Genomic DNA, 114,394 nt, shown 5'->3' on the forward strand with positions numbered 1-114,394 from the left:
TTTCAGATCTCGTCTTCACAGGCTCAATCAGATACCTTTGTTTCGCCCCATGGTGTGCCGCAGGGCTCAATTTTGAGCCCGTTATTTTTTAATCTGTATCTCCGCCCTCTCGCCGATCTAGCAGAGCGAGTTGGTTTAGAACTTATGACCTATGCGGACGATTCACAGATTATTTTTTCTCTCACCAATTCGGATCCATCATCCCCTTCTGTGCTGAAATTGGGTCTTCATGAAGTCTTCAGCTGGATGTCAACGAACCAGCTGAAGCTCAACGGAGAGAAGACGGAGATCCTTCTCTTAGGTAAAAACAGAAACCTTTGGCAGGACACTCACTGGCCACCATCCCTGGGGGCTTTTCCTACCCCAGCTACCCATGTCAGGAACTTAGGGGTGCAAATCGATGATACACTATCGATGAAACAGCAGGTCAATAAAGTGGCTGGTACCTGCTTTACTATCCTGAAATGGCTGCGGAAGATTATCTGGATGTTGCCTGCTGATACCCAGAAGACCGTAGTCAATGCCCTCATTACATCTCGGCTTGACTACGGTAACATCCTTTATCTGGGCTCCAACTCAGCCGTGCTTAGGCGGCTTCAGCTAGTCCAGAACTCCGCAGCCAGGTTGCTGTGTAAAATCCCTAGAACAGCAAGGATTTCTAAGCACCTTAAAGACCTGCATTGGCTCAGGGTGGAGAACCGGGTTCGGTTCAAAGCCCTGAGCTACATGTTCAAAATAAAGGCAGGAATCGCACCAAGGTACTTGCAAAAATTAGTTAGGCCCTACTCACCTGCACGTAACCTTCGTTCCTCTAATGCAGCAAACTTTGTGGTACCCAGATTTAAACTGGCCAGAATGGGAGGGAGATCCTTTTCCTATCTGGGACCAGTCCTCTGGAACTCCCTTCCTTCAGTTTTACGTAAGGAGGAAAACTTCGCCAGCTTTAAGAAAAGCGTTAAAACGTGGCTATTTAACAAATAAATAATTGTGGCCTCTGGCTGTTTTTTGCTTTCTATGCTGCTGGTCTCTCAGTCCTGGCGCCGGGAAACCCTTTGTGGGTATCTGTGCGCATTACAAATGCAAAAAAATAAATAAAAAATAAATAAAGTGGAAGTAGTCTCGCAGTAATGAGTTTTGCAAGGATTTTATTGTCCAAATTGATCATCGACAAGCGCCTATAGGAATTGCACTCAGGCCCGGCTCCAGGAATTTTTGTTTGGGTGGGCCAAGGGCGCATTTGGGTGGGCCACTGCGGGCTCAATGTGTCGCTTCTGGAGGTAGCCTACAAATAGAAAAAACTGTACTCCTGCGTGTGATAGAAGGGGATAACAGGAGATTCAGGGCCCTCCATTATTTTCCAAATCTCTTTCTAATCGTTAACACTCTCAAAAAGTGTTTTGATCCCCATGTAAGGTCCTTTTGATGGACAGAGGAGGTTTCTGAGGTGGGAGTATCAGGCAAGTAACACTACTCAGCCTGCCTCGTTACCAGCCTTCAGAGAGAATCTCTCTTCATTAATACCTCCATCTGACCCCAGACTCTGCAGTACACTCCCTTCCAGGCCTGACCATCAATTTTCTACAATCTCTCTACCGTGCACCTTAACTCACAGATAACCTTGGTCCCCAGCCCCATATCAGGCACCACCTGGTTTCATTCTCCATAATCCCACAAAAAAGATTTGTAAAATCACCTTCAAACTGAAAACCCTGAATATAAGAGTAAATATAATTAGCACACACTTTAACATATGTTACACAGTGGCCCTAATGACCCAACTGCTAATTAAATAAGCAAAAACATTACAGGGTCTATTATAGCGCCGGTGCAAAAGTATTTATTGGTGTCCCACCACTGACCTCTTACTCGATAGACACCTTTACTACCACCCTCCAACAGTGCACTTCATCTCTCCTTAGCCCCTTTCAGTCATGACCTCCTCATCAGACTCCCTCCCTACCTGCCCCCCACCAGTGTCCTTCATCACTCCAAAGCCCCTCCCCATGACCACCTCCTCAGACTCCCGCACAAATACCCTCCACCAGTGCCCCTCATCGCTCCATAACCCCTCCCCCCATTGACCTCCTCCTGAGTCCCTCACTGCCACCCTCCACCAGTGTCCCTCATCGCTCCAAAGCACCTCCCCCATGACCTCATCGGATTCCCTCATTGCCACCCTCCTCCCAGACTCCCTCCCTACCACCCTCCACCAGTGCCCCTCAGCGCTCCATAGCCCCTCCCCATTACCTCCTCCTCAGACTCCCTCCCTACCACCCTTCACCAGTGCCCCTCATCACTCCAAAGCCCCTCTGCCTCATGACCTCCTCCTCAGACTCCCTCCCTACCACCCTCCACCAGTGCCCATCACTCCAAAGCAACCCCCCTCATGACCGCCTACTCAGACTCCCCCACTGCCACCCTCCACCAGTGCCCCTCATGACCTCCTCCTCAGACTCCCTCCCTACCACCCTCCACCAGTGCCCATCACTCCAAAGCAACCCCCCTCATGACCGCCTCCTCAGACTCCCCCACTACCACCCTCCACCAGTGCCCCTCATGACCTCCTCCTCAGACTCCCTCCCTACCACCCTCCACCAGTGCCCATCACTCCAAAGCAACCCCCCTCATGACCTCCTCCCAGACTCCCCCACTACCACCCTCCACCAGTGCCCCTCATCTCTCCGTAGCTCCTCCCCATGACCTCCCCCTCCTCGGATTCCCTCATTGCCATCCTCCAACACTGGCCTTCATCTCTCCGTAACCTCTTCCCCTCATGACCTCCTCCTCAGACTCCCTCCCTACCACCCTCCACCAGTGCCCCTCAGCGCTCCATAGCCCCTCTCCATTACCTCCTCCTCAGACTCCCTCCCTACCACCCTTCACCAGTGCCCCTCATCACTCCAAAGCCCCTCTGCCTCATGACCTCCTCCTCAGACTCCCTACCTACCACCCTCCACCAGTGCCCATCACTCCAAAGCAACCCCCTCATGACCGCCTCCTCAGACTCCCTCCCTACCACCCTCCACCTGTGCCCCTCCTCCTCAGACTCCCTCCCTACCACCCTCCACCAGTGCCCATCCCTCAAAAGCAACCCCCCTCATGACCGCCTCCTCAGAGTCCCTCCCTACCACCCACCACCAGTGCCCATCATCACTCCAAGCAACTCCCCCTCATGATCTCCTCCTCAGACTCCCTTCCTACCCCTCCACCAGTGCCCCTCATCACTCCAAAGCAACTCCCCCTTATGACCTCCTCCTCAGAATCCCTTCCTACCACCCTCCACCAGTGCCTCTCATCACTCCAAAGCCCCTCCCCCATGACCTCCTCTTCAGACTCCCTCACAAACAACCTCCACCAGTGCCTTCCATATCTCCGTATCTCCACCCCTCATGATGCCCCCCTCGGATTCCCTCATTGCCACCCTCCAACAGAGCCCATCATCACTCCATAGCCCCTCTCTCATATGCATTTTATTTCTTGTATAGCACTACTCGTAGTGTAGGGTATCACAGTACTGTACATCACACACACATTATGCAGACACAATGATTCATAAAAGTATCCAAATCAGCCTATAGGGAATGTCACATAAGCTAATGAAGATTACCAGGTGTAGGAATCACATCTCATCCATGCTGCTGGGCAATATGTATTAAGAGGGTTGGGTCTGGAGAACCACAAAAACAGGATTTAAAGCATACCCCAGTGGTTGGCTGTACTGATTAGAAATTATATCTGCCCAAACTCTGTATTGCAACATTAGAATAATGAAATACTGGGAAAATTCGAACTAACTAGCAATACAAAAAAAAATAAATCTAATTATACCATTCTGGTTTGTATACACGTCTTTGATCACACTGTCCTATGCATCAAAGGATCTCTGTGACAAAGGCAGTAACCCACTGAGCTATCCACGTTAACTACAGTTCTATTGCATTTAAATACTACAAACCAAAACAAGCACTGGCGTTGCCAATAGGTCTCGCAGTAGGAAAGTTGGAGCTATTACAATTGCAAATAACAATGCCTTTTATTTTTGTTTTCATTTTAAAACATAAAGGGCTTTGTCATTTACAAAACCAATAGCTCCAACTTTCCTACTGCAAGACCTATTGTGCACTGCACAGTGTGGGTGAAAGTGGCACTGCGTGGGTGTGAGTGGCTTTGAGTGAGTGGCGTTGCGTGGGTGAGTGGCGTTGCATGTGTGAGTGTTGTTGCGTGGGTGAGTGGCGTTGCGTGGGTGAGTAGTGTTGCGTGGGTGAGTGGCGTTGTGTGTGTGAGTTGCGTTGCGTGTGTGAGTGGCATTGCGTGGGTGAGTGTGGCGTTGCGTGTGTGAGAGTGGGCTTGCGTGGGTGAGTGGCGTTGCGTGTGTGAGTTGCGTTGCGTGTGTGAGTGGCATTGCGTGGGTGAGTGTGGCGTTGCGTGTGTGAGAGTGGGCTTGCGTGGGTGTGAGTGGCGTTGTGTGTCTGAAAGTGGTGCTATGTGGGTAAAAGTGCCACTGCGTGGTTGTGAGTGGATTTGCGTGAGTGAGTGGCGTTGCGTGGTTGAGTGGCGTTGCATGTGTGAGTGGTGTTGCGTTGGTGAGTGGCGTTGCATGTGTGAGTGGCGTTGCATGTGTGAGTGACGTTGCGTGGATGAGTGGCATTGCGTGGATGAGTGGCGTTGCGTGGATGAGTGGCGTTGCGTGGATGAGTGGCGTTGCGTGGATGAGTGGCGTTGCGTGGATGAGTGGCGTTGCGTGGATGAGTGGCGTTGCGTGGATGAGTGGCGTTGCGTGTGAGTGGGTTGCGTGGGTGAGTTGTGTTGCGTGTGTGAGTGGTGTTGCTTGGGTGAGTGGCGTTGCGTGGGTGATAGTGAGTTGCGTGTCTGAAAGACTATTGCTGGGTCACTTGCTTCGCCACTCGCCGTGATCCCCGCATGTCCGCTTCCCACACTTACTTAATTTTTATTATTATTGCTGCAAAGGCCCAGGGATAGCACACTGCTACCGGAGTGCTTGCTTCTGTTGCTTTGCATAGCATCATGCATACTTGTTTTTAAATTTACTATTCTAAAATGGCTGCCTGCCATCTTGGATGGTAAATGATTTTTTTTTAGAACGGCCAAAATGGCGCACACACAGCTTTGTGATGCAGTGACAGCCATTTTGTAATTATTCTTTTTCATAATGTCAAGGGAAACAATCATTGGCAAAGTCGACGACCGGGTCTTTTAAAGGTGAGACTCATTGGCTTCCTGTATCACACCAACCACCAAGTTCTGCAGCAATACCTCATTTTGTTTTTGATTTGCTAGCTGTAAAAATGTTTTTTGTAGCAAAATCAAGTTAAAACTGTAAGCACAGTTCTAAGAATCAATTCCACACACCAGCAACACCCCGCACACAACCCCCTCCCAGTACCCACATATCTGTTTATAGTCTCACGCACACACAAATGCACGCAGCCTCACACACCGGCGACGCTGATCTCATGTGACCAGCTCTTCTCACGCCAGCACAGTATAATTCTGTGTTCATAAATTAACCGCGCTATCTCTCAGGCTGCAGCATGGCGGCGGTCCTTGCCAGCTCAGTCGGCGAGGCCCGCCGCCATTCATTATCATGCGAATTTTGACAGGATATTAAATTTACTAATCCTGAAATTTCCGAACTGACCCCTAAACTCGCAAGCAGACAATACCGCACGTGGGTGCCTGCCTGCGAAGCCCCCAGTGTTTCAGCCTGCCGACTGCAGCCTCGCAGCAAGTTTGTTTAGAAAGCACGTATTTTCAACTGCTGTCCTGCTGCAAAGACTGAGTCAGCAGGCTTGGAACATTCTAGAACACCCTACACAAAGATCAATTATGGAAAGTAAATATAAAACACATACATAAATAAGCACACACGGAAATAAAATGGTCTTTACGTCAACCCATTGCAGGCTTGTTAGAAACAAACAAGAATCAAAAACCTGAGCATTGCTTTTAAAGCCATTCGCATAGCATCACGCCCACCTCTCACCACATATTATGTGCAAAGATTTTGTGGTGGAACACTGGAAGTCAGTGAGAGAAGATGACCGGATGGTACAAGTGTGAGTAGTAACGTGTTTTCCCCCTCTGTGGAGCTGTAGGTGGCATATTTGCAAAGAAACATGGGCTATTAGATTTAACAAGGCTGTGTTTGCGGGGAGAGAGAGGGGAGGTGCTGGTGTGGGAGGAGGGAGGTGCTGGTGTGGGAGGAGTGCTGCTAGGGCAAGGCTGTGTAAATTAACCGCGCTATCTCTCAGGCTGCAGCATGGCGGCGGTCCTTGCCAGCTCAGTCGGCGAGGCCCGCCGCCATTCATTATCATGCGATTTTTGACAGGATATAAAATTTACTAATCCTGAAATTTCTGAACTGACCCCTAAACTCGCAAGCAGACAATACCACGCGTGGGTGCCTGCCTGCGAGGCCCCCAGTGTTTCAGCCTGCCGACAGCAGCCTCGCAGCATGTTTGTTTAGAAAGCATGTATTTTCAACTCACTGGACAGTACGAGAGTGATTGGCCACAGAACTGCTTGTACGTGAATGAGCGTGTGCTGTCCTGCTAAAATGGTCTTTACGTCAACCCATTGCAGGCTTGTTAGAAACAAAGAAGAATCAAAAACCTGAGCATTGCTTTTAAAGCCATTCGCATAGCATCACGCCCACCTCTCGCCACATATTATGTGCAAAGATTTTGTGGTGGAACACTGGAAGTCAGTGAGAGAAGATGACCGGATGGTACAAGTGTGAGTAGTAACGTGTTTTCCCCCTCTGTGGAGCTGTAGGTGGCATATTTGCAAAGAAACATGGGCTGTTAGATTTAACAAGGCTGTGTTTGCGGGGAGAGAGAGGGGAGGTGCTGGTGTGGGAGGGGGGAGGTGCTGGTGTGGGAGGAGTGCTGCTAGGGCAAGGCTGTGTTTGCGGGGAGAGAGAGGGGAGGTGCTGGTGTGGGAGGGGGGAGGTGCTGGTGTGGGAGGAGTGCTGCTAGGGCAAGGCTGTGTTTGCGGGGAGAGAGAGGGGAGGTGCTGGTGTGGGAGGGGGGAGGTGCTGGTGTGGGAGGAGTGCTGCTAGGGCAAGGCTGTGTTTGCGGGGAGAGAGAGGGGAGGTGCTGGTGTGGGAGGGGGGAGGTGCTGGTGTGGGAGGAGTGCTGCTAGGGCAAGGCTGTGTTTGCGGGGAGAGAGAGGGGAGGTGCTGGTGTGGGAGGGGGGAGGTGCTGGTGTGGGAGGAGTGCTGCTAGGGCAAGGCTGTGTTTGCGGGGAGAGAGAGGGGAGGTGCTGGTGTGGGAGGGGGGAGTTGCTGGTGTGGGAGGAGTGCTGCTACGACAAGGCTGTGTTTGCGGGGAGAGAGAGGGGAGGTGCTGGTGTGGGAGGGGGGAGTTGCTGGTGTGGGAGGAGTGCTGCTAGGGCAAGGCTGTGTTTGCGGGGAGAGAGAGGGGAGGTGCTGGTGTGGGAGGGGGGAGGTGCTGGTGTGGGAGGAGTGCTGCTAGGGCAAGGCTGTGTTTGCGGGGAGAGAGAGGGGAGGTGCTGGTGTGGGAGGGGGGAGGTGCTGGTGTGGGAGGAGTGCTGCTAGGGCAAGGCTGTGTTTGCGGGGAGAGAGAGGGGAGGTGCTGGTGTGGGAGGGGGGAGTTGCTGGTGTGGGAGGAGTGCTGCTACGACAAGGCTGTGTTTGCGGGGAGAGAGAGGGGAGGTGCTGGTGTGGGAGAGGGGAGGTGCTGGTGTGGGAGGGGGGAGTTGCTGGTGTGGGAGGAGTGCTGCTACGGCAAGGCTGTGTTTGCGGGGAGAGAGAGGGGAGGTGCTGGTGTGGGAGGGGGGAGTTCCTGGTGTGGGAGGAGTGCTGCTAGGGTAGGAGAAGCCCTGGCCGTGAATGCGCGTGCATGTTTGCTCACGTGATTCACGTGAACTGCAAGAAAACCGCTGGGCTGAAAGCCCTTGGTTTGAAGAGGATTTTGCCGACTTGAATTCTCCCCATTTCCCATTCCTGCGGAATGGTAAAGGCAGACCTAAAAAGAACGCTCTCCAGCAAGATCAACAATCCCCAAGGTTATTTGGACATTTAGTTGTCGTGCATCCTTGCAGAACCACTCATGAATGATACCAACGCACGATGTAAATGAAATAAACACGGCGTTCTAAGTATGTCTTTCTCACAGATTTAAAAAACACAATAGCCACACATTCTCTTACCTGCTCCTTACGAACTCTGTCACAGCCAAATCGGTTAAACAAACAGCTCAAGGGGTCAGGAAGGTCAGGAAAACGAAACGGCAAAGCAAACTCTTCTTTACCAGCAGAAAAGAATTAATTATCCACAATCCAGTTCCAACGAAAGGCTTTGTCCCCTTCGCAGTGCCCCTAATGTACCTGCACGAGTGGGCGGGGACACAGCCCACCTGCCTAATAGGAGATGCGTGATTGGGGGTGCGAGCCCAGGCCCAATCACGCAACTCCTAAAGAAAGATAACGTTCGAAGAACGTTTTAACTTGCAGTGGCCATATTCTGCTGGCCTTGCTGACGTCACTGCCAGGGCCAAGGGTTATGTTTGGGTGGGCCAGGCCAAAGTTTGGGTGGGCCCGGCCCACCCGCTAGAACCGGGCCTGATTGCACTGCATAAGATTTTTATCCGGTTTTAGAATTGTAATGATAAGTGCTTCACAAAGTGATGGGGGGAGCTGTCCCCTCCAGCGATTCTTCATACATGTTTAAGATGTGGCACAAGCAGTGGTGCAAATTCTTTGTAAAAGGAGGCCATCGAGTCTGGGAGCCCTATCCCCTGGTAAGGCGCGGATGACCCTGATCACCTCTTCCTTGGAGAACGGCTCATCCAGAGAGCTGCGGTGGCCGTTCTCGAGCCACAGCAGCTGGATAGAGTAAAAAAAGTCCACCAAATCCGGGTGGGTAACATTTTGCCTCGTCTCATAAAGTGAGGAGTATAAGGATATCATTTCCCCCGGACAGTGGTCTGACCAATCCCTGTCTCGTTGTCTGAAGTGCGTAATTTGCTGATGTAGTCGCAAGGCCACGGTTTCTTTAATAAGCTGGCTAGTGTCTTGTTCGCTCTGTCCCCCTCTCCGTATCTTCTAGCTCATGCCTCCTTTCCTAGGTAGTGTCTCTTCTGTATAGCCGCTTCTTCAAACTCACCAATCGTACCCCTAATATCCCCTAGGGTTTCGGACTTGTTGATGGCAGAGAATTTGCATACCAGACCCTGTATCTCCTCTTCTAGGTACTTAAGGTCTCCCTGCAGTGAGCGAAGGAGCCCGCCTGCTTTGCAGTGCACCTCCCCGAATCACAGACTTAAATGCCTCCTCAAGCATAGTGGGGGAATCAATCGTGCCCTCGTTTAATGCAAAGTACTCTACTATTGCTGATCTGATTGCATCTCAGTACACCTGATCCAGTAGTGCGCCTCAGGCGAGTCGCCAGCTTAACGCTCTGCCTGGGTAGCCCGGCAGAGTCAGTTCAACAAGTACCAGGGAGTGGTCAGATAGGGTGCTAGCTAGATGGGTGACTGTAGAAATCCAGGCAAGTACGTCTCTCTAGGTCAGCCAGAAGTCGATTCTGAACCAAGAGGGGCCGGCTGATGACACACATGTACCCTGCATCATGTTTGCGTTTCGACTGTGCCATATATCTGTCAGTCTGTGGTCTGCTTTGTTTTGTCTGCAGTTGTGCTGTTGCCCTTGGGTGGGGACGTTGCCCCCCCCTTCCTCCCCAGAACGCCGCCTGATCCTAGGGTATCTGTGGACCCCCAGACCTCTCAGAAGAAGTATGGGTCGTCAGAATTGAGTCCATATATCGAGATCAGCCTGATTGGGTGTCCCCCCAGCGTTCCCTCTAGCATCATGTATCACCCTTGTGGGTCACGTAAGGCTTTGCACGTGCGCCACAACAGTCCTTTTCTGATGGGAACTGCACCCCCTTGCATAATTAGAATAGCAGGCAACATGTTTCTCCCCATGCCAGCCTGCCTGCAGGCACACGCAAGTGTTCCCTGTCAAGTGTAGTTCCTGCAAAAAGCAGACGTCCGCTTCATGGTAGGGCAAGTAAGCAGCTCCCAGCCTCGCTTTCTGTCTGTCTCTCAAGCCTCTGACAATCCAGGGTATTACTTTTAGTCAAGTCATATTCTCCTCCTGTACACCCATGTGACCAGCAGCGCGCGCGCTCTCTCGCTCTCTCTCTCTCTCTCTCTCTCTTTCTCTCTCTTTCTCTCTTTCTTTCTTTCTCTCTCTTTCTCTCTCTCTTTCTTTCTCTCTTTCTCTCTCTCTTTCTTTCGCTTTCTCTCTCTCTTTTTCTCTCTTTCTCTCTTTTTCTCTCTTTCTCTCTCTCACTGAGAAGCTCATCGCCAAGCACCTTACGATAGGAGGCGGCCAGAGGGGTAGGGAGGGATGGAGGGAATAGCAAAGCAACACATTAACCAGCTAACTAGTCCCAGAGTACCCCTCACCCACTACAGCCTCCCAACCTGGGTGGACCTCTTTCCCCCCACAAACACAATACGGCCACCGGTGGCCAACTGAAAGACACAACAAAAGAATCATCCCTGAGGGGAAATCACTAGGGGCTCAGCACTTCCCATCGGGTGGAAGCTGGGCGGCTGGACAAAGTTAACGCAAAGGGAAGGAACCCCCAGCTGCCGGTAAGGCAGGCATCAATGCATGGCGTCACCAGTCAGGTGACCCTGTTAATGAAAGGGTCTGGAGTGCACGTGCTCCAGGCCAGTGACCAGCACCCCACTCCTGTGTTCGTGTGTGTCATTTTCAGGTATGTGGACCTAGCGCCAGCAACTTTACACTATCTACAAGGCCAGGGGGACATTTTTTGCCCCATCCTCGTTTTGCGAATATCATTCATGGACTGTGCGCGCTTTCAGTAACGAAATAGTTTATGTAATCGTTTTTACTGTTCCTTTGCCGTTTCTATTCCTTGAATGACGTGCTTGGGCGACATTTCAATGCCTGTTACCGCTATCATCAGATACTGTGGCTCTGTCAGAGCGCATGTAGCGCTGTGTTCACTGGGCGCGTTGATTCCACACGTTCAGAACTCGACGCAGGGGCTGATGGATATTGTAGTCCTAATGTGTATATCAGGAAGAGGAAGCTGCATTGACACGCGAGGCGCGAGGACCGTGACCTGCCTGGGCTCACTGAGGCCGCTGATTCGTTTTGAGGCGCTAGAAAGAAACTCCCGTGGGAGGAAACCCGCGCCCATCAGGCCTCAGAGCGAGAACACGGCGGATGGAAGAAGTGCAGGTATGTTGAGAGGCCAGGGGCAGACTCCATCGCCTCGAGGCGCTACAATGGAACATATTAGTTTTGAACGAGGATCACGGGTGAGCTGCCTCCCGGAGCCGGGATTTCCGCTCCCTGTACTTTTAAAAGTACTTTAACCGCGCATTTGCTCTCACTCGGGAGAACGGGCTTCTTTATTTATATATAAAGAACGAGCAGGGGCGGCCCCGGGGGCGGAGTCATGACACCGGAGGCTTCCGCTATTCATACTCGAGTGGAAACACATTCAGAGAGAATACGCTTCAAATATAAAACTACGGTCAGGGCTTCTTACAAACGAGAGGCTCCGTTAACCTGGGGAGACGGCCGCTAATTGTTTTTTGTTTTCTCTCCCTTTTACCCCCCCCCCCACATTTCTCACAGGCCTAATTGATTAAAGTCTTGATCTCCAATAATCGAACCTCCAGACTTTAAAATCGAAGCCACGGACGATCGACTTTATAGACAGAAGTTTGTTCTCTTTGAGGCCAGACTTCTTCAGTTTGAGGGTCGGTGTTATGTCTCAAGTGACCTCAGTGGATGGCTGAGGTGAGGAATGAAATCATCAGTTTAGTCTCTTTAAATGTTGTTCTTCCCTGTGGATTCCGCACTGGACGGGGTTAAACGGACGAGAGGGGCAGACTCCCCCTTTAGGGCCCCGGACAAAGCAGAGTTGAGAAACACCATCAGGGGTTTGGAGGATAAAGATTACCCAAGATGAGGAATGAAATACACGAAGCAAAGAGATTAGGATGCTTGCTGCCCCCCCCCCCCCCCCACCATATTGTAGAATACCGAAGGGGGAAAGGGTGGGAGTCTGCTCTGTACCCACACAGGGGTATAAGGTCAGCTGGACCTGGAATATGGTTCAATTACATTCTGTTCAACTTACATATTTGGAGGATGTTAAAGGTTGAATCCCTGTCTTGAAGTTTGTGAGGCCACCACGGGGCATATGCCGGGGGCTCCTAGGTTTATTAAAACGACCACCAAACAAAAGGAGGTTTCCACCCATTCAATTATACGGACGAGGTGTGGACAAAAATACATCTGAAAACCATCCGAGAATAGGATGCTCGAGTCCATTGGAAATAACAATGGGGTGAGATCTGGAGGATGAGATCGGGGTGATGGATGCCGGCATGTTGTGGGTAAGGCGTCTTAGGTTGTATGTTTTTGTTTAGGCCCAAAGTTCAAGAAACATATACAGTCTGATTTATATAATTTGATGTGTTTGTATGTAGGAAAGATCATAAAATACTCTATGTAAGCTATTAAGACAGAAGCATATATTTAGTAGTGATGATATGGATATTTATCTATATGTTTTATAACACAGGTTTAGGACCAACTTTTGGGCACCATAGAAGGCCGGGAAAGTCACATGTTGTGGTCTTGAAAAAGATGGTTTAAATGAACTGGCTACCACCGAAACGCGTCGACGCTGTGTTTTCATAATCTGTGTACTGGCTGGAACCACAGATAAAAAAGGAGATACACTCTATCGAGTTCCAGTTATACATCTCTTCTAACACGGATATGTGTTGTCTACGGCTGTCTCGTGTATTTTGGCCACTATGTGTCTATCTCTCGATCTGAGGGGAGAGGATCATCGTGATCTTGTGGGTTGGTACTAAGGTCCCTCAACAATGGTTCCCAGATGTCCCTGCGGCGAGCCTGTGCTGGCATAAGTTCCCAGTAATCCGACAGCTGCCCATGAAAGTACGCCGCATCCTTAAGCCAATCAGCGACTCGTGGTTTCTGGTGGCAGCCCCAGCACATCGCTATCCGACGTTTAGCCAGCAGCAAAAGCATGGACACTAGTTTTCTACTTGTCGCAGGTTCATTTCTCACATAGCCGAGCAACACTATCAAGGGGGATCGTTCTATCTTACACTTCAGCATCTTATCTAACGCATCAAAAATGGTTTCCTAGTAACATGTAACATCTGGGCAGCAGCAGGACAAATGCAGAAAGGACGCCTCCTGAGCAGGGGATCTCAGACATCTCACATCCCCACTCAAACCAACTTTATATAACCATTCAGAAGCCCTGTATAATCTATGTAAAAACTTTCCGTGAATCAACTGTAGCCTCTAGTGAGGGCACAGCTCCTGAGCCTGCCCGCAGCAGTATGCCCACTGGTCCTCTGCTATGGGGAATCCTAGCAGTGTCTCCCACTCCTGACGCACCCCAGGGATGCTTATCGGCGCTGTGCACTACATGCCTGTGTATAGTCGGGTAATCAGTTTGCCAGGTGATGGGTTAGTTAGGAAGTCTTCTAGTACCTGGAATGTGGGCGGCGCCATCAGGAAAGAAGCAAAGCCAGCGGGCAGTGCCGAGCGGAGCTGATATGAGGGCATTCTGTCAAGCAACCCCATGCCTCACCCTGTCATCACTCTGTCTGGCTGGATGAATGTTCCGTCCGGTAGTGTGAAGATGAAGCTTCCCAAGTCTCCTACAGGCGCCCATATCCCCCGAGAATGGCAATGTTGTGTGACGAGGCAGTGGCACAGTTGGGGCATATAACATCTCCAGTTGTGCCCTACGTCGCAATCCCTGCCAGGCCCATACTGTACCGTCCATTGTATCTACCCTAGATCACAGTCTAGTCTGTGGCCTTTAAAGGACCATGTTCAGTGGCATCGAAGCCGATTGGTCGTGTTCCAGCTCTGTACGTGCCATGAATTTCGTTGGGAATATCCAATGAAATCCAAACTGAGCTTGGACACAATTGTAGTAAAGCTCCATGGCTGGGGCTCCCAAACCTCCCTGTTCAGAGGGTAGGGTCAGGGTTTCTAAAGACATCCTGGGTTGGTTTTGGGTGCAGGCAAGGGATATTAAGTTCGATCGCAGTCTACGTCTGAAACTAGTGCTAAGGGGGAGCAGGAAGTCAATAAACGTGGAGGAACTTGGAGACAACAACTATTTTTGCTATGGCCTGTCATCCTGCCAGGTACAGCAGCAGACCAGCCCCTCATCCCATTCAACTTTCCATGAGTTGCACGTAGTAGTTATATTGCCAAAGTTTCTCAATATTACGGCTTAGCCAAAATCCTAGGTATTCCACTGGGCCCTTTGCCCAACAGAGTGGATACTTTGATTGAAACCGATCTGTGACTGCAGTCAGTGGGGAGATAACTGATTGTCCCCCAGTTAATGTTTATTCCCAAGAGGCCGCCTAATCTTACGATCTCCCTGATCAGGGGGTCTAAGTTTTTGGCCGGGTGTTTTACGTACAGGGTCACGTCCTCCACATGCAAAGAAACCAGTATTACCCAAGGAGCAAATGCCAGGCCTCGGTGCGCCTGAAGGTGCCTTAGTCTGGCCGCCAGGGGTTACATGGCAGTGGCAAAAAGAAAGCTAGACTCGTGCCCCGAGATACATGGAAAGGGGGGGTACAGTCCTGTTAATCCGAAGCCTCACTATATTGGAAGAGTATAGGAGAGCGATCAATTTGATGAATTTGAAGCTATCGCCCAATCAAGAAAGGAGTGCGGATAAATATGGCCATTCTAAGGAATCAAATGCCTAAGTGGCATCCTGAAATATCACAGCTGCTTGGAGTGAGGGGTCAATTTCTTGAATTGTTGCAACAAATGTGCATAGTTTGTGAGATGTAGCCCATCTGTGAAAAAAGACGCACTGGTAAGGGCGCAGCAGTGGAAGTAGTCTCGCAGTAATGAGTTTTGCGCGGATTTTATTGTCCAAATTGAGCATGGACAATGCCTATAGGAATTACACTGCATAAGATTTTTATCCGGTTTTAGAATTGTAATGATAAGCGCTTCACTAAGTGACGGGGGAGCTCTCCCCTCTCCAGCGATTCTTCATACATGTTTATTAGATGTGGCACAAGCAGTGGTGCAAAGTCTTTGTAAAAGGAGGCCATCCAGTCTGGGGGCCCTATCCCCTGGTAAGGCGCGGATGACCCTGATCACCTCTTCCTTGGAGAACGGCTCATCCAGAGAGCTGCGGTGGCCGTTCTCGAGCCACAGCAGCTGGATAGAGTAAAAAAAGTCCACCAAATCCGGGTGGGTAACATTTTGCCTCGTCTCATAAAGTGAGGAGTAAAAGCATATCATTTCCCCCGGACAGTGGTCTGACCAATCCCCGTCTCGTTGTCTGAAGTGCGTAATTTGCTGGTGTATTTGCAAGCCCACGGTTTCTTTAATAAGCCAGCTAGTATCTTGCTCGCTCTCCTTATCTTCTAGCACATGGTTCCTTTCCAAGGTAGTGTGTCTTCTGTATAGCCGCTTCTTCAAACTCACCAATCTTACCCCTAATATCCCCTAGGGTTTCCGACTTGTATGTGGCAAAGAATTTGCTTGCCAGACCCTGTATCTCCTCTTCTACGCGCTTACGATCTCCTGCAGTGAGTGCAGAACCCCGCCTGCTTTGCAATGCATTCCCCCGCGAATCACAGACTTAAATGCCTCCTCAAGCATAGTAGGGGAATCAACCATGGCCTTCTTTAACGCAAAGTACTCTACTATTGCTGATCTGATTGCATCTCCGTACACCTGATCCAGTAGTGCGCCTCACGGAAGTCGCCAGCTTAACGCTCTGCTTCGGTAGTCCAGCAGAGTCAGTTCAACAAGTACTGGGGAGTGGTCAGATAAGGTACTAGCTAGATGGGTGACTGTAGAAATCCAGGCAAGTACGTCTCTCTAGGTCAGCCAGAAGTCGATTCTGAACCAAGAGGGTCCGGCTGATGATACACATGTACCCTCCTCCATGTTTGCTATTCGACTGTGGCCATATATCTGTCAGTCTGTGGTCTGCTTTGTTTTGTCTGCAGTTGTGCTGTTGCCCTTGGGTGGGGGTGTTGCCCCCTCCTTCCTCCCCAGAATGTCTTCTGAGCCTAGGGTATCTGTTGACCCCCAGACCTCTCTGAAGAAGTACGGGTCGGCAGCATTGGGTCTATATATCTAGATCAGCCTGATTGGGTGTCCCCCCAGCGTGCCCTCTAGCATCATGTACTGACCCTGTGGGTCGCATAAGGCTTTGTGCGTGCGCCACAACATTCCTTTTTTTTTTTTAAACCTTTATTGTAGCATTCAAGAAAACACAAGCATGGGCCTACAACCGCGGGGGCTGGCCGCTAGATAGATTAAGATCACCGATATTACAGTACTACACAGCTCATCAGCCGACAACCCAGAGGTTCGGCGGCGATTCAGGACAAAACTGGTATAAGAATGCACAACTAAGTTTCAGAATGAGTCAAAGGTTTCGTTTTATATTATATGAGAAAGGATCAGGTGCCAAACCAGATAATGCAGGGGACAGGGTAAGAAACAGGATAGACACATAATAACCACTGTGATGGAGAATCGGCGCCAAAATATACAGATCGATGCAAATGAACACACAATATACATTCCATGTCGCGCCAATTTTCGGAGCCCACCCGGAAATCGGATATCAGAAAAGCATGAGCACTAGATACAAGCATACGATAAAAGTCTGAATGATTCGTAGCTATACTGATCCTTAAGAAAGAAAGGGAAGGAAAAGAAAGGCCATAGAAAATAAAAAAGGCAAAATAAAAAAAAACCCGTCCAGCCCCCCACCCTGCACCCCTGCAGATGGCTACAGCCTAACCCCACTAGCAGCGTACCTGTCGCCCCTAATAACTAAAACCCTAAAGGAAGGAAAAAGAATGGAGGAGGGCATAGACATTCGGGCTCCCAGCCCCTTTAGACCCCCCGCCAGATACAGCCACCCCCTATCAATAAAAGAACACTTATGACAACACTATAGAAGAAAGCAGAGGGTACCGGAAAACACCGCCCAGCCTCTTAGAGCAAGTAGGTACAGGTCGAACACTTGTGAAAGCCACTCCAACCCTTCCCGACCTAGTCAATCCTAACCTTGGCCCTTCCGAACAAGAACACGGACCCCTCCCATCGAGACCCAAAGGCACACAAAGAGGTAATAAAGGAGAAAAGAGTCATCAAAAATCAATCCATGGTGACTCGCAGGCAGTAGGTCCACGGGAACTTTAGACACTGAAGACCTCTCCCTCTTGGATGAACAGTCCCAATGTATCCTGCACAGGAGTCGTAGAGTCACCAAGAAAGGAGAAGACGACCACAAAGTGAAAGGAAAGTCACAAACAAAAGTCTCCGGGAGGGAAACGCCCTTTGATATCTCCAGAGCCGGTAGTGGCGGAAGGTTCGGTGATACCATGACATCCTCGGGAACACCGTCTCCCAGGGCACCATCAGATGGTTCCAGTGCTTGTTTCCTCACGGGGCTCTCGCACGGAGTCAAAATGGCCACGGTTTGAATGGCTGCAGATTCCTGTTTCAACCGTAAGGCCGGGTCCGGGTCCACCAGGAGCATCTCAGATAGGCGCGAGTCCAATTTGCTCAATAAGATATCCACCTGTGATCGAAACGCCCAAATTTCCGCCAGTACTGACCTCACCGATGGCTCATGCATCGTTCGATCCACGATCTCATGCCCGATATCAATCCCAATCACCTCCCCGGGTGAATCCGGCATCCTCGGGGGGGACAAACAGGATCGCGAACGTGCAGATGCGGAGGGTGACCGGTCTTTGTTCGCAGCCACGGTCCACACCGTTAAGGCCGCAGGCCAGAGGCCCCGAACCACGAACCCCGCCGGCCCCGATACCGGGTCCGCGGGACAGGAACCCCCACTCACAGCCAGCAATAAGCAGATTCACTCCTCCATCGATAATGAGCAATTGAAACGATCGCCGCCAAATTCGGGCTTAAACAAAGCCTCCACTCCGGTTGACCGGACCCAGCCTGGTTCTTCTGGCTGATGTTGTTGCACTGCAGCCCGGCTGTGAAAGTACTCGAGGCCCCAGCTTCACCGCTGGAGCAGGCCGCAAACTTCAACACGACAGAACTTCTTCCAACAAGCCGATAAAAGATTCTGGATTTCACAATCGGAGTGCGGAACAGTTCATGCACACAGAGACCAGGCGTAAAGTCAGGATAATGTACAGGATATCGCGGCGGGTTACGGAGGTCGGCGGAGCCGGGAGCCTAACCAGCCATCTTGTTTGCTGACGTAGCTCCTCCTCCCAAACATTCCTTTTCTGATGCGGACGGCCACCCCCTTGCATAATTAGAATAGCATGGAACATGTTTCTCCCCAAGTCAGCCTGCCTGCAGGTGCATGCAGTTGTTCCCTGTCAAGTGTAGTTCCTGCAAAAAGCTGACGTCCGCTTCATGGTGGGGCAAGTAAGCAGCTCCCAGCCTCGCTTTCTGTCTGTCTCTCAAGCCTCGGACAATCCAGGGTATTACTTTTAGTCAGGTACTTTTCTCCTCCTGTACACCCATGCGACCAGCAGCGCGCGCTCTCTCTCTCTCTCGCTCTCTCGCTCTCTCGCTCTCTCGCTCTCTCGCTCTCTCGCTCTCTCGCTCTCTCTCTCTCTCACTGAGAAGCTCATCGCCAAGCACCTTACGATAGGAGGAGGCCAGTGGGGTAGTGAGGGAAGGAGGGAATAGCAAAGCAACATATTAACCAACTAACTAGTCCCAGACTATTCCACAGCCACCCAACCTGGGTGGACCTCCTTCCCCCCACAACCACAATACGGCCACCGGTGGCCAACTGAAAGACACAACAGAGGAATCATCCCTGAGGGGAAATCACTAGGGGCTCTGCACTTCCCATCGGGTGGAAGCTGGGTGGCTGGAAAAAGTTAACGCAACGGGAAGGAACCATCAGCTGCCCGTAAGGCAGGCATCCATGCATGGCACATATCATATAATGAAAGAAAAAAAGAAAGGTGGGTAGCTCCTTCCCTATGAATGTAGAATAGATGCTCCGCGCGCCCGAACCGGATTCCAGGTCGCGTTGGGTTGGCGTGTCTCGATCTGTTAGTCATTGTCGCTGATGCGGGTATCTTTTCCAGTGTCCTTCTCTGTTTTTTTTACTTTCTTGATTGTCAAGAGAGAGGTGCTGCAGCAGTGACCCCATTAAGGCTGATGAAATTCAGTCTCTAAGGGCGTTGGCATGAGGCAGTCAGACCCTATGCCATGCGGGTGGTGAGAAACATTAGTCTTGCAGTAGTCCCTCTTCAATGTTTAACAGATGACAGGCAGCCTGCTTTGTTGTAATGCAGCCTTCATGGCCGTCAGAAACTTCCAGTAAATGCTTCAGGCGTGTTAGGAAAACACACCAGTGAGCATCTTTTACACTAAATGATGCCTGTAGCACTTGCAGTGACTAGATTGATACAAGGCAGTTGTTCTAAAGTAGTATAATTAATCAGCGCCCCACCCCCCATGGAAGCTGCAACTGGTTTAATGTTCTAATGAAATTAATGCAGCTCTTTGTGAAATTGTTGTTATCGATGAGCTAAATTGTGCAGCGCAGTGCATGTAGTGCTTGCTTATTTCCTGTACTGGCTGGGTGTAGATACAAGGTCTCACAATAGTACTTTTTGTGGCAGAAATCTCCCCACCGAGCCAAACCTTCTTTTTGGGTTTGTATGTTTTGTTTGTTTACTCACTGCATTTCTACTTGTTTTTTTCTGTCCCTATTTTCAAATTTCACCAGCTACCACTGGTCTGCGATATGACTCAGGGCTACAGTGACATGTAGGAGTAAAGCTGCTTTATCTCTTCTGCCTTGTCTTGGGTCTATCGCCTGTCTGTGTATGAGGCCGCATGGTTTTCTACCTGCTGATAGAGAGAAAATAATACACAAGACACTTATAGCAACCGTTTCACGTTTCACTCCAACCAAGATGTTAGGTTTGCCTAGTTCACTCAGACTCCATAGATCAAATATTGTGCTATGTGCAACTAAAATGTAACAAGCAGAGGTGACTAGAGACGCCGGAGGCAATCAAACTGCAGGAGGCGTGCTGTGCAAGCGACGACAGGCAAGCAACGACAACAAGGAAGCAACAAAAACAGGATGGAGCAAGGATTAAAAAAAAGTATCTGAATCCGAGTTTCAGCCATGGCAGACACCAATAAAGCAATTAATCTGTACTTTGTCCATGCTCCATGGAAGGGACAAACATACAATGCAGAAAGTGAAACCAACTGGTGCTGACTAATGAGAAGCAAGGAAAGGAATAAACAAAAGATCCCGCTAGCGAATCACAGGAGAAACTGAAAAATGACAGAGAAGCAGCGTAAGACATGATGGAAATGCACATGGATAGATGTAGGCCTCAGGCACCCCTTCATCACAAATATCAAACACCAATACTTGCCTCCAGACCAAAGCCTAGAGTGCTCTTATCTTAGCATCCCCAGGGGTCTGAGATAAATGCAGAGACTGACAGACTAGGCCAGGTGCAAAGACAAACCAAACACAAGGAGATGATGGACTGAGCTCTGAAACTTTTTAGACACTCTCTCCCAGGTACTATAAGATCAGGTTTGGATCCATCATCGTTCTTTAGCTCACTTCCCCACCTCACCCCACTTCAAACCCAGCCATATACAAATCAGTCTTTACCCTGTTTCTCATGGGAACAGTCCAGCCCGAACTGCCAGGCCTTTCCTGGACCGTAAACAAGCATCCTGGGACCGGTTTCGGGCTAACACCCCATATCAGCCAGGCTAGCTTAAATCCACTCGCAAAGTGAGCAAGGGACCACGTCTGGACATACCCTGCCAACTGCAAAGACAGACGGATGTACACACACACTCACGCAAACACTTACACAAACACACTTTAAAAACACATAGACTGTACATGGAACAGAGGCTCTTGGGCAAAAAGAAGCTGTGTTGTGTCGGTTTATTTTTGTACTTAACACAGACCAACTACAAGCCTCCCTGAGTAATTAAACGTTTTATTGTTCTCCTGTTATCGTATAGGCTCAAAGTCTTCAAAAAGTCTATCAGGATCTCACAGAATCATTTCTTTTATTTTCCTTCGGCTTAGGCCCTGCAGGCTCCTTCCTCGCTTCAGAGACTGAATGGGGCTCGACCTCCAGTGTCCTCAGATTGAAGGAAAAGGTGAGTGTCTTTTTAAGTAGATAAAAGAATCTCAAAGCGATTGGCTAGCCATTTCCTCTCAAATTCTCATCGATGGCTGTTCTTCCCAGCTCTATCGTATCCAGCTATGTCCTGCTTTCTATGTACAGTTGTATTTCTTTTTCTTTATTTCCACTGTCTGCTTTATTCTTTCTTCTGCTGTGCTCTTATTCCTTCACACTCTCTTTACCTGAAACCCCATTACAATTACAAGGCCCTTAGTTAGGCCATCAAGACTTGCTTCTAAAAGGAAATAAACCCAGAAGATTTTAGGGCTCACCCTGTAAGCGGGATTCTATGCACCATTGTCATGGTTCCCACCCCCACACCCCCCATAGTCCCCCACCCCCCATGTGTCACTCATGGGCTCTGCGTCAGCCTCTATGCCCGTACTCTCCATGACCGCTGTCACGCATCTGGTCAGTCAACGTCCTCCAAAGAACCAAGGTGGGACGACAGCATTTCCAGGTGAGTGCCGGCTCCCCTCTGTGTCGTTTGTCTGTATTTTGAGGTCGAACTCTTGTCTGTGTGGTTCTCCTCCCTCCGACAGAGATCCTTGGCTTTCATGCAGTAGGGTATCCTCCTCCGAGAGTGGGCACCTTGTTGGTGTTCCTCTGCTTCCCAGGTCTTGGGATCAAAGATTGTTAGAATGAGAGAACTTTTATAGACCTTTGCTAGTTTTCTCTCTCCGAGTCTTTCTTCTCTATTGCTCTTTTTATCTTCTATTTTCTCCCTCTTTCCCTGTTTGTCAGTCTTTCTTCTCTTTTTAAGTTTCCCTCAGTTTTTCCTTTGCAGATCCTCTGCCACACTACTAGCTGGACGTAATTAAGACCACATGCTGAAAAAGAAGCACGTATTCAACCCACAAGCTGAAGGCTAGTTTTGCATTTGTTTTACTCTTGACACACAAATAACATGAAACAAATATTGCATTAACACTGAGACTGGTGACTACATATTTCAGACCCTGAGCAGACTACAAATGGTTTGCATTGCCTGGATGCATGTACTTTTTTTCTGGCAAGGCTATGCCAGGAGTTATTTGACATCAAATAACTGCCCATAGCTAAGAAGCCCTCTGGTGGACTATCAAGCATTTACCTTTCTAAATTACCATATTGCAGACCCTCCCTCCTTCTCTCCCCTGGATATTGCGGCACAGAGTGGCAAATTTTAAAACACCATAAGTGTGGCACAAAACGATGTGTTTTGTGGCATTTTACCGGCGCTTTGATGATCCATACCGGGTTGTCCTATGCCCCAGAAACACTGAGTAGCCAGTTATTCCACTTAATGTTTTTGCTTGCCCCTACCTACCCTCCCTCCTTTCTGTGTCAGTGTTGCTTGCAGCCCCGCCTACCCTCCCTCCTTTCTGTGTCAGTGTTGCTTGCAGCCCCGCCTACCCTCCCTCCTTTCTGTGTCAGTGTTGCTTGCAGCCCCACCTGCCCTCCCTCCTTCTGTGTCAGTGTTGCTTGCATCCCCACCTGCCCTCCCTCCTTTCTGTGTCAGTGTTTCTTGCAGCCCCACCTGCCCTCCCTCCTTTCTGTGTCAGTGTTGTTTGCAGCCCCGCCTACCCTCCCTCCTTTCTGTGTCAGTGTTGCTTGCAGCCCCGCCTACCCTCCCTCCTTTCTGTGTCAGTGTTGCTTGCAGCCCCGCCTACCCTCCCTCCTTTCTGTGTCAGTGTTGCTTGCAACCCCACCTGCCCTCCCCCTTTCTGTGTCAGTGTTGCTTGCAGCCACACCTGCCCTCCCTCCTTTCTGTGTCAGTGTTGCTTGCAACCCCACCTGCCCTCCCCCTTTCTGTGTCAGTGTTGCTTGCAGCCACACCTGCCCTCCCTCCTTTCTGTGTCAGTGTTGCTTGCAGCCCCACCTGCCCCCCCTCCTTCTGTGTCAGTGTTGCTTGCAGCCCCACCTACCCTCCCTCCTTTCTGTGTCAGTGTTGCTTGCAGCCCCACCTGCCCTCCCTCCTTTCTGTGTCAGTGTTGCTTGCAGCCCCACCTGCCCTCCCTCCTTCTGTGTCAGTGTTGCTTGCAGCCCCACCTACCCTCCCTCCTTTCTGTGTCAGTGTTGCTTGCAGCCCCCAACTCCCCTCCCTCCTTTATGTGTCAGTGTTGCTTGCAACCCCACCTGCCCTCCCCCTTTCTGTGTCAGTGTTGCTTGCAGCCACACCTGCCCTCCCTCCTTTCTGTGTCAGTGTTGCTTGCAACCCCACCTGCCCTCCCCCTTTCTGTGTCAGTGTTGCTTGCAGCCACACCTGCCCTCCCTCCTTTCTGTGTCAGTGTTGCTTGCAGCCCCACCTGCCCTCCCTCCTTCTGTGTCAGTGTTGCTTGCAGCCCCACCTACCCTCCCTCCTTTCTGTGTCAGTGTTGCTTGCAGCCCCACCTGCCCTCCCTCCTTTCTGTGTCAGTGTTGCTTGCAGCCCCACCTGCCCTCCCTCCTTCTGTGTCAGTGTTGCTTGCAGCCCCACCTACCCTCCCTCCTTTCTGTGTCAGTGTTGCTTGCCCCATCTACCCTCCCTCCTTTCTGTGTCAGTGTTGCTTGCAGCCCCACCTGCCCTCTCGCCTTATGTTGTCCTTGTTTCTACCCCCAGTTCAATGTTATCCATGATAGCCTCCCACCATCTGTTTTCCGTGTTGCCCCACTCACCTGTCCGCCCTCTTTCCCAAGCATCATATTGTATGTGTTATGTCATTATGTGACCTCAGCGTCATTATGACGAGTCATTCCCTCCTCCTTTGCCTGTGAGCGCCCTGCCTAGGCCGGGTCTCTGCAGTTGCAGCACCGCCCACCCTTGAAGCTTGACTGCAAGCAGCCATCAGGAAACATTGACCGGTAGAGCAACCACACCGTTGTCCTGTTCATTTCTACACGTGCAATGCACTGGTGACTTATAGCACTGCTTTGTCATTTCATTCATCACTCCTCAGGTCCTGCCCCCGCTACCCTTACTTCACTGTCTACAGCCCGCAATCATTTCAATCCCAAGTGTGCAGTCCATTCGTGAGGTTCCTGACCCCATGCAAGAGTGCGGGGTCAGGAGGTCATTGGTGACAGTGGGCATCATTCCCATACATCAGATGGCCACATGGAGCCAGGTACAAATACTGCCCCCTACCCCTCCCCTGCACGGGTCAGCAGCTGACCCCTGGTGCTCTGCAGCTCCTCTATAAAAGGAGGCAGTGTGCAGGGATTGAAGGACACTGGTCCAGCATCAGCCTGTTAATGAGCTGCCTTACATTATATTTCATGACCTTAAAGCGACCCTTTTAAGCAGTGAGTCACCTTTGGCACGGGCCGTCTCTATTTACTATTAGGAAAGTCTGTTTGTTGTGCTTGATCTCATTAAAATGGAAAACGTTGAGTGTGGTGCTTGCTGGCTTTGAGAAAGGAAAGAGTCGGCTGTGAATGAATTTAGTTCTCTTTTCCTATTAGTTTTGTTTTGCTCAATATCGATTCCACCCAAATGCTTAGATTTAGGAAGAACCAAGGCTCACACCTAACAATGGCTGCAAAGCCCCGGGTATCGCACATCTTCAAGCGTCGGTAGTTGAACTGTGGTTATTGAAGGTCGATGCGAAGACGTCTTTTCGAAATAAAATCCTGCACCACCCTGCATTGCCAAAGGATTGGTCACCATTCTGTGGACCTTTTGGACCATTCTGTTTTATATTGAAGAGCAAACTCACAATGAAATCTAGTCCAATCTTTTTAAAATAGAGCAGATAAAGACAACACACAGTGAAATCAGACGTGAAAGCGCAAGTTCTACAGTACAAGGTGCAACACTAATATATGTATGTATGTATATGTATATGTAATATATATATATATATATATATATATATATATATATATATATGTTAATTAGTTCAGTGTTGTATTGGTAATGGACCATTGTGTCATTGGAAATTACTAGTTTGAGACTCGTCACACAAAAGAATTGAAGTGCACACAGACACACCCAGAAAAAATAGGAATGTCACATGTAAGGAAAATGGAAACCTGACAGCTATGCTGACCCGGACGGTGCACAGAAACTCCCCTCACAGAGGGACCCTGCTGCTGTGTAGAGCATGGGGTGCAGACAGGGCAGGGCTACAGTGACCTGAGGGATTGAAGTCACCTTTTTCTGTACTGCCTTTTCTCGGGTCTGTCACCTGTATGTATAGGAGGTCACATGCTTTTCTGCTTCTCTGCAGAGAAACGGAAAATAATATGCATGGCCTTAGAGCTGACCATTTTGCTTTTCAGTACAACCAAGATGATAGGCTTGCCTGGTTTGCTCATATTTAATAGTTTATATAAAATGCTGGGTGCAACCAAATGTATCCAGCAGCAACAACTGGAGGCGGCAGGAGGGCAAACAAAAACAGCAGGAGGTGGCTGTGCAGGCAACAATGGGTAGGCAACGACGACAACAAGAGCAGTGGAAGGACACCTATAAAACAATTAATCAGTTTTTTGTCCATGCTCCTTCGAAGGGACGAACAAACGAGGAAGAAAGTGACACTGACAGGCGCTGACCAATGTGATCCACAGAAAAAAAAAAAGATCTCACCAGGAAATCTTGAGCAAAATCTAAAAATGACACAGGGAAGCGGCATAAGACGTGATGGAGATGGTTTCCCATATTTAGATAGATTGCCTAATCGTTGGCTCAAACGTGAATTATTAAAATTAAGAATTGGTATTAATCCATGGACAATATATAAAAAAAAAAAAATGGAAATGATGAAATATGATGGGAAATGTACATGTATGTTGGGTATAAAATGTGGTATCTTGCACATACTAGTGGATTGTTTAAAATTTTTACCTTTGGGGAAATTGTTCCTACGTCCAACCTTTGTAAAATATGAAATCATGTGCCGCACCCAAGCCATAGAACGTCTTGTTGATATGTGTAATCTCAATATTGCAATAGCTATTGGAAGGTACATGGCAACAGTAACAAAGTTCTATACAGAGAAGTGAGACGAACAGTGGCAAGCTATGATGGAAGTAAGGAATAATGTGAAGGGGGAGTAGGATCTTAGCTTGATTCTGGCAGAAGAATTTTAGATAGGATAACTTCTATGGAAATTTTCAAGCTATTTATCCTGTTATTAAGTAAGTAAAGAAGTGGTGTGATTATAACTCGTATATAATATGGGGAATGTGCAATGAAGTGTTATAAAAAAACTTTTTCTCTTCTTTTTTAAGGATTTTCTGTTTTTATAACGATTGATGAAATTATTTATGATATTAGAGTTGTATAAAATGTGATTGTTTTGTGTTGTTTAAAGACCAATAGTGTAAATAACCATTATCTCTCTCTCTCTCTCTCTCTCTCTCTCTCTCTCTCTCTCTCTCTCTCTCTCTCTCTCTCTCTCTCTCTCTCTCTCTCTCTCTCTCTCTCTCTCTCTCTCTCTCTCTCTCTCTCTCTCTCTCTCTCTCTCTCTCTCTCTCTACACACACACAGACCGTGCATTCAACAGAGGATTTTTCGGCAACAAGAGGGGGTGGAATGTGGGTTGTCGCCCGAGAAGGAATCCAGGTGCTTGGGCACATGTGTAGGTTTGTGTCCCCAAGGTTCTTCTTATACAAAGAACAAGGTTTGCCGCTCAAGAAGGAAAGAGGAGGCTCTGATGTGACGAGGGAGGTTGTTCCATGTCTTGGGTGCAATGTAGGAGAAGGAGCGACCTCCAGTTTTGCTTTTGCTAATGCAGAGAAGTGTGAGAGTGAGGCAGAACGTAGGTGTTCAGAGGGTTGGTGAAAGTGTTGTTGGTGTTCTGGTATTCCGGCCCGATGTTGTGTAGGGTTTTGTGTGTGTGAGAAGTCTAAATTAACTGCGCTTGGGAATGGGGAGCCAGTGAAGCTTCCTAATGTTAGGTGTGGTGAGATGTTGGAGCTCAAATAGGAGTCTTGCAGCTGTATTTTGGTGGGTCTGGAGTCTTTGTAGAAGTTGTTGAGAGATTCTGGCGTAGAGTGTTGCAGTGGTCCAGCCTACGGGGGATGAGTGCTTGCGTGACAATCCACCTGCAGCCGTATTATGCACTGTGATTGTTTGCGCCCGGCGCTCCTTTTCAAAGGGGCGTCAAGCGCAAACAATTACAATGCGCCCTATTATGTTGTATGCGCTGCTCTGGGGGCAGCCGCGACCTCGTGCTGCCCTGGGGGCAGCGCATTCATGTGCAAACACGGAGCAGCTGCTCTGTGTTTTCACAGTGCAGGAGGCACCTGCCTGCACTTTTACACGGGAATAGAGCTCCCCTTGCAAGCGGGTGCAGTCATTGACTGCACATGCCTGCAGGGGGATGTCTGGGGGGTCCATGGGACCCCCTTTAGCCACTGCAGAGGGCTGCTGTCAGGAGGCACACTGACAGTGTGCCACCTTTAAATGGCGCACTGTCATTGCACCTCCTGAGGGCCCATTTGACTCTGCTCCCGCTTTGGGAATACGGCGCGGACGCAGAGTCAAAGGAATTCCCTCATTTGCATAGGGCAAGCTCCTATGCAAATGAGGAAACACCCTCTGAAGGTAGCGCAGACGCTTTATGTGCGCCAGCGCCATCAGTATTATAGAAGGGGACACACACGCGTCTGCACCCCCTTCTATAATACCAAAGTGCCCAGGGGTCGCGCAAAGCGGGTGCAAACGCCCGTTGCACCGCTGGGGCACTAATAATACTCCCATTGTGTTCTGAGGCATCCATTTGAAGATTTTTTCGCAACATGAGTAGGAAGTGGAAGCATTAGGTGCGCACTGCACTGACTTGAGCCACCATGCTGAGTTTATTATCTACGGTGATCCTTGATTACTTGCGTGGCCTGTGAGTGCGGGGTTTGGTCCTATATTTGATGGCCACCAGGTGGAGTCCATTGGGGAGGTCTTGATGTCAAAGACCAGTACTTCTGTCTTGTCAGAGTTGAGCTGCAGGCAGTTGGTTCGCATCCAGTCTACTATCAAGGTCATGCAGTTTGAGAAGTTAGTTCTGGCGGTGGTTATTTGTCCGTCAGGGAAAAGATGAGTTGTGTGTGAACGCTGTGGGAAAAGACAGTGATGATGTTGGCGAGTAGTGTCTTGTACATGTTGAAAAGAGTGAGGCTGAGGGACTCTGCATATTAATTACTCGGTCTCCGTTTTGTTTGTTTAAATACAGTAACCCAGGTCAATTACAAGGCTTTTTGAGTAACTGTTTCTTTAAACTTCTTTAAAAAGTCAGTAAAGATCTCATAGGATTCTTTCTTCTACTCTCCCTAGGATTTGGCCCTGCAGACTCCTTAGCTCCAGAGAGCGGCTAGAGCTCCACCTCCAGTGTCCCCAGATTAAAGGTAAGTGTCATTTTACCACAGGTCAAATAAATAAAAATCTTGATTATTGGAGAGCCAATGGATCTATTGCTGTTCTTCCCAACTATATCTTTTCCAGCCTGTTCTGCTTTCTATGGTCTGCCTGAATTTCTTTCTGTTTGTTTCTCCTGTTTTATCCTTTCTTCTATGTTTCTTAGCCCTTCACACTTTCTTACCCATCACAAAAATAAGGCACTTAGTTTGGCCATTGAGACTTGCTTCTAGAAGAAAAGAAACCCATGAAACTTCAGGTTCATATGCACGATTGTCATGGTTTTGACCTCGGTTGTCCTCCTTGACCTCCGCACCAGCCTCTATGCCTGTACTCTTCCCTACCAGTTCCTTCCCCGAACTACCTCTGTCACGCACCTGGTATTCATCAGAACCATGGTGGGGCCACAGTGTTTCCAGGTGGAGTGCAGACTTCCATCTCTGTCATTTGTCTGTATTTCGAGGTCTGCCTCTTGGCTCTGTGGTCCTTCTCCCTCTAACAGAGCTCCTCAGTTTCGATTCCTCCTGGCTGACATATGTGCTGGAGCTCCTCTGTGTTCCCTGTGCAGCCGTTTATCCTCCTTCGTATGTCGACTCCTTGTTGGTGGTCCTCCGCTTCCCAGGTCTGGAGGTCAAAGATTGCAAGCGTGAGAAAACCTTTTTTAGGTTTCGCCTGGCGTCCGCTGTGCAGCAGCGTTCGCGCAGGCGAAATGTAATGTTAGAGACATTATGGGGCTTTGTACCGCCTCTGTCTTCCATTGGCTAGCTCCATAAATGGAGGCTAGCCATTGGAAGAGATTGGCTGTCAATCATTCTTTCCCCGTCGGAACGCGATTCGGGGGCGTTTCTGTGTCTTTTTTTTAAGTCCCGCCCTTTCCTCTTCCCATTGGCTGGAATTTACCTTCCAGCCAATGGAAAGGGGAGAGCACGAAAAACACGCCCCCAAATCTGCCGGCCCGGGACACCCCCGTGACGTCATTCCCCCGGCCGCGTGGTCCCTGTTTTAAGCTTCATGCTTGATTATTGAAAGTTGAGCAGTTATTCAGTTTCAATATGAAACACTCCATTGTTCTAGTAAAAATGCTGTTTCAGTTGTTTCCCGATTAACACTGCATCCAAGCAAGTACAAATGAAAATTTAAATTAAAGTCTCCGGTTTACTACTTTAATGCGCTCACCCTAGATTTCAGACGAAACATTTACAAAAAATCATTTTTTCAGGCTTCCTCACCTTTGAAACCGGTTGAAGCATGATGACACAAAATACATTTTAATCACAAATGTAACAATCTTCATACGATAAATAAGATTATAAAACGTATTTGACTAGCAGCATGGCGGCCAGAAAAGATACATTTAGAAACACGAGTGTGCCGTCTAGCTCGGTGTTTAGAATGGAAGCAACTCTATGATATCATTGGGGAACCACGAGAAAGCGAGGACTGGGTTGAAGGGTTTTCTTATTCCCCACACAAGCGCGACAGAGTGCCTGGCGGGTACAGTCACACGGAAAGGGTGCAGTTTCTTATAAACCATCGGCGATCGGCATTGTTTAGGCGTTTATTGCTGTAAAGGGGTATATGAGAGTGACGTGTTTAGCCTAGATCTTTGTTGGTACCCCAAGGGCATCATTAAAGTAAGCTTCTGTTACCGAGCTTTTATGAGTACCCCTGGGGTATTATTAAGAGTTTAACAGACCTGCCGGTGAGCTCAGTCCGCGCATGCGCTCTTCACAGCCTTCATTCTGTTCAGCAGGGCGGAGAAGAGCAATGCAGTAGCGGGAGGGGGAGGCGAGCAGCCGAGATTTTTAGATCCAGAGGCCCCACCGCAGCTCCACTGTTCCGGCACGTCCAGGTCTCAACAGGTAAGGATCAGTTCTACGCTGGGCAAACACACTGTCTGTTCACCTTTTGGATCCTCTGTCCATCCACTTTCAATGCCAACATCCCCGCTCCCTCCTGCCTGTGCCACCGGCTGCCAATGTCCATTCCAGCTACACCCGCTTTGGAACAGTGGTGGTGTGGTGGACGCAAGGCACACGCCACGCTGGGCAGCAGCTCATTCAGAACGTACAGCCCCATCGTTGAAAATGGCCATATAAACATACCTGGTAAGCAAGCCTGTGTTGGCTTACCAGGCATGTTTATATGAGTTTCTACACAAGCCGGTGCCAGCCTCCGCACTGTCAGGTCTTCTTGTACCGCTGGCCCGAGTCATTCCCGTCCTCAGAGCACTTCTAGGCTTCCTTGCCCGGCTAGACTGATCAGATCTCAGATCCAACTATCGCTCTAGCCCGTCTTTAACAGCCTATAGGACCGTCCTTTAGTGGTAGGCGAGAAGACATTGCTGGTAACCTGATTAGCCAGTCCCAAGACGCACCACCGAGATTAGCTCGCAGGCTTTGGTACGTGGAGTTTATAAACAAAACTTAATGAAGCCACAAAAGATGTGTTGAAGTTCTTGAATTTCCCTTCTTTATTAGTTGTATAGATGCCTTTTTAAAACCTCACTCTAATTGACAATTAGGATAGAATACACGAAACAGAAGATTCATATTAATTATGGGGGTATTTTGAAGGTATGTGTCAATCCATTCCTCGAGATTATTGAGCATGAAGACATATTCTAGACACATTTAGGTAAAGATGACTAATAAGTCTGATGTTAAGTGAGACATAGATAAGGAGCATATAGAAATACCTGTTCAGCTTGCTCAGTATAACAGATCTGTCTGAACAAGCTGTACTTCCAGTAAATGACTGACAAAAGAGCAAGAGATGAAACCATTTTATTACTTTCTTAAGACCATATTGTCTCGACCCTTTTCAATACTCCACTGAGCATGTTTCGGGCTGGCGGGCTTGGACCCAGCGGCCAACTTCCTTAGGATTTCCAGTTCAAACGGCAGATTTTCTGTTGAGGACTGATGATGTCCATGGTTGCGGCATTCTTTAGGAGCTATGTGATTTGCCATCTGTTTTGATTTTAAACAGTTTACGATTTTAAGACCTTTGACTGCTTTTTCCTCCCCAGAAATGCTAGAAAATCGCATTAAATGGTGGTTGGTGACTGACGCAGGCTGTTTTTCAATTGTCTTTCAAAGAGCAATTTCATAATTCAGCAATAATGGTTGAAACATTTTGATACCCTCAACTCCTGCATGTTCCCACACCAGAGGCGTATATTGGTTATGCTTTCCATAGCGATGGAAGAACAGAACTTCATGACATGATCTGTAAGTTTCCCTATGTAAAGTGACTGCAAAAAAGGTGAAAGAAATCCATTATGGTCTGAAATGTTTCTTAGGCCCGAACCCGAAGGCAAAGTTCCAGAATGCCTTACATTCAACTAGAAAGAAAAACTTTCAAACTATGGTTGACGATATATATTAACACGTTTAAAACTCCCCAAGGATTCAAAAGTTGGAAGTTAGGGTAATAAGGGTTTTGGAAAAAGTTGTTTAATTACGTACCTCCTGTAAGGTGACAGTTTGTTTTGCATTATTTACACCGGTCTCTGCTTTTTTGTTTACTGCTTTCTAATTGGGATCTACTTTTTTGATCCTGTGTTTACTAAGCTTTTCAATACAGCATGTTTATCAATCCCCGGAGGCGGTGCCTGTGAGAGCCGGGATGAGCTGGAAACAACCCACACCTGCAGTGTGAGAGACAGTGTGTATGAGAGACAGCAGTGTGTGTGAGAGAGACAGCAGTGGGTGTGTTCAAGGCAGAGTCAGCAGTGTGAGAGAGACAGCAGTGTGAGACCTTTTATTTATGTTTTGGTTTTTGAAACATAAATAAAGCTAATTATTTGCAATGTCAATAGCACAAACTTGCATAAATACGTGACCTATTGCATTGAAAATGCACTAGGTCTCGCATTTGCGAGAGATTAAGCTACTGCCATTGTAAATGACAATGCCATTTATTTATCTGCTTTCAAAACCAACACATAAATAAAAAGTTTGTCATTTACAATGCCAATAGCTCAAACTTTTGAAAAGTGGAAACCGTTGCATTGTAAATGCTTGTTTTAGTCCTTTGCTGGTTTTCCTCTCCATGTCATTCATCTGTATTGTTTTTTCTGTCTTCTAATTTTTCCTTCTTTCCCTGTTTGTCAGTCTTTATCCTAGTCCTCCGTTTTCCTCTTTTCTTCCTATGCAAGACTTCGTCTACTTTCAGCATTGTTGAGACTCCTCCTCCTTAGGTAAGTACAACCATCCAGCTTATTTTTTCGTAATGTCCAAAACTGCTAAATCATACATTGGTCTGTTAGCTCTCTGTAACCAAAAATACAACACTATAGTTATTATTTATTATTTATATGGCGCACGAATCATCCCCAAAGGGATCTCTCGGCGCCCGGGATGCAGACTGCGATGTGAAGAGTCAATACACTAGAATAGCCAGGTTTTTAATTTTTTCTTAAAGACCATAAATGTAGGACATAACCGCAGATCTTCTGGTAGTGCATTCCAGTATTTAGGGGCAACATGAGAGAAAGCACGTCTACCCATCCTGGCCTTTTTAATTCTAGGAATTTGGAGGAACTTATGTCCATTAGATCTTAGCTAACGGGTTGAAGTGTTCACTCTCAAGCCTACTAGCAAGACGTAATTAAAAAAAACACATGTTGAAACACTAGCACAAATTCAACCCACAAGCTGGAGGCTAGTTTTGGGTTTGTTTTACTCTTGACACGCAAAAAACAATATATAGACATTTTCATTAACATTGGGATTAATGACTCCATATTTCAGACCCTGAGCACACTACAAATGGTTTACATTGCCTGGGTACGTATGTACTTTTCTTTCTGCAAATCTAGGCCAAGAGTTAATTTCCAACAAATGACTCCCCACAGCTCAGAAGCCCTCTGGGGACACAAAAGCTATTTATTTTCTAAATTGCCATACTTTACTCTATAAGCTCCCCGTACTCGAAAAATATGATGCTCTGCTTCGCTATCCATGCTGTTAGCAAGGCATAATGAAACCCCAAAAATCATATTGAACCCACACTTAAATCAACAAGAGGCCTAATGTGAAAAGCCTAACCTGAGGTGCACCTATACATCTTTTATATACAACAGTCATTTCATACACCCAGTTCTGGTCTCTTAAACAACACGTACACTCCATCAGCCAGGCCACAGAATGTTTGGAGCTGGACTTTGCTTTCACTTTGGCAATTCCAAGTCTGCAAGGAATCAGGCAGATACTTAGGCTGTGGATTGTCAGCTGGGGGTCATTTGTCCCCATGTGGATGCTGTGCTCGGAATGTTCAGCTGGCTGCTTGGTTCTGGAATCCAAAATAGTTTCCCAAAAAATCATAATATTACTTTGAACTACTTGCTGTCAGAGGTATCTCCTACATTCCCTAACCCACTATAATCTCGCCAAAAGTGAGGAGCGCAAATGGCGAAAGTATTTGCACCCCATTAATCGGGCCTTTTATTGTGAAATATTATTTTCTCTGATATTCTTCTTTAAAATTGACATAGAATTCAGACATAAATATCTGTTTAGGGACAAACAGATAGGAGTAAAATCTAATGGAGTCTCTTTTGGTAGCAATATTACTACCCAGTGCCAACCACTCTTATTTTGTTAATCTGAGTTGACACTTGGGGTGTAGCAGTCTTCAATGTTCACTTGGTCATAGTGACTACAGCAGATGTGCCAATAATAGAACATTTAGTTATCTGGTCTTTGTAGAGGAAACATTCCAGTTAAGATGTAGTCATACTTTTATTGCACAGTCACTCAATACCTCCCTCCTGTGGTTGATCTGTATGAAATACTATGTAGATCAGAAAGTTTATAGTTTCCGGCAAACATACTCTAAACCAAAGTTCCAGTAGTATGTTACCTGACGTTTGTATTGAGAAGTGACCATGGCACATGTCTGAGTATATAAGAACAATGGTTCTGGTGGGGGGAAAAGCATACATTTCATATAATCACTTTTGTCAATACCACTAGAGGAAGTGTATCTCTCTCTAAGTTTCTTTACATAAACAAATTGTTAAGAACACACACTGTGTCATGTTGCTTTGGTGTATTCAGTACAGTTATATAAAAAAAATGACACAGGCCACACATGGGCCTCGTTTTATGTTCCTTTGGTATATTCAATACAACCAGATCAAAATGTCTTTAGTTAAACAGGAAAGGCTTCTTCTAATATAACGTGAAAAATACTGAGGGATTGAAATCGGTGGATTTCTTGAAAATCTGGCTCTTCTTGATAGAGCTCAAAAATCTTTCCTCCTGCTTTTTTGTAGAGAAATTGTAGAGTAGACGATTAGTAAGCCTCCTCCGATGGCTCCTCTGAGGGTGGTGATAGCATGATTCCCCAACTATCGAGACGGAGAGCTTATTCTTTGTAAGACTAGAGCAAAACGGGAGACACTACTTGACTCCCCTAGAATAATGGTATACCCAGATTATACCACCATTGGTCAGAAACAACAAAAACCTACAACCCCATAAAGCAAAAACGGAGGCCCTTGGGACAAAAAAATATGCTTCTGTGCCCTGTCAAAGTGAAGGTGATATTCCAGGTCAAAATGTCTTTGAAATACCAGTAGATGCCTTGACATGGTTTGAGGAAAGACACCGGCTGCAGAATGACACTGCTTGTAATAGAGTGCAGGTCTCCTCTGGCACCCAGACTGATGGCCAAAGAGTGTCAAACTCCACCCAGATGGTGGACTAACCTGGAGACGAATGGGTTGATCACCCTCACTGCAAATCAGGGCCCAAGAAGTACCTAGAACAGATGACGCCTTAGATGTCGATGAAGACTCCAGGACAGTGATGAAAAGAGGCGTAGAGAAAAACAGATTCCAAGAAGTTAAGAGACAAGAGGGAAGATCACCTAACATGATTACAGGCTAACCATACCACATCCAGAGATGACTGGTGATGGACATAAATGGACCACAGCTGAACTGGGTACACCACTTGCTGACAATAAAACTGACTTGATTAGTGGATGTACTTGAAAGAAGAGTCCTCCTGACTCTTAAGACGCTGGTCAAAATGATAGCGAGCCACCAAAAGGGATGGGTCACTTGGTATTGGTTGACACAACCTCTGTCCCCATCACCTGTAAGTAGTGTAGAGGAGGGAGCACTGGAAAGACTTGCACCAGAGTGGAGCTCTTTATCAGATTTTTGTTGGGGTGATGTTTAAATTGTTGCAGTTTAGATAAGTGTACTTGGGATGGGTGTAGGCAACAGACCTTTGGGCAACAGACCTCTCCGAGGCATCCTCCTCAACACCCGCTCCACCCGTAAGCACACCATCGAACTCTGGGACTTCCTAGACTCAACCACCCCTGACGTCGCCTTCCTGACGGAGACCTGGCTGAACACCACCTGGGCTCCAGACATCGCCATAGCCATCCCTGAAGGCTACAAGATCTCCCGCAGAGACCGCAGCAACGGAGTGGGAGGGGGAATCGCCATCATCCACAAGGACACTCTCAGAGTCTCAACCAACACCGACGACACCCTCACCACTGCCGAGCACATGCACTTCCAGATCCACACCGACCCCAACACCACCTTCAAAGAAGACAGACGTGAAGGGTCACAAGAAGCAAGAACAGAAGATCTAGTAACTGACTTGGTGCCAACCTTGCCAGCCTATCTGCTGACTACGACAACTGCGCCAAAAGACGACTTGTCCAGCAGCTGCTGTGTCTCCAAAGCCTGGGAGAACCACCAGTACTTCGCCCAAGAACCAGGAACTCCAGTGGAACAGCGGAGTTGCACCTCTGCAGCTTGCAGGTACCAAGAAAGACCTGTGAGGTTCCAAGACCACGAAAACCCGACTCTTGAAAGCTCCACTGCACCCCAGCCATCTAGCCCGAACTGAAGTGGGCCAACGGTGCCCTCCAGAGTCGAAGCTCACCTTGGGTTTCTCCGCTGTGGACTTCTTTACGCCACCTGCAGCCTCTGTTTGCAGACCCTCCTCTACCTCAATCTCTCACAATTACAAAACCCAACTCCTAAGGACACTTCTGCACTCGTCACTCGTCGAGAAGAGGACCAAAGGTGTCACCATGTTCCTGAGCATTGTGGGGCCTGAGCCCCCTGTTGGTTCAGCCCGACTGGCCTCCCAGTCCAAACCTGCAGCCTCTTTTCTTGCAAACCAATTCTCATAGACTAACATTGGATACACAACACTGTATGCACCACGGCACCCGGTTGGTCTAGTGCTGCTGACGGTGCCCTGTTGGTGCTGCCTTGGACATTGCCCAATACTCACCTTAAGTCCAGTAGATTGGTCTTGTATGCCGCTGCACTCTAGCTGAATGCTGTATTTGCTTTCTATCCCATAGGATAACATTGCAACCTGGTTGCATTATGCAAACCTGGCGCAAGGCATTTTGGTGGTTTATACTTTCTGAAGCAAATCGCGATTTTCATTGAAAATTTAGTTGAAGTGATGAAAAGTAGCACTCTGCTGTACTTTGCTTCAAGTGGTTGTACCAGAGGTGGTAACTGGGGAGTTTCATGCAACCACCCATGGGGTTTGACACAGAATCTACTCTATTAGCAGTTTTAGAGAAATATTCTACATATATCTACATGATCTCCTGAAATGGTACGAACCCACCCGCCAACTGAGATCACGCGGCACAGGGCAAGTACAAGTCCCGAAAGTTAGAAGAGCCAAAATGGGCAGAAAATCTTTCAGAGTCAAGACTGCCAAGACATGGAACCAGCTGCCAGTTAAACTACGCACAGAACCATCTGAGCTACAATTCAGGAAAGACCTGAAAACATTCCTCTTCCCCAAAGACTAAAACCGGAAAGAAGCGCCAAAACATTATACTTTCTTGAGGCAGGCTTATAAGAGAAGAATAGTTTTAATTTCTACATATTTTTTAAACTTTGATTTTGTGTGGTGTTATACAGCACACATACAAATTGGGAAAAATATTAAAGTTTACTTTTTGAACTGGAAAGCTCTCTCATCAGTATAAAACTCTCACCAGTGCTATAACTGTAAAGCAGGGGTCTCCAAACCGGTCCTGGAGGGCCGGATCCATGCCAGATTTTTTGGATATCCCTATTGAGATACATGTAGTAATTTTAAAAATCTGGCATGGATCCGGCCCTCATGGACCGGTTTGGAGACCCCTGCTGTAAAGGAATGGAACTTGTAAAATAGGTTTTGTTTGAACTTTTCATGATAATCAGCACCCATCCACAAGACAGTCCTGATTCAGTTGACTGAAGTTGCTAATTTCACACCCATCACAATGGTCACACCCTGCCTTTAGGCACATTTTTGTGGTTGTTGCTAGCACAGTCTGAAGAGTTCAAGACACCATTTTCCGATTGCATCTGTTTACCTCCAGCTGCAATTTTATGACATATGGAAAGTTTTTCTGTCTTGAGTAGAAGGTTTGATAATCTTGGCAATGGGTGTAGAACTTTCATAGTCATGCGAGCGGCTTCATCCACCCATGGTACCGGTCTATGCTGGTAAAAACAGAAATCCGTCTTCTCCTACCTACCCTCCTCATCACCATTGATTTAAATGTACACGACTGAGGGGCGTGGCCTAGCGAGCCATCATGGTGGACGTGTGCCAGGAGAGCTCTGTCCAGCCCGCTTTAAAATCCTACACTATCCTGCTTCCCCGGTCCACTTCTACGCCCTGACTTTGCTCTGAAGGCATTGTGAACCGAAGATTTTCATTCCTGCCGAATTCCGGGTCGCTCTGAAGCTTTGAGCGGGTGCCATCAACAGATGTCTTGGATCGGGCCTGTCTTCGCTGGGATCAGGTGGCCTGCATCGGAGGCCAGAGCGCTAGTCTGTCCTGGGCCTTACCGGAGCTGAAAGCTGGTGTGCTGCCTCAGCGGTGCGGATTGCCCCGAAGCCATCTGGGACGTGGTGGATCCTCCCGGACCTGCCTCGGGCCTGCCGGGCTTGGATTGCTGCCCCCCCCCCCTTTCCCGTTGAAGTGCGGTGAGTGTAGTTGGTCGGCGGCCATATCGCGTCATGAGGGGAAGCGCCGTGGGTGTGCGCAGCTGGGCCGGAGGCTGAACATCACCGCACTGGGATTGATCAAGAGCCAGTGATAGTGGCTCCCCCGGGTCTGAGGTCCTGCTGTGCGCTTCCTTCCCCCTTTGGCGAGATGGGCTCACACCCGCGGTCTGTCAGGCCGCGTGAACCCCGGTGGAAGATCGCAGGAGTTGTGGCCCCCCTGGGTGGCTTTCCCTGGTGACTGGAGTGTGCTCTCCGGCAGCCCTCCTCCCCTGGGGAACCATGTGCCCACAATCAGCGGCTGTGTCGAGCTGCGGGGGAGGTGTTATCTGCCACTTACTTGAGGGAGCGGTGGCCATTATAAGGGTGAGAATCTGTGGTCATGCCGGTGCCTGGTGTGGAACCTCTCAAGCCTATCTCCCCCATGCCACCGAGGTCCTGTGTTGGGGACCAGCTGCATTGTGCGGTCATATTTGGAACCCTGCCTGTGGAGTTTGGGCCAGGCACCTCCTGTGCTGTCTTGGGGCCACTGGTGAGGTACTGACCAACACACATACTTCCCTTGTGGAGCAATTGGCTCGCCTTGGTGGTCGGTCGGGCCACACAAGTTCGCCACAAGGTCCCCGAGTACACGGTCAAGGCTGCAGTGATGCCATCTATAGACTGTGTGGAGGCTCTTGAGGGATTATAGTGGGTGTTAGACCTGGCACCATTGGCGTGGGTCTCCCTTCCATTTTTGCTTTTGCCTCATGTGTTTTTGCTGGTGTTAGATGCAAGTGCTCCCTATTGTAAATTGATGCATGAATCAGTGGTTCCATGTTTGGCTATTTTGGTTTACTTGTCAGACCCTAGTCTAGTTCACTGAGTGTGCCAGGGCATGTAATCCAAATGCTGCTGGTTGGCCTGCAACACTGGCTGTGCCACCCAGAGGAGCAGACTTGTAAAATGTGTCTAAGGTCTTTCATTGCAGAGCCTGCATGCAGTCTGGTACTGTCATGCTGACCAGGCAAGTGCACCCACTTCCCAGCCCCTAAACCTTCCCTTTTTAGGTCTCGTGGCGATTACAGCGCGAAGCGCTGTCTCGCCAGAGATCTATTGCTACTGACTCTGCTTTCCAGGAGACAGTACCTGGCCGCGTGCATTTCCTCTCCGAGAAGGCTATCGGAGCGGGCCACGTGCACGCGAACGCGCGCGCTGTGGCCAGCTGCTGTCTCCTGGGAAGCTCCAACACCACACACGCATGCGCATACACAGAGACACACACACTAGCGCCCATGCACGCACGCACGTACATACAGAGACAAACCCCCCCGCACACATACACACATGAGCGCACACACACACACGATTGCACCGAGCCCCAGCTCCCCCGTCCCCACCGTTGCACACATACACACACACAAGTGCACCGAGACCCCCCCAGCCCTTTTGAACTTACCGGGCTAATCTCGGGGGACTCCGCTCTCAGCACTCGGCAGGGGCAGGCACCGGGCATGTGCCTCGTGCCCCCTCCGCAGAGTTCATGTTGCGGCTCTCGCCAGCTCCTTTCCCGGTGCTCCCTCTTGGTCAAGGGAGCCCCGCAACACTTGCGCAACCTCCTGCTGGCAGCCCCCGGGCTCTCCACCGCTCACAGGAGCCCTGGGCCGCAAGACGCATTTACTCCGCCTGCCTCCTTTTCCGGTCCGGACGCGGCCCCGCCCCGTCAAAGGCGACCTTGCCTGACTTCCGGTGCGGCCGCGGCGGGCTTCCGGGGGCATTTTCTGCCACACAAACCTTGCCAATTTATGCTTAGTGGTGAGATGTAGATATTGGCAACCTGGCAGCGGAGAACAAAACAACTGAAATCTAGTTCACTCTCTAGCCTCCTCGGTGTATTAACAACAATTCAAATATTTAAAGTAATAAGAATAATCAATTGGCTGAATTCTGTATGATTGTAAAATAATCACTGAAATATACAGTAATGTAAATATTGGCACCCCGTGTCATTTCTTGAACTTTTTCTATAATGCTTAGCTAATATCATTAATACTAATAATTATGACGATTATCATAATAATACATTTCTGGGGGAGGTTGCTGACCTTCACACAGTGCATAGAATTATACTCGGGAAGCGAAGTAAAAGCTAAAATACTTAAACAAAGTGGTTTAGTCCTAATTTGAACTAACGTAAATTTATGGCACTTAAAGGAGATACGTCTTGTGGCATTGGTTTGCATACAACCATACAGGTAATGGGTATATGGATCTTTTAGGGTGAAGGGATTTCAGCCTCGTCTTCGTGCCTTCTATTCTTGGCCTTGGGGCTGTGCTCATAACAGACAGCTGTGGTACAGGTGGTATGCGGGGTAGATCCTAGATAAGGTGCTGGACAGCACTGCACAGGTGCGGTGTTTGACGTGGTGCCTAGTGGAGGACATCTTGAAAAGTACTGCCTATAGGATGAGTAAAGCTCACCGTTTTCCCTTTTTACTAATTTGTACAGGTAAATACACACCTAAAAATAAAAATAGACATTAAACACATTTATTCGAAGTGGCAAAATACTGAAAATTGCGGTTCTTGTTAGAGAATCTCCATGCGGTCTTTCATGAACTCCAGGCAAAAGCTGAGCAGAGAGAGAGCATTAAAAAAACAGGATGAGATTTCCTTACATCCAGGCATATTTGAACATATATTTGTAGTATATCGCCATTATGTACCTATGAGTTTAGTGTTTTGTTATATGTTGCTGCTTAACTAGCTAAAACACGACAGGTATCCACATATGAATGCCTGAAGTGCATCATCAGAGCTGTGTGAATAATAACTGCGTCAGCCCGTGCCTAAGGTGCATCATCAGAGCTGTGTGAATAATAACTGCGTCAGCCCCGTCCCTGATTTGCTTCATCAGAGCTGTGTGAATAATAACAGCTGTGAGCCCGTGCCTGAGGTGCATCATCAGAGCTGTGTAAATAATACCTGCGTCAGCCCCATGCTTGAGGTGCATCATCAGAGCTGTGTAGAGCTGTGTGAATAATAACAGCTGTGAGAGCAAGGAAAAGTCCTCCAGCCTCCCAGTCCAGCAGGCATCCAGGCAGCCAGGGGCTGGGCAGGGCCCAGTTATGTTTTACTGTAGATATGCCTCTCTGTGTACTTCTCTATACAATCCTATATCCACCCATTCCTTTCTCTCATTTATCAGTCTAGTGGCTGTCCTTTGTCCATGTTTTGGTACATTGATATGTCAATCCAGTTATCTCTCCCTTCTGTCTATAAGTTTAATGTTATTTATTTGTCTTTGTCAGTCCGTTGTCCTTCCATACATCTATTCATCCGCCTATCTATGCGTGTCTGTCGGTTCTTCTTTCAGTCTGTTCCCCGATTCCCCTGCAACCCTTCGCCTGTCTGTCCAACCAACCGTCTTTCTGTCTGGTTAGATGGATTAATATCTGTGTATAGCTTTATATTTTTAAATGTATAAAGATATGTATATTGTTGGTGCCCACATGTTGTTCTCTATATAACCACACCAGGAGTAGTGTACTATCACTATCTTGTGCATGGCATCGAACCTCTTTAGCAATAGTTACCCGGAGTCCTGCTTCAAAAGCACACGAGTACCACACACTGACAATTTTTTCTTTAGTGTTTCCAAAGTGCTAGTTTGTTGCTGCTTCCCATCTTGTAAATGGCTGCCCCCTCCGTTCCCATAAAAAAACGTCATTTTGCCTCTGCCTCTACTATGACCACTAGTCTAGTGTCACACTCCAATCCCTAGCATGGTACAATTTGCACCTATATTTCAAAATATACATATTTGCCTGCCACACTGACCCCCCTCTCTTTGGTCTTCCCTCACCGTACATTTCCCAGAACGGTAAGATATATCTGAGGTACCTACTGCCTCATACCCACTTCTGTCTGGGTGTGTCTCCTCCTTCATTTATGAGGGCTGTGCTTCTGTTCTCTGTGACAGTGAAGTGAGCAGGCATAGTGCTTTCAGTGTCTGTTACAATGGCTTGATGATAAGTATTATAGAAATCACAATCTTCTGAAGGTCCATGTAGACGGTTGGGAGACAGAGAACATGACAGCACCAGCCACACACACATAAACACACACAATCACACACACACAACCATACACAACCACACAAACACTACACACACACACACTACACACACAACAACACACAACCACACACACAACCACAAACACAACCACACACACAACCATACATACAACCACAGACACACAACCACACACACAACCACATACACAACCACACACACACAACCACACACAACCAGACAAACACAACCACACACATACAACCACAAACACAACAACACACAAAACCACACACACACACAACCACACAACAACACACACACAACCACACACACACACACACACACACACACACACACAACCACACACCACCACACCTCCACACACCACCACACCATCAGTGCACACTTTCACCAGACACAAACACCATCAGTCGTCAGTGTACGCTTTCACTGGGCACAAACACAACCAGCCATCAGTGCATGCTTCCACCAGGCACACACCACCAGACGTCAGTGCACACTTTCACCAGTCATCCACACACCACCAGCCGTCAGTGCACGCTTTCACCAAGCACACATACACCACCAGCCGTCAGTGCATGCTTTCACCAGGCACACACACACCACCAGCTGTCAGTGCACACTTTTACCAGTCACACACACCACCAGCTGTCAGTGCACGCTTGCACCAGGCACACATACCACCAGCCAGCAGTGCACACTTTCACCAGGCACATACCACCAGCCATCAGTGCACAATTTCTACAGGCACACACACCACTAGCCATCACTGCAAACATCGATTGTTAACGCATCCACAATTAACTATTGCAGCAATCGCAGTATGGCACACTTTACTTTTAAACATATTCATCGAAAGTGCAGCATGCCACAATTGCTACAAAATAAATATACTTTTTTTTGGCCTACAATTTATTGACTTTTGTTGCAATTAGTGTTGCAATATTTAGCAAGGCCAAAAGCTCAAACTTAATTACTGCGAGACCTATTGCATTGCAAATGCTTGTCTTCATATCAGTCACCCCTATGGTAGGCCCAAGGGCAGGGCGCATTGTAAGTATAAGGTAGGACAAGCCCTGATGTGTGTGGCATGTCCTAATAGTGAATTACAGCCATTTTCTTTTTTCACTCTTGCAAGGCTACCTGTTCTCCATAGGCCAGAATGGGCTGTTAGAGTTATTATATTTTATAATCCTAACATGCTCAGAGAACATGGTAGAAATTTGAGTTTAGTATGCCTGAACTCAGAATAATAAAATACATCTTTTAGTGGAGTTTATTTTAATATTCAGTGTTTGCAAATACCATTTTTAGAAAGTAGGTATTTTCTTGCCTTACCATTCAAACCTGGCTCTGCTAGGTTGTGTATTCCTAGGTCTGGTTTTTGTGAGTGACAGGGCTGGGGAATTCCAGGAGACAGGCTGAGTCACCCAGTGGTGAAGAGAGAGATCTGCATCTAGTTGGGAGGCAGGAGTGCACCTGAACTCTGAATAGGGCTGTGCCTGCCTTCCACAATGCTGGCTCCACCCCCTTGGGAGCGGCTGATGTCTCTGCCCTGCACACTGAAAGAAGAGAAGGAGTCCTGCAAACAAAGTGCTCCCGGACTGTACTTGCCTTCCAAAATGCTGGCTCCACCTCCTGTGGGGCGTCTGATGTGCATGCCCTGCACTGTGAAAGGAAAGGAGAAGTCTGGTAAACAGAGTGCTTCAGAACTGGTTTGGACTGGGCAAAGGCCCTCTCCCCTCAGAGAACAAAGGATTTTGGGGTATAAATATTGGGACCCTGCTCCCATGAAATTAGATCACTTTGGACTACAAGAAGAAACCTTTACTGAGGAGAGGAACCTGAAGAAACTGAGGAGAGACTATTCCCAAGCTGAAGTGCTGCTTGGGGGATTGGCCTGAGGTGGTTGCATTACTGCCAAAGGAAGGAGAAAGGAACTTTGTGTACTTTGCTTTCAACTTGTGAAAGATCTCCAAGGGCTTGGAAAAGAGCTTGCCTCCTGCTGAAATCTCAGGGACCACAGACTTCAACCCCCAGCTCCTCAGAGTTCTTGTGGAAGTGCCTGCTGCTGCTTTGGGCCTTCTGAGGAACTGCGTGTTGCAAGGAGCTGGAAGCGCAACTCAACGAGAAGAAGCGTGTCGCCATCGCTGTGCCTGCCGTCGCAACTCCGAAGGAGGGTGTCGCCGCTGGAACTGTCGCACTGCACCGCATCAGAGAGAAGCGTACCGCAACTAAGAGGAAGCGTGTCGCCGTCGCTGCTGCTGCCGTGGCAACTCCGAAGGAGGGTGTCGTCGCTGTAGTTGTCGCACTGTACCGCATCAGGAGAAGAATATCGCAACGAGGTTGGAGAGTGTTGCCGTCGCTGTGCCTGTTGTCGGAACTCTTAAGGAGGGTGTCGCCGCTGGAACTGTCTCACTGCACCGCATTGATCAAGAGCACCTCACATCCCTGAGAAGCGCGCCGCCATCGGAGCTGCTGCCGTCGCATCTTGGAGATCACCGCTGTAGTTGTCGCATCGAGCAGAAGCTTCACGCATCGTGGGAGAAGAGCGTCGCCGCTGGAGCTGTTGCTGTCGCATCTTAAGGGTGTTGTCGCTGCAGTCCACGCACCGAACCGAGAGTTTCTCGCATCCCCGAGAAGCGTGCCTCATCTGGAAGATCTTCATGTCTTTATTTCTTTGCACCTGAACTTTGCAGCATTTCCCATCGCTGCGACATACTTGTAGTGGAAGCGCAACGCAACTTAAGGTACATTGACGAGGTGTAAGAGGAGCAGGGAGGCCGAATACCAATAGAGAGAGTCGGTGAATTGAAAAAGACCGCTCACAATAACCTTTGAGTGACAGCTCGCAAATATTTGACAATATCCAGTCATGTGCAGTCCCTCAGGTTGAATCCCTGCTTTTAAGGATAACTTCAAAAATCCCTCATTACGGTGGCTCCTTTTCCCTCTAAATAAAAAGAACACAACGAAAAATTTAAGGTATGTGTGTCGGAAAACATACACCTATACTATAAGGAGGTGTCTTGACGATTTATGAAAAACCCCTCAAATTGATGACAGAGGAACATATCTTGAATGTAATGAGAGCTTTTAACCCATAAGAATCTTGTCCTGATGAAGGTGTCATCATAAAAACCGAAACGCTGCGTCGACAACTTGTTTTTAACTGTCTCTTGATCACCTGTTTTTCTATTGTCTTTTTAAATTGTATCACTCGATTAATTGAAATGTCTTTACACTCTTTTAATTATTTTATATTGTGGCACTGTAATTGATAAATGATATTTTACATTGTATGGAATAAATTGTATACATTTTATAAAACTTGTTTTGTTCATTTGCATATGTTTTCATAATGTGGTTTGTTCTTGTAAGGATCTCTTGAGTTATGGTGGTATATAAAAAATAATTTATTGTGCGGTATAAATAGGGATCTGTTTATTCTTTCTGTATAGCGACATGCTGGCCTTCAGGAACTAGACCAGGTGCTTCAGTGAACTCGCTCAGGCGAATCTGGAGGCCAGCCAGGAGGAGATGAAGCACTGGTATGACCAGAATGCCACTCTGGTAGAGCTTCAACCTGGACAGAAGGTGTGGGTCATGGCCCCAGTGGAGCCCTGTGTGCTCCAAGATAAGTGGACCGGACCTTTTGAGGTTGTAGAGCGCAAGAGTCCAGTTACCTACTTGGTGGACTTGCGGTCTCCTAGGAACCCCTTGAGGGTCCTACCTGTCAACCGCCTTAAGCCCCACTTAGAGAGGTCTGAAGTGGTAATGCTCTTAGCAACAGATGCTGGGATGGAGGAGGAGACTGAGCCTGTTCCAGACCTCCTGTCAGCCTCAGAGCGAGATGGGTCAGTGGATGGTGTTAACCTTTCTTCCACCCTGACCCCTGGGCAACAGAATGACTGCCGCCAGTTGCTGGGACAGTTTTCTGACCTGTTCTCCCCCGTTCCTGGTGTCACAGATTGGTGCATCCATGATGTGGATACAGGCGACAGCTCACCTGTGAAGCACAAGTCTTACAGGGTAACTGACAGGGTGAGGGCTTGCATCATAGAGGAGATCTCAAAGATGCTTGCGCTTGGGGTGATTGAGTCCTCAAGCAGTCCATGAGCCAGCCCAGTGGTCTTGGTCAGAAGGCCGCAGCGCCGGGTGCCACACCGGAACTCCGGTTCAGTGTGGAATACCGAGGGCTCAATTCAGTCACGAAGACTGACGCGCACCCCATCCCCAGAGCTGATGACCTCATTGATCGGATAGGTGCTGCACGGTTCCTCAGCACGTTGACATGACGTCTGGGTACTGGCAGATCGCCTTGACTGATGGTGCAAAGGAGAGGTCAGCATACTCCTCACCAGACGGGCATTTCCAGTTCCGTGTTATGCTCTTTGGGATGAAGAATGCCCCTGCTACCTTTCAGAGGTTGGTCAACCAGGTGTTGGTTGGACTGGATGAGTTCAGTGCTGCCTACCTGGATGAATTCGCAGTGTTCAGTGTCAGTTAGGAGTAACATCTGTGCCACCTCTGGGAAGGGTTGATGGCACTGCGGAAGGCAGGCCTCACGATCAAGGCGAGCAAGTGCCAGATCGGGCAGGGTTCTGTGGTGTACTTGGGACACCAAGTTGGGAGCGGCCAGGTGGCACCCCTACAACCCAAGATTGAAACCATCCTGGCTTGGGAGCCACCCAAACCAAAGACAGAGGTGAGGGCCTTTTTAAGACTCACATGGTATTACAGGAAGTTTGTCAAGGGGTGTGGCAACATGGTTGCACCCTTGACAGAGCTGACTTCCAAGAAGCAGCCCAAGAAAGTGATTTGGACTGACACCTGTCAGAAAGCCTTTGAGGCCCTGAAAGCTGCCATGTGCAAGGCGCCCGTGTTCCTGGCACCCAACTTCTCAAGAGAGTTCATTGTCCAGACAGACGCTTCAGAGCATGGTGTGGGGGCTGTTTTTACACATTTGAATGAGGAGGGCCTCAATCAACCTGTAGCCTTTATCAGTAGAAGGTTACTTCCATGGGAACAGAGGTGGAGTGCTATTGAGCATGAGGCATTTGCTATGGTCTGGGCACTGAAGAAGTTGAGACCATACCTGTTTGGGACTTACTTCCGGGTTCAGACAGACCACAGACCCCTCAGATGGTTGATGCAGATGAGGGGTGAGAATCCAAAGCTGTGGAGGTGGTCCAGCTCCCTACAGGGTATGGACTTCATGATGGAACACTGCCCTGGTACAGAACACGCCAACGCTGATGGTCTGTCCAGATTTTTCCGCCTTAGTGAAGAGAACTCCCAGAAGTTAGGGTAGCTCTCCCCACTTTTCAGCTGGAGGAGACACATGTTAGACCTGGCACCATTGGCGTGGGTCTCCCTTCCATTTTTGCTGTTGCCTCATGTGTTTTTGCTGGTGTTAGATGCTTTGGGCACTGTGCCACTGCTATCCAGTGTCACAGTGCAAGTGCTCCCTATTGTAAATTGATGTATGAATCAGTGGTTCCTTGTTTGGCTATTTTGGTTTACTTGTCAGACCCTAGTCTTGTGCACTGAGTGTGCCAGGGCGTGTAATCCAAATGCTGCTGGTGGGCCTGCAGCACTGGTTGTGCCACCCACAGGAGCAGCCTTGTAAAATGTGTTTAAGGTCTGCCATTGCACTGGTACTGTCATGCTGACCGGGCAAATGCACCCACTTCCCAGTCCTTAAACCTTCCCTTTTCTTCATATCAGTCACTTCTATGGTAGGTCCAAGGGCAGGGCGCATTGTAAGTATAAGGTAGGACAAGCCCTGATGTGTGTGACATGTCCTAATAGTGAATTACAGCCATTTTCATTTTTCACTATTGCAAGGCTACCTGATTTGATTATTGGCTTTGTAGAGCGCTCGAATGCCCGAGGGCGTCTTGGCGCTAAATGACTATGCTGCAGAAGTGAAAGAGCCGTGCGACAGCCAGACAGGACTATGCTGAAAAAAGCCAGATCTTCAGATTCTTACAAAAAGACAACAGTGAAGGGCTGTTTTTTAGTTCTACAGGTAACTTGTTCCAGGTTTTTGCTGTGTTCAGTAGGAAACCTCCCCCCCATCTTAGTTGTTTAAATTTGGGGGTTTTGAGAATCTTGGCACTACTTGACCTTAGAGTCCTAGGAGGTTCATAATATAGTAAGTTTCTTTTCAGAAAGTGAGTACCTGATCCATGCAAAGTTTTGTAAGCCAGGCAAGCTGACTTAAATTGGATCCTTTTTTCTACGGGGAGCCAGTGGAAACTTTCATTTTATGGGCCACTGGTTCAAACCTGGGAATATCCAGTACCAGCCTGGCTGCTGCGTTCTGGAGCCGCTGTAATTTTAATAATAGCCCTACATACAGTGCATTCCCATAATCTATTTTTGATAGAGCCAGCAAAGTTACCAGGGTTTTGCAGGTGTCAGGAGGGATCTATGGCAGCAGTTTCCTAATCAGTTTTAGCGTGTACCATACAGAGGAGGCAAGTTTATTTATTTGCGCATTAAAATTAAGTTTGGAGTCAAATATGACCCCCAGGTTCCTTACGTTGTCCACCGGTGACTGATATCTGCCGAAACTGTCGGCCCACCAGTTGCTTGACCAGATGTTAGGTTCAGCCCCTAGTAGCAGAACCTCTGACTTATCGCCATTCAACTTTACGCAGTTTGCCTGCATCCATTGACTGAATTGGTCCATGCAGTGCCTGAATCTATCCGCTGTCTCAGCAGTGTTGTTTGAAATTGCCACCACTATTTGGGTGTCATCAGCATGGGAAACTGGGAGGAAGCCGCAGTTTCTGATGATGTTGGCTGAAGGGGCAACATAAATGTTAAAGAGGGAGGGGCTTAATGAAGAACCCTGGGGGACCCCCCAGGGCAAGCTGAATGACTTTGATACAAATTTCCCAAGCTGGACCGAGAAGGACCTGTCACCAAGAAAAGAGGCCAGCAATGCGATCGCTGATGCATGTAGGCCTATTTCCACAAGTCGGGATAAGAGTATATCATGGTTGACGGTGTCGGAAGGCTGCCGATAGGTCTAACAATATGAGGGCATCCTTCCCCCCCGCGTCCAGTATACTCCAAATTTCCTCCGCTGCCTTAACCAGAGAGGTTTCAGTCCCATGTTCCTCCCGGAACCCGTATTGGGAGTTATCTAAGACATAGGAGTCCCTAACGAACCCAGCAGAATGAGAGTTCAGCAGCTTTTCTAAGAACTTGGCCGGGAATGGGATTCTCCATATCGGCCTATAGTTGACTGGGATAGAGGGGTCAAGGTTAGGCTTCTTAAGGAGGGGAAGAACGGAGGCCGCTTTCCACACCTTCGGGGAGCAATTGGACTGTATTATGTTGGCGAGGAGCAGCTGAAGTTGATTGCTGAGCATCTCAGGGAACATATGCAGGACCTTGGGGGGTCAAGGGTCCAGTGGGCCCCTTGACTTGATTCACATAACAAGATGATTAATCTGTTCTACTGACGGGACTGAGAACTTGAATTTTGGGGAACTTGAAACTGAGGGCTTTTCAAGATTAGGCTGTTCTCCATAGGCCAGAATGGGCTGTTAGAGTTATTGCATTTTATAATCCTAACAGGCTCAGAGAACATGGTAGAAATTCGAGTTTAATACGCCTGAACTCAGAATAATAAAACACATCTTTTAGTGAAGTTTATTTTAATATTCTGTGTTTGCAAATACCACTTTTAGAAAGTAGGTATTTGCTTGCCTAACCATTCAAACCTGCCTCTGCTAGGTTGTGTATTCCTATGTCTGGTTTTTGTGAGTGACAGGGCTGGGGAATTCCAGGAGACAGACTGAGTCACCCAGTGGTGAATAGAGAGATCTGCATCTAGATGGGAGGAAGGAGTGGACCTGAACTCTGAATAGGGCTGTGCCTGCCTTCCACAATGCTGGCTCCACCCCCCTGGGGAGTGGCAGATGTCTCTGACCTGCACACTGAAAGAAGAGAAGGAGTCCTGTAAACAAAGTGCTCCAGGACTGTACTTGCCTTCCACAATGCTGGCTCCACCTCCTGCGGGGCGTCTGATGTGCATGCCCTGCGAAAGGAAAGGAGAAGTCTGGTAAAAAGAGTGCATCAGAACTGGATTGGACTGGGCAAAGGCCCCTCTCCCCTCAGAGAACAAAGGAGTTTGGGTTATAAATATTGGGACCCTGCTCCCATGACATTAGATCACTTTGGACTACAAGAAGAAACTTTACTGAGGAGAGGAACCCGAAGAAACTGAGGCAAGACTATTCCCAAGCTGAAGTGCTGCTTGGGGGATTGATACAGTAGAAGGGGGTCCCAGTACATAACATTTAATCAGAAAGGACATTCATAAAATTATTTATACATAAATACAAAGAGTTAGGAACTTAGTTGAGCACACTCTTGTTTAATCATAATGTGAACAGAGATACATGTTATCATACAATTACTGGATGTTCATTAGTGCCCCAAAAGGAAGAGGAAAGGATAAGAGAGGTGAATGTGAGAGAAAGGTTTTTTTCAAGGTTCAGATAAATACACAAAGCTGCTCATTAGCTAGAGGTTTGTTAGATTAATCAGTGCTAGCTTCAACATAGAGCCAGCATGACACAGGAAGAGCAATCAATGTTCCAAACACATTTCAGTGGAGCCATGCTACATGGGCATTGTGAAAATCTCCTCAATACGGGTGGCGCAAGCTGGTTGGGAGGTAGGCTGTCAACGTTTCGACCCCAAGAATACGTTGGGTATCCATGTAACCTTAAAACGGGGTCTTTATCAGGACGGTGAGGGTGTGGGGGCAGGGGCAGGTTACCGTGTAAGAACAATCAAGGATTGGGCCGTCCGGCTCCAAATCTGGGAGAGAGGAAGGATAAATTAGGGCCAAGTACGAATCATGATCCTACAAGTTGAGATCAAGGCACAAATGCCTGCTGCCGCGTGGGTCAGTAATTATTTAATCAACAGGAAGGCTTAGTCCTCAGAGGCTTGGGGGATTGGCCTGCCTCCTTCTCCCACTCCTTCTCCCTCTCCCTCTCCCTCTCCCTTTGTGTCTCCCTCTGTCTCTCTCTCTCTGTCTGTCTCTCTCTCTGTCTCTCGTCTCTTTCTCTGTCTGTCTTTGTCTGTCTCTCTCTGTCTGTCTCTCTCTGTCTGTCCGTCTCTGTCTGTCTTGTCTCTCTCTGTCCCTGCCTCTCTCTGCCCCTGCCTCTCTCTGTCCCTGCCTCTCTCTGTCCCTGCCTCTCTCTGTCCCTTCCTTTCTCTGTCCCTGCCTCTCTCTGACCCTGCCTCTGTCTATCCCTGTCTGTTCCTTTCTGTCTCTATCTCTGTCTTTGTGTCTCTATCTGTCTCTGTGTCTATATCTGTCGCCTCTATCTCTCTCTGTGTCTCTCTCTTTATCTGTATCTGTGTCTCTATCTCTATCTGTCTCCTTGTCTCTATTTATATCTGTCTCTGTGTCTCTATCTGTGTCTGTCCAACCAGGAAGCTTCCCAAAACTTCTCTTAAAAGTCCGCTGGGAAAGCGCTTACATCTGACTTTTAAAGGGCCTTTTGGGAAGCTTTCTGAACGTCCCCTGACGTCACAGAGACCAGCAGTAAACACAGAAGATGGCCACATGAGCATACATAGTGAATAACTAATTAATAGGTGTTCACTACGTATGCTCCTGCAGTCTTCTTTTGTGTTTACTGCCGGCAGTGGAAACTGCAAGGCATGGTCCGCGGACCGCCAGTGAAGGCCTCGCGGGCCGTACTATGAGTACCAGTGGTATAGAGCAACCTGACCCATTTTAAGAAGCTGGAACCAAATCCCATCTTGCTCATAATGCCGAATAAGAAGGTCAATTTCACTGAATCAAACCCTTATTGGTGTTCAGTGAGGCTACTGCCTACGAAGCACTAATTCCTTCTGCTGTGGCAATGTTCAATGTAATCGATCTATGTGGCATAAACTCATTCTGGTCTGGGTGTTTCAAATCCTAGATTACCCCTCTCAATCAGTTTGTCAGTAATTTGTTGTCCGAATTAAGCAGCGATATCAGCCTGTAGGAGTCCCACCTGTCTGCAAGCTTCCCAACCTTGGGTATAAGGACAATGGTTGCTGTGCACATTCGGTCAAGGAGTGCCCCTCTCTGTTGAATACAGGAGCTGTAAATTAAATAATTTACAGAGCAGCTTGTCCCATTAAATGGGCCTCATCTTGCTTTATGTACAGTGCTTACCAAGCTACCTGAAATTACCTATTACACAGCATTTATGTTATGTGTTAGTATGTTTTGTGCAAACAAGAATAATACCACTTTCTATTACAAAATATTTGAGTTGAGCATTGTTGCAAAGCATTTAATTTATGCTAGTTTTATTAAAACAAAATAGAAATGTATTAATGCTTTTTTTGCTCAAACATAAAATTAATTTAGGAAGTAGATTTGAAAAGTGAATTTTTTTATTGGCCAGGTAGATTTCACTAGCATTTTGCCCTTTGGGTGGGTATTTTTGTTTAAATAACTCCACACTCAAGCAGTTTGATGCAGTGTTTGGACACATCTTGATAATGACTGCCAAATGACCAGGATCAGGAAATTCTGGGCAGATCATAACAAAGACTAGCACATGATGGGTATAATACGTTTTTTAAAGTGTTTGTATAGGGTGACATAAAACAATTAAAATGTATTTTAATCCAGAATATAATGAATGTGCCGTTGCATTATTTCCCAGTTGAGCGATCTTGCATTCTAATCTTAAAACAGCGTCTGGCACTCGATGCTCATTACAATACTGCTATTTTTGCTTTTCCTTTTTATGTTTCTGGGTCAAAGTTATTGTGACCCTAAAGCACTGTATCTTACCATCTGAGCTGTTGCAATTTATCACACACATTTTTTATTTTTTATTTTATTTTTTTAATAGTTATATATAGCGCGGCTAGACCCGACACATCGGGTATCACAGCACTTTACATGAGCACCAGTTTCGTTACAGATGGACACATTCATTTCTTTGTTAGGCACGGTGAGTTTAAGTGATCTGCCCAGAATTGCAGGATGTTCAGAGTCGTTGCCGAGACTCTAACCCGGTTCCTCAGCTTCGAGGTCCACCGCTCTAGCCGTAAGGCTACACCCTCTCCACATGTCTTGGAGGCTTGCATCTTGAACCTCACATGAGCCATACATTTTAGGGTATGTTTTGTTTGTGGTTGGAGTTGGTTGTGTCTGCTCTGCTGGGTCTGCCGGTTGCCATTCCACTGTAGTATTCTGCCCTTTGGTCTTGTATGGTGCTCAGTGTCTGTGGTGTCATTGTTAGTTGTTTCGTAGATTCATACCTTCTCTCACTATCTGCTTCTGTTTTTCTGAGTAGTTGTAGGTTGGGTTGAGAGAAGTATGTAGTTTGCAATACATTTTCTAGTTGATAGTTTTAGTTGCACTGAATGCACCAGTTAGAAGGTGCTCGGTTCTCTTAAAGTACTAGGCATTTCTGTAAGTATTTTGAGTATTGTTTGATGATTTCCGAGCTCCCGTTTTCTGGTGCATTGACAGATTTTTTTTGTATTGTGTTTTCATAATCTTCAAATACAAGCATCAAATATAGTATCGAGTGGGTGATCTTCCAAGCCATCAAGTAATCAATTACAGCCTAAAAAAATGTAATAGTTCTAAATCATTTTACACTAATTGTTTAAAAGGGTACTCTAAAGAAAGACTGTCAGGTATAAAAGTAGTCTGCATTGTGTTTCAGGAATGCAACATTTCTTAGACATACATCACCTAAAACAGTATTTTGTATCATCTTCCAGGTGCTCATTAAGTTTAGGGTCATTTCCTGTGTACTGCATGTGAATTTGTTCAGCAACACTACAGTGACCAGCAGCTTTAAGCCACTTGCTGAGCCTGATCAGTCTAACCAGTGCATGGTTATTCTTCTCCTACCTGATAGCAGGGTAAAAACAGAAATAGTTGTCTCTTTAAACACCTTTCAATGAGTTTACTGTAATCTCACAGTAGAGTGCTAGCACTGAGCTGGACTGCAATATGTGGATAAAAATGTGCTCTGCGATTTTCATACCTGGTATAAACCTATCCCGTGTAGCTACTTGGGAGTCGAGTATAATCTGTGTTATTTTAAATCTGGCACTTCCAGAATTTGTACTAACATGTGCATAAGTCTTGTTCAAGTCAGCTTCAGTTAGTCTTACACATCTTACTTGGAACTGATTAGCAGATTTGTTTTCTTCCTGATTGATCTGTGCATCATATGTATCGCATCGAAATCTAATGGCACCCATATGGTTGACAGCAGTTTGTTTGAGATTGTGGACAGTGTTAAAAGAACTTAATTACTTATGGTAAGGTTGCAAACACTAAGAACTGCCCTCCCTCTAAACTGTTTGTGTTGAACCTAATAAACCCGCCATTATTGAACACATGACCAATCTCTATGCATGCAGCAGGACGCAGTAATACACTGAAATGTGGCAGCCCCTCTAATTGCACTTTGGGATCATATAGACATTGCTTGTCCGCTCTTTTTGTCAGTGAACGTACAGACCTCATACACTTTGACATGCTACCCTATTCTCATTTTCCCTCTAGGATTAGTTTGTTGTCCTGAAAATGATTCTGTTGTGTTTTTATTTTCATTATAACATCTCGTGTCTCTCCCCTGAGGCGGAAGCCGGGGGCTTAGTCTGCCATCACTGGTTTTTAAAATTTAATTTGTAATTTGTCATTTTGCGCTCTGAATATTGTTTGTCTTTTAAAATACCTGCACATTCTTGAGCCTCATTCGAACCCTGATCCCCGGCGCACACGATTAGGTAGTGACGCTCTGGGAGAAAGGGTTGTAGCTGCCTTCTTGAGCAGAGGAAAGGGTTGCGGTCCAGCTGTTGGCCGCCTCCTGCCCTACCAGGATATTTAAACAGCCTGACAGCGCAGCGCACTGATTCAACTCATGTCTCTCCCCTGAGGCGGAAGCCGGGAGCTCAGTCTGCCATCACTGGTTTTTAAAATTTAATTTATAATTTGTCATTTTGCGAACTGAATATTATTTGTCTTTTAAAATACCTGCACATTCTTGAGCCTCATTCGAACCCCGATCCCCGACGCACACGATTAAGTAGTGACGCTCTGGGAGAAAGGGTTGTAGCCACCATCTTGAGCGGAGGAAAGGGTTGCGGTCCAGCTGTTGGCCGCCTCCCGCCCTCCCAGGATACTTAAACAGCCTGACAGCGCAGCGGGCTGACTCAACTTGTGTCTCTCCCCTGAAGCGGAAGCCGGGGGCTTAGTCTGCCATCACTGGTTTTTAAAATTTAATTTATTATTTGTCATTTTGCGCACTGAATATTGTTTGTCTTTTAAAATACCTGCACATTCTTGAGCCTCATTCGAACCCTGATCCCGGCGCACACGATTAGGTAGTGACGCTCTGGGAGAAAGGGTTGTAGCCGCCATCTTGAGTGGAGGAAAGGGTTGCGGTCCAGCTGTTGGCCGCCTCCCGCCCTCCCAGGATATTTAAACAGCCTGACAGCGCAGCGGGCTGACTCAACTGGTGTCTCTCCCCTGAGGCGGAATCCGGGGGCTTAGTCTGCCATCACTGGTTTTTAAAATTTAATTTATCATTTGTCATTTTGCGCACTGAATATTGTTAGTCTTTTAAAATACCTGCACATTCTTGAACCTCATTTGAACCCCGATACCCGGAGCACACGATTAGGTAGTGACACTCTGGGAGAAAGGGTTGTAGCCGCCATCTTGAGTGGAGGAAAGGGTTGCGGTCCAGCTTTTGGCCGCCTCCCACCCTCCTCATGACCGGATATAAGGACATGACATCCCGTCCGCGCAGCCCCCTGGTCGAACGCTGACACGGACCCCTTACTCCAAAGCCTTGTTATTGCAATATCGACCAGACCCAGCCAACAATTGCCCTAAGCATGATCCAGAGTCTATTTCTGTAATGATTATTAGCAGCTGCCCTCACTGTAAAACCTTGCTACCCTTTCTCACTAATACTACAACCACCAGCAAACAGAGTGTCAAAACAAACCTAAATATATCCACAGCACTTATCAATGCTCGATCGTTAGGCAGTCACAGACAGGACATATCAGACCTTATTACGGACAGGAAATTAGACATACTATTCGTCACAGAAACCTGGATGGACAACGCTTCAGATCCCGATCTAGTGGTTGCCGTTCCACCTGGATATAAAATCTATCGACATGATCGACAAAGAAAGAAGGGAGGCGGTTTGGGAATTATTGCCTGCAACACTTTCATGGTGCGCTGTCTCCTATACTCTCACCATCTTGTGAAGCAATTCATTTTCCCATTATGTTGACACCCTTGCATAACTTCAAAGGATTTCTCCTGTATAGACCTCCAGGAGCTCGTACACAATTTCTCTCCAACTTGAACTTAATGCTCGAATCTCTAGCAACAGAGGACTGCTTTACGGTCTTAGATGATTTTAATTTCCACCTAGAAAAACAAGACAATAATGAAACCCACACATTACTGTCTGATATGGAAATCCTAGGACTTTCCCAGTTGGTTACTTCATCGACACACAAGGCCGGTCACATTCTAGATGGCATTTTTTCCAACTTTAAGGGGATTCATTTACAAGACATCCTTCCGCTCCCCTGGTCCGACCATCATGCCGTTCTCTGTGATATTTCAATCAATGATGCCCCACTAGGTAGACCGACCAATCCTTGTCACACCCCCTTCAAAGCCTGGAATGACCTAAACAATGCAGACTTTAGAGAACTACTGGATAGCACCTGCCCTACCATTTCAGAGGACCCAAATATAGCCATGATTCAATACTCAGAGTGGTTAGGTAACGCCATAAAAACACTGGTACCACATAAAACCATATCTAGAAATAGGACAGCTCCCTCCGCACCATGGTTCTTGGAAGGGCTTAGAACACAAAAACAAATCTGTAGGAATCGTGGGAGGATTTGGCGTAGATCTTACGATGTAGAAAGCAAATCTTGCTATAAGGAAACACTTGTCAACTACAAAAAAATGATTACTGAGGCAAAAAGAAAGTATTTTAGCGACCAAATAGACAACGCAAAGAACTCAAATAAACAACTCTACGAGGTAGTGAAGCAACTAGTGGGGAATACTCCTGACCTGGCCCCTCCCCCTCTCAATCTTTTTGCGATGCGTTTTCCAATTTCTTTTATACAAAGGATAATTATATTTATTTAGCCTTTTATTCCAAAGATAATCCCATCACACACCCTACCTTCACTATGCCCTCTGCCTGTTCTCTATCTCAATTCAAAGAAATAACAGAGCAACATACAATGGACATCATTAAAATTATAAAAACAGGATCGGCTCTAGACCTATGTCCACCAAAAGTTATGCCACCCGTTCTGGACCTATTAACACCTGTAATCACGCAATTATGTAATGTCATGTTTAAATCAGGGATCTACCCCAATGTTTTGAAAAACACCCTCTTAAAGCCACTTCTAAAAAAAACGCATCTGGCCAAAGACAAACCAAAAAACTACAGACCAATAGCTAGTCTTCCTTTTTTGGCCAAGGTGGTAGAGAAAGCTATGAACCAGCAGCTGTCTGAGTACATTGAGGAACATCACCTGCTGGACAATACCCAGTTTGGGTTCCGTAAATTTCACGGCATCGAAACGGCCCTTATTAAAGCCGCCGATGACATCAGAGTCATCAGAGATCAGGGGGGAACTGCAGTACTTGTACTGCTGGACCTCTCTGCGGCCTTCGATACGGTCGATCATTCCATCTTGATCGACTGTGTCGGAATGATGGGCATCCAACTGGGAGCTAAGAATCTACTGGCCTCCTTTCTGTCAGGCAGGACTCAGGCAGTTACACTAGGGCCATTTCAATCAGCCGAGCTGTCTATACCATGTGGGGTTCCCCAAGGCTCATCCCTCAGTCCGACACTTTTTAACATCTATGTGTCGGACCTAGCAAGAGTCATCAAACAATATGGGATGGGCCTTACTTCCTATGCCGATGACACCCAGTTAGTCCTCGCCATTAACAACGACGGAGAAGAGGTGGCAGAGCGCTTCCAGGAAGGCTTGCTGGCAATTGGAGACTGGATGTCCTCCAGCTGCCTTAAACTTAACTCCGAGAAGACCGAGGTTGTCATCTTAGGGAAGCTGGTCATCCGTCTGGTGGCCTTCATCTTTTGGAACCCTGCCCAACCCTGTCCCGAAGGTCAGGAATTTGGGAGTTGTTTTTGATGAACATCCTAATTTTTCCGCGCATGCTAATCAGACAGGGGCAACAGCTTTCCATAAGCTAAAACTCATTAAAAAAATCATGCCGTTTCTACCTGACAGTGCAGGCAAAACTCTGGTCAGCACACTTGTACTTTCATCACTCGACTACGGCAACGGCTTGTTTGCCAATGCTCAAATTCGGGTAGTTAACAAAATGCAATCAGTACAAAACGCTGCAGCAAGATTGCTTTCTAGAACCCCCAAATTCAATCCTATCGCCCAAACTATTCGGAATTTTCACTGGTTATCGATTAAAAATCGAATTCAATTCAAAACACTCTGCCTTGTATTTAAAGCACTGCATAATTTAGGTCCGCAGTTTCTTAGGAACCAGTTTATACCATACCATCCTTCAAGGAAACTGAGATCGATAACTCTGCATCAATTAACTGTTCCTCGCACAAAAACAGTTTGCTGGGGGGACAGACGCTTCCCAGTAACGGCAGCCAGACTCTGGAATTCACTTCCGCTGTCAATCAGATTAAGTCATTCACTTTTTTCTTTCCGTAAAGGTTTAAAGACTTGGCTGTTTAACCAGTAACCCTCAGGAATCACATCAGAAGAGCTACGAGTTGAGTTTTCAGCGCCAAGAAGCCCACGGGCATTCGTTCGCGCTTTACAAATCTCATAAATAAATAAATAAACATTATTATTTCCTAAGCTACAAACATGATAAAGTGAAATGTATTAATCAATTGTCTTGCTGTGGTATAGGACTTAAGCCACAACTCACTGACCAAGGGCGAGGTCAACACCATTATGTGGTGTTGCATATGTTACTATTCAAATGAATGTGGACTCTGGTACATATTTTTTTAAAATGTTTTTTAGAGTGTTATATAGCGCAAACTAGACCCGAAGCTATCCGGTATCCGAGCGCTTTACAGGAGCACCAGTTTCGTTACAAATGGACATATTCATTTTTGTTAGGCACGGGGAGATTACGTGATTTGCCCAGAATTGCAGGATGTTGAGCGTTGTTGCCGAGACTCGAACATGGTTCCCCAGCTTCGAGGTTGACCTCTCTAGCCGTAAGGCTACATCCTCTCCCTAAATTGGGCTGTTCTTATTTTCTTGCAGCATGATCAATGAATGCCGATTTCCATAGCAATGATTATTGTGGATAGTGGCACAGTGAGTTAAAAAGATGTACTGCATTGCAACCTAGAGTAATTACCGGTGGCTAAAATGTATTCAAGTTTTAGATTTAAAAAAAAAAAACATTTCTTCAGACACTTTGCTGCTTATAGTTTATGACATTACAGGTATTTTTGTATCCACAGATTCCTGAACTTATAATAAGATGAAGAGTATTGAAGAAAACATGACAATACTGGAAAGCTATCTGATACTCGAGAAAAACCAGAAATGATGCCAAACAGTAATTCAAAATAGAACAACTCAGTAGGAGACAGAGAATCTCGAACATGAACAGACGTATCCTGACGGAACATCAAGTGCAATCTGACGGCTTCAAGAGGCTGAGGGCATCTATGCTGCTGGTCACAAAACATCCAAATAAATTAAAATCATAAAAATTACATTGCCAGAACACATTCAAAAAATAAACATGCTAGATACCACCCTTTATCTTTGTTAAGGATCAGGTAGTTATAAAAAGTGCTCCCCTCTCTAATGTGACAGTATCAATACTATGGTGTTAGTCCATCATAAACGCTGTTTTGGCTAGACCTTACAATCCCTAGAAAGAGGTATACAAAACATAGGTATGCAAAACGTGAATCATGAAGCAGACATCTGAAAGTTAAAAGAAAGAAGTGTTTGGCTACTTGCAATGCAGAACATTATTCTAGAGCATAACGACTTGGTATTGAGTTTTGTTCTTTGTGTGTATTTCATAAATAATGTCCAAGAAACAGACTATTTAGATAAGCTGTGAAGTTAATTCTTTGCACACATTCTAGAAAGTTCTTAACGCAGGTTGAAAACACAGCTCCTGTTAGAAATATCATACATATGTTATCAGTCCTGCAAGAACATATCTACTGCAAAACCCTAGTGAAGATTAAAATATAGTTAGTGATTCAGGAACCACAATGATCAGTCAGCAAACACATTAACATGATTTATGCCAAAATATAACCGCGCTTAGACTCTAAACCCCGAAAAGAAAAAAACATACATACAACGTCAGACGAGCTTTGGCTTCTCATCATTACTGAAGTAGCATCACCAACCATGCAGGGGGAAAACGCATGAGGATATTTTGAATGTGGCAATAGGGTTCCACAGCCATCACAACTAAGAGTTCATTAACAAACAAAAACAAAAGAAATAACATAAAGGTTCTGTGTTTGTGAGAAGAGTGTTAATAACTTCTAATCCCTACGCTGCCACTACTAACAGCCAAACAGAAAGCTTATTTGGATTTAATGAATGTGAAATGGCTTTTAATGAGTCATCGGCTCTGTGGGGCAAATATCAAACACATACAGTAGAACACACAGGCAGTAAAAATGGAAAGAGCTTTACTCTCCCAGCAAACCTACAGATCCATCAACAAATGTACACAGAAAAACCTTACACCTGCGGTGAATGTGGAAAGAGCTTTACTAGATCTGCGACTCTAAAGAGACACCATATGACACACGTGGGGGAAAAACTATACACATGCGGGGAATGTGGAAAGAGCTTTAGTAGATCTACATATCTAAAGATACACCATCTGACACACACAGGGAAAAAGCCATACACATGCCAAGAATGTGGAAAGAGCTTTAGTGCATCCTCACATCTAAAGAGCCACCACCTAACACATACAGGAGAAAAACCATGCACTTGCAGCGAATGTGGAAAGAGCTTTGCTTTATTATCAAATTTAAAGAAACACCAGCGTATGCACACAGGGGAAAAACCTTACACTTGCAGCGAATGTGGAAAGAGCTTTACTCGTTTATCAACTGTAAAGAAACACCAGCGTATGCATACAGGGGAAACACCTTACACTTGTAGTGAATGTGGAAAGAGCTTTAGGGAAGCTACGCAACTAAAGAGACACCATCTGACACACACGGGGGAAAAACCATACATGTGCAGTGAATGTGGAAAGATCTTTATTCGCGCATCAGCACTAACCACCCATCTGCGCAGGCATACAGGCGAAAAACCATACACATGCAATGAATGTGGACAGAGCTTTAGTAGATCTGCGACTCTAAAGAGACACCATCTGACACACATGGGGGAAAAACCATACACGTGCAGTGAATGTGGAAAGAGCTTTATTCGCGCATCAGCACTAACCATCCATCTGCGCAGGCATACAGGAGAAAAACCACTGGGCAGGTATACAGGAGAGAAAAAAAACACATGCAGTGAATGTGGAAAGAGCTTTAGTACATCTACGTATCTAAAGATCCACCATCTGACACACACGGGGGAAAAACCACACACATGCGATGAATGTGGAAAGAGCTTTACTCAAGCATCACACCTAGCAATCCATCTGAAATGGCATACAGGAGAAAAAGCATACACATGCAGTGAATGTGGAAAGGGCTTTGTTTGCGCATCAGCACTAACCATCCATCTGCGCAGGCATACAGGAGAAAAACCATACACATGTAGTGAATGTGGAAAGAGCTTTTCTGAAGCAAGAGACCTAACCATCCATCTGCGACGGCATACAGGAGAAAAACCATATACTTGCAGTGAATGTGGAAAGAGCTTTACTCAAGCTGGGCACCTAAACACCCATGTGCGAAAGCATACAGGAGAAAAACCATATACTTGCAGTGAATGTGGAAAGAGCTTTACTCAAGCTGGGCACCTAAACACCCATGTGCGAAAGCATACAGGAGAAAAACCATACACATAGAGTGAATGTGGAAAGAGCTTTAGTAGATCTACACTTCTAAAGAGCCACCAGCGAATACACACAGGGGAAAAACCTTACGCATGCAGTGAATGTGGAATGAGCTTTGCTCATTTATCAACTTTAAAGATCCACCAGCGCATGCATACAGGAAAAACCATACACGTGGATGAATGTGGAAATTTCTTCACTTAAGCATCAATCCTAAGCATCCATCTGCAAATGCATGTAGCAGAAAAACCATACAATAGCCGTGAATGTGGAAAAAGCTTTAGTAAATCCACACATCCAAAGAGCCACCATCTAACACACAGGGGGGAAACTTTAATCAGAGCATCAGGTCTAACCATCCTTCTACAATGGCATTCAGAAGAAAAAACATGCAAATGCAATGAATGTTGAAAGACGTTTGGTAAATCCATTCAACTAAAGGGTCAGCAGCTAACACATAATTGAGAAATACACACGCATGCAGTGTATGTGGAAAGAGATTTGCTCAAGAATCAGTCCTAACCATCCATCTGTGAAGACATACCGAAGACAAATCATACAAATGCTGTGAAGGTGGAATGGGCTTTGCACCTAACATACCTAAAATGCTACCAGCAATAACACATAGGAGAATCAACATAAAATATCTAGGCTGTTTCAGTTGTTTATAAACCATAAGACACCTCCTGCAGATGTAAATAAGGGAATGGCTTTTATGATTTATTATGCATAGTGGTTAATTAGTGAACACAGAAAGAGGAAGTAACATCTGGAGGGATGTGAAAAGGGCTTCCATGCTTTTTTGCAACCATGTGTGCTTGGGTAAATATACACACAGGAAAACTCATTCATAAGCATCAAATACGATGTGGTTTTTTCCCCAGAGTTTTATAAAGCGTGAACTTGACCTGAAGTTTTCAGAGCGCTTTACATGAGCACCAGTTGAGTTACATGAGGACACATTCATTTTTGTTAGGCACAAGGGGATTAACCCCTTCGCCGCAGGGCTAATTCCCCCGCGGGGGAGGGAGGCCACGCGCATTGCCGTGGTGCTCATGACGAGCTCGGCTTGTCATGCAGCACAGTGGCGCTGTGCTGATGACTAGCTGAGCTCATCATGACCACGCCCATTCCAATGGAACACCCAGAAAAGCAGGAGAATTATCCCCACGTGGGCATTCCATAACGGTCATGACAAGCTCAGTTCATCAGCACAGCGCCACCGTGCTGCATGGCGAGTTGAGCTCGTCATGGGCACCCAAGAGGTTAAGTGATTTGCCCAGAATCACAGGATGTTGAGCGTCGTTGCAGAGACTCAAACCCGGTTCCCCAGATTTGAGGTGCATGCCCTAGCCGTTAGGCCACATCCTCTCCCCAAAGAGGGAGGCTATTATGAAATTATAAGTCTTTTCAGCAACACATCCAAGAAAATAATTTTGGCTACAGTAAACATGGAAGGGCTTCTTTCACCTTTCAGCATGCAGTGTTACAAGGTTTATGAAGAAACCATGTCTAGACATTGCGAATGTCAGGTAATATTAAATTATTGTGCTTTCTAGCTTTGGAAAAACACAATAATATGTTGAAACTACCCTCCCACTGTGAAAGTTGCCTTGTGCATGCTGTAAGAAGAGATGGCTCTTTAATCTGATTACTCGGTATGTTGGGAACCTTACATTTTGTTGACCATGGGTCACATTTTTCTATTCTATTCATGTGCATGGGGATGGTGGAGGCCTTAATGAATTATGTAAACATTAAGGTCCAGGTATATTTCAGTGTACATTTTCATCATGGGGTACTGGTGATGTTACAAACAACAACGCCAAAGGCCATTCGTTTCATATATATGAGCAGATACCTTAGATTGGAATGTAGGGCCATGCCATAAATGATATTCAGTTTGTATTTTTTATATTATATCTTTTATATTTATATTACATGATTATTTTATGGCAGTTGAGTTGAATAGTTTTATTGTTTTTCAAATGTGATTGCTTATTAAAAACTGCAAGTGAAGTTTCTATAAAGGTGAATTTTTATCAATGGAATATTGAATCAACAAAACGCAACAGTAAAGCGCTGCAGACTGGTTTGAGGCTATTCACTTGCTGATGAAATCCATGTTTCATAGAGACCCATGAAATGCCCCTAGAACCCCATTCATATTACTGGATGAACCACTATGTGATTTTCCTCTATTTTAGTATGATCTTATGTAATTGCTCAAATCTGGCAAATTTGCATGCTTGTAAATGGAAAAGCATATTTTTAGGTATTTTTTTCTTTTTTTATAGTCATTATGATGTGTAGAGTGGTCAGATAAGACAATTTTACAGAAACCTTTCAAGTCTTGAATTTTCTTTTAACAGTCATGATAATGAGGTCTGTCAGTTTCTATTGAAAAAGAACCATGATTTCAATACCTGCAGTGTACTAATGTATATTCAAATAAATCCTGTCAGGCAGCATCCACATGACTTGGTTCATCTGGCCATCCTTATGGTGTCCTACTATTTATATTTAATTAAAAAAAAATGTATATGTATTTTTTAATCTTTTTTAAAATGTTTGATTTCACTTACTGTTGGTAATCTTGCCATAACTATAAATAACAATCCAGTTTCAAACATGTTTCTCTACTTTGTGTACAGATTACACTTTAGCATAGATATTGTCATTCTGCTTTGTTGGGAATATTGCTTAAAGGATTACATTTTATTAAATGTCTCCCTTATTAAACAGCAATTTTTACTTTCATGGCACTCGGTCTATAGTGCACACTTGGGCACAGGAATGGTCTCAGGGACATACATGCATTTCTTCGATTTCTGATAAATATCAGGAGAAGCAATGTGTGCTTCCCAGGTTCAAATGATTAGACTGTAGCATACCCACGTGGGATGGGGAAGTAAATTAAGCTTATTTTTAGAAAAGCAGAACATACTACGGAAAGGTGTTGATAAATGATCACACTTCCTAAGCATTCTCCTTTGTTTGAAAAACGCTAAACTAAATATGAAGTATCCATCATTCGCACCATGAACTTCCATGCTAACTTGATAGTCTACTCTCAGTTGACATTGATTTGTATGCCCTAAATGATGGTCCAGTATGGAGATCTTGCTAACTGTCTGCCTCAATGGCGAGCTTTACTCTCTCTGGAAGGTGACTCTGTGGAATGCCCAAAATAATGTACAAATACTTTCTTTTTGTTTCATTGAATTTGTTTGACTAAAAAGAGGATTATATGGCTAATATTTCATGATGAGGAGGCTTTTTATTTACTAAATTATGGCTTTTGACTAATGTTAAAAGTTAAATAGTCCTAGTCTTGTAATTAATAAAACAGAATGTATGTTGATGCACAGACTGCAACTTGTGTATGTTGTAAGGGGGTGTGAAATTCGAGTTGGGAAATCTTTAGTTAGTCATCCATTAGCAAAGTTCATAAGCCTCAATTTACACTCAGCAGCTTTGCATTTTATGATTTGTCATGCTGTATTCTTGTGGATTAGTTATTGGCAAAACCATTTAGCCATAACCAAAGCACCAGGGGGTGCAGTGGGGGTTGCAGGGAGCTGCTGCACACTCTGCATTAAGCTTCTAAGGCTAGTGTCTTAAATCCACCTCGATCCTACAGCTGATACGCTGAAAAATGCCAAACAATGGCATAATTAAATAGAGTGAGGCCAGGGAGGGTACTTGGCGTGACCGTGGAGCTGGGCAGAATATGTGATGCTTGTAGCCAGTCCTGCTGCGGTCGCTCATTCCACCTGTGAGGTCTAAAGGTGTGAAGAGGACCTTTCACTAACTCCATTCGGCAGCAATACACCTCCATGAGGGTTTCAGCAGAGGAGGGGCCATTATTGAGTGGCCCGGCAGAAGAGAACTGCGCTGGTGACAGCCTAATTGGCACTGTAAGAGCTCATGGATGGACTGCACTGGCCTCCTGGGCAGTGGCACGGCCACCACCATCAGCTGGCCTACATTGATGTGTCCAGTTGGTGATGGGAGGCAAAACGCACAAGAACACAGCTATAAAAAGACAATGAGGGAGGACTATGTTATCGCTCGGGCCGACTGTGTCCAAGTAAGGTGTGGCGTAACAATTCCAGCATGCTCATTGAGAGCCTCAATTCATGCTGCATGTCACAAAATCAGATTCTGAACTCAGCAGATTTGCATCTGTCATCCCCCTGCACGTGCTGATGAGTATATCTACCTGCTTTACCTGACAGCATAATAGGGCATTGTTGGGCCTGTGTCCATGGCGTGGGGCTTGAATAGAAGGACCAGCTGTGGGCTGCTGGGATTATATCGAGCCTAGGCGAAAACCAAAGCGAACTGCTGAACTTGATATTGCCACACTCTTGGGTGTTTGGGTTTAGCGCCAATATCAACTAGGAGACTCAAAGCCTGGTTATGGGTGGGTTGGTTCAGTCCAACCCATTTATAAAGGCTTGATTACGCACTAGTTGGAATCATGAGTGAAAATCTATGTAACATATCCGATAATTATCAGATTTGTTGAATACCTCAAGCTTTATTAAATTTCAGCAGGTCAAACCTGCTGAAATTTAACAGTGGAAATATATATGTTATTTACCGCACTATGTGGATTTTGGTGTTTTAAACACCAAAAGCTGCATATTATTCTCCACAAACTCTTAATAGGTGTATTTATTGCACTCAATAGATAACGTACCCTGTGGTATCTTTATTCATCAGGTGTGCTAAATAGCACCTACACTCGTAATCAGGGCCTAAGAATATTAACACAGACTAACACATTCACCATCAAAATGGCGTGGGTCTCCATGATCACCATGATCACGAATGGGCACCAGCTTATTTGAACAGTACAACCAGAATCTGAGGACCTGGGAGCCCTACCACTCAAACCTGCTAGTCACACGAAAATGTCTACCACACCCCTCGAAGAAGGGGGATAGCAGAGTTTGATCTGATCTGACGCTGAAGTCAGCGGATACTCTTGAGACTAAACATGGGTCGCTGGCAATCCAAACTGTCCTACAAGCAAAAGGGTGTGATGAAAGAGGAAAACACAGATGTGGGGGTTACAGCCCTCAATGGCAAACTGGACTCAGCCGGTAACAAATTTCATCTACTAGATCTGAAAACTGGCCTGTCCATAATAGATGGGGAAAAATTACTCATTGACTGTGCACTTAGACCCACTAAAGGAGAGAAGGGCCAAATAGGCAGAGAAAATTTATATGGTGGAATGAGGGATAACTGACTCGGAGGGCCAAGTGGCAGTACATGACATCCAACAAACCAACCGTAGTAAAGAACTGGCTGAAATCAAAACTTAAAACAAAGATTTGGAAGTCTGCACAAGAAGAAACAACCTACTGGCACTGTGCATCCCCAAAACCATGACTATGGGCAAAATTGAAACTTTTGTGGAGATGATACTTGCAGAATTATTAATCAAATCTTTTTTAAGAGGTCTTATTGTGGAACATAAGCATTGAGCGCTTATGCAGCACCCACCCCCCGGCACTCCATGTGTCATTATTGTGCGCTTCTTAAACTATAGTGGCAGGGACACTGCACTTCATATGGCCCAAGTGGGAAGGATCTCCTATGCCAGAACTACCCAGAATTGTTGTTTACTGACTTCACCCTTTCCACAGTCCTAATATGTAAGATTGCAACTGTGTGTATGATCATATATGCAGAGACAATGGGATAGTTTTGATATAATGTTGAGCTGCAATTATTTGTTAGCTGTTGTTGGAAGCTGGAGTCCCCGTCCCGCACCACTGTCACCAAATGCGAGACCCGGGACTCCTCACTCAACGTTAGGCCAAGAAAGGACACCGTTTGAGATAGCCCTGCTCACTCTGGGTATCGTATCTTTACTGCACTCTGCTGCCAATTTACCCTGCATATTATAATTTTTACTGGTGCCTGCGCTGCACGCTGCACTCTGCTGCCGATTTATCCTGCATACTATAATTTTTCCTGGAGCCTGCGCGGCTCGCATTTCCTCCTCAGCTGCATCCACCATAATTTAGTAGATTCTCAGCTGTTGTGGTGTGGTGCTCGCTTTGTCTGCCCTCATTGACTCGCATTGCGTCCGCATTTATTAGTAATGTGCACAGCCTGTCCTGGTTTCGATTCGCCAGCCATTTTGTTGTTGTTGTGCATAGGAGCCCGTCCCCTCCACCACGATCCTGCCTCCCAGCTTATCCTCCCTCGCCCCTCCCCCTCCACTATCCTCATATGACTGATGCATCTGCAAGCAGCGTTCACGCGCAGTGGTCGTGCCCCATGCGCGCCGAAGGTGCGCCAAAGGTAAGCCCGTCTACGCCCGTCCGCGCCTGGACCGTGCCCAGCGCCAGACCCCCAGGCCCCCGCAAACCGCACTCCTCCAGCATAACGTATGACGTCGCCACCCTCCTAGCCCTTAACCACGGACGCTCACCACAATGTTACGAAGCTGCCCCGGGACATACCCACAGCCCCTTCGCCTGCCACTCCTGCAAATTTACCAGCTTCAAGACCCACACCATATCCACGAACCCCAAACACAGCTCCGACTCTAACCACCTGAAGTGCATCCTGCTGAACACCCGCTCGGTCCACAGACACGCCACCGAACTCTGGGACCTACTCGACACTGCTTCACTGGACGTCGCTTTCCTTACAGAAACCTGGATGAACACATCATCAACACCCGACATCACCATAGCCATCCCAGACACTTACAAGATCACCCGAAAAGACCGCTCCAATCAAACAGGAGGAGGCATCGCCATCGTCCATAAAAAGACCATCAAAATGACGACCAGCTCTGACGATAACCTTACAACCGCCGAACACCTCCACTTCCAGATCCACACCGACCCTAGGACCACACTCAGAGGCACCCTCATCTACAGACCTCCAGGAACCCGTAAACAATTCAGCGAAAACATCACCGACTTCATCAGTCCACATGCCCTCGCCTCCGAGACCTACATTCTACTAGGAGACTTCAACTTCCACCTGGAAAAGAAAAACGACAGCAACACCACCACCCTTCTTGACAACCTGGCCAATCTCGGCCTCAAACAACTTGTTGACACCCCCACCCATGTAGCCGGACATGTAGTTCGATCGCACCACAGCTCTCCATTGGACGGACCACAGTTGTGTTCACTTCAGCTACAAAACCACCTCGACCCACAACCCCCCACAACCTATTACCCGAAGAAAATGGAACAAAATCACCACCGACCAACTCCTCACATCGCTCAACCAAAACCCACCCGCCCTCTCATCTGACCCAAACCAAGCTGCCATCAAACTCAAACAATGGATCACTCACAGCGCTGACGAATTAGCACCCTTGAAAAACCATCACACCAAACAAGACAGCAAAAAGGCCCCCTGGTTCCACGATGACCTTAAGAAATCCAAGAAACTATGCCGTACTCTCGAGAAAACATGGAGAAAAAACCCAACCACCGACAACATGACCACCTTCAAGGCAGCCACCCGTAAACACCACCAGCTGATTCTATCCACCAAGAAATCAGCATTAAAGAATCGACTCGACAACAACGCCCATAACAGCAAGGAACTATTCAACATCGTCAAAGAATTCACCAACCCCACCGCAGCCTCAAACGACATCACTCCCTCCCAAGACCTCTGCGATTCGTTATCCTCCTTCTTCTACAACAAAATTGCCGACATACATAACAGCTTCAAAAACAATTCCAACGAACAATACTCTCCACCCCCCTCAGAACCTAAACCGCCCTCTAACAACCTCAGCGCCTGGAACCCAATCACCACTGAAGACATTATCCGCCTAATGGATTCCATCCATTCTGGCTCGCCAACCGACCCATGTCCCCACAACATCTTCAACAAAGCAGACTCCATCATCGCAGCCCATCTCCGTGATGTCATCAACTGCTCCTTCAACTCTGCTACCTTCCCAGAAAACTGGAAACACGCCAAACTCCGCGCCCTTCTGAAAAAACCCACAGCAGACCCCACTGAACTTAAGAACTACCGCCCCATCTTGCTCCTCCCATTCCCTGCCAAAGTTATTGAGAAAGCCGTCAACAATCAGCTCGCCGCCTTCCTCGAATCCAACAAATCCCTCGACCCCTCACAGTCCGGCTTCCGAGCCAAACACAGCACCGAAACCGCCCTCATCGCAGCAACAGACGACATCCGAACACTACTGGACAAAGGAGAAACAGTGGCCCTCATTCTACTCGACCTCTCCGCCGCCTTCGACACTGTCTGTCACAGCACCCTCATACAACGCCTCAGCAACATCGGCATAAAAGGAAAAGCCTTGAACTGGATCATCTCGTTCCTAGCTGGAAGAACTCAGAGAGTCTGACTTCCCCCATTCAGATCAGAGGCCACCGAAGTAATCTGCGGTGTACCACAAGGATCATCACTCAGTCCCACCCTCTTCAACGTTTACATGAGTCCACTCGCTTCCATCGCGCGTCAACACAACCTTAACATCATCTCCTACGCTGACGACACCCAGCTGATCCTGTCCCTCACCAATGATCCCAACACCGCCAAAACCAATCTTCACGAAGGCATGAAAGAAGTAGCCGTATGGATGAAAAACAGCCGCCTAAAACTTAACTCAGACAAAACGGAAGTACTCATCCTAGGATCATCCCCCTCTGCTTGGGACGACTCATGGTGGCCTTCGGATCTGGGCTGAGCACCCATACCCACAGACTACGCACGTAACCTTGGCTTCATCCTAGACTCCTCACTCTCGATGACCAAACAAGTCAACGCCGTTTCATCCTCCTGCTTCAACGTACTTCGAATGCTCAAAAAAATCTTCCATTGGATCCCTGCCGAGACAAGAAAGACTGTCACCCACGCACTGGTTACGAGTCGACTAGACTACGGAAACACCCTCTACGCCGGAACTACAGCCAAACTACAGAAAAAACTCCAACGCATCCAAAACGCTTCAGCGAGACTCATCTTGGACATCCCTCGCCAAGATCACATTACCGGCCACCTGAAAGACCTCCACTGGCTTCCCGTCAACAAGAGAATAACATTCCGTCTCCTCACCCACGCACACAAGGCCCTCTACAAACTAGGTCCCGAATGCCTCAACACTCGACTATCATTCTACACACCCACCCGCCAACTAAGATCCTCCAATCAAGGCCTCACCGCAGTTACGCGTATCCAAAGAACCACCATGGGAGGTAGATCCTTCTCCTACTTGGCGGCCAAGACCTGGAACTCACTCCCCACTCACCTCCGCCTTACACAGAACCACATCTCCTTCAAAAAAGAACTTAAAACATGGCTATTCGATAAATAATGAACCCCCTCCCCAAGCGCCTTGAGACTCTCTGGGTGAGTAGTGCGCTATATAAATTCTTGAACTTGAACTTGAACTCTAGTAGCTTGGCACGAGCAGCCGGACCTATCTCCAAGGCACGAGTGCTCAGTGTGTTCGCTCACAGCAACACACTTGTGACACCACAAATGGACTCCAAACGAGTTTGACAAAACGAGTATAAACTTTACTTAAAAGATATATGATCAGACCACACTATACAAAAGCCAACATATAATAATGGGTAATATTTGTTCCGGCTGGCTGGTAGGTTCAAATCCCAACCACCGCTTTCCAAACGCTATGCTTGTCATAATGCTAGAATCACACACGTTGCAATGCACAAACAATAGTGCTCTCCATAAGGATACAATCCTGTGCTGAGCAAAGGAGAAATAATACAATGCTTAACGATACATCCTGGTACCTTGCAATAGGAGAAATAATGTAATTCATACTGCTACAATCATGTACTGCGCAATGAAGGATTAAGGCAATGCGTCCCACCCCAATCACGTACTTTGCAATGAACAAATAATGCAATGCGCACCGCTACAATCATGTACTTTGCAATTAAGGAATAATGCAATGCAAAGCTACATTTTTGTACTTTGCAATGAAGGAATAATGCAATGCGGGCCGCTACAATCCTGTACTTTGCAATGGAGATATAATGCAATGTGTAGCCCTACAATCGTGTACTTCGTTATGCAGCAACAATGTCAGGCGTCATAAGACAGTCTGGGAGTTCGTTAGCAGCAATATTGCCAATGTGTATTACGGCAATCAGCCTCTTTGATAACAGTTGCCCCCCCACACATATCAACAATGACACAAAGTCCAACTTCTCAATCCGGGCCCCAATACTGCCACTCCTTTGGTCAGTACGGGCCTAATCTGAGCCGAAGCAAAGGCTCACGTCGCCAGCAAGAATGAGAGGCCGAGAGGTTGTCCCTCCCAGCCCGCACCCCGCCCAGGTAGCGATCCACGTTACCCGTGGGCACGACCCCACTCTGTCATATGGTTACTGCGTTTCTATATATTGTGTTAAGTTAGCATGAGTTTATTACGTGTTTAAACGATATATTTTCCTTCGGCTTCAGTTTGCACACGACACCTAATTGTTATTGTAGCTTTCAACCTAGACAAAAGATGTGATTTATTTGAGAATAATATGTTATTGCTCTGATATCAGTCGTGCTTGGTACAACTGTCTGTACACTGAGAATTGCACCCTCTAAGAATAACCTAACACAAGGTTGCTGAAAGCCTGATCCTCGCACCACATTAGACATAACACAAATAATGTTGCTGCCAACATTGGGCTCTACGCGGGTTTAAGATAGAGTTACAGGGAATGAATCAACACACTTGATGCTTCGCATGCAGAGAGCTGGTAGCTGTTGATGTGATCTGCTCCTACTGACCATTAGAGGTATGGGCCCGCCCTGCTAAAAACCCAAACGAGACCTTCTTAGATATAAAATAATATGCTAAATAGGGTGCGCAAAATATAGGTGATACAGACTTTATATAGATTTTGCATTATAATATGCTATCACCATTCGCTTACTATGGATTAGTGACTATGCTGTTAACTCTAGTTTTTATAATATGTATGTTGATATTATATAAGATACTGCGTTTGAGAACATTGCATTGAGAAATAAATATTTCAAACTTGCACGTGTGTTCTTTGACTCCCAGTTTTTGTTTGAAATGATTATATAACGAAAGAGTGTTCATGTGTTCCACGATACCTGAGGTACCCTAAGTTCATGTTCTGGATTGTCTAAGTCATTGGGAGTTTGTTATTACCAATGAGACACTGTAGCTAGCTAGGTAAGGGGATTTCTGATACTAAGGTGAGTTTTGGGTCACCCTAACTCACCCAGGTTCTAGATCTCTGTGCACAGTTCTGTGGGAGAACGGAAACCCTGCTACAACTCCTCTCCTCCGTCAGCGAACTGGGCCTTCCATGTAGAACTTTCTCAATGGGCCTCATCGGCTCGGCCTGGCAGCTCAGCTCCTCCGGGGCTGCCGGTTCGGGCCGCGACTGTTAGGAAGGTCTCAACGCCACAGGGTACACGTACCCCACGCCTCTGAGATTACGTTACTCCAGGTACACGTTCACCACAGCACCCTTTGGGTCTCCTCTGGCACAAAGCCACATACACAACGCTGACAGGACTTCACGTTGACTCTGAGTGCATGTTCACCAGGCACTCCTTCCTGCGGTCTCAGTTGGCACCAAGACACGCACACCGCGCTGCAGAGACTCACTTTCTTCCGGTGCACACGATGATCAGCTGATCACCTCCACAGTCCCAGGATGCACCAAAGCAAGCAAACTGCTTCACTGAGATTTACTTCAACTCTGGAGCCCGATATCCAGGCACTTTTCACCAACACTTTCGGCTGCACCCTGACACGCTCAGTGTCCGAGTCTCAGTTTTACTCCGGTGCACTCGATGACAAGGCGCTCTTCACCATTGCTTCCAGTGCACCCCCACAAACACCCTGCACGTCCGAGACACTCTCAACTTCCGATGCACACGTTGACCAGGTAATCTTCACCAGCGCCTGCAGTGCACCGCAGCACACACCCTGCGAGTCAGAGTCTCACTTCACCTCCAATGCACACACCGACCAGGCGCTCTTCACCAACGCGTCCTGTGCACCACGACACGCGCCCAGCGCATCCGAGACTTGACTCACCTCCGATGCACACGTTGACCAAGTGCTCTTCACGAACACCTCCTGTGCACCCCGACATGCATCCAGCGCATCCAAGTCTCACTCCTCTTCCGTGTTTCCAAGATCACATGGCAACCCTTCCGAGGGTCTCAAGCTGCCACAACACGCGCCCACCGCGTTGCTTGAAACTTCTCCGTAAACTTTTATGTTTCTGTGTTTCCAAACAGGGAGCCAGCTCACAAAAGTCCTTCCCCTCTCCTTGGCAGCAAAGCAACAGGAGGGCAGTGCAGCAGAGCAGCAGCAAGACACAGAACAAAGCACAGTCTTCTTCAAGCAGGGGAACCCAGCGCACACAACACAGTCCCAACTGCCTCTTGCTTGGTTAAAAAACAAACTGCAGACCAGCCCCAGATCACGAAGCAAGGGTTGGTCCTTCCCAGCAGTCTCTTCAGTTGTTCCTTCCTTAGCAGAGTTTCCTCTAGGCATCGAAATGGGTCTAAGCATTTTCAGACTAAATCCATCTCTATTCCAACGTTCAGGGGCCCCAGCTCTCACAGTTATACTCCTAAATGTTTTTGAAGTTCGATGTGTTCAGGGGTCCCCAACCCCTGCCTAATCAGTTCTGGGCATCTCCCACCCAGTGTCACCTTTCTCCCTTTGATAATGTGGGTCTGGATCCTTAATCACTCAGCAGGAGGGGGGTCAATTGTTTCATAGCAGCAACCCAGGCCTCTTCACCTCCCGGGGCTTCTCCAGCGCCTACTCTGCAGATGCCGGTTGTTAAAACTGGGGGTCTCTAGTTGGCAGAGGTAGGTACCACTGCCCAAATAGGGACCCTTGCTTCTAGTCAGGGTAAGGAGGAAACCCCCTGAGATAACCCCTGCTCACCCCCTTGGTATCTTGGCACGAGCAGTCAAGGCTTATCAAAAGCAATGTGTAAAGTATTTGTACTAACACTCACAGTAACACAGTGAAAACACCACAAACTGACTCCACAACAGTTTAGAAAAAATAAAGGTATTTAATCTAAACTACACAAGACCAAAACAACAAAAATCCAGCATACACAGTTCAAGAATATGGTTGCAAAAGAGTTGTTAATGTTAGCATTGAAATAATCCACAGTTGCGTGAAAATAGTTCACAGTTACGTCATGTTTAGCCAACAGTACCTTTCGTTGCGACAAAGTTCCAAAACAGAAGCTGGTGCAGTGGAAAACAAGCGATGCGTCACTCCTGAGACCTTGGGGAGGTGATGCGACAACAACCCTGGATGTAGCAGGCGTGTTGCAACGAATCCGGTCTGCATGGTGAGGGAGGCTAAACCTTGTATGGATTCCGGTGCGGAGGTTCCATAGGAAAATGCTCGCAAAGGCACGATGCGCGGATCTTTAGGGACTGCGACGATCTCCGGGGCGATGATGCGCGGCTCAGCGGCGATCTTTCTCTCGCAGCCCCTCGATGCGATGGCTCTGCCACGATTCTCGCAGCGACGTGATGCGGTGATCTCACCCAGCGGAGACAGGCTCTGCGGCGATGTTCGCAGCGACGGAAATCTTCCCACAAACGAAGGATGCGACGTCTTCAGGCAGCGGCGACAGGCGCTGCAACGTTCTCGGTCTGCGTAGCGGCGGGAATTTTCTCGCTCTGCCGGGAATGAGATAAAACTTGCAGAAAGTTCTTTAAAAGCTTGGGGTCCAGCTCCCCAACACAGGTACAAGTTCCAGAGGCACCATAACTGGCCCAAGCACTCTAGGAAGGACAGAACTCTCTCAGCAGAGTTAAGGGAAGCTGGGGGTGAAGTCCTTTTGTTCCTGGGACTTCTTAACAGGGAGCCATCTTTCAGGCCCTTGGAGATCCCTTCAAGCAAGGGGACACAGCACAAAGCAAAGTCCTTCCCCTCTCCTTGGCAGCAAAGCAACAGCAGTGCAGTCCAGCAGAGCAGTAGCAGGGCAGTCTTCCTTCTTCAGTTTCAGCATTCTCCCTGGCAGAGGTTCCTTCTTAGTTCCAGGATGATCTAATATTTTCTGTAGTCAGGGGTTCTGTACTTATACCCCTAAAAGTCTTTGTTCCCTTTGTGCAGGAGGGCTCTGAGCCCGGTCGGGACCAGTTCTGGGTGTTCCATGAGCACTTTGTTTTCCTGGCTTCTCCTTTCCTTACAGAGTGAGGGGCAGGGTCGTAAGCCGCCCAGCAGGAGGTGGAGCCAGCATTGTGGAAGGCAGGCACAGCCCTATTCAGGCCCAGGTGCTATCCCCTCCCGCCACTCAAGATGCAGATGCAGTCATTCAGCCTAGGGCTAACCCATCCAGCCTCCTGGGGGCTCCCCAGCCCCTGTCACTCTCAAACCAGACAGTCAGTACACAAACGGGCCAAGGCACACAGAAAGGTCAGACAAGAGAACAGCCACTTTCTAAAAGTGCTGTTCTCAAACACAGGATTGAAAAAATAACCTTTCCTAAAAGATTTGTTATTAAATTCAGGGATACCAGACTTTTATGTCCTATCTTGCTCCTTTGGGAAGATATGCTGGTAGCCACTGTAGCCAGTATCCCCCATGATAGCCTATGGGGCAAGATAGCCTTACAATAGTGAAAAACAAAAATGACTGTAATTCACTACCAGAGCGTGTCACCTGCACTAGTATATGCTCTACCTTTCACCTACACTGCACCCTGACCAAGGGGGTACCTTAGGCCTTCCATAAGGGTGACCAATGTGCACAGAAAGGGAAGGGTTAGGCCTGGTCAGTGGGGACACTGACCAGGAGGACATGGCAGTTCACAGACAACACACAGACACTGCGATGGCAGGCCTGAGACACCATTTTAGGGCTACTCATGTGGGTGGCACATATAGTGCTGCAGGCCCACTAGTAGCATTTGAATCACCAGCCCTGGCACACTCTACTAGGAACTTCTTGGTAATACAAATAGGCCAATCTTGGATAACCAATCACAATAACAATTTACACAGGGAGCACATGCACTTTGACACTGATCAGCAGTGGCAAAGTGCCCAAAGCATCTAAACCAGCAAAAACGAAATCCAGCACAGCAACAAAAAATACAGGAGGTAGAGGCAAAAAGATAGGTGGAAACCACGCCAAGGATGCCAGGTCTAACCGGTCAGCCTGGTGGCATCTCTACCACTCCCTGGGCCAAGACTTCCCCCAGCTCCTCTCACCTCTCAGATCCAGACAGTCAATCCACATATTCAGCAGAGACACACAGAAATGCTTAAAGCACAAAACTCAGCCACTTTATAAAAGAATGGTTTCTGAACACACAGTGACAAAACCACTTTCATAGAAAGATGTGTTATGACACTGGAAGTTCATACATACTAAACTTCACCTCTCCATTTTAAACCTCTGGGAAGCTAGGCTACCAAACACAATACCTAGCCTCCCCCATTCTGTCCTATGGGAAGGATGGCCTTTCACCAGTGAAAACGAAATGCAGTGCTTTTCACTGTCAGGACATAGCACACACCTCTGTATATGTCCTGCCTTTTACTTACACTGCACCCTGCCCAGGGGTTACCTGAGACCTACCACAGGGGTGCCCACTGTGTACGCAAAAGTGAAAGTAAGGCCTGACAAGTGGTTGCACTTGTCAGGACAACATGCTAACTTAGCAAACTGCGCGCAGGCCCTACACTGCAGGCTTGAGTTCCCTTCTCCGCTCACCTTTGCATTACTAGCCCTGGCACACACAGTGCACATCACTAGGGACTTTAGTAGTAAGACAAACCTACCAATCATGACCAACCAATTACCATTACACTTTACACAGGGAACACTTGTACTTTGACACTGATCAGCAGTGGCAAAGTACCCAAAGCATCTAAATTGGCAACCCTATGTCAGGAAAACGGTCTAGCGGGAAAGCAAAAGGCTTGGGAACTTTAGCCAAATAGGCCAAGTCCTACAGTTGTTTGCTATCCACCTAGATAGACTACTGGTCTGCAGAAAAGAGCATAGGCTGCAGTAACAGGAGCCCCCCGAAGGCCTACACACCTTTAAGTTCATTTATATGGGTTTCTTGAGTAATTGAGATAGTTCACCGACCAATTGGAGGTGGTGTGGGTGAGCGGAGGGATGATTTGGGCATTTTAAAGTTGTATTCACTAAACTGAACATGTCATAGCAGATTGCAAAGTATGCACACAACTGATATGAGATTACAATACTCTTACATGGTATCCATAGTCACCCGCCAATGATAGTGCAGTGTATACAACAGTCCCCTACAACCTGTATAAATCTCCTCTCAAGAAATGTAAAGGTGCTTATCTGATAGAGACTTCTATCATACCTTAGAAAAGTTCCTAGGCGTCCGACTGGATCCGGTACCTTTTAAAGCAATAACTCTGAACATCGGTAGGTGATGTTGATTTACTCTGCATTGCCTGGGCTGTGCAATGCGTGTATAGGTGCCACCCTAGCACGATGAACTCCATTCTTTTCTTTCCGTGCCAGTTAGCTCAGATCCTGAGTGAGTTATGACAGTCCACTTTTAGACAACGTTTTAGCATTATTTTGACACATTTTTGTTTTGAGTCTTTGTCTCCCATTGTGTGTATGGATGTCCCACCAAAAAATGGTGTTTTAGCCCTGTGGTCTGTCTGTGACCCCCACCCCCCCAGCCTCCCAACTGGTTTACCTTTGGTGCTTTGATTGGACCATGACTAGTGAGGACTGCCACCCATGAACCCTACGGTGCTGAGGGAGTGTTCCTTGAAGCTTAAAACTCCTAGTCACTTGACACAAGTCCTCACCACGACGTTCCCAATCGCGAGGAAGGTGCCAGGACCATTTACGGAGCCATTCCAGGCACTCATCTTTGCTATTTAAGTCGTCAGGTTAGTCCTACAAGAAGTCCAAAAAGTCAAAGAGCTGGAATTGCCCTTTGACTTCACCGAGCTGGTCACAAATCGTCAGACGAGGTACAGGAAAGATATCACTCTAGACCAGACTCCTACACAGAGCCTGCATCAGGGTCCTGTCCACATCTCCCTGAGTTTCCTGGAGTCGGAGCGCCTCCTCCAAGCTACAAAATTTTTATGAGGCCATGAACCTTTTTTGGGAGAAGAACACCCCTCTGGAGCAGTTTTAGGCCCCTAGATCCAGAACAACTCCTATCATTAGACCACCACTTTCTCTCTCGTGCCCGTTCCAGTGCCATTGTTCCCGGCTGCACCGACCAGATAATCAAACCAGATACAGAGCTGGATGTAGACTCCGGCACCGGCCAGAGCTTAACCTTCCGAGTCTGAACCAGGCCCTGCATTGTTTGCCAGGCATGGGATGGAGTATTATTAGGGAGGATCTGAGCATCCTTATGGTTACACCAACCCCCCTGATGAGGCCGGAGATAACTGGTATGAGGAACTGGAGGATGCCAGTGGTCTGGAAGCCCCTGCAGAAACAGGCCTAGTCTCTCTTCCTTGTGTGGGTATGGAGAAAGGGGCTTCCTTTGCAATTGTGGTGAGAAGGGTGGCTGAGATCCTAGACCTGTGCTGCCCTCTGATGGAGGTACTTTAACTGGGAATTATCCCCTCAGACCCACTCCTCCCTTTTAAAAAAACCTTCACTAATGTCCTGCTCAGATTCTGGGCCAAGCCTTGCACAGGGGTGTCTGTGCATAGGATAGTTGCCAGTCATCGCCCACTCCAGTGGACCTAGTTTTCCCCACCCAGCACCACACCTCGGAGAGTTGGGTTGTCCAGTCCTTCGCAGCCAAGGTCAACCCTGGCACGTTCCCTACCTCACCACCAGATAGGGAATTCTAGAGGCTGGGCACCTTTGGTAAGGGGATGTTCTCTTCCGCCAGCCCTGCACTGTGGTTGATGAACACTGCATGCCTTTTGGGCTGATACACCCACATGGTTTGGGATTCGATTGCACATGTCATCCCCATGGTCTGGGACGAGACTAAAGCCTCAAAGCGTATTGCAATGGCAGAAACTCAGCAAAGTTCGCCACATCGCTTTGGACTGGATTCAACTGACTCACTAGGCTGAAGGATTGTGTCATCAGTGGGACTCAGATGCCACTACTGGCTCAGGTCAACTGTCTTTTCGGAGGATGTTCAGGTATCCCTTATAAACATGACCTTTGATGGTATCTGGCTCTTCGACGACAAAGGAAAATTCAGCACTGCAGCGCTTTAAGGACAGCTGGGCCACTGCCAGTTCCATGGGCCTCTCCATGCCCCACGCCAATCCCATTCTCTGCCTTTTGCGACTTTTGTGGCTACGGTAGGGGCTACCATCTACGTTTTTCCCGCCTAGCTACCAAGGCCAAGAGGCTCCCCAGCTGTTTTGTGGGCTCCATGGAAACACTGCCAAGGGTCTACTTAGTCCACCACTAGGGACTTTACTAGTAAGGCAAATCTACCAATCATGGCCAACCAATTACCATTACACTTTACACAGGGAACACTTGTACTTTGACACTGATCAGCAGTGGCAGAGTACCAAAGCATCTAAATTGGCAACTCTATGTCAGGTAAACGGTCTAGCGGGAAAGCAACAGGCTTGGGAACTTTAGCCAAATAGGCCAAGTCCTACAGTTGTTTGCTATCCACCTAGATAGACTACTGGTCTGCAGAAAAGGGCAAAGGCTGCAGTACCAGGAGCCCCCCCGAAGGCCTACACACCTTTTAGTTCATTCATATGGATTTCTTAGGTAATTGAGATAGTTCACCGACCAATAGGCGGTAGTGTGGGTGGGTGGAGGGATGATTTGGGCATTTTAAAGTTTTATTCGCTAAACTGAACATGTCATAGCAGATTGCAAAGTATGCACACAACCGATATGAGATTACAACACTCTTACATGGTAGCCATAGCCACCCGCCAATGATAGTGCAGTGTATACAACAGTCCCTTACAACCTGTATAAAGCTCCTGTTATGAAATGTAAAGGTGCTTATCTGATAGAGACTTCTAGCTGCTGAGCCCTTACCTTAGAAAAGTCCCTAGGTGTCAGACTGGATCCAGTACCTTTTAAAGCAATAACTCTGAACATCGGTAGGTGGTGTTGATTTACTCCGCATCGGCTGGACTGTGTAGTGCCTGTATAGGGGCCACCCTGACTGGTATGAGGAACTGGGGGATGCCAGTGGTCTGGACGGCCCTGCAGAAACAGGCCTAGTCTCTCTTCCTAATGTGGGTATGGAGAAAGGAGCTTCCTTTGCAATTGTGGTGAGAAGGATGGCTGAGATCCTAGACCTGTGCTGCCCTCTTATGGAGGTGCTTTAACTGGGAATCATCCCCTCAGACCCTCTCCTCCTTTTTAAAAAAACCTTCACTAATGTCCTGCTCAGATTCTGGGCCAAGCCTTGCACAGGGGTGTCTGTGCATAGGATAGTTGCCAGTCATCGCCCACTCCTGTGGACCTAGTTTCCCCCACACAGCACCACACCTCGGAGAGTTGGGTTGTCCAGTCCTCCACAGCCAAGGTCAACCCTGGCACGTACCCTACCTCACCTCCAGATAGGGAATTCTAGAGGCTAGGCACCTTTGGTAAGGGGATGTTCTCTTCCGCCAGCCCTGCACTGTGGTTGATGAACACTGCATGCCTTTTGGGCTGATACACCCACATGGTTTGGGATTCAATTGCACATATCATCCCTATGGTCTGGGACGAGACTAAAGCCTCACAGCCTATTGCAATGGAAGAAACTCAGCAAAGTTCACCACATCGCTTTGGACTGGATTCAACTGACTCACTAGGCAGAAGGATTGTGTCATCAGTGGGACTCAGATGCCACTACTGGCTGAGGTCAACTGTCTTTTCGGGAGATGTTGCGGTATCCCTTATAAACATGACCTTTGATGGTATCTGGCTCTTCGACGACAAAGTAAAATTCAGCACTGCAGCACTTTAAGGACAGCGTAACCACTGCCAGTTCCATGGGCCTCTCCATGCCCCACGCCAATCCCATTCTCTGCCTTTTGCTACCAGTTACGTCATTCCCGCCTAGCTACCAAGGCCAAGAGGCTCCCCAGTTGTTTTGTGGGCTCCATGGAAACCCTGCCAAGGGTCTACCCAGTCCACCACCAACCGCCCCAAGCAGCCGCAGCCTCCAAACCACTTTAGTTTGCCATTATGGGCACACAGTTGGTGGCAGGATCCAACCTCACCTGCTTGACTGGTAGTCTATAACATTGGAGAAGTGGGTACTTCAGATTGTTCAGCGGGATTACTCTATCGCCTTTTAACAAAACCAGCCAACAATGCCGCCATCTTGCTCTGACGGACAGAGGACCAGATCTACCTGCTCCTTCAAGAAGGTCAGACTCTTTTGGCCAAAAGAGCCATCATGAGGGTGCCGGCATCAGAAGTACGTCATTATTTCTATTCCCGCTACATTCTGGTGCCCAAGAAGGATGGAAGCCTCCACCCTAGTTTAGAGTTGTGCGCTCTCAGTTTCTTCCTGAAAAAGGGGAAATTCAGAATGCACACATTAGGCCAGGTTCGGTCCGCCCTAGACCCTGGAGACTAGATGGTAGTTCAGGTCTTGCAGGACAGCTACTTCCATATTCCCGTCCTGCCTGCTCAGGCACTACCTGCTGTTTATGTTGGGCCATGAGCATTATCATTTATCTGTGCTCCATTTTGGCCTTGTGAGCGCTCCTCTGGTTCTCACCAAGGTGATGTTGGGAATTCAAAACACAGGCAGAAGTCAAGGGTTCCAGTCTTTCTCTATTTCAATGACTTGCGATTGAAGGTGGGCTCCCCCAGGCAGATGCCTCCAACCTCTAGACTACGGCAAACCTCCTGCATTTGCAGGGGTTCACTCTAAATGTGCCGATGTTGCACCAGACTCCCTCTCAGATGCCCCTTTTAATCGGAGTTGTTCTGAATACAATGCAGTTTTAGGCCTTGTTAGAAATCGAGGCTTCAGGTTGGCATATAAACCTTCCAAGCAGGAGCCAGAATCCTAGTCTGGGTAAGTCAGATACACAGCAACAATTAATCTGTGCTCACACTCTATTTACTTGGCACAGAGAAGGCAGGCTTAACTTAAGGGGCAATGTGTAAAGTTTTTGTGCAGTAATTCAGTGAAAACACCACAAAAATACTTAAGCAGTTTAGGAAAATAGAGAATATTTTTCTGAGTAATCAAGACCAAAACAACAAAAATCCAATAAGTAGAACTTGAGATATTAGTTTTTAAAGATCAAACTGCAATATATTGCTTAAAAGCATAAAGTGCCAACCGGGGACATCTGGTTGTGATTGAACGGGGTAAATCTGAAACTTCTAGCTAACCACGATGAAGCGTGGATCAGATACAGAAGCCATGCCAGTCCTAATGAAAATAGTACCTTTCCGGAGGATTCGTCATCTGCAAAACCACAATGCGTCTATTCCGAGTCACGCAGTCGGGTCCAGCATTGTCGCCGAGCCCCTTAGTGATTAATGCAATGCGTCGATGTCAAGCCTCACAGTTGAATCTCGTGTTGTCTTCGAACCCCTTACAATGAAGGCAATGAGTCATTAAACCTCACAGCCGGGTCCCGCTTCAATGTCGAGTTGCGCAGGGATGTCTATGAAGCGGTGCTGTGTTGACGTTGAAGGAAATGTGTCTGTTCCGATCGATGCAAAGTTGACGATGGACTCTCAGTTGGCAGAGTTTATCAGTTCAAAGAAGTCTTTGATGGTCTTGAAACTTCAAAACAGGAGTCAACCCTTGGATCACTTAAGTTCTTCCAGCCACAAACTTCACAACAGGAAGTTCTTAAACCCCCTTGATCCCCCCAATTGTTCCTACTTTCTCTTATAACTTATTAATATTCAGATTACATGTGTATTACTTTTTAACTTATATACTGTTAATTATAAGTCTGATTCGTTTAATTGCAAATATGATTATTCTGGATGTTTTGATAAGAGGGTCTTAATATGTACTCTTTTCTGACACCCTTGTATTTATCAATAACATTTCTTGAACCTGAAGTTATTGGAGGCTGTAGGGAATCTGGTCCAGTCCTTCTCACTCCCAGGCAAGAAGCAGCAGGCCAACAGAGCAAAGCAGTTACAGTAAAGTGGCAGTCCCACGTGGCAGCACATCAGTCCTTCTTCTTGGTAGAATGTCCTCCATTCCAGAAGTGGTCTGAAGTCATAATGCCATAGGTCCATTACTTATATTCATTTTGTCCTTTGAAGTAGGGAGACATCAAAGAGATGCTCTAAAGTGCACAAGACCCTGCCTTTCCTGCCCTTGCCCCAGACTCACTACAGGGGGGCCTGCAACCCTTTGTGTGGGGACAGGCCCTACCCCTTTCAGGTGCAGCTTGTCAGCTCCTCCCCCTGCCTCAGGATGACCCATCAACCTGCAGATGGCTGCACAGTCACACCTACTCTTCCTTTGTGTGCAGTTGTCTAGAGGGAATGCAGAAAGCCTGCAGTCCCCCACATTAGTGTATTCCAGATACAGGCAGAAGGCACCAAATAGTTTAAGTAAGAAAACGCTAATTTACTGAAAGTGGCATTTTCAGAACTACAATACAAAAATAAACTTCATCATTAGTTGTGTTTTTAAATTGTGAGCCCAGAGACCCAATTTTGTTTTTCCTGTATTCCACTTATAAACTGCACTTCTAAAATGTTATAAGGCAGTCACAATGTTATCCTATGGGAGAGATAGGCCTTGCAGTACTGAAAAACGAATTTATGAGTATTTCACTACCAGGACATGTCAAACTTAAAAGTACATGTCCTTCTATTTAAATACACTGCACCCTTCTCTTAGGGCAGTCTGGGGCCTACCTTAGGGGTGACTGATATGTAATATTAAGGAAGGTTTGGGCCTGGTAAGTGAGTTATCGTTCCAGGTCATAATGGCAGTTCAATACTGAACACACAGGTTCTGCAGTTGCCGGCCTGAGCCGTGGATAAAGTGCTAATTGATTGAGTGGCACAATCAGTGCTGCAGGCCCGCTAGTAGCATTTGAATTCTATGCCTTGGGCATATGTAGTGCACTTTATTAGGGACCTAGAAGTAAATTAAATATGCCAATAGAGGATAAGCCAATGTTACCCTGCTTAGAGTAAAGCGCACCTGCACTTTGGCACTGGTAAAGTGCCCAGACTCCTAAAACCAACAACAATTAAGTTTGAAAAAGGGAGGTAAGAAGGCAAAAGGTTATAGGAAACCACGCCAATGATGCAAGGTTTAACAGGCCTATTCTACAGAACACTGATATTCAGGCTATGATTATGATGTTTCAGCCTCTATCCTGGATTTTGGTGAGACTGAGGCTGCTAGGCCTCATGGCCTCCTGCTGGTAACACAAGTCCATTGGCAAATGTGGGCTCTGCAGTGCGACCTGAAGTCCCAGTGTGCGCAGCATCAGGGGAATCTCTCAGACCTGGTCCAGATATCGGAGGCAAGTGCAAAAGATCAGCGGTGGTGGCTGAAGAAGCCCAAATCGGTCAGCAGTAGACCCGGCTCCCTTCCCCACTCGGAGCTAACCTTAGTGACAGATTCTTCACTCCTGAGCTGCTAAGAACATGCAGGGGAGGTTAAGGTCTGAGGACTCTGGTCGATGGTAGAGTCTCAGCTCCACGTCAACCTGCTGAGGCTGTGAGCTATCCTGCTGGCATTCAAACCCTGTATTTGTTCCTTCAAGGGAAGGCTTGTTCATCAACAACACCACCATGTGGTATTGCAGCATGCGGGCTGGGGCTGTGGATCCTTTGTCAAGAGGCCCAGCAACTCTGGACATGCCTGGAACTCTAGGGCTTTGACATGGCACATATTCTCATATGCCCCTATTCTGAATGCCAACAAGTAATGCCCGGGAGATGGTGGCAGGCATCCCCCTCCTCACTTGGAATATTGACAGAATTAACAATCCGCATAAGCGTAAACAGGTCCACGGACACAGGCTCTCTACCGCCCACACTGCACGAGGCAGTGCTTGCATTTCTCCTGAACCCTGGCAGGAATCTCCGATTATGCCCCACCTACTGCCCACTTTCCCTCTTCAACCTAGCCAACAAAATTTTAACCAAAGTCATCACCATGAGAATGTCATTCCTGATGGAGCCGATTAACTCTCCTGTCTAGGCCGCCGCTTTTTCCCCCAATGCCCCAACTCCCTCAATTTGAGGACTATATCCACTGTATTGAACAGGCTCTCCCCAACTATTCCTGCAGCGGTGGCCATGTTAGATGCTGACAGGGCGTTTGCCTGATTGGAGGGAACTTTCCTGAGAGCCAGGCTGACAAAGCTAGGTCTCCCCCGTAGTTTCATTTCCCTAGTTATGCTCCTCTATTCCAACCCAGTGGCATGCCTTAGTGTAAGTGGTTCCCACACTGACACCTTTCCTATCACTAGATGGACCAGGCAGGATTGCCTCCTCTCCTATTCATCATTGCACAGGACCCATTAGTTCTGCACCTCCAGGAACGGCACATGCACATTGGACTTAAACTCCCACATGGTCTCCTTTTACTTTCACTGTATGCAGATGACAGTGCTGTTTGTCCGTTGTCCATCTGATAACCTCTTCCCTCTAATGTGTGAAATCTCACGTTTGGGATCTTTTCGGCCTCCACATTAACTGGGCTAAATCTGAGCTTCAAGCCGATTTCCCCCTCCCCTTCCCCAAAACTACTTGATCCGGCCACCCTATGTGTCCCTGAGGCTTCTGCGGACAAGCTCTCTACATCTCTGCAACTGAATAGCCCCCCCAACAGGTCGGTTTCTGTGATCTCTCCTGAACCCGAACACTCAGAGGAAATCCACATTCCACCAGCCCAGCAAATTAGTACTTGGAACCTTCTCAACCGCTCGACACTCATCAACATCATCAATAACATTAAATCTGGCTCTCCACTGGATCCACTTCCCCTTCAAATGTTAAAGATTCTGGACCGCCCTCTCTTAATATTATTCTGGATCTACTTAATTCCTCCCTCAGAGAAGCCAAGGTCCCCTCCGCTTGGAAACATGCCATGATCAAGCCACTATTAAAAAAGGCTAATGCTGACACCAACAACCCATCCAATTTCTGTCCCATTTCTCTCCTCCCTGTTTTCTCAAAAATACTAGAAAAGCACATTATCACACAAGTCACCCAGCATGTTGAATCCAATAAGATCCTCCATCCATCTCAGTCTGGTTTCAGATCCGGCTTCTCAACAGAATCTACCCTGTTAGGGGTCTCAGAAACTATTCGCTGCCGAGTGGATGAGGGGGAGACCGTGGCACTCATTTTACTCGACTTGAGTGCCGCTTTTGACACGGTCTCCCACCCCATCCTCATCAATGCCCTTATATCATCTGGCATCACCAGCCCAGCCCTCAACTGGCTCATTAGCTTTCTTTCAGACCGTACTTTCCAAGTCTTCTCCCCTTCTTCTGCTTCTCAAACCTATACATTGGCGCATGGTGTTCCCCAGGGCTCCATCCTAAGCCCCTTACTTTTTAATCTGTATGTCAGCTCTCTGGCCTACATTGCAGAACAAGCAGGGTTAACCATCAACTCAAACGCCGATGACACACAGATCATCTACTCTCTCTCAACCGGTTCCCATTCCACCCCTTCTTCCCTCTGTGTTGGCCTTAGTAACATCGCCAAGGGTATGCACGAAAACAAACTTAAGCTGAATGGGGGAAAACAGAGCTTCTCTTATTTGGCAAGAATACTACTCTGTGGGCCCCCCAACATTGGCCCACACAAATGGGTAAGCTCCCCGTTCCATCTAAAACAGCTCGTAACCTGGGCATCACTTTCGATGATCAACTCTCCATGAAACATCATGTGGTAAAAATCTCCTCCACCTGCATCACCATCATCAAGTGGCTTCGTAAGATCATCGGGATGCTCCCTCAGGAGACCCAGAAAACCGTAGTCCAGGCCTTAATCACCTCCAGACTGGACTACGGCAATATTCTTCTCCTGGGGGCGTGCAAAGAGGTAACCCGTAAACTACAGACAGTCCAAAACATGGCGGCTCTGCTGCTCTGTAAACTACCTAACACATCTCCCACTTCCAACTCACTTCGTAAATTGCACTGGTTACGTATTGAAAGCGGCACGAAATTGAAGGCCCTCTGCTATATGCACAGGATAAACACAGGCCATGCCCCACCATACCGTAGTACTTTAGTGCATCGATACAGCCCTGCCCGTACCCTTCGATCTTCTAATCAGCACAGGTTTCAAGTTCCTAGAGTCAAGAGAGCCAGGATGGGTGGTCGCTCCTTCTCCGTCCTGGCCCCATCCCTCTGGAACTCTCTCCCTTCATCTCTTTGCACGGAACCCTGTTATCTTAAATTTCGTAGAGAAGTCAAGACCTGGTTATTCAACCAAAAATGCCGCTTCAGCTTTCAATCTGCTTTTCCCCTCACTTTTGGTCTCTAGCACCGGGAGACCTCCGGGTAGCTGTGCGCTTTATAAGCTTAAATATAATAATAATAATAAATGTTGACTCACAAATACTTTACATTGTTACACCAAAACATGAAACTAAAAATCACAATAATATTTTGGGTTACACCAACTTTCGTCAAACCAACAGTTAAATAGGAACTCGTGAACGCAACCTATGAAATCATTTTTGTGGGTTCAGATGAGTTATTGGTAATAGTTCCTGGAGGATTGTCCTTGCAATTACTGCGGCATTATCGTGTCAGGCATTGCGATGGACCAACTCGTAGCCCTTTTAGCCGTGGGGCAACATTTAGTCAAACTGTGGGCATAGGGTCCAACTTAATGAGGGCAAAGGAACCAAAGGAGGGATGGGATAGTCGCCTGAAACCCGCTGCCGTATGTGCTATAAACAAAGGGGGAAAGAGCAGAACGGCCAGGCTAGAGCAGACCGACAGAAACTCCGTGAAGTGAAATCATGTTAGTATGTGAGGCCAGCTCTGTGCGTGTACTACCAATTGCTAAGGGCTGGGCTCCTCATCTTGCTCCCTACTTTGGGGCCCCTCCTCCATGACATTATCCATGCCCTGCAAACTCAACACTATAGCATCCCAGTGGTGTGTCAACGGGATCTTACGGATCCCAAGGAATTCATCCCGGCCGAATGCAACCCCCTCCGCACTGGACCAATTAAGTAAGGAACGTCGCCAGGCTATTGCATGAGGAGCCGTTGGGGACTTCCACCTTTTGGTGATTAGGAACCGGGTAGCTGCTCGGTGCTTCTTACTCCTACTAAACAAATGTAGTATGTGTGCCTCCCAGAGAAGGGGGGTGGCTCGGGAGGTGCAGGTAGCTACTGTAGATGTCACATTGGCCCAATATCCACGCAAGTCAGGACAATGCCACAACATATGTAGTATGTCTGCATTCACTAAGCGGCACCTAGGGCAAGCCACATCTGATCTGGCTAAATACTTATTAATTTGGGCAGGGGGAAGGTATGCCCGGTACAATATAAATAATTGAAGTTGTTTAAAGCGCTGATTGCGTGGAATCCGTGTCGGTCCTCTCAGAATTGCAATCCATTTCCTGTCTGTAAATACTTTACTCAGAGCCTCCTCCCAATGTTACTTCAGGGGGTCAAGTCAATTTCTGTGTGCTGGCGGAGTGAGGACACGAACCAACGAGTCAAGTGCCCCCCATTTCCCATCACATGTAGGTTCCTGGTATGGAATGAGGGAGCCATCCCGGTAAAGGTCTCCCAGTTCCTGAATACCTTCTGTGTCCTGGTGATGCAATTCAGTTGCTGTGGTGTATATGTCACCTTCTGTTGTACCCAATAATGGGATGTCGGGGGCATCTGGTATGAGAGCCCTGGTGAGGAAGAGGCTCCTACGGAAACACTTGAAAGCTATAGTGGGTAGAAGCGCATCTATGGGCCTAGGCTTTGTTCATGGGTGAAAGATTTGTAGTAATGTTTGGTGCGGGATTGAATGTTGCAGTGAGGCTGTGCCTGCCAGATAGCGAGATGATAGCCAGCGGGAAATCAACTGGAGCTGAGAGGCCTAGTAATAGTTATCAAAGTTGGGCACCGCTATCCTACCCTGTTCTGTGGATAAATAAAAATTCCCCATAGATACTCTGTGTCTGGGCGTTCCCCATATAAAGACCATTATTATCATTTACCCATTTGCGAAAGAAGGACGGGGAAATTATAATAGGTAGGGTAGTGAAATGGTAGAGGAGACGAGGGAGAGCTACCTATTTTACAAGGGCAACCCTGCCAGAGATTGCCAGTGGGAGGGTCTTCCAAAAGTTCATTTGTGATTGGATAGCTGTAGTAGCTCTGACTACATTCCCCTCAATATATCGCTAGAGCCCATGGTGCCCCAGGCCCGAACGGCCTTCCCCAGGCCATGTTCAAATCAGACATTACCCTATGGATACCTGACCCCTTTATTTCTTCATTGTAGTCTACACGGCACGGTACCAGAATCTTGGTGAGGTGCAATCATTCACCCAATTCACAAAAGTGGGAAGAGAAATGAGCCACAAAATTACAGAAAAGTAGCCCTCCTCTGCGTGGAATCTAAGTACTATGCAAACATCCTATTGGAGGAGCTACAGGCCTGGGTCAAAATAACAGCGCGCCTCCCTTTAAATCAGACCGGTTTTGTGGCTAACACTGGTACTACCACCAACCTGATAACTCTAACACTTCTAATGGAGAAAGCGACAGCTCAACAAATCCAGCTGCATTGCTGTTTTCATCAACTTCAAATCGGCCTTCGACCGTGTGCCCAGGGACCTGCTATGGCAGAACTAAAATTATGGAGCATACCCCCGCCTCTTCTTCAAGCAATAATTCAACTCCATACAAAAACATGGATAAGAATTTAGCTGGGTGACTGCTCCCATGTCTCTAGGAAGATTCGTACTGAAACTGGCGTCAAACAAGGTTGTGTATTAGCCCCACTTCTTTTTCATTTGTTCATATCCTTCCTTTCCCCAGTACTCAACAGCTTAAACTGCCATCCCCCTCAACTAGATGGGACCCGCATTACCAACCTGTTGTATGCCAATGACCTGGTGCTGTAAAGCCACACAAAAGTGGGTCTCCAGCGGCTATTGGATTAACTGCTTCCATACACAACAAGAAATTGCCTCAAACTGAACCTGTCGAAAACCAAAACAATATCTTTTGGGAAGCAAAAAAAGTCAACAGAAAGGTGGCACTTCAACGACACAAAGCTCGCATCAACCCCTAGTTACAAACACTTGGGCATCTTTTTTGAACCAAGAGGTACTTTTACCAAGCACAAAGAAACATTGAAAACCAAAGCCTTGTCGTTAGAAGTGGCTGCTGCAAAATTGGCAAAACAGTTACTATGTCCCAGCCTAATCCCCATGCTGCAAGTGATGAAGTCTAAGGTAATTCATTTCTTGACGTATGGGCATAAAGTTACTAAGGGCACAACCAAGGTGTTAATTAGCAAACTAATAATCAAAAGTTTGAAAAGAGCTTTTTGGTTGTCAAGATCTGCCTCGCCAGCCCAAGTGAGACTTGAACTGGGATAACAAGACCACCACAGAGTGGAGGCAGGTGCATTTATTAAACTATGTCATAGACTGCGTCGTGCCCGGGAGGGTTCCTTGGAGGCCCGACTATGGCAGGAAATACAGAAAAACCAGACCAGCCATAAGCATCAGCAATGTTTGGACTGCAGTTTACAGTTACTAGGAGCAAAAGACCTCTGGGAAGCAAACCCCTTCCATCTGGTGCTGAAGACGGCCATTAAAAAAACTGTTAGATTGTGGTCCTTTCACTAAGACAGGGAAACACTGTCAAAGAGGAAACATGCCTGGCAGTGATCTCCAATTTCAAAGTGGGTGCTCAGCCACTCTATCTTTCAAACACATACGTACTTTATTGGAAAAATAAGTTTTTAACACTGAGGATGGGTGACTGGCCCTTTTTGAAGAACCTCCCCGAATGGCACCGGCCAAGTAGCAGTACTGAATGCAGGCTGTGTGGTTACCATTCAGAAACAATGGAACACATCGTCTGTGCATGCCCTGCACTGATCATGGCCAGACAGTCACAGCTGGTAGGACAATGTATCATGTTGGGAGTTTGATCTTGCCGCCAAGCAATAATGGCAGCTCTCAACCCTGATAACACTAAGCTAAATATTGGGCTTGCAAAATTCATCCATAAATCGTCAAAACAACTGGAAGCCATATTCACATCTAAACCCTCCCCATCTTAGTACGGCAGTTGAGTTAACAGATCGGAGTCTAGACCATCGGAAAGCTAGAGCGAAGTCTTCCAGCAGAACATAATTATCCAAAATGGTTCACCAAATTTTTAGTAATTTTAAATTCACAGTTTTTAACATTTATTACTGTCATTTTATTTTTCGATTTAGCCATGTTTTAAATTGTAAATGGTTTGCCAAACCAATCAATAAAGAGTTAATAACAGTTACATTCCCCTCAAACAGATCCTTCTTGGCACATTATATGTGCAAAGCTAGGTATCTAAAGGAGTTATCACACCACATCACCACGTCATACGCACGCCTTCCATGAAATACCCCAGGAGAGCGGGATGTCGTGGAGGTCTTGTACGTACAGCAGTAAGGTTTCTACATATAGCGAAATAGCGTGCGACCCGTCCCCCAGTGTAAATCCCATGTCCACGTGCGCACGGATGTGCGGATCCACTGCCAGCACGAAAAGGAGGGGGGACACGGGCATTCCTGTCTAGTTCCGTGCCGTATGTGGATAGGATTTGATAAGTAGGGGCCCGTCCGAACCCCGACGGATGGACGCCTATACAGCCGCTGAACCATACTGAGGAAATAAGGCCCTATACCGTATCGGGCTAGGGAGGCGAAAAGAAATTCCAGTCAAGCAAATCAAATGCCTTCTCAAGGTCTAACACCAGGCAGCCAGATCAAGGCCATTTGAGGGGAGCGTACTCGGCTACCCGAAAGTACCGCCAAATCTTTAGAGCCGTGTTTCATTGGGGCACAAACCCGTTCTAATCAGGGTGGACCAAGGCAGGAACAAGGGGCACTCGGCGATTGACTAAAACTTTGGCCAAACATATATAGTCGACGTTTAGTATCGGTATCGGTCTATATGATCGGAGGAGTTTGGATCTTTACCCGGCTTCAAAAGGGAAACCACATTAACAGCGCACATGGAGGGTGGTAAAGCCTGGTGATTAATTGCAGAGGCGTACAAGGACTGCAGATGAGCCACCAGAGTCTCTGCGTATGTTTTGGTGCTGCAACTTGCCAAGTTGTCACTAGGCAGAACAAATATCCTATAAGCTGATTTGGGGAGCTCATGTTACTCAACCCTGGGGAAGAGCCATGTCTTTAAGCTATTTCTGAATGGGAGCAGTGATTTAATCTGTCTAATATGCAGGAGGAGGATATTCCAAATTTGTGAGGCTACTATATTGTATTACATGGTTTCTAATTCACAACCTGAGCAACTCTAGGTATAGAGTATAAGCAATTGAGTCCAAAAAATCACTGATTTTCCAAAGTATTTTTTATAAATGTAGTCTCTTCTTTATTCTTCAAAAAGTTTTGGGCAGTCACACCATACAATTCTTCTCATAGGTTCCTACATACATCAGTTGTTGCCAACACGTGTTTCGTCCAGCTCGTAAGCTAGAGTACTTCGTCAGGGCTATGGATAGAACAAAATATACACTCTATTAAAATAGGATCTTTCCTAAAGGCAGCACGTTAGTGTAAGAAAGTGCGCCATATCTTCTTCCCAAGATGTCATTCGGGACCGGTCAAGGAAGCCCGATACGTGAGCATGCATATTTTTTCTTACTTTTCCTTTCCACAGTGAGTAGAAAAGAAGAATAGGAGGATATAGCCAAAAGAAAGGGTGAAGAAAATATTAGGCAATCAGTGTTAATGCCGTGATGTAAGAAGAGAATCGTATAGATAGATGTAGCAAGCCATCCACCAGCAAAATCTCTGTGAGAATAAACTGAAAGTAAAAGGTAATCTAGGTGTAATCTAAAAGAGTAAGGAAATAGTCCCTAATTCTAGCGTATTATATGTATCAGAAGTTGTAACTTACCAATTAAGAAACTTATATCCAGAATTATTTGGATCTCTAATGCGGTCTATGTATGGAAAAGCTAAAGAGAAATAATAGTTATTAGTCTTTTGTCCTATTTAGAAAGGTACTAGCTAGTAGAGAATATTACTCACAATAGTTATAAGTGATGTTAACTAATTATATCAATACTCTTCTTTTATCTCACTTCATAGAAAGAGGGTGCCATTATGATCAAGTGCGCAGTATTATGGTAGTGAGTTGTTATTATACAAATGGGTCACAGTTGCACAATAGGACAGTTATATTTCTCCACATATAACCTGTACCTTGTATATAAGTAGTCTCTCTTTGTACATAGAGCGCAAAAAATCTAAAACCAGCTTGAGTTCCTCAGATCTGTATTCTATGAGCTACAAGATAGGAAAAGTTTATATTAGCACTTATTTATTACAACAGTGACAAAAGGTCTGTTATCTAGGTATGTTACCTTGTACTGTCTCTCTTTTAGATTACACCTAGATTACCTTTTACTTTCAGTTTATTCTCACAGAGATTTTGCTGGTGGATGGCTTGCTACATCTATCTATACGATTCTCTTCTTACATCACGGCATTAACACTGATTGCCTAATATTTTCTTCACCCTTCCTTTTGGCTATATCCTCCTATTCTTCTTTTCTACTCACTGTGGAAAGGAAAAGTAAGAAAAAATAGGCATGCTCACGTATCGGTCTTCCTTGACCGGTCCCGAATGACATCTTGGGAAGAAGATATGGCGCACTTTCTTACACTAACGTGCTGCCTTTAGGAAAGATCCTATTTTAATAGAGTGTATATTTCGTTCTATCCATAGCCCTGACGAAGTCCTCTAGCTTACGAGCTGGACGAAACACGTGTTGACAACAACTGATGTATGTAGGAACCTATGAGAAGAATTATATGCTGTGACTGCCCAAAACTTTTTGAAGAATAAAGAAGAGACTACATTTATAAAAAATACTTTGGAAAATCAGTGATTTTTTGGACTCAATTGCTTATACTCTATACCTAGAGTTGCTCAGGTTGTGAATTAGAATTCGTTTGGACTGGTCTATTGGTCTACTTGTTAGACCGGTTACCCTACAACTGGTGGCAAGAGTTGTATCTTGACCTTGGAGCAACACCTAGAGGACAATACAAGTTGCAATTATATTGATCACACTTTGTTTGCGCATCAAGTTCCCTCTTGTCATTTTGTACATAAATTGTATTATATGGTGACATATCCTCTGTCGGTGAAGTGCAAATTTCCTCCCTAAAGGCATTCTACCATCCCATTTCCTGTCCCACTTCTTGGGGCAGCCCCGTAGTTTGTAGACCTCCTTCTCACTATCATGCATCTATCCAACTCCGCCACCCATTCAACCATCTAAGGCTGTTTATTGGATCCCCAGAGCACCGCTATAGCCCTTTTCACCAGTAGGTACCCCAGTGCCACCCATTGTTGCTCTATTTCCGTCAGGTCTGTGGCCTCTCATATATTTAGAATCCCCAACTGTGGTGATAATTGGAGCTGCTTACCCAATGTGTACCTCATTTTGTAGTTGCATTGCTCCACAGAGGACGTATCTCAGGACAGTCCCACAAAATATGATCAAGGGTGCCTTGGCCTCAGCCTCTAAGGCACAATGCAGCTGTACGGCTGCGTATTTGGGCCAGGAGCACCCCGGTAAGGTAGGACCTGTGTAGAACTTTTAGTTGTATGAGGCGAAAGCAATGGTTTATCGCTGTTTCCCTGGGGGACATTAGTGCTGCTTGCCAGTCTTTGTCATCTTGTGGTCCTATGTCCGTCGGCCAGCGGTTCCGAAGAGTCCGGATGTAGTCAGGTAAGTTGTTACAGAGTTTACGATAGGTGCAGGAGATAGCCTTAGTCAAGAGCAGTTCTGAGAGCTGGCAGGCCTCTAAAGGGGAGGAGTCTGGCAAGGAGGGTAGATCTGGAATGTTTGTGAGAAGAGCGTGTCTGATCGGCAAATATCAAAAAACCTCCCCTGGTGCAAGAGCATATTTGGTTTGCAGCTCTTTGAATGTGAGAAGTTTGCCCCTGCAGATTACGTCTCCTATGTTTGTTATGCCAATGGTGTCCCATTTATCGAACCCTGTGTGGTGGCAGAGCAATCCCAGCTGGTGAGAGGACCACAGTGATGTAGCTTTTGTACGTTTATCAACCCAGCCCAGGCGCTTGGTGGCCTTATGCCAAATGGCCCCAGTTTGTGACATTGTAGTGTAGTTCCTATATTCAAAATATGCTCTGCACATTGGAATAGTGTATCCTGTTGTTTAGACATAGGACTGAGGTCGACTAGGTCTCTACCGAATATACTAGACTTAATTATGGGTGTGCCAGCTAGCTCAGAGGTCACTAGAAACTTTCTGGAATGAACAAGAAGGGATTCGTTTCTGACAACCGCTTTAAACATGACAACTTTGTTTCCCAAGTATAAGAAATCAATCTCTAGAGTTGCGGAAACAATAGATAGTTATTTCACTCAGTCAATCGCACATGCTTCGTTTCACCAGAGGTGCAGAGAAATAGAGAGACGGGCGTTTTCAATAAAAGGTTTTTATTGAACAGTCTTCTTTCTCAAGCATAAGAAATGAACTGCTGCAATCGTAATACTTGTGGTAAAGTTCAAAGCCTACAGTACGAAGAGCATTATAACATAATATTGTAAAAGCATGATATGGTTTCTAAGCCATAAAATATCTAAGGTGCATAAAATACATACAGTCATAAATAATGACTAAACATGCTCAACTGGTGCTTTTAAAATATGCCTACCCCGGGGTACCTAACTTAGGTCTATTACAAGGGAAGAAGTAAGTGAGGTGTAGCTTAAGTTTAGTATTCTTTTGCCAAGAGTCTATTCTAAGAATTCTCTTAGGGTCTAATTAGCTCCGTACCTTGGTTTAGAATGAAGGAGGTCTTGTATCTCTCTCTCAGGACTCGGGTTGCAAGGGTAGCCTGGAAACACTGGAGCTGGATTTCTCTGCTGGAGAAAGTACAGCATCTCTCAGTGCGTCAGATGGAGGGTCGGCTTCCTTAGGCACTTGCTGCAGTAGAGCGTCGGGCAAGTAGATAGTCGAACTGCTCCAAACCACTGTCAAGTCAAGTCAAGTCAGAGAATTTATATAGCGCACTACCTACCCAGAGGGTCTCAAGGCGCTTAGAAAGGGGAGGAGGATTACTTGTCAAATATCCACGTTTTAAGTAGCTTTCTGAATGCTAGGTGGTTCTGGGTGAGGCGAAGGTAAGCGGGGAGTGAGTTCCATGTTTTAGCAGCCAGGTATGAGAAGGATCTGCCTCCCATGGTGGTCTTGTTGATGCGAGGTACAGTGGCGAGGGCTTGGCTGGAAGAACGTAGTTGGCGGGAGGGGGTGTAGAAGGACAGTCGTGAGTTGAGGCATTCTGGTCCGATGTCGTAGAGTGATTTGTGTGCGTGGGTTAGCAGTCGGAAAGTGATTCTCTTATTGACGGGTAGCCAGTGGAGGTCTTTCAGGTGACCAGAGATGTGTTCGTTGCGCGGGGTGTCTAATATGATCCTGGCTGAGGCGTTTTGGATTCGTTGGAGTTTCTTCTGGAGTTTAGCGGTAGTACCTGCGTAGAGGGTGTTTCCGTAGTCCAGTCGGCTCGTGACTAGAGCATGGGTGACTGTTTTCCTTGTTTCGGTGGGGATCCAGCGAAATGTTTTCCTGAGCATGCGGAGAATGTTGAAGCAGGATGAGGATACGGCGCTGACTTGTCTGTTCATTGAAAGTGAGGAATCCAGGATCACGCCTAGGTTCCGTGCGTGGTCTGTCGGGATGGGTGCTTTACCAAGGGCTTCCGGCCACCAAGAGTCGTCCCATGCAGAGGGGGATGTACCTAAGATGAGGACTTCTGTTTTGTCTGAGTTCAGTTTCAGACGGCTTTGTTTCATCCATTCGGCAACCTCTTTCATTCCTTCGTGTAGGTTAGTTTTGGCAGTGCTGGGGTCATTGGTGAGAGAAAGGATTAGTTGAGTGTCATCCGCGTAAGAGATGATGTTGAGGTTGTGTTGGCGGGCGATGGCCGCGAGGGGGCTCATGTATACGTTGAAGAGGGTGGGGCTGAGTGAGGATCCTTGTGGTACGCCACAGATGACTTCAGTGGCCTCGGACTTGAATGGTGGGAGGCGGACTCTCTGGGTTCTTCCGGTGAGGAACGAGGTGATCCATTCAAGTGCTTTTCCTTGTATTCCGATGTTATTGAGGCGTTGTAGCAGGGTGCTGTGGCAGACTGTGTCGAATGCTGCAGAGAGGTCGAGGAGGATGAGGGCGACTGTGTCTCCATTGTCCAGTAGAGTTCGAATGTCGTCTGTTGCTGCGATGAGGGCGGTCTCAGTGCTGTGTTTTGCTCGGAAGCCAGATTGTGAGGAGTCGAGGGATTTGTTGGCTTCGAGGAAAGCGGCGAGCTGGTTGTTGACGGCTTTCTCGATGACTTTGGCCGGGAATGGAAGGAGCGAAATGGGGCGGTAATTTTTGAGTTCGGTGGGGTCCGCTGTGGGTTTTTTCAGAAGGGCGGTGAGTTCAGCGTGTTTCCAGTCTTCCGGGAAGGTGGCGGAGTTGAAGGAGCAGTTGATGACGTCTCGGAGGTGCGGTGCTATGATGGAGTCTGCTTTGTTGAAGATGTGATGAGGACATGGGTCTGTGGGGGATCCTGAGTGGATGGAATTCATCAGGCGGATTGTGTCCTCAGTGGAGATTGGGTTCCAGTCGTTAAGGGTGTTCACGTGGGGAGAATGTTCAGCAAATGGTTGGGTGGGTTGGTCTCTGGGTTGGTTGTCGAAGCTGTTGTGGATGTCTGCAATCTTGTTGTGGAAGAATGAGGCTAGGGAGTCGCAGAGGGCTTGAGAGGGGGTGATGTCGTTGGAGTTGGCCGAGGGGTTGGAAAATTCCTTGACGATGTTGAAAAGTTCCTTGCTGTTGTGGGCGTTGTTGTCAAGTCGATCCTTGAATGCTGTTTTCTTGGCCTTTCGGATTAGTTGGTGGTGAGTGCGGGTGGCGTTTTTGAAGGCGTCCTTGGTGCTAGTGGTTGGGTCTTTTTTCCAGGCCTTTTCAAGGGAGCGGCAGAGTTTCTTGGACTTCTTAAGATCATCGTTGAACCATGAGGCCTTCTTGCTGCCAGGTTTGCTTTGACGTTTTTTCAGTGGTGCTAAGGTGTCGGCGGTGTTGGATAACCATAGGGTGAGGTTGGCTGCGGCTTCGTTAGCGTTAGAAGAGAGGGCTGGGGTGTTTTGAAGGAGCGATGCGGAGATCTGGTCGGTGGTGATTTTGTTCCAGTTTCTTTGCAGAGTTGGTTGAAGGTGGTTGGTGGGTTTTGGCTTGTTGTAGGTGAAGTGAACGCAGCTGTGGTCAGTCCAGAGGAGATCCGTAGTGTGGCTGAAGGAGACATGATTGCTGGAGGTGAAGATGGGGTCGAGTGTGTGACCTGCGATGTGGGTGGGGGAAGTGACTAGTTGTTTAAGTCCGAGGTTGGCGAGGTTGTCCAAGAGGGTGGTGGTGTTGCGGTCGTTGATCTTTTCGAGGTGAAAGTTGAGGTCTCCCAGAAGGATGTAATCTTTGGAGGGGAGCGCGTGTGGAGTGACGAAGTCCGTGATGTCTTCACTGAATTTTGCGCGGGGTCCTGGTGGTCTGTAGAGGAGGGTGCCTCTGAGTGTGGTCTTGGGGTCGATGTGTATTTGGAAGTGAAGGTGTTCGGAGTTGGCGAGGTTGGCGTCAGAGCTGGTTGAGATGCGGATAGATTTCTTATGGACGATAGCGATTCCTCCTCCTGTGTGGCCGGTGCGGTCCTTGCGTGTGATCTTATAGTCTTCAGGGATGGCAATGGTGATGTCTGGGGCGGAGGAAGCGTTCATCCATGTTTCAGTTAGGAAGGCGACGTCTGGAGAGATGGTGTCTAGTAGGTCCCATAGGTCAATGGCGTGTCTGTGGACCGAGCGGGTGTTGAGAAGGATGCATTGTAGGTGGTTGGGGTCGGGAATTTGAGGTGTGATCGTAGCGGAGATGCAGTTGGTGCCGCTGAATTTGCAGGAGTAGCAGGAGAAAGGTCCATGGGTGTGTCCAGGAGCGGCTTGGACGCAGTTGGTGGAGCGGCCGGGGTTGAGGGCTAGGAGGGTGGCGGCATCGTAGGTGACGCGGGAGGGCAGCGCAGCGCGAGGGGTAGGGGGTGTGGCGCTGGGCGCGGTCCAGGCGCGGACGGGCGTAGACGGGCTTACCTTTGGCGCACCTTCGGCGTGTCCGTAGCGCGTGGACGCTGCGCGTGGGGACATTCGACATAAATGGAGAGTGGAGGGGGCGGAGCGAGGGAGGGGCTGCAGGGAGGTGTGATCGTGGTGGAGGGGCGGGCTGGCAGGCAGAACAACAAGCAAAATGGCCGGAAGTAAATCACCGCAAATATTTTAAGATCGGCAGCCAGGGAAAAGAAACGTGCAAGTGGGCAGAGGCACAGTTAGACTTGAAAGCGGGCTGACACAACAATAGGCACAAGCGCTGCAGGCAATATGCAGTTACTTTTCAATATCGCGCTTTTTCAAAGGTAATGAGCATGAGAGAATGTAAGTTAAAATGCGGAGCAAAAATGTAAGTTAAAATGCGGAGCAAAAATGCCAAGGGTGCAATCAGGAAGCTAGCGCTACGATACCCAGAGTTCAGGGAGCCGAGTTTGATGTAAGATTGGACAGCATAACGTCATTAGAGACTTGATTCTCTGAAAACTCCATGAGTTCTTGGATAAATTAATATTCATGCAGGGGGAAGTCCCTGACTGCTGAAGGCGGGTTTTTCCAAGAAATCGTTGTAGATTTGTGGAACTAGTGGAAGTAGACAAGCCGTATTAGGACTACTTGAGCTATGTCTTAATATGGTTATGATTCCTATGCCTATATTAGGATATAATATTTTATACCTATATAAGGGCATGAATCGGGAAGATTACACTAGGGTCCTAAAACGCTATACAACACCCACTCCACATATTATGTCTAATATTACTCAATCTATAAGCATAAAAAATAACTAAAGCATGTGTTTATAGTCCCACCCAAAATACATGAAATGTATTAAACATGGTTCATACAAATACATGAGTATCTGTCCTGCACACATTTTACGAGCAATAGCTGTTATTAAACACACTATCTAAACAAAACATAAAATGATAGTTATGAAATGGCTCAAAATTTACAGAAGAAAAAGGTCGAGACCATTCCATAGCATGATATATAAAATGTTATCGTTTTCATGAGATAAGGCCAAATATTTGTCTATTGGAAGTGTCAAATGAATTTCTTGTTCTCTAAGAATAGTTCTACTTTAAGCAGATTACTTTGTGCCAAGGGAAAAAGGTTCTATTCTGAATAAGGAAAAAAGAGAAAAAATTCAAACGTAGATTGCCAAAACATACAGTTCCCAAGTTACAGGCCAAATTTCACAGTTCATGGAACACTGTGTGCACTTTCAAAAGTTATTCTCGGTGTCAGGAGAAAACATCAAATCATCTAAGCTGGCAAAGAAGCCGTCCACCACAGTTGGTGAAAGTGGAACTACTTCTTCAAGTAGATCAAATGTGCATAGATATGAAGCATTGCCGTCAGCATCATTCGCATTAGCAATGTTCGATGTTGATGGTACCTGTGTGCCTTTTGTTCCACGTACTTCAGCAATAGCTGGATTCGGTGGTGAGATCTCAATGAATGCCGTCATCAGGATTGGCAGCCGTTGGGGGCAACACGATGTGTGAGTTGTTACAGGACCCAGCAAGGTGTCAACATCCGTTGGCAGTGCTGATGAAAGTGTAAGACAGATGTCCAACACTCATTTTTCTCAGCAAAGCAGGCATCGCAGAACAGATTGCTCTGAATGAATGGAACCAAGTGGTATTCAGATCTCTTAAACGAGCCAAGCCAAGAATCTATGTAATTCTTTCACGATACCGCATGGCTAGGAGGGCTTGTTCCATGGTAGTCTGGGTATCGTTGGTGACTGGACTTGCCATATCGGAGCAGAAGGAACAAAAATAGAATTCCTGCTACGAGAGGCAGGCCGCCGAACACAGAGTGCACGAAATTTGGAAAAATGCAGAGGACTGCTTCACATGGTGTTAACAGTCCTTAAAAGATCGTCGTAAATACATGTGCGATGCCACTGGTATCAGACATGTTTAATATTTGACCTAACATTTCTGCTAAATGTACTGGGCAGTTTGTTGATAATAATGCATGTATCTCTGCAGAAGTCCTTGCAACTTGCAGATCATACGCTTCTCTAGACAAGGTCAGTGGCACAGTTTTTTGCAAAAGAATGGCTTTCATTCTGCTTAAAGTATGAATTCGTATAGAAGAGACATTCCGTTAAGGCCATAACGCCGACTCCCTGGTTGTATTACTTTTTGGATACAATACTTGCAGACAACAAGTGACCCTGGCTGACAGACTAACCAGATTGGCTTTTCCTGGCAACATGCCACAACAGCTGTGATCATTGAGCATAACGTAGCTCCCATTGGAAAGCTGCCTGAAAATCGGGTCTATCACGGCCGCTGGAGTACCATGCATATGGCAAGAAAGGTTATGTAAAGACCCTTCGCAGGCTCCATGTAAATTAATACCTTCACATAAATGGGTACCTCTTAGTGAGTTTTTAAAATTTTTGTACTAAGAAATACCTGCTTTCCCCCACTCCAACATCTGTGTGTGTGTATGGTAAAGTCCAGGTTGACTTAATGTATCCTTCACCCAACCTTTTCTTAAGGCCTGCTGGTATATGCTGTAGACAATGCTGAAATTGGAAAAATCGTCACTGGTATCGTGATGGTGCCATGTATTATCCATTCAACGACAGGCTTCTCAGAAACAGTTTATGGTAATCTTTCCAGTTTTTCAATGCTCAGCACCGTATAGTCTGCTCTTCTTTGTGCCAAAGAGATTTGTTTATCTGTAAGGTTAAAGACAGTAAACAATGACGTGGTATTGATTAGACGCCATGGCACATAGCCTGAACGGAGATTTTGTAACGTCCAGCCTAGCAGCATTATAGAACGTAATTGAGACTGGCTTTGTTGTAACATGAGCAAGTCCTACTCTATTATGTCAATGGCAGATGATACAATGCTGTCCAAAGAATAAATTCTGGAGGACAGAGTCGTTAACCCATTGGCCACTACAGAGAGTGCTTTCTCTAAATTAATACGATCAATTTCTCGTATTTTTTCAGCAGTTTCTATATGCGTTATTTTCCAAGCTTCGTTGTTTACGAGGACCAAGAAAGTAGTCTTGTAAGTCAACACCTTCTTTAAGTAAAGATAAATGTTGTTTAATTTCTGGAAGTGTGGATTTCTGTAGCCAATCAAAGCATAGTTTTCCTACACTGTATGTGGTGACTATCACTGGATGTTGTCTCTGAGAGTATCTTGGATCTGGCCTATTCATTTTGAACCCTTCTGTTTTGTTCCTTAATCTATCTTGACAGGTATTTGTGTCTATGGGCCAGATTAACCATAGTTTCCAATTAGGATCGGTGGATCGGTTCTGTTGTGTTTTAAAATTTGATTTACGTCTACCTCCTCATCCGAAGTGTTATTACTGTCAGGCGTGTGCTTAGGTATGGACGGTTTGTTTAAATCTTTTATCTTAGCTAAGCTAAGACAGGATATTTGTTGAACTGTGTCATTCAAAAATATAATTTGTTCTGGTATAATGCAAGCTCTGAACAAGGCTTCTAAACCGTGCACCTGCCATTCTTTTGTGACCCAGACAGTTTTTGTCTCAATGGTGTCCTTCCAAAAGTTATACCCTAATCTAGACAGTTGAGCATAAAAGTTTGCAGAATAAATTTGTTTAGTGTTGGTCAACATTGTTTTCATTCCTGTCTTATTCACATTTTTTAAATAAAACGTTTTTGGGTTTGATATATTAAAACCTGTAAAGTATGGAAATTTGTCATAAAATGTCTTAGAGCTGCCTTTTGGCGGCGTTGGACAATGTTCCCATTGATTGTAAGAAAAACATTTCTAGGATTTACAGATTTGTGCAAATAATGGTGACCAAAATGATTATAACAATACAGTTCTTCATAACTTGTTGAACCTTCTAGGGGTTCATGTTTTTCAAATGTTGCTGACATTTCTAAGTCTGACATCATATTATTAACAGTTTCAAAGTCTCAATCATCAGAAAATGTGCTGGGCGAGACAAAGTCACTCAAAGAAAACTTAAACTGGTGTAGAATCTTTAACAGTTCCACCGGGCCATAAATGTCATAATCAGTTGTGTCCCATGCTATACCACCAGGTATAGGAACGGCTGTGATTTTCACTGATGACAGGTCTCTTCGTTCACAATGAGATGATTTGTAAGGTTGCAGGAGTAAGTTGATGTTCTGACTTGCTGTGTCCATTGTAAAGTATTTTCCATCTATCATTCCACCCAAACTTAAAACAAGAATGAGCCAGATCAGGAGAAAAAGTACACCTAACACAATCCAAATTTCAACCCATGGTGAAACCAGATACGTTTTTTCAAGTTGATGAAAGAGTTCTGTTATTTTTTTTTTGAAAGTTTTATTTACTGGCGTAGTCTCAGGTTCACTGGGATCCTCAGAACAGTTATCGAAGTTGATAAAATAGCCAGAGGCAATTCTGCCAATAGTTTGGTATTGCATCCGGATTTTTTAAGATCACTGTAGTAGCTTCCTCCTTTGACATGTTTGTATAGTCAGATTCTACATCATTGTAGACAGGAGTTTGTTCACAAACTGATATTTGGGTATTAAGAGGGACGAGTTCCATGGCTGTGTTGCAAAGTCCTTCTTTTCTTACTGCAGTTTTATCAAAGGTGATAAGTCTTTCAGTTTGAACCTCTTGAATAGTAGCTAGATTTGGTCGTCTGCTACTTCTTGGGAGTCCACTGGGCCTACTACTTATTATCGGCTACATGATGTGGTTTTACCAGATCAATTGATACTGTTCTGTTCTCCCTTTTTCCATCAAGCGGCGGTAGTAATACTGATCTTATTCCAAGAATCACTAAGACAGGTACAGCTTTTCTATAAGAAGGCCCAAATTCCTTCTTTACCGCAATCTTTTCCCTGACTAGATCCCCAATCTTTGGAATCCAGACAGGTCTTGCTGGGGCAGGTGGTTTTTCTTCAGTGGTCGTTGGGCTTTGTGTTGTGTTACTCAGAATTCTTCTTGTTTCATTTAAGTCCTGTAAAACAGCCAAACGGTCTTTGATATCAAAGGATTTCTGTTCCACCACTGAAGTTTGACAGTCAAGGTCCTGGATAAGCATTCTAGTTCATATAGAGTGATTCCCCCAAAGAATTTCTTGGCAGATTGTTAAGACTACATTGGACACTATTTAGATGGGTATACAGACATAACATCGATTCAAAAATATAGAAGGGCACAAATATCGAAGTAAAAATATAAGATGGACAAAATATCGAATGGACAGAATATAGAGGTGAAAAATATCGTTTTGAAGGTAAGTAATTTATTATCGATTTTTAAAATATAGAAAGTTAAAATATCGACGTATATAATATAGTAATTAAGATATATCGAATTTGTAATAATATTGATTTTTTTTAAGTGTATTTTTTTATGGTATTTAATTTTTGTGTAATTTAATTCTGTAGCGGGTTGTGGGTTTATAGGGGGTATAGGGTGGGAAGTAATTTAATTGTGATTAATTAAATCTGTTAATTTATTTATTGGTATTTATTTTGAATTAATTGCTAATTAACTATTAATTTGTAATAAATTAATTTTTAATTGGTAATTCATTTTTAATTTGTAATTAATTTTTCTTAATTGATTAATTGAAAATTATGTTAATTTTATTAATTTATTTTCTGTGGCGGGTTGTGGGTATATAGGGGAATAGGGTGGGAAGTAATTTTATTGTAATTAATTAAATCTGTTAATTTATTTATTGGTATTCTTTTAGAATTAATTGTTAATTTATTTATAATTGGTAATTAATTATTTTTATTTGGTAATTAATTTTTAATAATTGACAATTATGTTAAATACTTTCTGTACGGGGTTGTAGGTTTATAGGGGAATAGGGTGGGAAGTAATTTAATTGTAATTATTAAGTATGTTAATTTATTTATTGGTATTTATTTTGAATTAATTGTTAATTAATTATTAATTTGTAATTAATTAATTTTTAATTGGTAATACATTTTTATTTAGTAATTGTTTGTATTTCTAGGAAATTAATTTTAATAACTAATATTTATTTGTAGTTTTATTTGATTAAATATTACATAATTTTAAATTTGTAATTTAGTTTAATTCATTTTTTATTGGTATTAATATTTAATTTATTTGTATTAATATATTAAATGTTTACTTTCCCTACTGTTAAACTTACTAGAGTGGGCATAGTAATTTTTACCCCTAAGCTATCCAACGCTTTCCCTACTGTTGCACCCTCTGGAGTAGGAATAGTAATTTCTACCCCTACGCTATCCAACGCTTTCCCTACTGTTGCACCCTCTGGAGTGGGAATAGTAATTTTTACCCCTAGGCTATCCAACGCTTTCCCTACAGTTGCACTTGCTGGAATGGGAATAGTAATTTTTACCTCCACGCTATCCAACGCTTTCCCTACTGTTGCACTCTCTGGAGTGGGAATAGTAAATTTTTACCCCTACGCTATCCAACGCTTTCCCTACTGTTGCACTCTCTGGAGTGGGAATAGTAATTTTTACCCCTATACTATCCAACGTTTACTCTACTGTTGCAGTTGCTGGAGTGGTAATAGTCAATTTTAACCTCTTGATATACTACAGTAGTAGTAGAAAAGCTTTATTCGATTTTAGCAGAATTTTAAAATCATAAAAGCAACATCGTCAAAGAATCAATACATTATGTACACAGATATAACATTACATTTAAAACAATGGCTGTGGGTACAGTGGTTTTAAGAGCACATTAAACTTTTCCTTTTTCTGAAAACACTCTTTAAAAAACCCACCATAGTGGCCACACACAGTTCGTCATGTAACGATTGGAGATACAGTAAAGCTGGGCGGCACTGGTCCCATGTTCCATATTTTTTCAGAAGTGGTTTAATCCATTGGGCTCTCTCTTTACGGTAAAATCCACAAAAGCAAATCACGTGGAGGGTTGATTGTTCGGCCCTCCCATCACATGGGCACTTAATGAGCATTTTGGACCAGTCGTTAATATGTGGAAATGAAGCTAGGCGAAAGAAAATGTCAAATCTAAACCTAGTGAGTAAAAACCTATCAAAGCCCTTGGTGCACCAATTCAGGTAGGGTTGCATGTTGCCCGATACAAGCAACATTTGGTGCCGTACAACCGAACCCTTGTTCAACTCTACCCCTAGCCTCAGGGATTCCAGATGGTACCAACAGTTTTTCTTTAGGTCTTTCCTCGAAATCTTACATAACCCCTCTGGTGCAGTAAAATACTCAGGTTTCCCCATGTCTTGAAATTATACTACAGTAAAAATATTGGATATTTTTAATCAATATTATGTTAATATATATGTGTGTTAAAAAATCTAATTGTATATTTTTTAGCTTAAATTAATTATTTAATAATGTTTAAGTTATTTAAGTATTTTTAAGTATGTTTTAATTAATTATAGTTATTATTTCATTAATTTTAAATTACTTTTAAGATATTTAAATAAATTCAATATTTTGACTAAGTATATATATTTTTTCGATATTTTTGATTCAATATTGTTGTACTTACCTGTTTGTAGATAGGATTTTGATATTTTGTCTTTCTATATTTTTTCTTTGTTATTTTTTTCATCTACATTTTTGTATTCTATATTTTTTCAGTGATCTATTTCAGATGTCTGACCCACCCGTCACCCGAAACTAATACCTTAGCTGTTATAGATTGCTTTATGTCACTTTTTTTCTCTCCACTACCGCATTTCCCTCAGGATAGAAGGGACTCAAAAACCGCAATGCAACGCCCAAGCTAGCCATGGCCTCCTTGTAAGCTTTGGAGCTAAACGCAGGACCCTCTTCAGAATGTAGCATGCCAATTGCGTATGTGCCGATAAAGACTTGCAAATCTTTTATAATTGTTCTGGCGACATCCAAATGAATCTTGTGCAGGAATCCACTGCGACCATGATATATTTATAGTTACCATCCCTCTGTAAGGGACCACAGTGGTCCAGGTAAACACATGTTAATGGTTTATCTGAATTCAGAAGGGGCGTCTGCGCAGGTTGTTTCACTGTAGAAACTTTCATTTTTTGGCATATCTCACATTCTAGAACATAGTTTCTAATTTGTTTCCTCATGCGCGGCCACCAGTATCTCTGTTTTACCAACAATACTGTGGCTGGAACTCCTGCATGTGCAGATGCGAGCCCTTCATGTGCTGCTGAGATTAGTCTTGACCAATGTTCCATGTTTGGGATTAACAGATGTGTAAAACAGAAAATGAATTCTGTGTGTGGGTGGCACTGTGCCCTTATGGTAGTTATTACCTTGAATGAAACCTTACTTGTAAATTTCTCTTAAAAAATTCTTTACACCATTAATGCAAAACATTGTTTTTTGATCATTGCTGTATTTGAATCATTTTGCAATGTCCACAACCAAATGAATTACAAATATTATAACATCATATTTCATAATACATCATGAAAATCGTGTTCCACAAATTAATTCTTGTAGTTTACATAGATTGCAAGAAAATCAAATCATTTGACATTAAGCTCAACCAGAAATCATAAATAAACCCAATGCATTTTGGGACCAAATATCCCTTCGTCAGGGGTAAATCTGTAACACAAACAAAATATATACATAATTATATTGCTGAAAATGGAAGACCCTGAATTCAACAACAGATCATGTCAAAATTATGACTTATATCACTGTTACATTGTGCAAAAACACATCTGTGTTATAATATGCAGTTATTTCAGCCGTGTGTGCCATATCTATATGCCCATGCAACGTGTCAAAATCTGATATGACTGTAAATGATGGTGATAATTAGATACTGTCTAAAGAAACGCTCACCTGTTGAGCCTTGTTATACATCATCTCTTCCCTTCATGGTAATGACATAGGGACGTAGACCCTGTGGTTTAAATATATATAGATGACGCAGTGTCCGGTAAGAATACAATGTGGCATAAGCGTGCTAAAGAGAGATTCTTACCAGCGTTAACCAAATGGAGGGAAAAGCGTCCGCGTCCTAAAACAGTAACAAGCATGTTTGAAATACCGTTAATGAGCCACAATGTAAACAAGAATAACACTGAGCTCGAGAACGAGCAGTGCTTACCAAATCATGAAAATGCAGTAATGGAACGCCGAGTCCTGGTATGAACAGGAACTCTAAAAATAATAAAAATGCTGCGTGAATTTATGTGTGTAAAGGCCCGTAAACGTGTGCGAATACGAACATGCTGGCTTACCGAGAAACTGTGGAATCGACGCCGTACGTGTGGGGTTCAGTCAGTGCTGTTGCCGAGTGAGACGCGATAGTCAGAATCATGCCCATAGAAGTAAGACTGATTCAATGGAAATAAAGAGAGGACAATAAACAATGAGCTACTGCCATGGAGATATACAATAGAAAATGAAGTAGGACATGCCGAAGCTCGTTTAAATTTGTACCCGAAGAAAGACTAAGGGAAATCTGTTCTGAACACGGAAAAAATACTCCGATCCAAAATTGTAGCGATGTAACATGTATGATAATTGAAAAAAAACATAGAAACATGTATATGTAAAGTATAGTGTGTGTGTGTAGTACCCCAATATGGATTCCACTTAGTCATGATTACAATTACACACGATTATCACTGAAATAATGTACATATGTAATTTCAACACAATGTATTTACATTTCATATTAATGGAAGACATCCTGCACAATATAAAGTGTTAGAATGTGTCACGTTAAATACAGTGGGTGCAGGTAAGTATATACCGCAGACAGTAATAGTACATATTTATACACACGTAAATGAGGGAAACCGCCTGATATGATCAATACTCTAGGATCTCTGATATGTAGACCAATGTCATAAGGAGTGTATCTGTCAGGTGGACCTCTATTCGTATCCCAATGTGTGAACTGAGTGTTTAGAGGGACAAGATGTTACGCAGTCAATCCTCATAAATAACAACTGTAATCTACACGGTCATTTAACCCTTTGGGGGAAATTGTTCCTAAAAATTCGATCCAGTGATTCTCTCGCTGTAGTAATCGTTTGTGATTAACTATACCCTCTTGATTTTTGACCGCTTCAATTATCTGACCACGTAGTTGAGAAATGGTGTGTCTGGCATCATGCCAGTGTAATGCTATAATGGAGCTCCTGTTGTTAGTCCTGATGTTACTTTTGTGTTCTGTCAATCTAGTCTTGAACTTCCGTTCAGTTTTCCCGACGTAAGCTAGTCCGCATGGACATTTCGAGCAGTAAACAACTTTTGTTGTTTTGCAGTCTGATACGTGATAAAGTCGTATATTCTTGCCTGTATGCGGGTGTGTTAAATACTGTCCTAATGAGATATTATTGCAGGTGGTACAATTAAAGCAACGTTGCGTGCCTTTGTACTGAGTCATATCAATTGTCTTAGGTGTTGAGATTAGTCCCTACAAATTTCTACCCCGAGTAAATGCGAACGTAGGTTTTTCTTGAAATAACCCATTAAAGTCATTCTCTTGCTCCAATAATTCCCATCTTTTCCTTATTATTTGCTGTATCTGTTTAGAGCTTGTTGAATACTTTGATACATATGTCGGTGTTTTAGACGCTGTTATTTTGCATGTCCTGAAAAGTTTATTTCGATTCTTATTCTTCATCCTATCCAGATTGGATGGCACCACTTCTTCTGGATAACCTCTTCTCATAAACCTCTGTTTGAATTCTAGTGCTTTCATTTTTGCTGTTGTCTGGTAGGAACATATTCGTTTGATTCTGATGAATTGTGAATATGGCAAATTGTGTATTAAACTCCGAGGGTGAAAGCTGGTGAAATGTAGGGAACTGTTCCGGTCAGTTGGTTTAAAGTATACTTCGGTGTGTAGATTCGCTGTTTGTGTGTCTTTTTTGATCAGGACATCTAGATAGTTCAATTGAACTGTACTTATGTTGTGTGTAAATTTGATCCTTGCATCTTTGGTATTTAGGTCAGATATGAGTTGTTCCAATTGCTGCTGTGATTTGGTCCATAATACAAAAATGTCATCAATGTAACGGGAATATTGTGCTATGCCATCAGTCCATTCAGTGTTTTGTAAAATATGTTCATGCTCGAATTTAGGCATGAAAATATTGGCGTAAGCCCGGGCTCCCAAAAAGCCCATGGATGTCCCTGCTAATTGCGTGTAAAAATCAGATTGCCAGAGGAAATAACTATGGTGTAAACAAAAATGTAAAAGCTTTAACAAAAACACCTTATCCACATCCAAATCTTCCATTGACAACAGGGCCCATTCCACCGCTTCTAGACCAGCTTCATGTGAAATTGAAGTGTACAGTGCCGTCACGTCAATCGAACACATGATCCAGTGTTGCTGTACATTTTGATGAATGCAATTCAATTTTTTTTAAAAATCGGTAGTGTCTCGAATATAGGTGCACCATTTCTGAACAAATTGTTGAATATAATAATCCAAAAATGTTCCAATGGGATCAAACAATGAATTGCACCCAGATACTATTGGTCGAATTGTTTGGGATTGCCCTATCCCCCTCTCCAGGGATTCGAGCAAAAGAAACATTGTTTGCATCAGTTATATATGAGTACTTTATTGGAAAGCCTTTCGTAGGTGTCTTACCACTGTCTTTTACTGAAGAAGTGACAGCTTGCATTATTTCGCTGTCTATTTTCGTTTTTGAACGAGTGATTGCAGCTACGGAACCGTTTGCACAGCTGCCTTTGCGGCCTCATCAGCCAATGAATTCCCTTCAACGTGAACGCCATCACGCTGATGACTCAGTGTATAAATCACGTGAGTATTTTGTAGTTCTTTTTGCAAAAGAACTACTTGTTCCCATAGCAGTTTATGCTTAATTGTGCCACCTTTAGCGTCTTTGAAGCGGTTCTGAACCCAGTTATGCAAGTATTTGTTGTAAGACTGGACGCAGTAATACTAATCACACACTATAAGTGTGGGGAATTCGCGATCGGTATTTTCAAGCGCCATCTTGAAAACCTGTAGTTCAGCTCGCTGAGCTGTACAGTCTCCGAGTGATTGAGTTTTAGTGACTATAGGTCTGAGTTTACCTTCGTGCCAGTGACCTTTAACAATCGCGCTCGCTGCACTATATGCTTGTTTACCCCCAATTGCTGGTTGTGCAGATCCGTCTGTATATATTATACAGCCGTAATGTTCAAGTGGCAGAATTTCAGTCGGCAGAGGACATTCTAATTCGTATTGTAGGAATTCATGTGTCTTTAATTACGGGTCAAAAACGTATTCAACATCTGTTGCAGCAAGATAATTGACCCATTGTATCCATCTTGGATGTAGCGCTTTTGCATTTGGAATGCTTGCTTTTGTCTCTGCCTCTAAGGCAGGTACAGGTGTAACAATTTTAATGCGTTTACCCTGTGCAAGGCCTCTTTCTTTTGCTACAGCAGTCTGAACCTCTGTCAGTATTTTTTCTGTTGAAGTGAATTTCATTTCAGCTTGTGTGTACAAGTGTGATTTGAATGCTATAGGTATAGTTTCTCCTTCATTAAAGGTTAGGGATGTGAATCCGCATCTTCCTGGGATGATTCGGATTACGAGATTGCACACGTTGTCTCGTGTTTGTAACTGTGTTTTTGCTAAAATGTCTGTTTGCACTGAGCGCAAAATTTCTGTGTGTTTTTGTGTCCAATTAGTAGGTTTAAAATCAGGTTTGATTAGTTCATAGAGAGGTTTAACCCTTTCTGCGTAGGCTACAACATAAGTTATTCCAAAATTTAGGAAACCTAGAATTGACTGTAAGTTTTCCCCTGTATTTGGAGGTTGGAGCAGCGCACATTTCTCTAAGAAGTTTGCTGCCAGGTTTTTGCCTTCACTTGATAACTCATATCCCAAAAATAGGACATTGAGGTGGGCAATTCGTGATTTCTTAAAATTGAATGTGTACCCTTCAGAGGCGAAACCAAGTATTATGGTCTTCGCTCTTTTCAAGTGCACGTCCAAATCATCATCTGTAAGATAGATGTCATCGACATAGGATAATGCCTCATCGTCGTACATTTGTAGTAACTCCGTTACTCTGGCTGAAAATAACCCTGGACTATTCTTGAATCCCTGGGGGAGGCGGCAACATTGTCGCTGTGCCCCCATTATGGAAAAAGCAGTCAAATACCTGCTTTCTGGTGCAATGTTTTGACAAAAGAAACCATTTGAGATATCTAATGTAGTTTTTTTTATTTTTTGCGGACAATGTTATTCATCAGTGCTGCACTATGTGCATTTTGTAATGCAAATGTTTTGCAACAAGAGTTTAGATGTCTGTAATCCAAAACTAGACAATATGA

The 114,394-nt window shown here is 46.0% G+C and overlaps 2 protein-coding genes across 2 annotated transcripts; both read left to right on the forward strand.

Moving 5' to 3' along the window:
- Positions 1-11,087: 11,087 nt before the first annotated feature.
- LOC147700336 (uncharacterized) lies at positions 11,088-61,249 on the forward strand. The gene is made up of 5 exons (XM_086936307.1): positions 11,088-11,262; positions 21,176-21,249; positions 26,728-26,822; positions 28,510-28,580; positions 60,237-61,249. Exons 1-5 carry the CDS (start codon positions 11,088-11,090, stop codon positions 60,242-60,244), a joined length of 423 nt encoding a protein of 140 aa, XP_086792433.1. The 3' UTR covers positions 60,245-61,249.
- Positions 61,218-65,256, forward strand: LOC147700337 (uncharacterized). Its single transcript, XM_086935709.1, has one exon. The coding sequence runs from the start codon at positions 61,358-61,360 to the stop codon at positions 62,789-62,791; it is 1,434 nt and encodes a 477-aa protein (XP_086791835.1). The 5' UTR covers positions 61,218-61,357; the 3' UTR covers positions 62,792-65,256.
- Positions 65,257-114,394: the final 49,138 nt, after the last annotated feature.

Source organism: Lissotriton vulgaris, chromosome 8 (assembly GCF_964263255.1).
Source record: "Lissotriton vulgaris chromosome 8, aLisVul1.2, whole genome shotgun sequence".
Lineage (NCBI taxonomy): Eukaryota > Metazoa > Chordata > Amphibia > Caudata > Salamandridae > Lissotriton > Lissotriton vulgaris.

Coding starts and splice junctions, on each gene's coding strand:
- LOC147700337 (XM_086935709.1), top strand. CDS start 61,358: ATGGCTTTTAATGAGTCATCGGCTCTGTGGGGCAAATATCAAACACAT.
- LOC147700336 (XM_086936307.1), top strand. CDS start 11,088: ATGTGTATATCAGGAAGAGGAAGCTGCATTGACACGCGAGGCGCGAGG. Junction 11,263..21,175: donor GGCGGATGGAAGAAGTGCAG/GTATGTTGAGAG, acceptor CCTTCGGCTTAG/GCCCTGCAGGCTCCTTCCTC. Junction 26,823..28,509: donor GTGCTTGGGCACATGTGTAG/GTTTGTGTCCCC, acceptor TACTCTCCCTAG/GATTTGGCCCTGCAGACTCC.